The 144179-nt window shown below is 43.7% G+C and overlaps 1 protein-coding gene across 9 annotated transcripts; it reads left to right on the forward strand.

The window, feature by feature from the left end:
- Positions 1-37395: 37395 nt before the first annotated feature.
- PJA2 (praja ring finger ubiquitin ligase 2) lies at positions 37396-119302 on the forward strand. Of its 9 annotated transcripts, none has more exons than XM_075932038.1 (10): positions 37452-37509; positions 59619-59863; positions 60241-60331; positions 64582-65638; positions 74639-74824; positions 85514-85699; positions 88421-88532; positions 114654-114768; positions 115085-115206; positions 118641-119302. In XM_075932038.1, exons 2-10 carry the CDS (start codon positions 59855-59857, stop codon positions 118764-118766), a joined length of 2004 nt encoding a protein of 667 aa, XP_075788153.1. In that variant the 5' UTR covers positions 37452-37509; positions 59619-59854; the 3' UTR covers positions 118767-119302. The 9 variants fall into 9 exon arrangements, with proteins under 9 accessions (XP_075788151.1, XP_075788153.1, XP_075788150.1 ...); XM_075932035.1 differs by having other exon boundaries at positions 37454-37509; positions 60241-60441; XM_075932036.1 differs by lacking the exon at positions 59619-59863 and having other exon boundaries at positions 37396-37509; positions 60241-60441.
- Positions 119303-144179: the final 24877 nt, after the last annotated feature.

The following is a 144179-nucleotide window of genomic DNA, read 5'->3' on the forward strand; positions in this document are numbered from 1 at the left end:
AACCTGAGAGTGTCGGACTAGAGAGGTTCTTTTTATGAGTTATTTGGATTGTGAGGCTTTTGTTATTTTAAATAGTCCAGAGGAATCAAGTTCATAGTGTATGTAAACCAAACTTCTTGACACCCCAACAGAAAGTTAACTATTAACTTATAATATTGGCCTTGCTTGGTGCACAGTTTGTTCTAGAGATTAGCTCAAAAAAGCAATGATTTAGGTTCACAATGATCATTTATAGAAATTCTCTAATAGTGTTTTTGTGTGTGCTGTGGTGAGCAGGGGAGAGCAGAGCAAGAAAGGTTGTTTTCTATTGACATAAAAGTTGTCCCAAAATGGTTAGTGGATAGGCTGCTACAGAGTAAGAAATAAACTCATCAAACAGGTTGTTGTTTTTCAGCGTTGGCAGATTGCACATACTGTACACACCTGTTAGTGAGTTTTGTCACCATGTAAAAATCTAATAAATTATATTCAAGGCACATTGTGATACATATTCTTTCCTATGATGGATTTATGTTTCAGTTTTTAAAATCTGAGCCTTAAATAATAGTTGCAATTCAAATTAACAATAACAAAGTATATATGGAAATTATGAGTGCATTTTTCCCAATTCATTGCAAAATAAGATTGTATCTACATGAAATACATCTGTGACTCCATGAATAATTCTCAATAATCTTGAATGTAAGATGAAAGGCAACCATGGTAAATTCCAGTGAAATAATGCTGCTGTTTCATATCTCCTTTTTAGGAGTTTCTTCATATGTGATGACTACTTTTATGAACTATTTATTCAAGAAAAATTCAGCATAATACCTAAGAGTTTTATAAACTTGATAAAGGGAAAACTCATCTATATTCATTACACGAGTTACACGAATCCGAGTCCGCAGCTACGAATGGGGCTTTTCTCGCCCCGGAGGACGGGAGCAGCGGGACGCCCAGATGCGCCGCAGTCCCGCCAGCCGCGTCCTCTGGGGCGAGAAAAGCTGCTCTGCGTCTCCCTGTGCCCCCCCAACCAGCAGACCAGGGAGACGCGGAGGACCGGAGCGGCTGGACCGCGGCACGTCTCGGTCCCACCGCCTGCAACTCCCTGGTCTGCTGGTTGGGGGGGCACAGCTAGTGCGCCCCGCCCCCCAGCAGACCAGGCTTTTCTCGGGACGCCTCTGATAGAGCAGCTGAGGCGCTGCCGGTTGGTCCCACAGCGCCGCTCTCGGCGCTACTGGACCAACACGGCAGCACCCCAGCTGCTCTGCCCCAGGTGTCCCCAAGTCAACTGCTGCTGAAACTGACCAGCGGCTGACTACAGGAAGCCCGAGGCAGAGTTGCTCTGCCCCGGGCTTCCTGGAATCAGCCGCTGATCAGTTTCAGCAGCAGCTGACTTGGGGAGCCCTGGGGTTCTTAAGTTGAATCTGTATGTAAGTCGGAACTGGCATCCAGATTCAGCCGCTGTTGAAACTGATTCAACTTAAGAACAAACCTACAGTCCCTATCTTGTACGTAACCCGGGGACTGCCTGTAGTATGTTTTAACAGAAATTCCTTGATGTACATTACATTGTTTGTCAACATATTTTTTGCTGACATATATTTTAATAGTAAACGCTCTAATTGAGTTGGTGTGAGGGATACGAATGACCAATCCAGCACAGGCTAACACAAAGGACCAAATTCTTGATATTAATTACAGTAGTGTAAAGCTGAAAAAAATCCCCTGATTTAGGCTTTTAAAGTCAAATAGATTACATGAATACAAACTAGATCTGATGCATATGTTTGTACTGAGCCCCATGCTTACCTAGATGAGAGAAACCCATTTAGGAGCCAGGGACCTCTGAGTTTAAATTGATGAAGTTTCTTTTAGCTTCTTTTACAGGAGCAGGATGTATCCATATTTGGAACTGGTGGGGAATTAAACCCATCAATTCTGCAATTCTCCTGAGATCCAAAGAAAGTGCCTGTAGCTCTCAAGATATCTCCCAAAGAAGAGATGCTTACATAGAGGCCTGGTGCCTATTAGTCATTTCCCAGAATCCTTCTCTTCCATAGCAGCATAGCGTCTACGACAGTGATACTCATGTGTGCTTCTTAGTGGCCGCAAATCCTCGATTGTGGAGTAGGGACATTTTTTTTAATGTGCGGGGGAACCTTCAGTAGTTAGCACAGATATAATGTCAGCATTATTTTCCACAGAGAAATACCCACACAGTGGAGAGGAGAACCATGTTCGTGAAAGCATCCGTTGTTAGGCCCACCCTGCCTTCCTACATTCCATTCCAGATACCTGCCAATATTTAATTTTTTTGCGATGTCATATCATCACTCAAACACTTTTAACTACAGGTCAAACCTCCCTTGTCTGGCACCCTCAGGACCTAAGTGGTCCTGAATCACAGAATTTGCCAGACAAGGGGAGGTCAAGGCTCTTTACCGAGGTGTAGGGTTCTGCTCTCAGATCTGGCTGCACTCTGTATCACCTGCCCCACTGCATCTAGTTCCTTTCCTTCGCCCCACCCTGTACCAGCCCCAGATAGGGGCCAGCCAGCTGCCTCAAGCCCGGGAAGGGCTGCGCTCACCACAGCACCACCAGGCTGCATGTCCAGGTGCAGGCCCCACTGATTCCAGTCCTGGTTGGGGCTGCGCTCCTGACTGCCAGCCCTGCTGCTTCCAGCCCCCACCGGGCTGCACTCCCCACGCCATGCCCATTCCCACCAGGGCTGCGCTTCCTGTATCTTGCCAGCCCCAGCCGGGGCTGCATCCCTGGCTGTCAGCCTTGGCCAGGGCTTTGATCTCCACTTTGAGGCCCCACTGGGGCTACACTTTGCACTGCCAGCCCAGCCTGGGCTGCACGTTTGAACCTGGCCAGCTAGGACTCTCTGGTCCAGCAATATCTGTGGTCCTGCTGGACCACAGATGTTGCCAGACCAGAGAGTCCTGGATTTTAGAGGTTCAATTTGTAGTGCAATCAGTGAGAGGACAAAAATTATTTCTTACTTACCTGTACAGTATAACACAGATGTCATAGGCTGACTTTTAATGCTTATTTCAAAAGAGGATAAAAACTAGTGGCCTAATTTTCTTTTCATTGGTGCCAGCTTCAAACCAGCCGTATTCACTAGTATGTTGTTTTAGCAGAAATTCCTTGATATATATGGCATTATTTGTCAACCTATTTTTGCTGAAATAAATATTTTAATAGTAAATGTTCTAACTGAGTTGTTGATGTACACTTGGTATTTTTCTGCTATTTTAGTTTGAGTTTGACTGTAACACAGACAGCATTGTACCAGCATGGTCTGACGGAAACACACCTTAAGATTTTACACATACTTAGTTTGCAGAGAATGTGTTTGTATGGGATTAAGAGCTCTCTCTCTTTCCCTGAAGAAGCTCACAGTGTGGCAGGCAGCAGAGATGGGAAGTGGAGAAGGTAGGTTCTAAACCTCTGGAGCAGATCATCCCCTCTTGAGCAAAAATGAGCCATGTAAAAAGATATTTATAAATAAAGTTTAATGTGTCTCTTGTCAACTCATCATATCTGTAATATGTTCACTAGTCAGTGAATATGATTGTAGTGAAGGTGGATGTTCCATATAAGATAAAGGCCATGTCTACCTAAATGCTGCAAAAGTATCTTCCTCATATGTAGCTCTTCCAGCCCTGCCCCCTGCCAGTCCTTAAACAGAGATGTGGAGAGGCTGGAGGTGAGGCTGGGAGTTCTGTTCCTTTTCCTCCTCTTCCACTCTCCTCCCCCCCCCCCCCCCCCCAGCCCCTTATTTGACTTCCTTCAGAACTGTTGGATGAATGCCATATGGCCCTGGTGACTTATTACTAGTTAGCTGATCAATTTGTTTCAACTCCTCCTCTACTGACACCTCAATCTGGGACAGTTTCTCAGGTTTATCACCTAAAAAGAATGGCTCAGGTTTTGAAATCTCTCTCATGTCCTCAGCCATGAAAACTAATGCAAAGAATTAATTTTATTTCTCCTTGATGGTCTTATCATCTTTCAGTGCTCCATTAGCATCTCAATCATCCAATGGCCCTACTGTTGTTTAATAGCTTCCTGCTTCTGATGTAGAAGGTTGTACCTCCCTGGTCCAGCACCCTCGGGACCTAACTGGTCCCGAACCAAGCACTCTGCTAAAGCAGAGGAGGTCAAGGCAGAGGGGGGAGGGTCTGCTTTCTCCCTGACCCACTAGGGGTTCCTCTTTTCCCTAGACAGCTCCACTGCCACCCAGGACTCTGCACTGGGGAAAGGAAGCTCTACTTTTCCCTTGCAGCTTAGTTGCTGCTCAGGGCTCCATTCCCCCTCCAGGACTCTGCTCGCCCCACAGTAGCCTGGGACTCCCCTGCCATCTGGAGCTCCACTCTCTCCCCAGTGGCTTTGTCCCCAGTGGCTCTGCTGCCTCTGGGGGCCTCTGCTACTTCCCGGCAACTCCACAATCCCCCCAGCAGCCCTGCTGCTACCCAGCATCTCCTTGCTCCACCAAGGAGCAGACACTTGAGGGCTTGTGTTCTTCTCAGCATTTCTGTGCTCCCCTCAACCAGCACACCTCTATGGCCCACGGGGCTCCGCTCTCCCCTCAGGCAACCATGCTGCTGCCCTCAACCATGACAGGGAGCTATGCTCCTTCTCCCTGTCCAGCGAATGAGAGCTCTACGTTCTTCCTGGCAGTTCTGCAGCCCCTGGCTGTCTTGGCCACCTACTGTAGCAATGCTCCTGGCCCCAGCTTAACAGCTTATCCCTATGAGTGCTTCTATGGTGGGTCACCGACAATGACTGACCAGGGGTGTTGCTGGACCAGGTAACTCAGGATTACATCATTTCAATCTGTACTTAAAAAAATGCTATTACTTTTTGAGTCTTTGGCTAGCTTGTCTTCAAATCCTTTTTTGACCTTCCTAATTATGTTTTTACACTTCACTTTCCAGGGTAGTGGCAGCAGACAGACAATCCAAATGTGGAAGCTGAGTGGATGGTGAGAATGCAGTTCCAAATGCAAAGAGAACCTACAATGATTGAGGGAAGGCAGAAATATGAGAGAATAAATGCTCAGTTGACTCTGGTATGAAATTCCATAGTGGTGCAGTTATAGTGCTATGTTTAACAGTGCTGCAAATACAGTATTGTTTGTGCTGTACTTATGTAATGCTGTCAGCTGTGAAATGTATCCTTTTTCTCATTTCATGCCTACATAGTGGGGTATGCAGAGTATGGTTATATTCAATCAAAACTCTTCAGCAGCACACTCAAATGAAAAGGATTAATATCCATAGTAGATATTTTATCTGATGTGTTCAGAGACAAATCAGTAATAGAGACAGTTATTCCATGCCCAGTTACATAAATGTTATAATTGCATAAAAATTGTACAATCAATATGCTAAGACATACATCCTTCTTGTAGCAAATGATTCAGATCAATATGATAGATACTGCAGGTACCTAATCTCACACTGACTAGTGATAACACATCAGCACCAGTATCTGCTAGGAACAGAGAGGCAAAGACACAAGAAAAGCATGCTCTGAGCAGATTTAACTTGTCTCCCTCCCCTTTTTTTTTCCTGTTTTTTGGATAGGATAATACTAAGTGAGGAATATGAAGGAAATGTTGACTGACCAAGGAACTAATGTAAACTCCCCTTTAATGAAGGAACTATGCCATATGTTAAACATCAGGACGTTACGAACCTCAGTCTACCACCCACAGACCGACGGCCTGGTAGAAAGGTTTAATAGGACTTTGAAGACAATGTTATGTCGCTTTGTGGAAGAGGATCCCCAGTATTGGGACAAGTTATTGCCAGCACTGTTATTTGCAGTGCGTGAGGTACCCCAGGCATCGCTAGGATTTTCGCCCTTTGAATTGCTTTATGGCCACCAACCCCGGGGTATTTTAGACATAATTAAAGAAGGTTGAGAGGAGCAGGAATCGCAAGCCCAGGGCACAGTCCAATATGTATTGCAGCTACGGAAGAGACTTCAGGCATGAGGGGATTTTGCTAAGGCTAATTTGTTGAACGCCCAGGAAATAGGCCCGGCAATACAATCAAAGGGACCGCTTAAGGACCTTCAAGCCCGGTGATCGGGTTTTGCTATTATTACCATCACGAGACTCTAAGCTACTGGCCAAATGGCAGGGCCCCTTTGAGATCCACTGAAGGTAGGAGAGGTCGATTACGAAGTACAACTCTTGGGCAGAGGGAGGGGCACCCAAATCTACCACGTCAACCTTTTAAAAAAATGGAATCCCCAAGAGAACATATTAGGGGACCCCTGGCCTCCTCGCTTGGAATTAGGGCTTTTGAGGAGGGGACGCTGGCAAAAGGGCCCCTGTACAGATAGGGGAAGATTTGACCCCGATAAAGCAGAGTGAAGTGCAATGGCTACTACAGAAGTTTGCACAAGTCTTGATGGGACAGCCAGGACTGACGACACTAATGTGCCATGACATCTTCACCGAACCCGGTTATGAAAATGCGCGACCAGGTGAGGCCACTCCCCTGAAATATATGGGACATGGTAGAGAAGGAGGTCCAAACTATGCTATAGTGGGGACTAATAGAAGAATCGTGCAGTGAGTGGCACTGCCCCATAGTTCTTGTCCCCAAGCCCGACAGTTTGATGCACTTTTGCATCGACTTTAGGAAGGTACACGCTATATCCTGTTTCAAACACATACCCCATGCTGAGGGTGGATGAGCTATTGAACCAACTGGGGGGGCCCAATACCTCTCAACCCTCGATCTTACAAAAGATTATTGGCAAATCCCCCTATTGGTGCAATCACAAGAAAAGACGGCCTTCTCTACCCCCTTGGAATTATACCAGTTTATAACCATGCCATTTGGTTTGCATGGAGCGGCTGCAACCTTTCAGGGGTTGATGGACAAGATTTTACATAAACATCAACAATACGCCATGGCATATATTGACAATATTGTTATTTTCAGTTCAACATGAGACGAACACCTTCAACAGTTAGAGACGGTGTTAGCAATGCTGAGGGAAGCTGGGTTAACTGCCAACCCCAGTAAGTGTAAATTCGGGCAAAAGGAAGTTTCTTATCTAGAATATACTGTAGGATGAGGGAAGTTAAAGCCACTAGTGAGTAAAGTAAGTGTCACCTGGGACTATCCACCACCCTCAACTTAGAGGCAGGTACGGCAGTTTCTCGGGCTGGCTAGTTAGTACTGCCGTTTGTGGCTAACTTTGCTATGGTAGCCACCCCTTTGACCAACCTCACCAAGAACACATAACCAAAAAAGGTACGGTGGACAGTTCAGAGTGAACGGATGTTCCAGGCCCTAAAGGCTCATTTAACCAAGACCCCTGTATTAGCATAACCGGACTTTATGAAACCATTTATCCTTCAAACTTATGCATCAGAAGTTGGACTAGGGGTGGTGTTGGCACAGGAAATGGAAGGAAGTAAGCACCCGATATTATACACCAGTCGGAAACTGTTCCCATGTGAGCAAAATTATTCAACTATAGAGAAAGAAGCCCTGGCGGTAAAATGGTCTGTAAACCTTCTCCGTTATTATCTTTTAGGGAACCAGTTCCTGCTGGTGACCGACCAAGCCCCTCTCAGATGGTTCCAAGCAACGAAGGACATGAATCAAAGGATTATGAGGTGGTACTTAGCACTCCAGCCTTACTGTTTCGAAGTAGTCCGCCGACCGGGAAGAGTTCACCAGTATGCAGACTTTTTATCGAAGATTGTGGAGAGGGATGATGAAGGGGATGGAGGAGCACGTACAATATTGAAAGGGGGTGTGTGTGACGGGGCAGACAGGCCCCGCACTTTCGCCGCACGGGGCGAGGAGCCAGTGCCGCACACTCTGGTGTGTGGCAGGACCGCAGGGGTGACCAGTGCAGCAGACGTGGTCATGCAGGATGGCTCCGAGCGTGCTGGAGGCGGGGCCAGCCAGTGGGAGGCAACCTCCCAGACACTGGTGTGGGGAGGATGCTGCAGGGCAGCCCGTACAAAGGGCGAGGGGCCTGTGGGCTGAAGAGTTTCCGGCAGAGACCCCATCAGCCAAGACAGAAGGGAGCTGACTCTGTCTTTAGGGCCCTGGACTGAGACTCAGAGAGAGGGCAGGCCTGAGTCTCCCTACCCCCAGGAGCCTCTCTTCAAGCTGCTCAAGGCAGAATGCAAAAAAAGGGACACTGGTGGGTCCACAGGGGGCCCACAAACTCATTGCATGGACAGAATAAGGAGTACAGACCCCAAAAGGATCTTCTCAGGGTGGGCGCAGGAGTGACTGGTAAGCGCTGGAGTGCCACGTGGTCACCAAAGGAAATTAATAGGTAGCAGTTTTAAAATGAACAAAAGGAAGTTTTTCTTCACTCAGTGCACAGTCAACCTGTGGAACTCCTTGCCAGAGGATGTTGTGAAGACTAGGATTTTAACAGCGTTCAAAAAAGAGCTAGATACATTCATGGAGGATAGGTCCGTCAATGTCTATTAGCCATTGTCTATTAGGAATGGTGTCCCTAACTTGTGTTGGTATGCATCTGGGCAACAAGGGAGGGATCACTTAATGGTTATCAGCTCAGTTTATTCCTTCTGGGGCATCTGGCATTGGCCACCATTGGAGAATGGGATACTGGGCTAGATGGACATTTGGTCTGACTCATTATGGCCATTCTATTCTTATGTTCTTATGTTAGTTTCTTGCATAACATTGTAGTATCAAATATGTGATACTTTCCATTTGAGGCAGGTACTGAATCTTGAATGCACATTCTCAGAAATAAACAACTTGCACGTCAGCATTTTTCTTCACCATTTTTTTGTTTTTTGCAGACCTGTACAAAGGAAGCAAATTATTCAACAAACTGTGCACAAATTCACATTAAAAATATCATATTAACAGATATAATGATCCATACACTAGAACTGATGCCAACAGCAATAGCCATAAAAACAATTCACTATTTATATGGAGGTTGAAAATATAGCTTATGAATTTGGGTCTAGTGTCTTTTTCACTGTCTAAGGCATTATAATCTTGATACATTTACTGATTAACTGTATAGGTAGAAGGATATTTCCATGAAGAAAGGAATACAGATATCAGAAAAGATCTTTTAACATACTGATAACTGAAATATTAGCTGTGGATAGCTCTGGTAGCAAAATATATCAGTAATACTGTACACGAGCACAAATTCACCACAACGGTGTGCTTTCTTTGAAATTTCAGCATGGCATCTAACATTAGACTGCTATGTAACATGAAACAATGCCAAACTATAAAGGGAACATAGCTGATAATACTAAACTATTTTATATAGCCTGCTGTCATGGGGGAGATACATCCCATTTCCTTTTGGTGAGGGGAAGAGATATATAGCATCCCCACAGCTAAGTCTGAAAAGGTGTCCCATGTCTCCAGATGGTGTGGTCTAGGGCTCGTGTCATTTACCACTTCCCTATTCCAAATCCATCTTGTTAGGTAGTGAGACCCAGTGGCCAGAGTCACTAAATGGCAGGCCAGACCATCACCCCAAGTAGGTGGTGGCCAGCGTAGGGAAACCTAGACCTCCCGATTCAACTTAGTTCTGACTTCGGGCTCTATCAGTGGATTCACTTGCCACTGATTCAGCATGGTTCCACCCACAACATGCCCAGCCTTAAGCCAATCCTAATAGCGTTTCCCCACTAAATTCTCTTGGGCCTCTTCCTACCCAAGTCTGAAGTATATGGCATCTATGGTCTGATAGTCTCTGTAGCCACTGCAATGTCCCCTATCTCGATTCCTAGATCTGGTCTCATTTGTCTGGCTTTCAAGCCTTGGAGTCCAAGTGACTCACTTGCTGGAGCTCACAATGCATTTCCTTCTCCTCCAGCAGTCAGCCCAGACTGAGCTCCTCTCAGGCCTTCTATACTTTGGTTCCAACTGGAGGATACCTAGCAAGCAGAGAGTGTGTAGCTTCTTCTGCTAACAAAGATGGGTTTAACCCCTGGGCTACGTCTACACTGGCCACAATTTCAGGAAAAGCCATGCAAATCAGGTAAGTCAGGATAGTAGGAATAAGAGAGCCTCCGGAAAAGGGCTTTATTCCAGAGGATCGCGCCAGTCTAGATCGCGCTGGAAAAAAAGCAGCGGACATGTTTATTTAAATCCGCGGGGGATATTTAAATCCCCCGCGGATTTCCCTATTCTGACTTACCTGATTTGCATGGCTTTTCCAGAAATTGTGGCCAGTGTAGACGTAGCCCTGGTGTGTCAGTGTGGGGCAAATACACCCCATCACACCTGCCCATACAAACAGTGTTCCTAACGTTAGTGCCTTCCCTGCCTGCAGAAAGATGCATAGAAAGCAACTTATTCCAGAAGGGATTGGTACAAACCATATAACACTTATGTAAGGGAGAAAAACTCTTGTATGCACCCCAGTTGGACAGAGTATTGGTGGACTGTGTGGCCAAAGCAAGGGATGCATGGAGACTGAGTAACCATGGGGAAAATCAGGCACAGATCACTTGGACTTCAGAGCAGCTGTGTGCTGCTTTCCTGATTCTGCTTAACCCCTGACCCCTTAGTCCAGCACTGGCAGCACCCTTGATAGAGGGGGTTATTACTGTCCTGAGCAGCAGTAATGTATACTCTGTAATATATGCCTTTTGGAGAGGAGTCCATGCAGTACATAGCAGCTGTTACCTGATCCATACTCCCAGCAGTTAGATCAGATATCCTTTAGAGATGATTAAGTGGTATCGAGGGGCTACTAATGGTTAATATAGTGACTAGGAGCATACTGCATAGCCAACTTACAACTACTTCTGCAAAGTTCCTTAGCCACTCCATCCAATTTTCCTGTTTGTAACATTTTATTTGACATCAGGAAGGGGGGTTAGGAAGGGGTAAGTGGAAGGATGTGAGGGAGGAATGAGGCACAAGCCCCCAGTGGGGAAGACCAGGGAGGCTCTTAGTGCTCCTCATGGTGGAAACTCTCCCGCAGGTCCTCCTGGATACTGATAGCCCCCCATTGGACCTCCCAGATGGCAGCCTGCAGAAAGTGCAGCCAGGCTCTCAACAACGCGTCCACAAGAAGCACCAGAGTGCCCAGGGGCAGCTCTGGCTCCATGTTGCAGAGTGCTGTGGTGTTCCACCTCAGATAGCCTCAGGCAGCAGCCACACAAAGTAACTTCTGACTTGATGCCCTGCTGGACCAGGTTCCAGCTGGCCTTAAATGCGATTCAGCGTCCACTCAGCATTTTGCTATATCGAAATGTATTTTGCGTGTATACGTGTTCTTTTGAAATAACTTATTTCGAATTAACTATTTTGAAATAAGATATTTCGAAATAACACTGTAGTGTAGACATACCTTTAAAGAACAAAGTAATACAAGACAAGAAATATATTTAAGAAACAAGCATATACAGACATTGATATAAAGCGTTCCATTACAAAGCCAATAGTGGGAGAAAGAGTAGGATGCATAGGCAAGAGAGAAAAGATAAGTTTTAAAATGAGATTTGAAATGAGATAGGGAGTTAAAAAGTCAGGGAAACACAGATGGCCAGAAATGCAAAATAAATAAATAAATAAATCTGGCACCAATAGCTTGAAGATTGTAGGAATAGAATACAAGAGGAAGAAGCTTAAAAAGCAGAGGGAGGGTGGAGGAAAAAAGTCGAAAAGGTAAGCTGAAGTAAAGCCACATGGATTTTTTTTTTTTAAAAGGAGACATTTTTGAACTGGATTCTGAGATGAATGTGGAATGAAGTTGAGGAATCCCAGGATAGGGACGATAAGTTTCCACTTTGTCTAAATAATAAGGTGGGTAGCAACATTCAGCACATACTAGAGGGCAAAGAAATGGGAAGATGATAGAGATGTGAGTTAAGGAGTGAAGGAATGTCAAAAATGATGTCAAGCTTAAGAATAATGGACTCATAATGAGTTCAGAGATCAGTAAAGTGATGGAATGATATTCCCAGATGTTTCTCTTATTGTTATATGGTGGAATATCTATCGGTATTTGTTCCAAAATGAAGGAAAACAAACAATGAACAAAAACAAAGTAAATTTTGAAGTTATCCATATGGTTTCTGACTGTGGATGTATTCTGTATTCAGCGAGGCCAAGAGCCACCACAGACCCAAGTTATGGAGTGGGGATGTTAAATTTTGATTAATCAGCTAATTGAGTAGTCGATGGAATTTCCATCAGCTACACGATTAGTCAATAAGGGGGTGCGCACTAGCCTACTGTGCCTCTCCTTTTGAAATGTACAAGAGCCGCGCATGGCGTTTGTATATTTCAAAGGGAGAGATGCAGCAGGTTCCCTCTGCCTCTCTGCCTCTGCCCCTCTGAAATAAACAGGTGCCATGGCAGCTCCTGTACATTTCAAAGGGAGAGAGGCAGCAGGAACCTGCACTAGCGGGAAGCAAAGCTGTCCACACTGGCATGGTGACTCTTGTACATTCCAAAGGGACAGGAGCAGCAGTGGGACCCACGCAAGCAAGACTGTTTCAATCCCTGCTGCCGCCATTTCCCTGATGCCCCTGCCTCCTGCAGAGATGGTGGGGAGGGGGAACTGCCTTTCTCTGATAGAGGCAGGAAGGGTTGGGGGGAAGTGACTAGTCGAGTTCCTACTCGACTACCCAATAAGCATTTGCTTATCAGGTAGTCGACTAGTTGCTTACAGCCCTAGTATGCAGGGGCCCAACTCTGCACCCCTGGAAGTGGTGGGGCCTTGGGCAGAAGGGGTGGTCTGAGGATAGTCAGCCCTTAGCACCACCAAGCCCTCAGAGTCGCACAAAGAAGTGCTTCAGTGCTCTGGTGGCAATTCTAAAGGACCCAGGACTCTGGCCACTGTGCTGCCACAGTAGTGGCAACAGCAGCCAGGAGCTCCAGGCCCCTTTTGAATCTATTTGCCCCAGGGCAGTTGCTTCCTTTTCCTCCTTCTGTTGGCAGGCCTATCCCTATTAAGTATAAATGTGTAAATTAACTTCAAGTTATTGGTTATCAGCCTATCACATCTCTAACTTAAATACATATCTCTGATTGAAATGACAATGAAAAGCTAGAGCCTCTTTTAAAATAATCATTTACTATTATGTTCTTCCTTGTTTTGTTAGCGTAACCTAAGTAGTTTTGAGCTGAGGGTTTTATTTATTATATTCTTCAGTCCCATGAAGCCACGAATCCATACATTTCTAAAAGTCAATTAGCCAGAAAGCTGACTGGAGGATAAGTATTCTGTGGTTTAGAGAAGAGAGAGTTAACGTCCTGTTGCTAGGCAATAGGTTTCTAGGCCCTTCTCTCTCCCTTCTTAAAAGCCCGGGCAAGAGTGGTGTTTTATTTATACAATGAAATGTATTTTACTAATCAGAATAACTGTACACAGAAATTGCTCTTTTAAAAGATTGAAAAGTCAAAATAAAAAGCCTCAAATTGGTCCTTTAAGAAGAGACATTAAGTCCCCCTCCCTTCTCAGAAACAGGGGATACCTAGTCTTCTTTCAGCTTTCTGACTCAGTAACTTCTCAACATGTTGATTTCTTGGTCTTTCAGCCATATGTCTGCTGACTTTATGGAGTGTTGCTTTTATGACATTCGACCATGTGATTAGATCCTATGCTCAGAGCAGCAGTTCCCAGTAGTAGATTATTGTAGCAGCCTCAGAGACCTGCCGCTGCTCTCCATGTTCAGTTATACAACTAAACTCTCACACATCATAATTTCCTCTCTCTACTGTGTACCAAGAGTTCCAGAAGTGACCTGTTTGGAAGTCATATACGCTTCAGATATTTACTTCCCCAATAGCAGTTTTAATTCTAATATAAATTGCTTGTGTTAGCTATGTCTCTGGTGTACGGATAGCAGTAATCTCTATATGTAATCCTCTTTTTACTGACATGTGATTGGTACTTTATTCCCTACTCCAGAAAAAAACGTCAGTAAAATTGTTGTCATATCATTAAATTCAGATTATGTATGTTATAAATGCATATATGCCCTTTCTGTATTGGTTTATGCGAACCAAAATAAAGTGGGCTTTGCAAATCTTTCACAGGAAGGATATAGTTTAAAGTGATTTAAATACACTAGAGAATAGATTATCTACACATTTCTGGTGTACTTATCACCATAGCCTCCCTGTACCATGCTTAGAGAAACACCTATAAATAAATACCCGTTTCACATGTACTTGGTATCCTCATACCTTTTACTGCTCTTTCGCACAAATGCAATATTCCCTTGAAATGTCATACCAGGAACTATATAACGTTGTTTCTGGCACTGTACTAGAATCCAGTACTTCATAAAATTATATTACAAAAGAGTGAAGGGAAATTTCACCACCACAAGTAGGAAATGACAAAGCTAACAAATTATCCTCTGTCCCCTTAATAAAGAAACAAAACCCCCCAGTTACCTAAATATTTAGTAAGATTCCTGCAATATCCCTTACCTATCTAAACACTTTTATCACATCCACTTACCCTTAGGATAGGGTTTTAATTTTTTTCTTTTAACCTGTTCTAGTGAATTTTAGTGTTTGTGAAAAGTGCTGTACTGACAGCCCCAGAGACTGTTTACTCACATAACAAGTACCATGCTGCAAACTTCAGCAAAAATGCAAGTTGTTATGCATTCACACTTTCGTATCTTAAGCTTCAAGAACATGCATTGTCAGCTCCCAAAACTAAAGATGTTGAGTTTGTGCCCTTATCCTCACCCACACAGCAGATGGTATGTACACCCTGCTCTCTGAGCTCACAGCCCTGTGGTGTTTCAACTCTCAGTTCCTTTTTAAAAGCTGCTGGCACAAGGGCTCACAGTGATGGTTTCTCCTTCTGTTGTTTATTGTTGGTTAAAATAAATTTCTTGGGTATTTTCAGGAGTTTTACACTCCTTTGCCGTTAGGTAAAAGTAAACAGAGAGCACAGTGATATTATACTATATGTTAATATTCCCTCCCCTCCCCCCACTTCCTCCCTGCCTAAGGCTCTGGCTGCTGGGCAGGGGAATTGGGTGCAGGCTGTGGGAGGGAGTTTGGGAACTGGAGATGGTGTGCGGGAGAGTTTGGTACAGCCTCTGGGAGGGAGTGGGATGTGCAAGAGAGTGAAGGGGGAAAGGGTGGGGATTGCAGTGTTTACCTGGGGCAACACGGTGGGGGAGGCAGCGGTTCTCCATGTGCTTCTCCTTCCCAAGGGTGCTTGAGGTGGGAGGAGTGTGCAGAGGCACTCTTTGCCCCTCTCCCCACCGTGGGGCCACAGGGACGTGATGGCAGCTGCACAGAGCTAGTAGCAGGAAGCCATTCTAGCTCCACCGCACTACCATACGGGCAGTGGGGGCCTCAAGCCATTTTAAATCACCCAGATGTGTCAGGCAGGGCTGGGGGAACATCCCGGGTGGCAGGTGGGGCCAGAGGACATCTGGAGATGTGGAGGAGCATGTTGGGGCAGTAGACAGGGCCAGGGGAGAGACACAGCACCAAAATTTGGTGGCACAGTGTCCCCAGGCCAGGAATATTCCTGTTGCCTGAGCCCCACAGGCCCATATAACTTGCTGTCTATCTATTTAGGGATAGGAATCCCTCCTGTTGAAACCATCCTAGGGAGTATGAAATGCTTACAACCAGTCAACCAGTCAACCATCAAGAGAAGACCAAGAAAAGGTATCTCAGGTGGAAAGTGAGAGAGTTGGGTTCAAAACCCTGCTCTGAATTAGGCAGGGTGGATGTTTGAATCCTGGTTCCCCACAGACTGGATGAGTGCTCTCACCATTGTGATATTAAGCTTAAGGGGCAGTAGCACTGCCTGCCTGTTTTTCTTTGAGAAAAGGGCTGACCAGTTTAGGACTTAATTTCAGGTGAGGGTTCATGGCTGAGAATCTGGAGCAAAGTTAGGCCTCTCTACCCCAAAGTTAATGCCTGACTCCCTTTGTGGGGCAAGGTTTCAGCCACACTCCTGTCCCAGGCATTTCGTATCGGCTAATTTAGATATGCTGGATCCTCTGAAACTGTTCTTTGGGCACATACATCTCCCTATGCATTGTACAGGGATCCTGGGCACCAAACTTGGACTTGTGAATTCCACTAGATGGCAAAGCTTCAAGAACCCCTTAGTCTCTTGTGAATGTAGCTCTTGAAAGCTTATTCAGTTCCACTTTGGTACTTTGATTCTCTTCTCTGGACTATGCCTGAACACAGATTAGTAGATTATACTCAGCTATTGCCTCATTGTGTCTCACAAGATCTGAGAAACAGGCAGAAACATTATCTCATTAAGGGGTAAAGCAGCTAAAATCTTTCCCTCTAGGTATTAAGACAACAGCAAAGATTCACCTACTGAAAGATATTGGTGAAAGTTTGATGCTTTGATTGGAGCTTCAAGACATTGGCTCAGCACCTTTTATGAGAAGCACTAGCACAGAATCACCATGATCCACTATTTAATGAGTAGTAGGTCATGTATTTTGACTGGTCTTCCAAAACTTTCAAAGAATTGAAATTTCAAACCTCTGTATATTCAGTTCTGCTGCCCCCCGAGTCTGAGACATTGACAAATATAGACCTTTGGTTCCACATTTGAGACATTACTTAGGACAGATATCAAAGCAGCCCCTTCTGTAGGTTCCGAGGCTTCAACGCAGCAGCATCTTCTAACACCTGTCATTTCCACACACTTTTATTTCTAAGCATAGAAGTCTTGAATCAGTTGCCTCCTGAGACAAATGTGTAGGCGAGGCTTTGTTGTACCTTTGCCTCCAAGTATAAGTTGGAGCTCCCTAGTCCAACACCCTAGTGACCTGACTGGTCCCAAAGGAGGGAGTTTGCCAGATCAGGGGAGGTTGGCTCCTCGGCTAATGGACTCCAGGTCTTCAGCAGATTGTCAGGCTCCCCTGCCCCAGGCAACCAGGCTCCTAGCTCTGTGGCCAGCCCTGGGGAGCCGGGCTCTGCTGCCTCAGGACACCAAGGCTCTGCAGCCCTAGAGCCACTGGGGCTCAGCTGCCTCAGGGCCACCAGCACTCTAAAGCTACTCCCGGGTAACCATGCTCCACTGCCCTGGGGCCAGAAGGACTCCATGGCAAGCTGCTCCCTGCCACCAACTTCCTAGGGCTTTCTGGATGTTGCTGGACCAGAGAATCCCAAACCAAAGAGGTTCAACCTGAATGTAGGCTTCTATATAGCGATGAAGCCTTGGTGCAGCATTCTTTCCTGACTGAGATATGGATGGATTTCTAAGTTTGAAAACTCCAATGTACCATTACTACTTGAATCCCAAGCTCCAGCCCACCTTTGTTTCTAGGTATAGATCCTCACTCACATCATTGCTTCCTAACTGAGGCAGCAGGACACTTTGGTTTGTGCTCCTTAAAGCTGCAGAGAATTGTAGCTTCTTCACTCCAGTGCACTTAATTTGTTGTCTATAATGAAGTCTAATACAGGCTCTAGAACCAAGACACATGCATCATTACTGCACTAAAAAGTCCAGCATAGCTTTCATTCTGAAACTAAAGCCCTGGTGTTCTGGTGCCCAATGAGAAAGACTCTAAAATTATGCTGGTTACAGAAATTGAAGCATTGATGTGTTTTGTCCCAGACATTGTGATTCAGTCATAGTGTAACCTCTGACCTTTAAAATACCAGACAGTGTTGCCTTCTGGCATTGTGATTAAGTACTGACATTGGCTCAGGAGGGCAAAGGCTTCCACACAGCTTAGTCTCTAATAAGGGATGCAGTGTTATCTCCCAACAGACATGCCCCGTGTAAGTTGTGCCCCATGTAAGACTGCAATATTTATCCCCTCCAATTACACTTGTATTGAATACATCCCGTCTAGGTGGGTTTTAGTTTGGAGGGGGGCGCACACTGTTTTGATTCACATATAGATAGCGGCTCAGCACATGGATAATGGACTGAGGCCTTAGGTTGTTGTTACACCCTAAGTTTGGGAAGACCAGAAGGATTTGGATTTTTGTGGTTATTTGACTTCATTTTTAAATGGAAACATTTAATCATATTCACAAATCTTTTAGAGGTGGATTGAAGTAGCTTCCTCTGGGATATCCTGCAGTATTTTCTGCAGGTAAAATATCTAAAATCCATTGCCCATTAAATCCTGCTTAGGAAGGATCAGTGTCTATCTTATATGAATTAATATTTTAAGTATATGTAATGCCAGCAGGCGGAACCGAACCTGGGAACCTCTAAAGCTTAGTGAATGAGCTTCCGTTACATGGAGTAAAAGCCAGCGGAGTCCCAGCTAAGGCTGAAGAGCAGACTCATTACTCTCTCTGTAAGTAGTATCAGTACCACTAGACGGGACAGTGCACGACACTTAGAAGGTGTGTGGGTTACATATACAGTAAGCTTACTGCTATGGTAGCTACCAAAGAGCATTGTGGAAGGATCTCACTTTGCAGCACAGCCAGTCCTATTGGCAGGATGGACTGATTTAAAGCAAGATTATTTAATCATTGATTTAAATTGTGATTTAAAGCCCCCCCCCCAAAAAAAAATTAATTGATTTAAATCAAGTTTCCCACTGATACTTCACATATTTCTTAAACAAATCTGGTCATGCAAACATGTTAATTTACAGCTCAACACAGGGTTTTATAACATCTAAGAGGGCATACTTCGTGTATTTTTTTTAGATAACTTGATCTTTATTAATTCAGAAAATAGTACATAATACTCATTACCTGTGTCTAGTTGCAGGAATGGTAGAAATGGTAAGAACAAAATCATACACGCAAACGTAACAGAACTTATATTTTAGTCAATGAAATCTTAAATCTTGTATATATAGTGTGGAAGCAGGACATTAACATAAGTGGAGGCAGGTCAAAGGGGAATACTGAGTGGTGGCAGGATAAGCATGTTTAGGTGGGAAAAGAAAAAGTAACTGTAACATGTTTGGCTCGCCAAGCATGGTAGCTGCTGTATCTTGCCCAGCAACAAGTTTGGCCATGACAAGTAGTGGTTGTTTACTGCACTGTATAAAAGAGTTCACCTGGCTGCGTCCAGTAGAAATCCCCTTGTGATTTCTCCACAGCGCTGTGTAATAAAGTTCGGTTCATCAGGTCTCCGGCCTCCATCTTGACTTTTCTTCAACAATAGTGAAGAGAATTCATGTGTCTACCTGTGAGTCTATCCATTTATCTGTCTGTGAGTCTGTTTGTTCAAGAACTCCTAAATGGTAAGAGCTAGGACTACCAAATTTGGTATGCAGCTTCCTCTTATCCTAACTTAATGCAAGGTTAGGGTTTGGGTGTGCCAGGAAAATAGGCCTTGTCTGGAATGGGATTGTTTTACATGACATGGAAACAGAGGTAGCTTATCGGAAGACAGTAATACTGCACAGCGATCACTGGAAGCAGCAAGCACCGGCAGGAGAATGGCCAGCTGGGCACAGGGCTTCACTTTGCTGGTAACTGGACCAGGTAAGTGCCCCCACACAGCTCTAAGGCTATGGCTACACTGTAGCCTTCTTCCAGAAAAGCTTATGCAAATGAAGAGCGGCGTGGAATATTGCCATGCTTCATTTGCATAATTAATTAGCAGCTGCTTTTGCACAAGAGGCTTTTGCGCAAGAGCCGTTCTTCCTCATTTTTTCCATGATATTCCACGCCATGCTTCATTTGCATAAGCTTTTTCGCAAGAAGGCTATAGTGTAGCCGTAGCCTAATAGTGCTGGACTGGGAGTGGGTGTGAAGAGCCCAGCATCCTTAACCTGCTGTGACTACAGCCCCCCCATATCCAAATCCCTCCACCTCCTGCCCTGAACCTCCTATTCCCTTCCCAGCCCTCTGCCCTCACTCCTGCATTCCAACCCTTTTTTATTTTAGCAAACATTGTCTACCAACAAGCTCTACCTAATGTTTGACTATTTGATCTGAGGAAGTGGGTCTGGCCCACGAAAGCTCATCATCTAATAAACCATCTTGTTAGTCTTTAAAGTGCTACATTGTCCTGCATTTTGCTTCAGCTACCCCAGACTAACACGGCTACATTTCAATCACTATACCTAATGTTTGAATCACTTTTCTTCTTTTATTAATACAAACTTTATTCCTTCATTTTTGAAAATAGTCATTTACATAAAGCATGCACATTTTCTTTTTATTTTCCAAACACACCCCAAAACCTATTACTTTGCTTAAAGACCCAAGCAACACAGGAGACATCTGCTAGTATTACATAAATGTTTCATATTTGCAACTGAAGCAAATCTCCTGAGTTAGTGTCTGACAACTGTCCTTTAATTCTTTTTTTAAATTTTTAAAATTTTATTAACTCTAACAGGCAAGTCCTTGGAGCACTAAAACTAGTTCTCCTCTTCTCCACTCCCACACTGTCATTTTGATGCAAATATGATTCCAAGTAACTATAAAAGCTAAGACTGACTGTGATTAGGGTACAGATAATTTTGGAGTAAGACCTATTGAAAACAAGTATAGGATAGCAAAATGCAGGACTATGTAGCACTTTAAAGACTAACAAGACGGTTTATTAGATGATGATCATCATCTAATAAACCATCTTGTTAGTCTTTAAAGTGCTACATAGTCCTGCATTTTGCTTCAGCTACACCAGACTAACACGGCTACATTTCTATTACTAAGTATAGGATAGGATTCTTTTTGGAAAGCTGAGTTATGCTGAAGTAAAATAGGGAATAGATTTATGGCATCACTATTATGGTCTGTGACCATGATGTTCCAAAATAAAAAGTATATATTATGTATTATGTAATATAAAATAAGAAAAAGACACTCAGTAGCAACTGGCAACTCTAGATTTATCTTACTGCAGCTTTGTACCTATATACTTGGGTGATATAATCTAAAACTAGTTAACTAATTAAATAAACCACAAGGATTAGCTAAGCTAAACTTTTTTTCCAGCTTCAGAGGGGTAGCCGAGTTAGTCTGTAACAGGAAAAACTTGAAAAACAACAAATAGACTAGTAACATCTTAAAGACTAACAAAACATGTAGATGGTATCATGAGCTTTTGTGGGCTCAACCTACTTCTTCAAATGACAGGAGTATTAGAAGTCCAGGTCCAAGAATAAATAAGGAAAGGGAGCAATGGAGAGAAAAAAAGAGAAAAAAAAGGAGGGGGATAGGAGAAAAAAAAGAGCGAGACAGTGAGTAGATGGTTCAAATAGTTACAACAGGCTGATAAGAACCATTAGCACCTCCATTGTCTGGTTGATAGTTTAAGTCATAGGATGTGGAAGGTAACGTGTGAGCCAGCCAATGTCTTTGTTCATAACGTTTCCATAAGAATTAAACTTGTAAATGAAGTTAAGTTCCAATCCTTCTCTGTGTATTTGGCTTTTGAAATTGGCCTGTAGCAAAACAGTGACTTGGAGATCCATTAAGGAGTGTCCAGGTAGATTAAAGTGTTCTCCAACAGGTTTTTGTATATTGCCTTTTTGGATATCTGATTTGTGTCCATTAATTCTTTCCCGTAGAGACTGTCCAGTTTGGCCAATATACATGGCAGTGGGGCATTGTTGGCATGTGATGGCATAGATCACATTAGTGGCTGTGTAGTTAAATGAGCCTCTGATATGGTGGCTGATGTGGTTGAGTCCAGTGATGAAAACAACATCCAATATAGCAAACAGCTTAGAATTTACTTGTTAAATTATACTTATACTAAAAGGCATAAAGAAAATCTTGAAGAATAATGAATAGCAAAGTTGATCCACATTGTTCTTCAGACATATCCACATCTTCATCTACCTCATTTTCTCCTAATAAGCAGTTTTCTTTATGATGTTACACTGTTGCCGATAGACCCTGCATCTTCTTTTTGTATGGCTTACACTTGATACGCTTTCCTTTTTCACCCAATGAATGAATTTCTTCAAAATATTCCTAGTCTCTTTTATACCCAGAAGCCATGACAGTTTTTCTATAGAAAAAGTGTAGGGCTGTGGTCACCAACCAGTTAATTGTGATTAAGTGGTCAATTGCTGGGGCACTGCCAGTCGATCACGAGGCAGTATTCCCAGCCCCCTCTTTGTTCTCCTATCCCCAACGAGGAGCCTGCACTGGCGCTATATCCTCCTGCAAAAATAGAGCTAGCTTCGGCTTGCTGAGGCATGGGGGGGCGGGCAGTCCTGTGGCTCCATGCCAGATCCAGAGCCAGATCTGGCACAGAGCCTCAGGACTTCCCCCACCATGCCTCAGGAAGGAAGGAAGGAAGGAAGTAAGGAAGGAAGGAAGGAAGGAAGGAAGGAAGGAAGGAAGGAAGGAAGGAAGGAAGGAAGCACAGGGAAGGAAGGAAAGACAAGAAAGTGCATACTCCTCCCCTGCCCACAATAGTGTGCATGCTTTCTTGTCTTCCCTTCCTTTCCCGTGTTCCAGGGAGGCGGCAGGAGGGCGGGGGGTGGTTTAAGATGGTGGCACAGGATTCGGAGCAGCTGGATTTCTTAAAGAAGCCATATGTGCACGTCTTTCAGTGCTGCCTGCAGATCTTTCCCCAGAGATCCTTGTCCCTGGAGACCCTCAGGTACCGGCCGATCTGCTCCTGCCCTCTCTCTCCTGGCTAGACCTCCACCAGCACTCTGCCCCTTGGCCAGACCCCCGCCAGCACCCTAGCCATTGCCCCCTGGCCATACCAACCCCCCCCCCCCCCCAGCACCCTGCTCCTGGCCAGACCCCCACCAGCACCCTGCCCTGCTGCCTGGCCAGACAGCATCCCACACCCTGCCCAGACACCAACTAGCACCCTGTCCCCTGGCCAGACACCATCCAGCACCCTGCTCCTGCCCCCTTGCCAGACACTCACCAGTGCTCTGCTCCTGCCCCTTCCCTCCTGGCCAGACACCTACCACCAGCTTGCTCCTGTACCCTACCTTCCACCCAGATTCTGCACCCTATCCCTAACCTACTCACTGGCAGCTCTGTCCCGCACACTGGATCTCTCATTTTTGGCCCCACCCCAGAGCGTAGAGGGGCCCAGAGCGTAGAGGGGCCCACAAAATCCACTAATCCTGGAACTCAGAAGAGTTAATCTGACCTGAGGCCTTGAAACTCAGTCCTAACTACCTCATCCTTCCCCCATGGGACTGGAGTGCCAGGGGAGTGAGGTGTATCAGCTGGGGCCACATCAGTGAGGCTTGGGAGGGTTTGGCGAGGTTGTTTTTTGCATCTCAGTTTTTTGGTCCCTGATGGGATTTTTCTGTGGATCAGTGGCCACTGACCTAAAACAGGTCCCCCACATAAATAAAGACAACGCTGAAACATTTTGTGTTGGACATAATATTTTATTTAAAAACGAAGCCTGGCCAACAAGCCCCCAATTGGGGCCAAGCCTCCATTTGTCTGAAGCATCATAACACTCTTGCACCCCCCACAAACCCCAACCCTGAGTCCATCATACACCTGAAACTCCTGTCCTGAGCCCCTCACATCTCCAAACTCCTGTACCTCCATATCCTCAGTCTTCCGCCACAATGCTTCTACACCATCCACACACCACAAACCTGTGCCCTGATCCCATCATACACCCAACCCCCTGCCCTGAGCCCCTCATACAGCCCAACCCAAACTCCTGCACCCTCACATCCACAAGCCTCCAGCTTACTCAGCACCCCAACCCTCCACCTGACCCCAACACTGTCCAGCCTGGAGCCCCTCCTGGAGCCAGCATTTCCTTCTCCACCTCCTCCTGCATTCAAATTCCCTCCCAGAGCTTGCACCTCTCACCCCTTCCCACACCCAAATCCCCCACCTCTTGTCTCAACCCAGTGAGAGAGAGGCAATGTCTAGGCAAAGTCTAGACTACGGAGTTTTTCCGGGATACCAGAGGTATCCCGGAAAAACTCTGCCGCGTCCAGGGAACGCGTCTGCTCTTCTGACATTTTTTGTGGAAGAGGAGATGCACTCTTTTGGAAGCCCTGTATTCCACAGTTTATGAGGAATAAGGGCTCTTCCAAAAGAGGAGGTTTTTCCAAAATTTGGCCCAGCATAGATGGGCCAAATTTTGGAAAAGCCTCTTCCGAAAAAACAATTGGAAAAAGATACGCAAATTGCATAGTGCAATTTGCATACTTTTTTTTTTTATAAAACTCCATAGTCTAGATAGAGTAAAGGCTGGGGACAGCAAATAATGAAGAGGAGAGGAATGGAGAGGGCGGAACCTTAAGGAAGAGGTGGGGTCTTGGGAAAGAGGTGGGGTATATATCTTGGCTTGCCTTGACATTTAAACAGTGGTCTTGGGTGTAAAAAGGTTGAAGACCACTCGTATAGGGGAATATAGGAAGCCGTGTGTGTTCTGAATGTCTTCTCCTTTTTTCACAGTCCACTCCACCATTCCTTTTTCTGCTGTGTCTGTCCTTTCCTATATATTGTCTTTTTGTCTTTAGATAATGTCCTAACTAACTCTCCTGTGATTGGCCCAGGTCCACTACCACATAAACACAGAAGAAAAACAGTCCTATCCAGCCTGGCTCTGTATTTGCACGTTAGTCTTCTGAGAAACAGAAATTGAAGACCCAGACTTTCAAGAAATAAGAGCTGGTTGTTAGGCTGGACAGACTAGAACCATTAATCCATTATTATGAGACTATTAGGGTAGGTGTTTGTGATAACTTTTAATTGTCACTGTTATTTTTAAATGAGAAAATTAATATTTTATCAATGATTTAAAAAATAAAACACCAGATTTAAATTTAAAAAGAAGAACATAATTTGTTGGACAAAAGTCAGCATGGTTTCTGTAAAAGGAAATCATCAGGGCTCACCAAACTGCAGCAAGCCCCGCTCGCCAGCCGCGCTGTCCAGCGTTCTGCGCATGCACAGATCTCCTGAACCCGGCTCTTCTGGGTTGCAATCTACTCACCAATGGCAAGTAGATTGCATTATTTGTCGAGCCCTGGAAATCATGTTTTACTAATCTATTAGAGTTCTTTGAAGGGGTTAACAAACATGCAGATTAGGGGGATCCAGTAGATATAGTATACTTAGATTTTCAGAAAGCATTTGACAAGGTCCCTCACCAAAGGCTCTTGTATAAATTACATTGTCATGGAATAAGAGGGAAGGTCCTTTCATGGATTGAAAACTGGTTAAAAGACATGAAACAAAGGGTAGGAATAAATGGTACATTTTCAGAATGGAGAGGGGTAACTAGTGGTGTCCCCAAAGGTCAGTCCTGGGACCAATCCTGTTCAACTTATTCATAAATGATCTGAAGAAAGGGGTAAGCAGTGAGGTGGTAAAGTTTGCGGATGATACTAAACTGTTCAAGATAGTCAAGACAGAAGCAGACTGTGAAGAACTTCAAAAATATCTCACCAAACTGAGTGACTGGGCAACAAAATGGCAAATGAAATTTAATGTGGATAAGTGTAAAGTAATGCATATTGGAAAAAATAACCCCAACTAAACGTACCATATAATGGGGACTAATTTGGCTATGACAAATCAGGAAAGAGATCTTGAAGTTATCGTGGATCGTTCTCTGAAAACTTCCACACAGTGTGCAGCGGCGGTCAAAAAGGCAAATAGGATGTTAGGAATTATTAAGAAAGGGATAGAAAATAAGACACAGAATATCTTACTTCCCATGTATAAAACTATGGTACGCCCACATCTTGAATACTGTGTACAAATGTGGTCTCCTCACCTCAAAAAAGATATTTTGGCCTTGGAAAGGGTTCAGAAAAGGGCAACTAAAATGATTCGGGGTTTGGAACGGGTCCCATGTGAACAGAGGCTAAAGCAACTGAGACTTTTCATTTTAGAAAAGAGGAGACTGAGGGGGGATGTGATAGAGGTCTATAAAATCATGAGTGGTTTGGACAGGGTGAATAAAGAAGTTATTTATTAGTTCCTATAATAGAAGAACTAGAGGACACCAAATGAAATTAATGGGTAGCAGGTTTAAAACTAATAAAATAAAGTTCTTCTTCACACAATGCATAGTCAACCTGTGGAAGTCCTTGCCAGAGGAGGCTGTGAAGGCTAGGACTATAACAGAGTTTAAAGAGAAGCTAGATAATTTCATGGAGGTTAGGTCCATAAAAGGCTATTAGCCAGGGGATAGAAGTGGTGTCCCTGGCCTCTGTTGTCAGAGGCTGGAGATGGATGGTACGAGACAAATCGCTTGATCATTGTCTTTGGTCCACCCCCTCTGCGGCACCTGGCACTGGCCACTGTCGGCAGACAGGCTACTGGGCTAGATGGACCTTTGGTCTGACCCAGTACGGCCATTCTTATGTTCTTAAAAAAAGAATTGTTTTTTATCTACCCTGCTTGCTGGGATAATATTTTTGCAGTGAATCAGCAGTTATCAGCATGTGCTTTCATGTAACTTTAATTTAACTGAGCATGAAAAAATTGCCAAGTGATTTCAAGTCACTGACTTAGAACCTTTTGCTGTTTTGGCTTTCTGTGTTGTCTGTTCCTTAAATTCCCCCAATGGAGTGTGTTTTTTCCAGTACATAGTCACAGACACAATTTAGCTGAGTATACATTTTCCTGGTATGGGTCTGGTCAGCTGAGTTGCTTTGAATTTTGTCCTTTTCCTTCCCTAAGATTGGCTGACATGGCTTTTCAGTTTGGTACGTCTACACAGCAGTGCTATTTTGGAATGACTGATGTTATTCTGAAATAACAAAGTGCATCTACACAGCAAGCCATTATTCTGAAATAATGGCGAGCTGTAGTACTTCTTACTCCAACTCCTGTAACCCTCATTTCACAAGGAATAAGGGAAGTCGAAGGAAGATTGTTCTTCCTTCAAGTTCCAGCTGTGTAGACAGAACCAAAAGCCTAATTAAGCTATTTCGACTTCAGCTACACAATTGATGTAGCTGAATTTGCGTAGCTTAATTCGACTTTTTCCTTGCTGTGTAGACATGCCCTGCATTAAACTGTGTGAAATCCATCCAGGCTGTGGGGTTTGTCAGCCTAGCACAGGACAGCTCTGATCTGCCTGATCTCTTCTGGCTGAGAAGATGGAGTTATTTTCTTCTTGCCCTGAAGTCCTTTGAAGCTCTTTGCTGATTAAAGTTGTCTCTGTAGAGAAGAGCGTCAAAGGACACTCAGTATATATTGCCTCTTTTCTCTTAGCACCTATAAGTTTTTAAATTCTGAGAATATTTGCTATTGAGATATTTGCTCATCTATGATATATATATCTGATCTTGTCATTCTTTAATGCTGGATTTTTTGGCTCATGGGTAATCTCTGTGGTTTAATGTAAGATGTTTAATTTTGTGACATAGCATTATGATTTCTCCTTCAAAATGGAAGAGGTAAAATATACACGGAGGTTTTACTAGAGGCCTCCAGGATTTCCTTCAGACGTAGTTGAGTACTGAGCCTATTAGGGAATGTTTACTAAGAAATTATTTTGAAATAACTTATTTTGAAATAATAATTCCCTAAATAACTATTTCAAAATAGTGCATCCACACAACATGGAAGTCTTGACATTAGTATGAGAAAGGCTCCCTTAATATGAATGCGGTACCTCTACTTAGAGCCCCAGAAAGCACTGGCGAGTAGTTACTTTGAATGACTCTGGGGAGTAGTTATTTCACAATAGCATCAGTGAAAAGCAGGTGTTATTATTTCAAAATAACCAGCCCCTTATTTCAAAATAATAGGGTTGGATGCTCTGCTTGTTATTTCCAAATAAAGGGAATTATTTTGAAATAACTCCCTAGTGTAGATTATGGCTCAGAGATTAATGCAATCTTCAGGTTCTTGATTCAACACCAATTTGTAACATGGAGGAATTGAGGAAAATAGGGTTTTTTCAACATTTTGGTTGGGATTAGCTTGAATCAAAGCCTACAAGCAGCTGACTTTTAATGACAAGCTTCAGGAGTAATTGAGAATAGATTGCCTGTTCTATTTCTTTAAAAACATGTTTGTGTTTACATAACCTTAGATTAGGTATGATGTTATCACACACTATCTCACTTCACTTGTCTGACTGTCAGCTCTTCAGAACAGGGACCCTCTTTTCTTTCTGTTTAGAATAAACACTAAGCAATTATGGATGCTATTGTATGCTTGCCATGGGATTAACATACTCATTAGAGTTCCTACAGGTTATCTGAATTGTGGTGCATGCTGGACTGGCTGTTGTTGCTTTGAATCTGATTAGAGGCACAGATGCTTGTATTCTCCCATATGCTTGGTAAAGGGCAAGAATCTCAATATTAACAACTTGTTAGCACTGGCTCTCCACATAATAATGTAACTCTTTCACATTTGCATTTGTGTATATATCTGCCAACAGCAGTGATGCGAGGGGGCCCAAGAGGCAGCATGCCCTCCACCCCAAATGCCAAGGGTGGGAGGGGCAAGGGGCTGGCCATCAGCAGGGTCAGAGCCCCTGGGTCGCCTGGGGACAACTGGGAGATGGGAGGCCTGGAACACGCAACAAGAATCCAGTCCTTCCGCCTGCTACACACACACTCACCGGCATGACAGGAGAAATGGAGCACTGTAACCCCAGCATAGCTCTGTTTTCCTGGCATACTGCTCAGCGAAGGAATGGGACCACCCCCACATTCACTGGTAGGAAGTGGAACTATATGGCTGGTGCAACAGAGAGAGTTGGGGCCATGTTGCTCTACTTCCCCTGCCACTGCCAGTGAATGCAGAGGGGTGTGTGTGGACTCCCAATGCCAGTGATGGCCCTGCTAATCCCCTGGGCTGTATCAGTTAGGGAAGGAGGCCGGGCCTGGATAGGGCAAGTGTGGGGAAGGGACGGGGAGAGGGCAAAGCAAGGACAGGGAGAGGTGAGGCCTGGGATGGAGAAGAGTTGTCCAGTACTTCCCTGGGCTGGGGAAGTCACATAGTCAGTGCCCAGCCCCCCGTCTCCCTTCACCAGTCACCCCTCCTCCAAACTGTAGTTTCCCTTTCATACATCTGATGAAGTGAGCTCCAGCCCATGAAATCTTATGCCCATTATAAGTCTGATAGTATTTAAGGTGCCATAGACTCCTTGATGTTTTTGCTGAAACAAGCTAATATGGATACCCCTCTAACTCTCAATATTAATAATGATGGGAAATAGCTGTTGGCAGATTTTTCTCCTATTCAGAAATAAGTGAAATGTAGCTGCTATGGAGACATCCCTTGGCTGTTTTCTTTTCAACCCTGGGACTATTAAAACTTGTATTACTGAAAAGACACCAGACACCATTTTAAAAATGAGGGGAAAACAATAAAAAGAGATCTATAGAAAGGTCACATGTTAGAACAGGAGTTCTCAAACTTCATTGCACTTGGCCTCCTGACAACACATTTTAAATATCCATACCCAAGGTATTGCATTGCCAGTAAAGGCACTGCCCATGATGATAGTTTTGACCTCCACTGTCTGGTTGAGTGCCTCAGAGTAATGTGTTTTGGCATGGTCCACAGTTCTCCCTATCTGTGTTTATACCTCAGATGGCCAATCCTGATATGCCTTTGGGCATCGGCCACCAACTCCTCGATCTTTGCCTGCAGGGCCAGTAGGCCCTCCTCTAGGTACTTACTTCCACTATGCCACTCAGGATCCCATGTTAGGTTACCCGTCATTGCCGAAGTGCAGTACAGCCGTGTCCCATCAACTGTCAGGATCTCCTGGTGAGGGTCCGTTATGCACATGGATGGATATGTAGAGGGGCAGGACCTTCCATTTAGTTCAATGGAGTGGTCTGTCTGGGCAGTCAAAGACCAGTAGGTATCATTCATTTGGACCTGCTCTGCGTGCATTTGTTTCTCTGTGATGACCACTTCAAACCTAGACAGATTTGTCATGATGTTATATAGGCAGATACATAAGATTTCCTTATCAGAGTGGGTGGAACAGTCTCTAGGGTACAGGGTGCCCCCTACACCCTCGGAATAAGCGATACCCTCGACTCTAACAATATGTCCCTGCTTTTGAACAAGCAGGGAAGTTACCATTCTGGCTTGCTATGAGTGGGAAATACCCAAGGGAGCCAACAGGCAAAAGATTATACTATAGCTTGTCCAGGTAGGCCTCTGAATCCTCATAGATTCTCTGCTTCCACACTCCCATGGATGGGTACGAGGGAGATGGGGACTCACCACTTTCATGAGAGCTGGGTGTACTCAACCGTCCAAAAGGTTTGTTACTATTCCCATGGTAGTTGTGGCTAAAGCTTGCCCTGTTCTCCAACACTGGTCTTCTAACTCCTTTAATTTAGTACCGTTAATTAGCAACCTAGGGCAAAGCGCACCTCGATCTTGTAAGTGTGGAACACCACCGAGGTGAGGACTGGCAACACTGGTCCTATAATTACCAGCCCTGGCTCTGGGACATGATGCACAATCGGGAGGCTCTATTTTGTTGATGATATCCAAATGAGGGCAAGTTAGCGATGGCCATTGTTGAATGAATGATTGCCATGCCTTAGGAGTTACCTCTGTCTTGGCGTTAAGTGGTAAACCCCAGTGGGAGTCCACAGGTCTTATCTCGAAGGGTACCTTGTCAGTGTAGTTGGTGCATGATCTGATATTAGGATTTGGTTTCTCCCCCCACAATATCCCATACAAATTCTAATACTGAGGACTGTGTGTTCCTTGTTCTCATAGTGTCCAAATTATGTGTGAAGGAGGGGCGGCCCATTGCCTTGTATTCCCCATTGCTATTAGTGTTTATTTGTCCTTCTACGTATATGATTTGAAGGCAGGTTACATTGACTGGAGTCACTGTTTCTCTTATGGCACCACAACATGGTTCACGGATGGTTTGATTATTAATAGGAGCCCATGCAAATCCATGATTCTTTCCAGGTATTCTTGAGGCCTTTTAAGGCATCAGGTACCTGGCACCAATTGGTAGCAGGGCAATTGGCTATTATTACAATGTTGAGGTTACTAGTATTTTTATTGTTGTGGGCAATGGTGTTTTGGGCATCTTTACTTAAATATTCTGAAGTCCTTCTTGCCCGTGTTGTTTCAGATTTCTTGTTATTTCTGGCCAAACCACTTTCATTGGTTTGTGTGCAAGTTTGCAAAGACTAAATATTTCATTTGTGTGGCCATTAAAGCAAAGCGAACCCAGTGGAGGAAGGTTGGTACCCCACTCCGAGTCCTCCTTTTCACATGGCACACTCCTTGCTCCCTTTCTCCAGCTCCATAGGAGTAGCAGGAACAGCCCCACGGTTACCTTCCAGTTCCTTTTTATTCACCTGTGGAGACATCGTTAGCATTTACCTAGCATAAACAATTACCAAACTATTATCCTTCCACTAGATTTTAGAGTTGCCAATTGATTGGGCTCAATTATTAATTTTATTTTGTTTAAACTCACGCTTCTTGGACAGAACACAAACACAAACTCATTATGTCATGAGAGCGGAACCATGGTTTTTTCTTCAGTTGCTCTTCAGCTGGTACCAGCACTTTCTGATGTTCTGAAAGATAAAGAAAACATTTCTACCCCTGTGGGAGTAGCACATTATATTTTAGAATACTTTTCTTTTACAGATGTTCTTGCTGATTTTTGATCAGCCTGCTGTTACTCAATGATATGCTTTTATTTTGTACACCAATTTCAGAGAGTTTAGGTGAATTACTTCATTATTCAATTATTAAGTTAAAGGTGATATGCCTCAGTTTCCCTTTTGTACCGCGGACCAGGTTTTTAATGTGTGAAGCATCAAATTATTCATGGGTGGTAACTGAGAGGCTTTACGGCTATAGAAATGTTCCTTAGTACTAGGTGTTTGCCAGTTACCATTCCAACAAACAAAAAGGTTTTCTTTTCCTGAAAAAGAATCATATACAATGTTACAGGTTTACTTATTAGATCTATGTTAATAATATTAGCATTAAAATGTTCAAATAGATACTTATGAATATCTTGTTTTTATTCAGATAATTTACTTGAGGGGACAGTGGGTGGTTTTTGTTTGTTTGTTTAAATAGCCAGGCAGCCTGTATTCATATACAACTTTAGATCTGAAAGCAAGCCAAAAAGTATTATCAATCAGCCTTGAAAAAAGACACAGTGAAGTTCCAGAGCTTGGATTCTTAAAATAATAATTTATTTTCTAAGAAAGCAATTTTAACCTTAAGGGTTAAATGCTCCAATACAAGCAGCACTAGTCAATTTGTGCCTTGTCTGATTGTAAATTTGTAAATCTGTTTTGCAAGTTTCAAATGAATTTGTTTTAATTGTTTTGGACAATGCCCTCTCACTTAAAATTCCAATGTATAGATTTTATTCTTTTTATTCAGTTAACCAGTTAAGTTTCAGCAGAATCCCTTATTTCCCATTTCTTGTTTAATTATTAAATTAAACCCTATTTTCCCCTTAGCAGATTTAACAAGTATCCGAGGCCAAATATTTAAATTTGGTTGTTTCTTTGCCTGGATTATTTACACATTTCTTAAGAAAGAGGCCTCCAAGAAACAAGGAGTCTTTTTTTTTAAGAAGGTTTTCTCCTCACACACTACAACAATTGCTTAATTCCTTCCACATTCCCAGGGAGTCAACTTTTCACCTCGCATACCCTTAATTGCTTGCTTTGTTCTTCAAATGAAAACTTTCCTCATTCAAATTAATTTAACTTTCCAATGCCTGTATTACTGCTTTCCTTATTCCTTCTACTTTGCCCAAACCTCTTACCCTCTTTTCACATGCTTTTTCCTTCTTATGGTCTGTCTTGATTCCTGCTAAATGGCTTTTTCCAATGACACAGGTTTTGTTCATTACTAATTTAGCAAGCAGGATGTGCTTCTTAATTATCCATCATACCTTCTGATTCCTTTACTTGGGTAAAAATCCAAATGTTTATTATTGCAGTCAGCTAATAATAGTTATTTTTTAAACTCCTCAATACAGGGTTTTTTATAACAGCGAGACTGCAGCAGTATTTCTTTTAATTGAGATTAAGGGTTTGTAAACCAATAAATATTTCATCAATTTGCTTAAAACCTCTGCATGGTATTGTCAGATCATGGGTTGTGCTTAAACTCTTGCAATATTTGTTCCAAAGATATAGTATACCTTTTCTACTTTTCATGAGGGGTTTGTAAATGTTTGCCAATTTGCATCAAGGTCTGCTGGCTATGGGGTGGATTACTCCCCCAAATTCTGTAAAGAGATCTATGCCGCAAATTGTGTTTCCTCTCCTCGTTTGGGGCAGACAGTGATTACCTTTTTAAATTTTGATTGCCACTAGCTGGCTTATGGTAGCTTTTAATTTACCTCCCCCCATGCCCTCGAACCAAATATAATAGCGTGTGAGGGGAAGGTTTTAGTATTTATCGATACTGAGGCACTGGTATCAGTTAACATTTTGCCTAGCTGCCCCTCCCCTTCATGTTCACTCAAGTGTTAAGAAACATCCTTGGGTTGCCTGCGGTTCCAGCCACAGAGGCTGTTGTTTTTATTTGCTAGCCAGGAGCTCAAGAATCTCCTGGAGTTGCTTGAGTTGCTTGGAAGCTTTCTCCTGCTTCTGCGTGTTGTTCTGTGTGTCCGGTGTGCTAGGGGCGATGGGTTTGTTCTTTTTGCTCGGCCACTGCTCTGTCTTACCCCCTCCAGGGTGGAAGCATTTTGTCTTAGTGTGGCCAGTCTTTTTGCAGTTGGTATAAAGTTTGAGCTTCCTTTTGTGCCCACAGTCCCATGTTATGTGCCCCGGCTTTCCACAGGTATAGCAGAGAGTAGCCTGGATTGATACTTTCTTTCCCTTCCTGTTCTCTAAATCTGTAGCCCACTTCATTATGTCTCTGTAAGTGTTTCCAATCGAGATGCCTAGGGCCAGTATGGTTTGGTGGTCAGCAGACATTCCTTCCTTCAGAATGTGGAAGAACACTTCCCCAAAGCTGTTAAGCTTATCCCAAAACTCACTGTTGCGCTTTGGATCAGGCAGATCTGTTACTAGAGCCTGTTTTTCAAGAGGGAAGAGCTGGTCCCTTTCAATGATCTTTTGTGCCTCCTCTCTATCTTCAGTTATGTGTGGCAATGGCCCATATGGGGCTGAGCATAGAGAGAGGTTGATGGTGTTGCATTATGGAGCTAAATCCTCCCCTAAGTTAGGGAGAGGTGGTGCAGGTATTATAGGCGTGCCTGCTTAGAGATCCTTTTCTCTCACTTCTAGTGTGTTTTCTTGGCACAGAAGTACTGCTGCTGCTTGTGGTTTACATTTCTCACTGCGGGGAGGATTTTTGCTCTTCGGAGCTTCAATCTCATCCCTTAGGGCTTTAATTTCTTTCTCTTTTAATGCGAGGTTTTTTAACAATATTATTACTGCCTTCTCAGTTTTTCCACTTTCCTTTTCAGTCCTCCACTTGATCAAATCCTTCTCTGGTGCATGTTTGTAGTTTAGATGTTCCCATGGACTAGCTCTCCCTTCTCCCTGTGATGTCATGGCTTCTGTCTGGCTTAGCCCTCAATCTCTTCTTCCTTTCTTGTTTTTATTTTTTTGTTTGTTTGTTTTGTGTCATTTTTTTCTTTCTGGGAATGTACATCTCCACCTTCTTTTCCCTTTTCTTTTGTTTTCCAACCTTGATCATGTGGGCACAGGCCACTCCGGATCAAGCGTTGGGGTTTTACAGAGGTTGCGCGCAGCTTTCCTCCCTTGGATGTCACAGCCACTGACACCTCACTCACTGGGAATTTTGGGAATCTCTCCCTCCTTTTTTTGCATAAAGGTTTGCTGTCCCATGTCCCAAAGGGCACATCCACAGATCAGCTTTCCCACACTTCTGTATACGGTTTATACCACCGCGGTTCTCATGCCTCTTGGTACCCTTCCCACTGTCAACTGGAATGGGGACTTGCACTATTCAAAGGTGTATACATCACGTGCCTGTTGGGGGGCTTCCATCAGGTCTTGCAATGTTACATGCAATGAGGGAGTGGACCACCAGTTCGTACTGCCTGCCGCCTTGCGTACCCAGCCAATTCTGAGCTTAACATACGGCTCAATAACTCCCTGGTGGTTTATCCAGTCCCTCCGTAAGAGCCCCTTAGCTAAAACAGTATACTGCCCTCTTGTGCTTGTCCCCACATGTGTCCCCCCTCAGGCCTGCCTCTTATGCTTGGTTCACACACGTCCAGGTGTCTTGTGTCTCAAATGGGAATGGACCCAGGATGTGTCTGAAGGGAATGAGAGACTTCAACCCCGGCCTAATGAGGTGGTAAAATAAACATACTCACCTCTCTTTGGGTATCAGTCTCCGATTCCCGAACAGCTCACAAGCCTGGATCCCGGATGAGCCCCCAAACTGTAGGGAATAATTCTGGACACTCTGGATGTAGATGAAAACAAGTCAGAGGATTTATTAAACACTCTGTGTTGGTGAAGTGGTTAACCTGGTGAACAGTGGTTAATCAAAACATTACAATAGATTATATAGGTGGCAGATGGACGGAGGAGAAGCAATTTGATAGGGTCTGGTGGCAAGACGGAATGTGCACGTAAGCCAATCAACTACGAAGGTTACATAGTATCTCCGCCCATCGCCAATTAAACACTTTATCAATAATACAGGTAGTTATTCCTAACAAGCTAAATAAGCCAACATAAACAAGACAAGCATTTTAATGGCAACTTTGCCTGTTGAAATTATGACGCATCTACTGTGAGATGATACCGCCTCGTATTGGCGTAGTCCTTGGATCTCAGGCTTAGTATCTAGGATTAAAGGAGACAGTGAGAACAGCTTCTGTGAAGTTTGTTTTGGTACCAGCCAGGTTCTTATCGGAGTGAGGCCCTCTTGGAATGTGGTTGCCAGGGCGACCAGGGTCATGTTAGCTGCTTGTTCTGTGTGTTCCCAGGCCTTGCCTCAAATTTAGGATTTGAATAAGGGTTCTTAGCAAAATACCATGGACTGCCTCAGTTTATCTCTACAGTCAGTATCATCTTTGAATATGCAGATTAGCCTACTATCACTCAAGCCATCTTCCTAGTTTTGTAATGGACAGTCATGGTTATTGGATGAAAATATGGAGGCCGAGTTGAGGTGTGCTATCAGTGAAAAGTTTTTGCCCTGATTTCAGAGGTTGAGCAGGGAAACAAAATTGTTAAGTGTCCCACTAAGGGTATGTCTACATTACAGAGTTCTTTTCAGAAAAACGGACATTTTTTCAAAAAAACTTCTATTATGCCCACATTGCAATTGTGTTCCTTCGAAAGAAAATCAAAAGAAAAGAGGAGTTTTTCCAACATTGGTAAACCTCTTTCTACGAGAAAGAAGTCTTTTTCCAAACAAACTCTTTCGGAAAAAGGCATGTGTGGACAAGGGAAGAGGGAGTTCATTCTTAAGAAGAGGAAAGAGGAAAAAGCACAGATGCCCTGGTGGCCACCCATAGTAATCACAGCTTACATGTGAGATAGCATCCATTCAGTCTGGACACTAACTTGTGAAAAAGCAGATCCTTTTTTGATGAGCTTTCGCAGTGTGGATGCTCTCTTTCGGAAGAAGTTTTTTTGGAAGCTGTTTTCCAGAAAAGCTTCTTCTGAAAGAAGCCTGCAGTCTAGACATAGCCTGATTTAATTTCTGTGAAATATGATTATTTCTGTTGATTAAAACCAATGTTGAAGCGTTCTGTTGACATTAAAAGACAAGTATTGGTATATTCAGAGAGTATTACAAAATTATTTACATTTTTGGAATAATGTGGCTAGTGGCTACTGCTTTGGAACTGGTTGGACACAATAGTTGTAGTTGTGTGAGCCTAGTTCTTGGAAAGTATATAGCTGGGTATGTAACCCAGGAGCGGCCTGAGGCTGGCTGCGGCAGCTGGCACCCCAAGCAGAAGGCGCAATTGGCGCCCTCACCTTCACAGCCGTCAATGGCCGTGACGTCATCATCGGGTGCCTGGGCCGGCAGCACTATAGACAAATTCCTAGTTTGCCTTGGCTCACTGGCCGCCCCTGATGTAACCTTGTGTATAATGGAAACCACTTGCAGGACTACGCCTGTAGGTGTGTGTAGTGATAGAAATGTAGCCGTGTTAGTCTGGGGTAGTTGAAGCAAAATGCAGGACAATGTAGCACTTTAAAGACTAACAAGATGGTTTATAAGATGATGAGCTTTCGTGGGCCAGACCCACTTCCTCAGATCAAATACTGTAGGTGTGTGTGTGTCTCCAGGACGGAATGTCATTGTCTCTGTTTTGGGGGCTAGGGAACAGTGTAGTTCTGTGTGTATCTCAAGGGAGGGCTGCTGGGGGTGAGTGTTGCTGTGAGTGTGTGCGTGTGGCTGGAGGGAGAGCTGCGGCGGTACGGGAGTGGGAGGCTGTGTAGGAAGAACTGCAGCTGTGTGCAGTGCTTAGCTCAGTTATTTCCCATCCCTGAAGCCTGCAGCAGCCAGCGGAGGGGCGGGGCCATCCGTGCAGAGCTTCTCTCCCCTCTGCCAGGATTGGCTGGCGTCTCCTCAGGGCGGGCCGGGATTGGCCGGCTCTGGCGGGGTAGCCGGACGGGATTGGCCTGGCCGGCTGGCGCTGAGGCCGCGGGGTGGGCGCTGGGGTGCCGGCCCGGCCTGGAGGCGGCGGGTGACACGGGACCGGGGAGGGGTAAGTGCCAGGCCCGGCCTGGGCGCGGGGCAGCCCCCACCAAGCGGCATCGCGGCTCGGGTCGGTTGGGTCCAGCGGCTCCGTGTCGCGGCCTGTCAAAGCGGCGGGGGGAGCCCCGGCCCGTCGCGCCCGGCCCTTGCTGGTTCTCCCGGCGGGGACTCTGGCCCTCGGCCGGGTCTCCGGCGGGGCAGCCTGGGCCGGAACCGCTCCCTGGGGACAGGCCCCCTCCCCGGCCTTGGCAGCGGGTCTGGTCCGCGCCCCGCCAGGCTTGTGCAGGCCCAGGCGGGGGACGGGCCAGTGCTGCGGGCAGCGGTGGGCTGGGGGCTGGGGAAGGTCTGTGCATGGCCCAGGCGATCCGGGAGGGATGTGGCAGGCAGCGGGGCACTAGTGGCCCATTGAGTGGGCAGTAGGTAAGCGGGGGGCCTCGGCAGGCGTGGTTGGGAACAGGGGCCGTGGGTGGGCGCATTGTGTAATGCGTGCCGAGGCTTAGCCCCCATCCTGTAGGCTGCATGGCAAGTTCACAGCACTGGCAACGGCAGCGTTGGGCTTGCTGCAATAGTTGTGAATGTTTTAAAAAAAACCTGCTCGAGTCTTAGTATCTGAATGCTTGAGGAGAGGACTGGCACCTCTTTCGTTACCAGTTAAGCCCCGTGGGGCATTGGGTTGTCAAGTCTTGGTGACAGTCAGTGAACACATTAGGGCCTCCATTGTGCAGACTCTTCCCTATGTGCCAGGAATCACTTTACTCAAATGGTGCTGCTCTTGTAAATAACGTTAACTATAGAATCATAAACAAGTAGGGTTAGAAGGGGCCTTGAGTTCATCCAGTTATTTCTATACTTCCAGCATATCCTGGTGTCTGCAGAATTAGGGCCATAAGCACAAGCATATTCATAAATGTGAAGGATTATATAGTGTCTATATAAATCCAGGGGTGTATGCCCACATTTTGAATACTGTGTGCAGATCTAGTTGTCCTATCTCAAAAATATATTGGAATGGAAAAAAGGACAGAAAAAGACAAAAATTATTAGTGAGGAAGAGTTTCCATTTGAGGAGAGATGGATAAGACTGGGACTTTTCAGGTTGAGAAAGAGATGAGTAAGGGGAGATATGAAAAAGGTCTATAAAATCATAACTGGTATAGAGACATTAAATAAGGAAGTGTTATTTATTCTTCGCATAACACAAGAACTGAAGAGTCACCACATGAAATTAATAGGCTGCAGGTGTAAAACAAATAAAAGGAAGTATTTCTTCACACAATGCAGAGGCAACCAGTGGAAGTGTTGGCTAGAGGATGTTGTGAATACCAAGACTATGACAGGGTTCAGTGAAGAACTACATAAGTTCATGGAGAATGGTTCTATCAGTAACTGTTAACCAAGGTGAACAGAGATGCAAAAATGTTCTCTGAAGTATTGCAAGCCTCTTCGCTGGAAGGTGGGAATGGGTGATGGGGTGAATCATTTGATGCTTACCTGTTGTGTTAATTCCCCATGAAGCACCTAGTATTGGCCACTGTTAGAAGATCATATACTGACTAGATGGTCATTGGTTAGACTCATTATGGTTGTTTTTATGGTAATAGTCTGTATCCATGGTATCTAACCAGTTCTGAAGCAATAGCCATTATAGTGGCTACTGCTATAGCAAACTAGCCACACTCAACTGACCAAATAGCCACATTTGGCTAGTGGTTAGCTTGTTGGACACCCACAGGTCTATTCGTACTTATGTTATGCCTGTGCCAGGGGTGGCCAAACTGAGGCTTCTAAGCCACATGCCTCTCTTACTGTTGGGCTGTGACTACATTGGCATGATTTTGCGCAAAAACATGCTGCCTGTCTACACTGGCGAGGAGTTTTTGCGCAAGAACACTGACATTCTAATGTGCGAAATTAGTGCTTCTTGCACAAGAACTATGATGCTCCCACTCAGGAATAAGCCCTCTTGTGCAACTGTTTTTGCGCAAGAGGCCAGTGTAGACAGACAACATTAATTTCTTGCGCAAGAAAGCCCGATGGCTAAAATGGCCATCAGAGCTTTCTTGCGGAAGAGACCGTCTACACTGGCATGGATGCTCTTGCGCAAAAACACATCTCTTATGTAGACACTCTCTTGCGCAAATACTTTAACGCAAGAACTCTTGCGTTAAAGAGTATTTGCGCAAGATCATGCCAGTGTAGACGTAGCCTTAAAGTTCAGTTCATGGAGTCCCTCACGGCCCGTCTTATTGTCCACTGGGGTGGAGGGGAAGCTCAGGACCTCTACATGCAGTGGGGTGGTGGAATAGGGGCTTCTCCCCAGTGGGAAGGACTTTTGTGGCTTTCTGCTCCATAAGGTGCACCTGCTGGGATTAGAATTTTACCAGAAACGGGGCATACCCTGGAACTGCAGACCCCTAAAAAATTTTGAATGGAAGTGTGGATTCTTTTGGAAATCTGAGACCTAGTTTGTGGTACTGGATACTCAAGGATTCCCAGACCAGAGTTTGAAAATCATTGCTATGTTAGATCCACCTGCTTGCTCAACAGGAAGTAACTGGGTCTATTGGGGTGTCAGCAGGTAGACGAATACACAATTAACCGATAAATCTAGGCTTATCTGTTAATCCTTTTGACTACGTGCATCCTCTCCACCCTTGCTGCCTCTGTAATCTCGCCTTGCGAACTGGCTCCACGCTGCTGCTTCGGATACAGAGGCAGCAGCGCTGGGTGACGGGGCTTGCCAGGAGTGCACTGGCTGCCAGCACTGGTCCCAGGGACTATTGAATAGTTGTGTAACTGCTAAGAATTCATGTGGTTACACGACTATTCAGGTACACAATATCTAATACCCCTAGGGTCGGTGGAAGAATTTTTCCATTGATTTAGTGATGTCTGTATTGGTGCATACATTGGCTTAACTATGTCTTTCAGGGGTATGATTTTTTTTTTTTGTAGACTTCTGGGCGTAGGCTGTAGCTCTGACTCTAGGATCCTTCAGGGTGGGTCCAGCCTGAGCCCTGGGATCCTGCTCAGCAATGAAACAGACCTGGAGCCTGAGTCCCCTGAGCGTTGGTTGGCACAGGCTAGCTGCAGGTTTTTCTTGTCTGTATAAACATATCCTATTTATAGTGGAATTAAAGTTATTTTAAAATAAAAAACACTTCAAATGCTTAAGTTTATAATATTTAAAATTCATAATTTTAGACCAACTACCACTAAGTGTTTTAACAGACTTGAGTTGTACATTCTTGCAAATACACATTGCACAATCTCTGCATATTAATATTCTGAAAACAATGTTTCAGAAAATTCTAAATTGTCAACAGATTTAGTTTAGTATCCAGGTGATACTATATAATTCATATAGGAGCCAGGTCTCTCTCAGTTACTCACTTGCATGGGTTTAAGATGCAGCTCTGTGTGTTTAGTGGCTCTTCATACACAACAATTTTCTGGTGTGGCTCTTGAACTGTTAGCAGTTTATATATACTTAGCCCTCAACTTTACTACCTTTGGGACTAAAATTGTGCTGCATGTGAATTTCTTTTGTTACGTTTGATAAAATTCTGTTTGATCGTCGGGAGCAGGGGGGTAATGGTGCCTTCCAGCAGCAAAGAGAACTTTGAGATTTTATTTTTATGCTCTGATGACTTTTTTTAAAATTCTGTACTTCATGGACTTGATATTCATATAAATTAGTGACATGATTGAAAAAATTATTTAATAATAAGCTCTGCAAATATTGATGCATCTGTAATGCAGTTCACCAGATACAAGCCATTTAGTTTATTGGATTGTACATGTATATGCAGATTGAACCTCTCTAGTCGGGCACCCTCCGGAACCTGACTGACACCAAACCAGAGAATTTGCCGGACCACAAGAGGTCAGTGTTGTCTCACAGTGTTATCAAAACTTCCACTGCTTACTGGGCTCTTTTAAGACATTTAGGGGTAAATTAAATCTAAATAACAGTACAGAATATTGCAAGCCAGGTCTGGTGGCTGTAAATAAACTTTATGGGACTGGGGAAACTTGACCACACCCATAATCAGTGGACATATGGCTAGCTAAAATCATGCTGGACCAGAATAGTGCTGGACTAGAGAGGTTTGACCTGTATTTGAATCGGAGATTGTATAGAAGTTATTTTCCCTAATATTGCTAATGCACAATAAATATTAAAAATTTAACACATGTTGCTCTGAAAGCAACAGTATCTCCACCTTACCAGTAGAGTGCTGCACAGATACAAACTTAAACCAGTGGATGCAGAAAACAGTAGATGATAAATTGGTATCTATGGAACTACAGGCCTCTCCTGGGAACTGCAGCGGTGAAAGGAGCAGAACATAGGGCTGCTGCTCCCAGGAGCCAGTTCCCCATGCTGACTGCTCTTCTGATGCAGCTGCACTGCACCCCACCCTGCCTGCTAGGGCTGGTACCGGGTTCACTAGCACGGTCTTGCACAGGAGACTCAGACAGCTGCTTGGAAAGGATGGGGGCAGGGCTGGACCCAATACACCCGCGCCAGAGGATCTCGCTCTTGGGAGCCATGGCCACACGTTCTGCTCTTTTTGCCACTGCAGTTCCTAGGAGAGCCCTGCAATTCCACAGACAATGATTTATATCTGTGAAAATCCACATCCACAGGTTCAAATTTGTATCTGTGCAGGGCCCTGCTTTCCTCTCAGATCACCTTTCTATTTAACACACAGCATTTTTTTCTCAGTATAGACATCTGTAAAAATGTGTTTGACAAGGTCTACAGATTCCTCCCTCCCCCTTCCTGTATCGGAGGCAGCAAGGGGCTGGTGAAGCAGGAGCCAGTGCTCTGGGGTATCCAACTTAAAAGATGGCTCGATGGTGCCACCTGCCTCCACTTGTGTTGCTGCTTCAGAGAGGCAGCAGCATGGGGGGTGTCGGTACGCTGCCATGAAGCAGCTGTTGCCCATAGCAGACCCAGGCTGGTCGCAGGCAGAGGCTGCTTTTCAGCAGCAGCCCAGGTCTGCGGGGGATCTCAGAGGGGAGCTGGAAACCCCCTCCCCCATGATAGGGGCTGCTTTGGCCAGACAGGCAGCCCAGCTCAGTGTTGGCTCATGCCAGGTCTGGAATGTACAAGAGCCCTAGTGGATGACTCGAAGTCCCCCGCTGACCCCCAGACTCCATGCTGTACTGCCAATTTGAAATGCCACGTGGAGGCGGGGTCAGCTGAGGACTCGAGGGGGGGCTCTTGTACTTTTCAAAAAAGGATTGTGTAAGTCCCTATCAACTAGTTGAGTAGTCGATGGAAATTCCATCGATCACTCGACTAGTCAATTAACGGTTACTTAACATCCTTACCAGGGGAGTAAGGTGTTGCAGTTGGGGGACGACATCAGTGAGGGTTGTAGGGGTTTTTTTTTCTCACTTTTCTGTGGTCCCTGATTGATTTCTTTTTTTCTGAGAGTCAAGGTCCAAAAAAGGTTCCCCACCCCGCCATAAATAAAGACAATATTTAAACCTTTCGTGTTGGACATATTTTATTTTATTGAAAATGAAGCCTGGCCAAGAAGACCCCAATCTGACAGCATAAAACTATGCAAAAAGTCCCCATCTGGCTGCAGCATCCTGTACCTGGCCTTGATCCTGGAGCGGGCCCCACGCTCCAGCCCCCATCTGGCCACAGGGCAGGGCGTTTGGTGGTGGCACCTGTCCTGTTGTGGCCTGGGTGGGGGGAGAAGACATGACCTAGCTGAGGTGATCCTGGCCCAGCCCCTTGCTTGGTCCATCCCTTGGGGCAGTACTCTGGCTGCTCCCGGGGTGCGTGGAGCGACTTGGGCCTACAGCTCTGCCTTCCCCAGGCAAATGCCCTATTCCCTAAGCCACTCAAGAACCCACTCCACCTCCTTACCTTCAGAGGGTCCCTTATCCTCCCTTCCTAATACAGAACTCAGCTCCATCGCTGGGACAACCAGTGTTGGCTGCCCCGGTGCTGCCTGAGTGGGATCTAGTTCATTGGAGATCCCACCTCATCTCCCTACCTTCAGCGGGTCCCTTATCCTGCCTTCCTAATACAAAAGCCAGCTTCATCCCTGAAGCAACCTGTGTTGGCTGTCCGGGACTCAAGCCCCCAACCCTGCTCTCCCCGGGTGCAGCAGCCCATCTCTGGCCAGGTAATGTAATCCAACTCCATCCTCCCCGTCCCGCTGGCACTCTTTCCCACCCCCATCACCCTGCCCTGCCTCCTTCCACACACTCCAAACCCCTGCTTTGACCCCCTCATATACTCCTACCCTGACTCCTGCACCCCCAGCAGCAGCAGAAGTCCCATTCAATAAAGTCTGCGACTACAGTGTTTCATTTATGCTATTACGAATCATCATACGAATTGTCAATAATATTAAATTGTATATTTTCAGTTATGCAAATAGGCATTCTTATACTGGCTCTTTGTTGACCACTTGTTCTGAATTTTGATGTAGTTGGACACTTTGGTTTGAAAAGGTTGCCGACCCCTGTCCTAACTACACCATCATAAACCCTACAACTTGTGGAGGTGAATTTAAGTCCATATAGAAGAGCACTTATATCAACAGGTGCATGAGTACACTGACAAAATTAGTGTACATGAATTATCTTGTGTTGACCTAACTCTGTAGTGTCAACCAAGCCTATATTCACAGTTGATGGAGTTCAGAGGCAGTCTGCAAGGTGGTGTCCTTTCTGATTAAACTGTCATCTGGTGGTCTCTTTGGGGGAAGATAGTTTTCTCAAGGGCTCTTGCATGATGTAATGATGTCACCATCAGTAAGATATTTGTGCAATATAGTCACAATTTTAACCAAGATTTTAGGAAACTTCAGCTTTTGTATATTTTCCTGTGGCTAATGGACAATTTTGCCTGACGGATTCAAGCATCACTATGATACTGTTTTTGAACATGCTTTTTAGACTTTTTGCATAGTTTTATGCTGTCAGACAACTCTGTAGTATCATTTTCATGTGGAAGGTGCTCTGTTAACAATAATACTATACTTAGTAGACAACTTTTGGTTGGGAGTAACAATTCTGCTTGGGGTAGAAGCTGTTGTATCTTCTACAAAAAGACCTTGGTTGAGTAGAAAGGTGATGTTTGTGTTGTGGGTATCCTAATGGAAAATATTTGTGAAGTTGGTGAAAAAGCATGCAGAAAAGATTGTCTGATCTCTATGAAAGACCCACAGCTTCTGAGGATCATTTTTCTTTCTGTAGATACAGAAAGAACTTGGCCTCTGTTGAAACAAAGTGTTAGAGATAGTAGAGGAATACGTAGGCAAGAGGCTTGACACAGGGCCACCCTATTGGTGCACATTCCAAAATTCATGTAGGGTAGGTGGAATTGAGGGGTTTGTAGTGCTGGAGGGGACTCAGGGCTAGGGCAGAGGGGCTGGGTTGCAGGGAAGTGAGGTTTCTGGCTGGGGGTGTGGGTTCTGGGGTGGGAATGAAGATGGGGGGCTCCGCATTGGGGCAGAGAGTTGAGGTGTGGGGGTCTGAGAGTGCCCTCTGGGCATATGAGCTCTAAGGTGGGGCTGTGGATAACGGGTTTGGTGTGCAGGCTGTCCCGGGAATACAGCAGGGATAGAGGACTTTTCCCAGTTCCCTCCCCCTGCAGCGGTACCTGGAGTGTGGGGAGAGGGAGAGAGGCACCTCTTTCTCCACTATGGCAGTGCAGAGCTAAGTTGGGGCTGCGAGAGGGCAGCTTCATCATCCCTTATGGTAGGTCTGGGCTGGGGCCAATAGGGAGAGGCATTTTTTGTGCTGTCCTGGGACTGGAGGAGAGGCATCTCACCCGACCACAGTCCTAATTGTGTGTGCTGTGCTGAATAGCTGCTGTGCAGGTGCACAGCTAAACGAGAACTTAGGTCAAGGTTTTAGAAAATACAATTGAATCCATTAGATGAGTCACCCTGTCAGTAGGTTGATATATCTGTCATGTTTAGGGTGTGGGTTTGGTATTCTACAGTCCCACAGTCTCAAATACTCCATGTTTCAAGCTTTGGTCCACACCATAGTCTCAGATACTGGGATAGCATAGCCTGGCAGCTAGAGTCATTAATGCAGCCCTCTTTCTCAGGACAGGATGGCCTAGCTGCCCATGGCAAAGCTCCTTGTGTCAAGGCAGCAGAGCCTAGTGGCCAGAGCCAATCGTCCAGGGTGAGGGGCCACCGCCTCAGAGGGACTGATGGTGGCAGGGATAGGGCTGGCTTCTCTACAGGGTCCCAACCCTCCTCAGCTACGAGAGTGGCACTAGCTCTTGCAGCACCAGTACCTGTCATACACCCACGTTAATTAGCTTCAGTTATGGGGCAGGATAACATTTTTAGACTCTAGATAAAACTTACTGCAGACTGATGGATAACAGAAGAAGATTACACAGATTGTACTTTATCCCCTAAACTCCTTGAAATTAAAAAAGGTGGTGTCCTTTCTGAAATGGAAAAAAAGAGTGTGTTGACCCCTGTAATACTTCCTTGAAAGGAGTGCAGTAAGACCATGTGAGTGGCATTTTCTGTTGTGTTGGAACACAAGAACTTAAATAAAATGAAGTTGTTTTTGTTCCTGATATTGCAGTAGCACCTAAGAGTCCCAGTTTCCTAAGAAAGGGATAGAAAGGGATAGAAAATAAGACCCAGAATATCTTACTGCCCCTGTATAAAACTATGGTACGCCCACATCTTGAATACTTGTACAGATGTGGTCTCCTCACCTCAAAAAAGATATTTTGGCCTTGGAAAGGGTTCAAAAAAGGGCAACTAAAATGATTAGGGGTTTGGAACGGGTCCCATATGAGGAGAGGTTAAAGCAACTGGGACTTTTCAGTTTAGAAAAGAGGAGACTGAGGGGGGATATGACAGAAGTATATAAAATCATGAGTGGTGTGGAGAGGGCAGATAAAGAAAAGTTATTTATTAGTTCCCATAATAGAAGAACTAGAGGACACCAAATGAACTTAATGGGTAGCAGGTTTAAAACTAATAAAAGAAAGTTCTTCTTCACACTGTGTGTAGTCAGCCTGTGGAACTCCTTGCCAGAGGAGGCTGTGAAGGCTAGGACTATAACAGAGTTTAAAGAGAAGTTAGATAAAGTCATGGAGGTTAGGTCCATAAAAGGCTATTAGCCAGGGGATAGAAGTGGTGTCCCTGGCCTCTGTTTGTCAGAGGCAGGAGAAGGATGGCAGGAGACAAATCGCTGATCGTTGTCTTTGGTCCACCATCTCTGGGGCACCTGGTGCTGGCCACTGTCGGCAGACAGACTACTGGGCTAGATGGACCTTTGGTCTGACCCAGAACGGCCGTTCTTATGTTCAGTTGTTCACCAGAGCCCTGTTGTGCTAGAGATTATATAGTTTGGGCTACAGTTGCCCACAGTGGTAGGTGTGACTGCTGACACCTCCAGGAGGGGGTAAGAATGGAGTGCTGGGCAATGCCAGAGGGCAGTGACCTGAAAAGGGTGCCGTGGTTGAGGTGGCACTATGGGTCCAGATAGTGGCGGTAGTGGAGAATGATGGGCAAGATGCTGTCCAGAAGATGGCGTTCTCCAATTGATAGAACTAATTCCCAGTGTGACCAGTAGGAAGTGCCATGCTGGTGAGTCAGTGCAGTTATAGGGAGACATATGATAGGTTGTCTGTTAATTGTACTCCTCCAGACTTCTTGACCCAAATTAGCTCAGGAGAAAATATCAGTCAGGAGTCCAGTATATTTGAGGAAAATATACTATACTTGTTTCTTGAGATCGGTAATAAATCCCAAATCTATAAATAGTAATGTAATAATTATGCTTCTCAAAATTTACTGCAAAACCAAAACAATTTTTTTAATGTTACAGTATAAGGCAGATTTTTACAATTCCAAATGCTACCAGAGTTAATAGATGTGAGACTGAATTAATGGTCTAATCTTCAGAGATTAGTTTAGCAAACAGCTTAGGGGAACCTGCTGGCCTACAATATAAGACTAGATGAATAGTAATTTAACACAAGGGTTTTAAAGGCATTTTAAAAATAGCAGAGTAAGAACTACCCTGTAGTTCTTTGTGAAGTACATGTGCCTATGTAGTTTCAAACTTCTTAAGGTGGTTTTATTATTTTTTTAAAATAGCATTTCTTAGTAAATACATTTTCTAGGAGCAACTTGGAGGAGGAAGTTGCCTTCTTCATATAAAATTGAAATAATTGTGATGCCTTTTCTTGCATTTATATTAAGACATTTATTTATTTATTTCAAAAGTCACAGGAAATATACCTGTCATCTTCCAAGAGAAAGTATGGCATACTCTTTATGGTAGAATAGTGCTTACAAGGTGGAAGAGAACTGAAGAATTAAAGCTAAACTGTGTCCTTATTTTCCACTTAGAAACCAGAGCAGTAGAGGTTCACAACTCATATATAAGTGCATAGAAAGATTGTCACCATGGGGGAGAAGTGCTTGCTTATATTGGCAAATGAATCTGAAGAGCAGTACCATTCTAACTTTCATACTGTTTTAATAACCATGATAGTGGATCTTTTGTTTTCTAATACTGCTTTTGAAAGAAGAATTCTAGACATAGTGGAAGTGGAGGAGTTACTCTGTCCACAGGAATAATTGCAGATGAACAAAATTATGAATCTGATGTCAGAATATAAACCCTCTATGGTCTACATAAATTCTTATTGACATTTATGAGAGTCAAGACTTCTTGTTAGTATGGGAAATTCATCTGAGTTTCTCATGCATAGGCTTATCTAAAATATATTTGAGAAGGATTAAAGAGATTTGTGAGATGAAGAAAGTCCTTTGATAATAGTTTAATGTCTATAAGGACAAAACTGATCTTCCAAAAGTTACTGTTTTGTGGGTAGGAAGGAAAGTGTCACAGCCTGGAGGTGCAATAAAGACCAGTAAGGGGCTGTGTCACCATTTGTCCTGCAGCCCTGAGTGCCTTATAATGTTTTACTGCTGTAGCTTCCAGCCTGCTTTCAAATGAAACTATATCTAGAAGAATAAAACTCAGTCTAACAAGGTACTGCCTTTTTTTAAGATGGTTTCTCTCAACAATCTTTCTTCCCAGCCTTGGCTGACTTTCACTTTAGTCAGGACAAAAGTACAAAGATTCTGGTTCCTTTTATCTTCCTAGGTGAATGATGTTTCTTTAAGCAGGTTTCCCACCTATATGCAGTTCTCAGAGACTTCTGGCTTCCCCCTACTCCTCTGTTTAGTTGAAGGACCCCTCTTTCTCAGCTTGCCAGGGCTGTTTACTTGTCTAATGATGGGTGTCGAAGATGACTTCTGCCTTTGCTTAGATCTTCCTAAGTCCAATAATTGTGTTTCAAGATGCTGGATAACCTTATGAGATTTTTCCCCTTTGTGTGGGCTTCCCACCCCTCTCTATGTAAATTGGGTTTCCATTGTTTTGATTCCTCCATGCTTCATTTTCAGAGGAGACCGGTGAATAGTTGTGGTGATCCCTTGTTTGTGGGAGAGACCTATTTTCCATTTGTTTAGACACAGAGGTATAAAGTCTAATATCTGAATATTCATAATTCCATGTAGAGTATTAATACATACATTTTTCCAGCGTGGGGTGCCAGGTGGGAGTTGGTCCTCAAGGGAAGCCAGTTTATAAACTGGCTCCCTGTTGTCCTGCACTGCTGCCTCTGATACAGAGGCAGGAGCACAGGGTGGCAGCATCCCCTGTACAGGGGAGGGGCTGAGCTCCCGGATCCAGTACGAGCCAGAACTGAGCCGGGCTGCCTGTCCACCTGGCTCATAATGCACTTTAAATACAGAGCCACAGCGGGAGTAGGTCTAGGACCCGAAGCGAGTCAGGACTTAGTTGGGCTGCTGGTCAGCTTGCTAAAAAATTACTGGCAGGTGGTGGAGGAAATGCATGTAGTCTATAGCATTAACCTATAAGCTTTACCTTAGTAGTTAATGGATTAATTGACTATACTATTACATCCGTAACAGATACTATAAAATGTTTCTCTATCAGTTCCCCTTGAGAGAAAATATGTGACTTTGTGGTGGGAGGAGCAAGTCTAAGTGTGTAATTTAAGATCTGATTACAACATCTAAACCAACCTTCCCTGTGCCCATTTCTTTCTTCAGACCTTGCTGCAGAAAGATGGCAGAGGCCTGTTGTAGGCATGGGGAGTGAAAGATAGTGGGAGGGAAATATGACCAACCTGTAATTCATGTTTTTGCTTGAATTCTGAAGGCATCTCCCATCATGTTTTGTATGCGATACAGCCTTTTGCAACTCATCTTCATTGTAGAAGGATAACTCTGTTCAGGCCTTTTGACAGAGATGGAGTAAATGGCTTAGTCTCACAAAATCTTTATCACTTCTGTTGAGATTGTAGGCTATTTATCTCTTTGGTGACACTGATTGAAACTGCACAACAATATAATTTCTTAAAACAAGATCTGTTCAAAACAGAAAATGAATTTAAAACAAATTTCGCATATCTAGAGCTACACTTTTTATAAACTGAACAAGATTATGCCTTCTTAATGTAGGTAAGGGAATAAATCAGATTGTCTTCTAAGAGCAAGTCCTGTCTTTAACCTGCTGTATGAAAGTTCTTTCCCCATGTTCAGATTTTTTTCCATCCCAAAGTCGGGTTACTTCTATGCTAATGACTTTCTCTATTTCTGAGCCAAAGTAGAGCACAGGAGATCTCAAACAGGTTTGTGAGGTTGTTATGAGGAAGACTACAAACTGTCAGCTTCCACCCCAAACCCTGCTTCACCTTCAGCATTTCTAATAATGTTAAATACTTTTTAAAAAGTGTTTCTAATGTATTTAGCACATTCAGAGGCTTGCTATGTGAAAGGGGTCACTAGCACAAAAGTTTGAGAACCATTGGCTATAGCACTTTACAGCTTGTTCTGAAAATATCTACCTGACCCATCAAGTTGATTGCTTTTTGGTGAGCATTTATGTTGGTTTTCAAGGAAGATAGTTTCATTTGCCTGGGTGAAGCTGTTTGTGGGAGCTTCTCTATGGTTAAAAGACTGTGCTACTATAAGTCTCAGTGTTGATTATACTACACTGATGGAAGGGATTCTACTTTCAGCATAGGTAATCTGCCCTTCCAAGAGGTAGCAGCTAGGTGGATGTAAGAATTCTTCCATCAAGATAGTGTTGTCTATGCAGGGATTTAAATCAGCTTAGTTATGCAACTCAGGGATGTTCATATTTCTGACCGAAGTAGTTAAGCCAAACTTATTTTCTGGTGTAGATCAGGTCAGGGTCTAAAACTTGCCTTCTTGGATATGAAATATTAATTTACTGATTATAATCTCTCAACACAAACTGTTACAATGGAAGAAATGTGTCTTTAATTGTTAAATAATGTGGTATTACCTAGAAGCTCTGACTGCAATCCTAGTTCCCATTTTGCTAGGCATTATACTAACAGGTAGTGAGAGATGATCGCTACCCCAAACAGTTTAGTCTAAATACAAAAGACAGGCAGATGGGTGTGTGGGTGTGTGTGTGTGTGTGTGTGTGTGTGTGTGTGTGTGTGTGTGTGTACACATACACGTACACATGTGTACACACAGAGAAAGGGAAGTGACTTGTTCAAAATCACAAAAGAAGACCGTGACAGAGCCAGGAATAGAATATACGTCTCCTGAGTCCTAGTTCAGTATATCAGTAAGTACTAGCTGGAGTTACCCGGCGTTGCTCGGGAAACTGGAGGAACAAAATGTAGAAAAACAGTAGTCCATTATCTTTTTTTGAACGGTAGAAAAGTTGCACTGATTTTTATAGGGATTAAAATATAGGTCTGCGTCATCCCTGGAGGGGGGGGGGAGCAACCTCGGGTGGAGGGGAGGTTACACGTGGGAGGGGCGCCCCAGCTCACGCCCGGGGCTGCAGGTGCTGCGGGGGGCAGGCAGGTGCCCAAGCTGTTGTGCGCGTGGGGGTCTGGGCACTGTGTGCCAATGCAGGGGAGAGGGGGAAAGAGCGTCACTTATGTAACCTCGCAGGCAGGAAGGGGCAAGTCCTGGATGGCACTGGGGGCTGCAGGTGGCGGGCACAGAACCTAGGGTGGGTGGGGCGGCTCGCGCAGCGTGGCTGGTTACTTCTTTATTTTTACAGCTTGATCTCGGGCCCAATCGGGTCCAAAAGTACCTTAAAATCTTTTCCTGGATGAAAGGTTATCCCATGCAACGTTTGGTCACGGTAGCTCTTATAGTGTCCAAGTTATTAGAGCACAAACATACAAACATTCTCCTTTATATATTTGATATATAACATCATCATACTATGTGCTGTTATGTAGATTTTAAAAAGACAAAGTTCCTTTTCCAGAGAGCTGTGTGTTGTTTAATTTTTTATTATAGCAGACGTAGGAATGATAGGGAAAAGAGAGAGGACAATTAAAAACACATCATCTTACATACAGGAGTCTTATTTTTTTTTAATTTTTTTTTAGGTAAAATGCATCCATCACTTCAGTCCCCATTTATTATCTAACTTTCAGTTGCAAAAGCAACATGCAAGGAATTACTAGTTGAGCACACTTTAGTTAAGTTTTAATCTTTTGTTTATAAAAGAATTCTTCTGTCAGAATTGGAGTAAGGAGCAAAGCACCAAAAACTTAGCTAGTGTTTGAGAGCAGTTATGGCTGCCCCCAAATTAGCAAATTGTACAGCTCCTCTGTGGTGACTGCTGGGCAGCCCACTCTGCATTTTTTTTCTTTTTTAGAATTTTTTATAACATGTAGACTGGTTTTCTGATAACCAAAACCAGTCTATATTTAGACATCATAATTATTGTATATGCACAGTAGTTACTTCTGAAAGCTCTCAGTACTTCAATTATTTAATCGCCTTTCTTTTCCTGAATAATAGAACAGGTTTAGTCTAAAATGTTTCACTTTCTAATCTGAGTAATTTTGCTTTATAAATGCAAAAATCCTACAGAATATTTTTGCACTTACTGACTCTACCAGCTTTTAAGAAGCAAGAGGTTTTTTTTATATACACTGAAGTTGAAAATTTGTATATGCAGTTCTCTTCCCGGAGCTATTAAAGATGTATTGTAAGTCTCTCTGGTGATTATTTTGGGACAAATTTAGGATTATACAAAAGTTCAATTATTTTGCAGTTCACTTAGATAAAAAGTGCATGACTGCCAAATGAATTAATCATAGGGGAGAAAAACTGTAATGATCAGTGAATGTGAATTTGTACTTTGGGGTTAAAATGTGCGGTAGGAAAGCAGTGAGATGAATGTAATGTTCATGTATTTAATAACACTGACGATAAATGCTGAGCTCATGTAACTTGATTGCATCACATATATAGACCATAGGTTGAACCTCTCCAGTCTGGCACCCTTGGGACCTGAACGGTGCCAAGCCAGAGAATTTGACAGACCATGAGAAATCAATATTGTCTAGTAGCATTATTAACACTTCTATTATTTACTGGGCTCTTAGAAGACATTTACAGGTAAATTAGAGCTAAATAACAGCAAAGAAGACTGGAAGCTAGGGCTGGTGTGTGTAAACAAATTTTATGGGACCGTGGGAAACTTGACCCAACTATGATAAGTGGACATCAGGCTAACTAAAATCATGATGGACCACAGATGTTGCTGGAGTAGAGAGATGTAGCCTATATTTATCTTGAATTGTGTTAGACATTCTAGAAATGTAATGCGACAGTGTTTATAAGGGTACTGATAATCTGATATTGGAGCATTTCTATGTTTTTTTAAGTTCTTTTTGTCACTTGGTACTAAAAATCTCTGTTCATCAAAATGGAGTTTCACCTGCTAAGAAGAGGAAAAGGAAATGTGTTAATGTAATCTGGTAGGATATTGGATTATAGAAATATTTTTTCTGAAAGTGTAAATAGGGGAAACTTGTATTACAATAATCTTCTTTGACAGGAAGGGAAAAAAAATAACCTTTTCTGGACAAACCATTTCAGGGAAAATGTGGTTCCTGCCTATTAGCAAGGAAGCAAGTTTTCTCTACTTTTACACTTCAACTTCTTTTCTTTTGTGCTAATAAAACTCCTTTAAACCAAAACTCCTTTTATTTTGTGTTAACAAAAGTCTAATAATGGACTTTTTAGGAGGCGTTCTTTCCTATTACTGAAAAGCATTTAATGGCAAACCCTGTATTATGAGCCTTACCCAGAGCCACAGAAATTTATGAGAATCTTGCCATTGACTTCACTGGCTTCTGGATCAGGCGTTGTATATTTCTGGAGAAGATGCAGACAAGTCCCCAAACATGGTTTGTCCCACAGATTTCCTGTTCCTTTTGACAGGGCGTCAGTGGATTTGTTGGTGTAATGCGTATGAAGTAACAAACCCCCACTGTGTGGCCAGGCAAAAGGGTACTTACGAAATGTACTGCAAACTAACTCAGCAACAGTGTCATGTCCAATGAAACTGACCAAATGGAAATATCCCATGAAGCATGAAACCTACAGTGGAGAGGGGCAATATTGTGGAGTTACAAATAAAAAAGATTAGTTTATAATGGTCATAGTATGTGTTTCGTCAAAATTCTAAATTTCTGTTTTATGCCAAAAATACATACGATAATCTTTCTTGTACCTATGTTTGAAAATGAAATTGTTATCCTTAGTAACCCAGACTGTCAAGAATTAACAAAACGAAGTACCCATAACCTTTCTTGCACCAATACTGCTGTTGAAATTACAGCTAAAATAATTCCTAGAAAGAACATGCATTTAATTGATATTAGTAATGACAAGGCCTAAGTGGAACAAACATGAATAAGTTATTAGATAGAGCAGATGAAGTATTAGCAAGACTTTTGTGAATGAAAATTGGATTAAAAAGAATTGTCCAAGGTAGTGTGATAATGATGATTGTTTGTGTTGTATGGCAGGAAGGATTATAATATAGTCACCATATCAAGAAATACGAAAAAATAAGCCTCAATTGAGTAATACTATACCTATTTTTTTTCAACCACAATTGTCAACTGTATAAACCATCCCAAGTTATGGATAGGTACACACCAGCAGAATAAAAGATTAGAAAGCACCAACATATTCATGTTTTCATCCAGTGGCAACAACCAGTTAAAAACAGTTTACCAACCACTAGAAACTCCATTTAAAAATGAAATACCACTATCAATGTTTGTCCACTAATGTATATAATTGTGTTGCATGTAAAGCTGATACATTGCAGTATATTTCCCATTAACCCTATACCAATAAAGTGTAAGATTATAGTAGAAGATGTATTAAGTGCTGCTAATCTGGAAACTGACAATGCTCTGGAAAATATGCTGAAATGTCTTAGTTAATATCACAATATGCCCGATAACATTTTTTGGGATTCTGTAATAACTTCAAGATGCTATGGTAATACATTGACAGGTATTAATGAGAATAAGGGAAATTTAAGCGGGTAGCCAGTGAGAAATGGGGCACCCATAAATTAGTGGTATAGAAATTGGAATAAGGAAAACTGGTTAAAATCCTAACTCATATGCATGAACCTTAGCAGGCATAAGCATAACTCAGAGTAAAAATATGTTGCCTGGCTAGCGTAATGATGGAGGAGGAATGTACAGAGAGCCTCAGGATGACCGTGAGATAAGACAACTAACCTTTCAGGGTCCCATAGCAGACGATATGAAATGTGAGCTATAAGTGGTTGGTGCCAATTGTAGGAGTAAACATTTTGCACTCTCTCTGTTTACTCTTGTATTGTAGTACTTGTGGAATTGTTTACCTGAATAATGGATTTGTTAGTAAATGGACTTGTGATGTACTGCAATTTGTTGTGCTTCTAGGATTTGTTATTCTAATGATACTGATGATGATATTCCTGATTCTGTAGCCCTGGGAAGACCAAATGTTTATTGATGACTATGATCTAAAAGATTGGTAACTTATTAATTAATATCAATCTGTTGTTAAAGCTACACTAGAGTCTATCAGTTAATGCAGTCTGACTCTTCCTCTGAGAATGAGCCTGTCACAGAATGTCTTATTTGATATTCCATGGTCAGAGACGAGGGAATATTTCTTTCCATTTCCCTAGAATGCACTAGGGATGTGAACGACTATTGGATAAGCAAATGCTTATTCAATAATTGAGACATGAATCACTCCTTTCCTCCCCTGCTGCCTCTATCAGAAAGAGGCAGCAAGGTGGAGGTGGAGGGGAAAAGAAAGGGTGCTTCAAAGTGGCACGCTGCGTGGGGCCTGCGAGCAATGGGGGAATGTTGAATCCCCCACTGGCTCTGTGCTCCCTGCAGTGCTTTTGCCTTTGAAGTGCAACAACAGCTCTGGGGCCCGTGGGCCTTTATCAACTAATCGAATAGTCTCTGCATGTTGCATCAACTATTCAGTTAGCTGATTAATCTAAATTCAACATCCCTAGAATGTACAGTTTGCACTCCAGAGGCCAGGTAGTGGCCCCCGGGCCATATTTTGCCCAGGCCTGATGTAATCCCTAGAAGAGGCCCATCACAGAGCAGAATTAAGGCATATTAAGAGAAAAGTATAGGGAAGTTGGCTCTTTGCACTGTTCATGCTGCACATCACTAGATAAACAGAGGACCCCAGCTTCCATGACTTCTGATTTAGTACCTTCCCTGAATGCTAAAGTCACTTCAGCTCTGAAAAATAGGCAGAGGAAATTATCCTGAATATCTGTCTCTGTCTTCAGGAATTCTCATAAACTCATATCAAGTTTCATGAGTTTTAACGTAGATTAAAGTATATGTAAGTTGAAATACTGCTCCAAAGTGAGACTAGGTCACCCCTAATGGCTCTCCGTTAATGAAGCATAAATAATGTCTTCAGTAATGAAGCATAAATAATAAAATGATTCCTTATTTAAATAGTTTATTTAATATGTTGTTTGCTTTATATAACTTGTCAGAAAAAGCACAGGTAACAAGATCCAAACTCAATAATGCCTTTCTTAAAGATGATGTTCAAACACAAGAGCAGTCCTTAAATTGAAAGAAAATCTCCCAGTGTCTTCCAAATTTATATCTTTCCCAACCTGACCTGAATAGTATATTATATTTATCAATCTGTAATTGATGCTCAACCTGGTTTTTCTTTAAGGCGCTTTATAGATGCGTTGTAACAAAGTTCCTAATTTATATGAAATTATTCCATTAATATTTACTTTGCATGCGCTGTGTGTGTGTGTTCAACGTAAATTTTATTAAAAGTTTGACTTTTAATACTGAAAACAATAGAATCATTTTTTCCACAGAAAAACTTCTAGTACCTAGATTACACTTTAAAATCAATAGTTCGTTTTTGAGAATATTGACATATCTACAGCTTTTAGTAGAAGCTGTAGTCCTTAGTTTATAATAGTCGTTCTATATTCATTTCTTCAAATAAAAGTTTTAAAGGGTGATATCTTAGTTGAGAGAAGCACCAGGAAAAAATATAATTTTTCTTTTTTTTTTCGTCTCTCCACATTTTTCCTAAGTGCAGCCTCTGGCTTCATCGTGCTTGGGGGAAAAAAGAATTGCCTCCTTTGGTGTAATTGGGTTGGCAAAATTTTACACACATCAGCAACTATGCGGGTTTTTATGAAAGAGGTAAAAACACCAGCATTCAATCTTCTCAATATTTATGCTACTACCTATGCATTTGTACCATTCCTGACTGACGTTATAGAGGTACTAACTTTGGTAGTGGAAAAACTGCTTGAGTGCATATGTTTTCTCCCTGGTATCAGTGGCATTGTATGTTTAAACAAACAACTTTATGCTGCTTGTGTTCACTGAACTAAGCATGATTTTTAAACAAGCTTGAAAAAAATAAAACTTCCATTTGAACTACAAAAATATTTACTGTTTGTGAATGTGAGCTCTCAGAAACACTAATCTCCTTCTCATCCTTGCCCCATTGACATTTTATTGACTTTCAAGATTACAAAAGCTAGTGTTAATTGACTAACCAGCCAAGTTAAAGATGACCTATGGACTAGAAAAATTGCTTACGTTGACCCTCAAAGAAAGCGTTGAACCTCTGAAGTACTAGACTTTTAATTACGTTAATTGAGGAAATTACTGAATGCCAGCACTTCTACCACAGGCAGACTGCATCTGAAATTAACATTGCACCAGAAACTTTTGTATTATCTACTATATCAGCATTTTTCCTATGCCTTCAACTGTATCTTCTTGGTAAAGTCAGTAGGACTCATTTAGCATTGCTCTTGTTAACCATACTAAGATATCACATAGATTATTACCTTGCATGGCTGTGCTTAGTGAAGTTACCTAAAGCAAAGAATCCATTACTACCCTGTAATGTTTATTGTAGAAAATGTGGTTTGGCTACTGATATTTTTCCCAAACCAGAGAGTAACTAACTTTTGTGTTGTTACAGTTAAAAATAAGCCCAACAGTATTTGAGCTTGTGGTAAAACTTCTTTGAGTGGGTTGTGCAGTGTTCAGTTTTGCCCTTTGACAGTGGTTGTCTGACCTCGCTCATGCAAGTAATTTTTTTTTTCTCTTTGAGGCAATTCTTAAATCAGCACTTAAGAAATACTGGATGTGCACTTCGGTTGTTCTTAACATTTTTCTTAATTCTAATTGTGTAGCATATATTACACCTTTATGACAAAATGTTAAGTTAACTGACACTTTATATAAACTTTTCTTCTGATTAGTGTGCTACTGTAACTTCTGAACCCTTTTTTATCTACATTAAATAAATGTAGACTGTTCTTTCAGCAAAGCTGTTTCATGTTTTCTTCTGAAAAATAAGTAAAGGTTGGACTTTTCTAGTTCGGCACTCTCTGGTCTGACAATATCCAAGGCCTGGCATGATTTTAGTTAGCCAGATGTCCAATTATCATGGATGTGGCCAAGTTTCCCACAGTCTATAAAATTTGTGTACAACCACCAGTCCTGGCTCTAAGGGTACATTTACACAGCAGTGTTATTCCAGAATAACTATAGTTATTCTGAAATGACATAGTCTGTGTCTACACTACAAGCATTTATTTTGGTATAATGTCAAGCTGGAGGACATCTTACTCTGTTGTAACCCTCATTTTACGAGAAGTAAGGGAAGTCGGAGGAATAGTGTTCTTTCTTGGACTTCCTGCTGTGTAGACCGTGCCAAAAGCTAAAATAAGCTATTTCGACTTGAGCTGTGTCAACTGCATAGCTTAAGTGGTTTAGCTTATTTTGACTTTAGCTGTGTAGACATGTCGTAAGTGTTCTGTGCTTGTATTTAGCTCTGTTTTCCCTCCATAAGTCCTCTAAGTGCCCAGGAACCAGTGAAATAATGCAGCTACACAATATTGACCTTTTATGGTTCAGCCAATTCTCTGATTCAGCACCAGTCAGGTCTCGAGGGTGCTGGACTAGAGAGGTTCAACCTGTATATGTTCTAAATAAGTCTGAATTAAAGCGGTCTTTGGTGCTTCCATCCATTCTGAAGATAACAAGTTCCCTCCCCACTTTCCCGTGCCTTAAATATTTATTTCTCCTTATTGACTTATGAGCAACAACATTACCCTAATATATACTCCTATTTTAATTTATAAGATTGATAATGTGGAAAAATTTAAACGGATAAATAAAGTTTTAAAGGAAAAATTCACAGAAAAATAATCTTTTGGAACATGTACAGTTGAAAAGAGTTTCCTGGGCTCTGCAGTGCTTTGGGTGTCTTATCAAATAATCACCCTCTGATTTTTATGGTGCTGAGCATTCTAGATGGAGGCATTCATGTCATACAGAGATATGAAAAGGCTGAGGAATGATAGTTTTACAGTAATTTTTTCTCTATTCCCTATTTCTAATTCCTGATTTTCTTTTGAACTACACTAGAGATTAATTTGGCCTAGTATTAGTTTTTTAAGCTTTTATTTACTGCAGAGTCTCTTTTTTCCTGACAGACTCTAATCAATAAATATTATTTAAAATAAGGAGAAAAGTCTGATTAAGTATAGTTTTATATGCCTTTAGCATCAAAAGAACTAAAATGTAAGTTGTTAGTCTTGACTGATTACCATATATTTAATCATAAGCCAATTTTTTTGGTAAAAAATGACGCTGTAAAGACACATCTGCTTATGTCATTGCATTTTACTATTTTTTTTAACTTTAAGGGAGGTAGTGAGTTCCTAGCCCAGCAGGGCAAACCACTGGTGTGCCGGGACGTTTTAGTACCTGGAGTGTCTGCAGGCACAGAGCAGCTCAACTCCCAGTGAGTGCCATTGACTATTCGTAGCCAATGGGAAGTGGCGCGGGCGAAGGGATGTGCTGGCTACCACTTCCTGACGCTCCGGCTGGCCAGACATGGTGAATCACAGAGAATGAGAGCTGCAGCACTGCATGCCTGCAGATGCTCCAGGTAAACAAAATGTTCCGATATGCCAGTGGCTTGTTCTGACTGGAAGTTTGCAAACTGTCAGTATAGAGTTGGCTTATGAAGGGTCATTGTGATTTTACAGTTTTTTTTTAACTTGGGGAAGGGGCAGAGGTTGGCATATGAACGAATGGGCTTATGATTGTGTGTATATGGGTGAATATATACATAGATTAAAAAAAAATCTTCATGACCATGCACCTGAACATTTTAAAGAGGAAAAGTGGGAAATTTATAGTGGAAAATGATTGCTTACTCAAAGAAATCTACCTTGCATCAAAGCGTGGAGGGGAGGGAATGGATTTTGTTTTCTCATCACTTTTATCTAATGGATTCAGTTTTTCCTGCTTTATCTCTTGTAGCAATGGGTCAAGAAGCTGGCAAACCTTCCTGGCCCAAACCAGCAGGAGGATATCAGACCATTACAGGGAGAAGATATGGAAGGAGACATGCGTACGTCAGTTTTAGACCATCTTTGATGAATCAAGACAGCAATTCAAGCCAACAGAATGGAGAATGTGAAGGATTAGAATTAGACGATGTTCAAAAAGAGAAGTCCTTATGTGCGTGCTCTGTAATTTCAAACAGAGACATTTTCCTTTTGGCGGGAAGGGAGGTATAAATGTAGAGAATGTTTTATTTAATTCATATGTTCTTAAGCAAAAAACTTAATATTGAAGTTTAATGAGAAGTGGTATTTATCTTGAAATGTTTAAATTTAATTGATAAAATAAAGTACCATAACGAGAGGTTTAATAAAATCTTATAAAATATGTAATTGAAACCTTAAATAAGTCACAGAAATTTTACCATATTTACTAATTTTACCATATTTTTTAATTCCCATGTAAGAGGAAAATACCTAGTGTTTATATGCTGCCTCAAATAGAACTAGAAAACAAAACAAATGAGCCAAATTGTTCCATCATGTAAGTCAGTTGACTGAGCAGAGTTACACCCGAAAATGATTTGACAATGTATGAGTATTTAGAAGAAAAATGAGGGAGAAAAAGAAATATTGAAATAGCAAATGGTCATTATTTTCCCTTTGTTCCCATGAATATTCAGTTTTTCTTTGTATGCTAATTTTTAACTTCATCAGTAGTTCATGAGGTTAAAGTAGCATTTTAGAATAATGGAATCTAGAAATTCAAAATGACTGGTTAGATCATGTGTATAGTTCTTTCCCTTTTGAGTCTATTGTAGAGTAATACATGTTTTTAAAAGTCTAATCTTAAATGTTCCAAGTAATGGGAACATTTAAGAGACGATTCCACAAGCAAAAAAACCCTCACTTTTTTGTAAAATCTTCACATAATTTCATTCCATTATTCATGAAACCTTTTTTATTATGCTAAGAAATTCCTGTTCACCTTTTTGTATACCTCTTTTAAATGTTCAGTTGTATGCAAATATTTACCCTATTTTCATTTTAATTATCTGGTAAATCAGTGCTAATCCCATGACTATTTTTATTGTTTTTTTGTCTCAACTCACTTTAGTTTGTAACTATAATAAAGTGGCCACATTTAACATTTTTGGGTATTCAGAGGCGGTAGATGGTAAAATAAATATTACTTCCCTGTTCAGTGATGTGACTTGTTTATAGATGTAGCTCAAAATTTCATTGACTTTTTTGCTGCTTTATTGTCTTTTAAACTTATGTCTAATAGTCATGTGCTGTGCCTTAAGTCTCTTCTTGACATATCTACTTTACATGTTTTTCCCTGTCACTGATTATTTATGTTTTGGATTATTTTATTCCTAGATGTATGAGCTTGCATATTTCCAAGCTGAGTCTCATTTTATACTGGGAGTACTGACCAAAACATAGGTGTTTTTCCCTGGTAAATTCCATGCCCTCTTCAATATCAACTTAAACAATCACAAGAGATAGATGGAAATTGCTTCAGTTTAATGTTTCTTATAAGATGGTCATTCTAACAGTACAGTATCCTTTCAATATTGCAGCAACAACATGACATATAAGCCCAAATTCTAGTGTGGAGAAACTACATCATTCTGTTCCAGAAATGAAAGGGCTATCAACTTATCCATTCTGACATGCCATGTCTATTTTCAGACAACACTTAAGAGAGAAACAAAAATATTGGACGATTATAATTAGAGGTGACATTATCTGTGCCACCTAAATACAAGTTACTGCAGAAATTTGAATCCTATATGATACAAGTATCCCAAGTATCTATCTTAATTTTTATAATAGAAATGTAGGGCAGTCGTCATGTCAAGCCCCTTGTACTGTGGGAGGATCCAGTAAATCTAGCCCATGTCTGGCACGTGTTTATCCAACTTTGGTTTTTAAAGCTTCCAGTGATGAGGAGTCCACTGACCGCCTGTTCCAGAGCTTAACTACCCTATGGTTAGAAAGTTTTTCCTAATATCTAACCTAAATCTCCCTTGCTGTAGATTAAGCCCATTATTTCCTGTCCTACCCTCAGTGGACATGGAGAACAATTGATCACCTTTCTAACAGCCCTTAACATATTGGAAGACTTAACAGATGACTCCTCGGTCTTCTTTTCTCAAGAGTAAACAGGCCCACTTTTTTCAACCTTTCCTCACAGGTGAGGTTTTCTAAACCTTTTATTATTTTTGTTGCTGTCCTCTGGATTCTTTCAAGTTTGTCCCTGTCTTGCTTAAATTGCAGTGTCTAGAACTGGAGTCTCATCAGTACCAAGAAGAGCAGGACAATTACCTTTTGTGTCTTACATACTATACTCTATTATTACTCCCCAGAGTCATATTAGCCTTTTTTGTAACTAAATCATATTGACAGCTCTTACTCCGTTTTGGTCCTCTATAACTTTGTGAGTCTTTCAGCAATACAGGCATTCCCCAGGTTACATGGATCCGACTTACATCGGATCCCTACTTACAAATGGGGTGAGGCAACCCCGCACTAGCTGCTTCCCCCCAGCAGACCAGGGAGACGCGAAGCTAGCGCCCCCCGCCCCCCGCCCCCCCCCCCAGCAGACCAGGGAGACGCGGAGCGGCTTTTATCAGCAGACACCTCAGCTTGAGAATAAAGGACTGAGGGCAGTGAGGTGTGGGAGAATAAAACTGAGCTCTGGACAAATGTTTGGCTAGAGTTTCCCCTACAATATGTACCAGTTCCGACTTACATACAAATTCAACTTAAGAACAAACCTACAGTCCCTATCTTGTACGTAACCCGGGGACTACCTGTACTATATAGACAGTTATTCCCTATTTTTTGATTTGTGCATTTGATTATTTTTCCTTCCTCAAGTGAAGTACTTTTCACTTGTTTTTATTGATTTCCATCCTACATCCTTCTGTTCAGACCAATTCAACTTGCCAAGGTCATTTTGAATTTTAAACCTGTCCTCCAAGATGATTTTATTCCCTCCCACCTTAGTGTCATCTGAAGATTTTTTCAACATACTCTCTATTTCATTATCCAAGTACTTAATTAAATTATAGCATAATTGTACTGTACCCACAACTGATCCCTGTGGGACTCCACTAGATATGCTCTCCCTATTTGACAACAAGCCACTGATCAGTACTTTTTGAGGACTCTTTCAATCAGTTGAGTAATGACGTTATAGTAATTTTCTCTGGACCACATTTCCCTTGTTTGCTTATGTATTTTCACATTGCATAACATATTTAATTAGTGAGAGCTTTTTTTTTCTTACAATTTACACCTTATCTATTTGTATCACTCCTTATATTTTTTAAAAAGAATATACAGGAGTACATCTGTTTAACCATGCATATTTCATTCTTCTTTATTCAAAACTCTTTTCTCAGATAGAAGCACAGAAAGCATATATGTATATCACAGTGATTCATTAAATGCACTCACTGAGTTTTCCATGCATCTTGAGGTTTCCATTGCTAACTTGAATATAAATGTGCCAAGCCTGATTTGCATGTGCACCAGTCAGAGGTGTGGAAAAATATATAAACTTCTGAAGATTTGGATCCCAGTTCATTTCAAAACTAACTGGATGCTATACTACTTCAACCTTTTTCTAGTTTTTCCCCCTCAGTTCTCAAAGTCTGCCATTCTTGATGTTCATTATCATGTTACCATCAAAGGAGTCTAGCCTCACTTTTACTATTAAACCTAACCGCAGTGAAAATCATTGTTGCCAATTGGAGCTTTTACATTTACTTATTAATTTCTCCTTGTAAATCAAGACTGACATTCTTGCTTGCTAATAAAAGATACGCCTATGCAAAAATCCCATTTTTATAGTACTAATAAATGACTTTTTTTAAATCCTTGCAGAATGTGCATTTTAGCCAGTTAGTATCTGGGTAGTCTTATCATTAGCAGCACATTTTTAATTTTCTTAAATTTTGAAACATGCTAAATTCCTATAATTCTCATCCCAAACTTCCATTGTGAGAAAGCAATTTAAAGAGGCTTCCTGCAAATGTGTTTTTATCTTAGGACACTTAGTCTTTCTTCTCTGAGTGATGCTGAAATAGTATCATTTAGGTTTGTTTATTTGGGCTTAGTTAATAAATGCAACCACAGATATTTGCTGTACATAAGCCCACCTGTGGTAAATTATACCTGATCATTCAATTGCACTTTTGTTCTAGTCAACTGCCAGCTTTTTAATGAGCCAGCATTGTTAATGAGAAATTTTATATCTAGTTTGATCACCCCAATGTATTCTTTCTTGCAATTGTCTATGAAGGTCCCAGTCCATTGCTTCAAGTTTGCTCTGCTTTATCAGACGAGCCTTCATTACAGAATGGTGGATCAGAAGTTCCTGTTTGTAGAACTGTATTGAGGCAAACAGTCGAGACAAACGCATTACCATATTCTCCAGCATGCTACAATCTGGAAGGCAACCAAACTTCAAGAAGCAGTATGAATCCTGATAAAATTCCCGAGGACTGTTCAGAGTATATTTCTGGCAAGTGTAGTGATCTGAAAGGTCAGAATGGAATTGCTTTTGTAAATATTGACTCATATGAGCCAGATAGCAGTGATGGAGAGGACGACGGTGGACAAGTTGATCTTTCCTTAGCAAAAGAGGAAGAAGGCTTATTTCAGGAAACTCTGGATCACATGCTTTCTGAGTTGGAGAAAGAGGTAGAGTCGTTCAGTGGCATACAATCACAATTATCTGCTTTTAATCACTGTACTTCCAGAGAAGTTTTTGAAGAACCAGGGCCAGTGCCTTCAATGAGAGAGTCTATCATAGACTTGGATTCTGGCCTTCAAAATAGGGTATTTGAGAAATCATCTGCTGAAGATAAAGCTGTAATAAAAAATATAAGTGGTAGTGCCAATTGTGAAACACAACAGGGAAAAATTATAGCTGATGTTGCAAGGGCATCTGTAGAGATTTGTAATGAACTGGGTATCAGTGCCGACAAGACTGACCAAGGAAATTCACCTGAACTGGTAGTGAGACCTAAAATTAGAAAACAAAATGCTACAAACCCGTTGGATAGAAAAAAGCTTACTAGTGATGATGAAGAGAAAAGCAATACTAGAAGGAGTGAAATTTTGGAACTACAGCAAGTCAGTGGAGGATGTATCTTGAGAAACAGCAAGGAAAAAATGAATTCCAGTATGTTCTTTGACCCAAGAGACTATGAAAGTGCTCAAAAGAACACAAAAAATGATCTTAAAAAAAAGGTAACCATTCAAGAAAAAACAACTGTTCTAGATGATAGTGCTTTCTGGGATGAATTTGAAGATTGCACCAGGAATTTACCTAGCTCCAGTAAAGATGAAGACAGGTGAGATTTAATACCTACATTAATGTATCATCTTAAGTGGTAAAAATAATGTACTAACTTGAATAACTTTAAATATGGGGTGGTAGTGCAAATGAGTACATGTTGAGTACCTTGTCATGAGTTACCATCTTTTTCTTCCTCAAATTGTGGTGCGATATTTTATTACCTGCTGCTGTACTGAATGCCAGAAAGGCCATATTTCATACAGAGATTTTTAATGCTATAAACTATTAACCAACCATTTTTCTTTCCATTAATGTATAAAGTATTTGTACTTGTCAGAATTGATCACTTAAAACTTCCTTGAAGTATCGTTTTCTGTATACTGCAATTTGTAGATAGAGATTACTGCAATAATGACAAGTAAATACTATCTGTAATTTCCTGATGAAGAAGCATGTATTTTACAAGATATGTAGGGTATGCAGAGAGAGAGAGGCTTAGCTGCTACAAATTGTGTATTGAATTAGTTGGTTTTAGATGTCTGAAAAACTGACATTCTTGCTATGCTTTAATGTGTCCGTTTTGCATTCAGCCCAAAGGGTACTGTAAGATGAAGATCTCCACATACCAGGAGACTCCTCAGAAACATGGATTATCATCCTACGTTCCAAAAGAAAATATTTTGAACATTGGTTTGTGGGAATGCAGTTGGGTGGAGTAAGCTTTTTGTTTTTGAAAGCCTATGTAACACTAATATAAAGAGACCTTTTTGAAGTTCTCTGTAGTAACCTATATAAAAGGGTGGCCAGACGGCTGCTTGTGAGCCACACATGGCATTTTTTACCATCAGAGTGTGGCTCATAAAGCTCCTTGTAAGTAGGTATTATCCTCATGTTGCAGATGAAGAATTGAGTGACTATGAGTAACATTTTTTCAAAAGCATTTTCATTCTATTAAAAGTGAATGGGACTTAAGTGCTTTTCATAATTTTACCCAAAGAAGCAACATGGCCAAAATGACACATCTTTTTCAGAGATGGAAATGGAAAGCAATTGCAATTTTCAGTGCATTGAACCACAGATCTAATCTTCTCTCTCAATATATAATTGGCCTTGTAATTTTTTACTACTTTATGCTCCTTGGCCAGACTCATTTACCAGTTCATGTTTTTACCACTTATGAGGGATTTACTATACTGTATAAAAAATTACCTGCATAAATTCTTGTAACTAAAATATTGCAAGAAGTACTGATTGAAAGGGGGAATAAAATCTTCAAGGCCTTATAAAATGGATTCATAAGGTCAAGCCTTTTAAATAATGCCTTTGGGTGGATTTATGAGGAATACTAATATGAAGGTGGATGGGAATAACCTCTAACGGTTATTCTTCTTCAGTTGTGTGTCTGTGTAGGTCCCACTCTAGATACAGATGTGCCTCATGCATGTGAAATGAGGGTTTTTAAATAGCATCTGTTAAGGCTGTGCATGTGTCCCCTGTGGCTTCACGCTCCCATAGTTGAGCATAAAAGGTGAGGCATCTGCTGAACATGGCAGCAAGATGGATTTCTAGCTGATGGCTGACTCACTATACTTGAGGTCTGGCTAATTTTCTCTAATGATACTTCAAGCACTCTGAAGTTGTTCAGAACTATCTTGTCTGTTCTAGCATTTGTCCAACAGAAGTTGCTTGCAGATGCTCCTGTACAACTATTTTCCCATAGATAACCTTGTGTATGGACTCTTAACACAAGTGGCTCAAAACTGCAGGCTAGTAGTGGGCTAGTTCAAATTAAGGACAGGTACAGTAAGTAACTTTTCTTGAGAGAGTCTTGCATTAAACCAGGTACTTTGTCTGCCTTTCCTTTTCTGAAAGCATCTGCAAGTTGAAGAACGTGAGGCTGAAGCTCCATCTTCTGGAGCAGTCTCAAAGTGGGCCTGGCTCCAGAAAAGCCAAGCTTGAAGATCTTTCTAAAGAAGGAGTGTGCAATAATTTTTGAGTGGGAACCACTTCAAAAAATTTTGAAATGGTTACGCGCAGCCCTGGAAGGTGAGGAACCTCGGATGGAAGGCATGGAGCCTTTAAATAGCAGGAGTAGAAAGGGCTTATGCCTCCCCTATGGCTCCAAGGCATCACGTTAACTGGAGACGGGAGCTGCAAGCCCTTTCAATTACTACTATTTAAAGGCCTTGCTGCTCCGAGCCTCACTGCTAGTGCATTGCCTGGGACACGTGAGCCCTTTCAGCTGCTTCTATTTAAAGGGCTTGCCCTTCCCCATGGCTGACAGGCAGTGCAGCCGCCTGGGAGGTGTGAGCCCCTTAATAGCCGGCTCCCCATGCATACTGGCACTCACCAACCCAACTTCCCCATGTTGCTGCCTCTGTATAAGAGGCAGAAGCATGGTGATTGGGGGCAAGCTGGCACTAGCAGGGAGCTCTGCCAGCCTCCCGTGTATAAACATGTAACCATTGAAATTTTCCAGTGGTTATATGTTCACAAAAATAAACATATTTTAACATCCCTGATATGGACCACCTGTAAGTGCACATTTCCCGGTCTCAGAACAATCTGAAACTATGTATGAATATGAAACTGAGAGTCAGCTTGTTGGCTTATAAAGTGATCTTACGAGTCCTTTGAAAGACAGTGGTGAAGATCATGGAATGCAACATATCAGCTACACACTGTATAAACAAGCAGGAACTCACTTAGTCATCCATTTTCAGACTGTCAGTATGAAATGACTCTCATAGCTTTCCATTTATTGGAAGTTAACAGTGACCTAGCAGATTTCTATAGCAAGAATTTAGTTACCAGCAATGAGTGGTCACTGCAAAATCAATCCTGGAATTATGTATCAGAGGGGTAATCATATTAGTCTGGATCTGTAAAAGCGACAAGGAGTCCTGTGGCACCTTATACACTAACAGATGTATTGGAGCATAAGCTTTTGTGGGTAAAGACCCACTTGGTCAGATGCATGTAGTGGAAATTTCCAGAGGCAGGTATAAATATGCAGGCAAGAATAAGGCTAGAGATAACGAGGTTAATTCAGTCAGGGATGGTGAGGCCCACTTCTAGCAGCTGATGTGGAGGTGTGAACACCAAGAGAGGAGAAACTGCTTTTGTCGTTGGCTAGCCATTCACGGTCTTTGTTTAATCTTAAAATGATGGTGTCAAATTTGCAGATGAACTGTAGCTCAGCAGTTTCTCTTTGAAGTCTGGTCTTGAAGTTTTTTTGCTGCAGGATGGCTACCTTTAAATCTGCTACTGTGTGTCCAGGGAGATAGAAGTGTTCTCCTACACGTTTTTGTACATTGCCATTCCTAATACCTGATTTGTGTCCATTTATTCTTTTACGTAGAGATTGTCCAGTTTGGCCGACATATATAGCAGAGGGGCATTGCTGGCACGTGATGGCATATATTACATTGGTAGATGTGCAGGTGAATGAACCAGTGATGGTGTGGCTGATCTGGTTAGGTCCTGTGATGGTGTCGCTGGTGTAGATATGTGGGCAAAGTTTGCACCGAGGTTTGTTGCATGGATTGGTTCCTGAGTTAGAGTTACTATGGTGCGGTGTATAGTTGCTGGTGAGAATTTGCTTAAGGTTGGTGGGTTGTCTGTGGGTGAGGACTGGCCTGCCTCCCAAGGCCTGTGAAAGTGAGGGATCGTTGTCCAGGATGGGTCGTAGATCACTTATGATGAGAGGTTTTAGTTGAAGACTGTTGGTGATGGCCAGTGGTGTTCTGTTGGTTTCCTTTTTGGGCTTGTCTTGTAGTAGGAAGCTTCTGGGTACACGTCTGGCTCTGTTAGTTTGTTTCCTCACTTCATTGTATCGGTATCGTAGTTTCAAGAATTCTGGGTGAAGATCTTGTAGGCGTTGGTCTCTGACTGAGGGGTTGGAGTAAATGTGGTTGTACCTTAGTGCTTGGCTGTAGACAATGGATCGTGTGGTGTGTCCGGGATAGAAGCTAGAGGCATGAAAGTAGGCATAGCTGTCTGTAGGTTTTCGGTATAGGGTGGTGTTTATGTGACCATCATTTATTTGTACCGTGGTGCCCAGGAAGTGGACCTCCCATGTGGACTGGTCTATGCTGAGGTTGATGGTGGGGTGGAAGCTGTTGAAATTGTGGTGGAATTCTTCCAGAGTCTCCTTCCCATGGGTCCAGATGATGAAGATGTCATCAATATAGCGTAGGTAGAGAAAGGGCATTAGTGGACAAGAGCTGAGGAAGCATTGTTCCAGGTCAGCCATTAAAATGTTGCTTCTAGGTCACTGCAGAACTGTGTCATGTTGTGGGGGTGGTGGAGCAAAAAGAGAGTCCCCGAGATAGGACAGACTCTTCTGCCGGGCTGAGTGTGTAGTTGGATAGATTGACGATATTACTGGGTGAGTTAGGGATACAACTGTTGTGGCCTCATGTGGCAGGTAGGATTCTAGACAGCCTACAGTCCTTTTTCCTCTGTAGAGAAGTGAAGTGTGTCTTATTTTAGTAAAGATCCTGGAATTGTTATTCTACCAGTGGAAACTTGCATTGTAGACCTTTTCAACATGGTGTATAGTACCAAGCATAAGGACTTATGCCTTTCCACCAATCGCTAGGATTGTTATCTAAAACCAGATAAGGCAGAGCTATGATCATCATGATACTAGTTTGTCTGTGTGGTTGTATTTCCACATCTCCATCAACTGACCTGCCAACCCCCTTCCCCAATCCCTTCCCATCTGTCCAGAAATAGTCTGGCAGAAAGAGAGTTAAATATTGTACCTGGACCAACAGCCATTGCATCTGAGAGCCAGACTGAAAACTGGTCGTTGTAGATCCAGGAGAGAGTTCTATAGATTCAGAAACCCTCCACCAAGAAGATATGTTCTTCAAAGTAAAGATTTTCCATATGGGCAGTACAGAATGAACCCAGTTGAGTCCCTTGTAGCCAAAATACTTGACTACAGTATTGCTTCTGAATCAAGGAGGAGTAACCTTCAGGTCCCTTAAAGTCTACCTGGCAGCAATATCGGACAGCCACACTGCAATACAAAAACACTTGGTCTTTCACACTCTGTGATGTCAAGATTCTTCAGGAACTTTCTCCATATCTGACATCTAGTTTGAGACTGTGTTTCCATGTGGAAGCTTAATGTTCTCTTATAACTCATTTGAACCATTAGTGAAATGTTTACTCTATCATCTCCAATATTAGGACTGCTGTCTTCAGAGCTATCACATCTGCATGGAGACTCTGTGAGCTGCAAGTTCTCATTCTGCCATTCTTTCACATGGGTGAAGTGGTGATGAGACCACATGCTAAGCCTTAAAATGGCTTTCAGAATTCCACCCAAACTAGTATGTTATCTTGTCAGTATGCTACCAAAGGCTGTGCTTAATGCCAGGAGAAAGACACTTCCAAAGTATGGAGCTTCTTAAGGCCCTGCTTTATTCATCAACAGGACCTAAGAGTACCCCCCTCATTTTCTTCACACCTCTTTGTGTTGGCCAAATATAGTGCATTAAAAGGTCAAGCTGCCTTTGTCTCAGAATCTGAGGGTGGATTTTATAATATGTTTCTGTCTGCTACAAGTTGACCAGCAACCCTCTTCCTCCAAATATCAAAGCACCATCTATCAGGGCACAGGAAATGTCTCTGGGCTCTTTTAGAAATATGATGATCTCAGAAATTTGTCAGCCAGCCATGCTGAGCAACCCTGGAGACTTTTGTGAAACATTGTGCACTTGATATAACTACATGACTGCCAAGACAGATGTCAATTTTAAAATAGCAATACTTGAATCTGTTTGATAGAGCCGAAATCCTGATTATCGTTATCTGGGGAGTATGCACACTAATGAACACTCAAGAATACAGTATCAGAGGGGTAGCCGTGTTAGTCTGGATCTGCAAAAGCAACAAGGAGACCTGTGGCACCTTATAGACTAACAGATGTAGTACGCTGAATTTTTTTCCTATGTAGTTTAAACTTCTAAAATCTGGGACTCACGGGTCCAGTTGGCCAGATTCAGGGGCTGGGCTGCTGGTGGGAAGCATAGCCCCGGCAGCAGTGGGCCAGTGTGGTGGTGAGCGAAATGGGGCTGGCAGCATGGAGCATAGTCCCAGCACGGACGGAGGCAGCGGGGCTGGGAGACCAGCTCAGACTGGCGCTCTCAGCATTGGGGAGCAGAGCCCCAGATACAGGTAGAAGCGAAGCCCTGGCCGGTGGTGGGGAGCAGGGCTGATAGCCAAGATGGGGAGCCTTGACCTCCCCTGGTCTGGCAAACTCTGTAGCTTGGGACACTCAGTTCCTAAGGGTGCTGGACCAGGGATGTCCCACCTGTAGTAACTGTGAGGTTCTTTGAGATGATGTATTCAGTGTCCATTCCCTGACCCACTCTCAACCCAGTTTTTCCTGAGTCCTCTGCTATACAGGCTTTAAATTGCATGGGCATTGAGGGAGGGCTATGACCAGCCCACTCTTTATGCTCTAATATGAGATCACAAGGAGGCAAAAAAATCCAGGTGTGTATGACGCTAGAATGGGATCTGCACTGACTACAGCATCTCAAACCACTCTTATTGTAGAGTTAATAGTTGTATTTTATTTTGAAGGTTACATTGTTGAATATCCTTTTTCAAGCACCATGCTACTACTGTAGATGTGGGGAGGAACTCCATTTATGTACCTTAAGCATGTGTTCTTAAGATGCAATCTGTCTCTTTGCTGTAAAATGGTAAGGAGGGAAAAGTATATAGATCACATACATGTAAATGTTGTCTTAGTGATAGTGGTAATAAATGTACCATTTAAGTAGTAAGCACAGGTGGGTTAAATAACAAATACAGCTTACTGTTTCCTCCTTTGGTCTCAGTTCTGCTGTTGCTGTTACTGATGAGCACCCTTTCATAGGGCTTGGGAAGGCCACATGTTTCTGTTTGCTATGGTGTCAAATATTTAAATGGTTTTGCTGTGATATTTTGTGCTTGTAACACTAGTGGATTCAAACTTTTCAGATGGGATTGCAATTTTGTTTCATGTTGACATTTTCCCATTAAAGCCATTGAATAGACACCAGAGCCATGGGTCAAGCCAGAACCAGGTGTAGAAGTCAAAGCTAAGTGTCAAACCAGAGAGTAGGAACTGGATACTAGCCCACAGGGGCATACCGAAGGCAATGGTCATAAGTCAAAGCCATTGTCAAGCTGAAGGTCAGGAATTGGAGTGAGGCAGGGAAGGACATAGGCAAGACTGGGAGCCAGACAGGAGTAGCAGGAACAAGGTAATATAGGAACAGGTATGGTGGATGTTGGTGGATGTTGAGGAGCTAGCCTGCAGCTATTGTTGTCTCAAGAACCAGCTTGCTGGCTCCTCCAGCCAATCAGGTGGCATCCCAAATCAGGCTGCCTGCAGCTGCAGGATAACTATATTGATGAGGCTACTGCAGGCTTCATTGGTAAGAGTGTCAGGCTCAAGTTGTCCCTAAATATGGTAAAATATTTATTCTATTACGTTCTATTATGTTCTGCAGGTAAAAATTTTAACTTTTTCACTCAACTGTTAAGCTTTGGGTTGCCTGTGGAATTGGACTATATGCTACAAATTCAAAAAGGATACATTATATTATGCAGTGAAAAGATGGAAATAGATAACTGACTGTGGAAGCTTGGGAATAGATTAGTTGATGTTACTCATCATAAATTCATATATTTGTTTTTAATGTAACTTGTGTTTACATTAGCATTCTATTATGGATATCTCAGATTTCTTTCTCAAATGGAGTCATATTGAATTTGATTGCTTTTTTATTAGTGACTCTTAAAGACAGCTTGAATTGACATTCCCACTTTATGGAACTATTTCCTTTGGGAAATAACTCATCATATGGACAATTGGGAGTATTTATGGCTACTCCTGAGGGACATCTGACTTTACTGGACACTTACTGGATAGCTATTATTTATCTTTATAGTTTCACTACAAATGATGAGAGCCTGGAAAACTGTTGATGTGTCTCTCTTTGGGAGGAGAGGAGATATATAAATGTACGCATTCTGCAACATTTTCCCCTTAGCTCACGTTTATCATGTGTAGCATCCAATGTACTGCTATTTGGTTAAACATGTTCTTCAGTAAATTCTGTTAGTAAATGTATGTAATATTAGAAGGAAAATTAATTTTCCATTTCACCAAATAAGTTCTGAGGGTGGGAAGAAGACAAAATGTCATGTTATATAGCCTTCTGGAAGGTATGTAATATGAATATTTTGAAGGTATGTAATAGACCGGGGTGGGCAGAAGGGTCTCTGTGGGCCAGATTCAGCCCGGTAAGCCAGTTGATCAGGGAGAAGCACATGAAGTTTCCTCCGCCCTGCCCCCATCCTGCAAGGAATGCACGGTGCTTAGAAGTGCCACATGCTCCTGGCAGGGTGGGAGGAGACTTTGCGTGCTCCCCGCCCCTATGCCCCAAGTCCTGATTGGCCTGGGGGCAGAAGGCGGAGGGCACAAAGTCTTCTCCCACTGCCAGGGGCATGGATGCCTAGGGGGAACCTCTGGGAAAAGTGGGGGCAGGGCAAAGACTTCACTCACTGCCTCGCCACCACACCAATCATGGTCTGCAGGTGGGGAAGCAGGGAAATGTCTTGGCCCCGCCCCTTCTGCCTGAGGCCCTGCCCCTTCCGGAGTGGCCTGTGACCACTTCAAAAATTTCGGAAGTGGCCCTTGGTAAAAAATTATTGCCCACCCCGTAATAGACTCTGCAAACATGGATAGAGGAGGGGAAAATTAAAAATTGTGCCAGATAATACAGACATCGTTTTTAAAAATCATATTGTTACACCAACATAAATAAACCCTCCTTTTTACAAAGAAGCATCATCTTCTATTCATGATGGCAAGATACATGAAATGGTACACAATTAATATATTTCAGAAATATTGTTTGCATTTAGAAACCATTCTCTCTCCTTATAGTGAAATAGCAAATAATGGATTTTAACTTTTGGCTTTATTTATTTTGAGGCTGTTAAAGCTTTAAACACAACATTGGCTTGTCTCAAATTGCAGTTCTGAATGCAGTGATGGGGAGTGGTCTGCATCTTTGCCCTCCTATTTTGCTGCTACAGAAAAAGACCAATCCTCCAGCGATGAAAGCTGGGAAACTCTGCCTGGTAGAGAGGAACGTGAACCTGAAGTGCAGAGCAACAGCAGTGGCCTGGAAGAGGAAAACACAGAATTCTGTTTCCAAGGCGGGTAAGCTTTTTTTTTTTTTTTTAAATTTCAGAAAGTGATTTCTACCAGTGTGTGAGAACTAATATGTGTACCAACAGTGTATATAATTGTTGCCATTTTTAATAAACCTTAATTTACCAGCAATTACTATGGTTATATCAGAATGTAGTATTTACCTATATTTAGAACAAGAAACAGCTCTGGTGTTTCATGTAGACCCACTGTTGGTAATTGTTGATTTCTGAATGGCAGCCATAGTAATACTATTCTATGGAGGGAGGGGGGGAACACTGATTACACAAGCAACAACAGAGACTTAATTGACTAAACAGATTGGATTTTGTATCATCTTTGTCCAAATTCATTGTAATGAGCACTCGTTCTTTACTATGTATTTACTATTTTCAGATATTTTCTCCTCCAAATCCACTTCCCTGATTTTTCTTTCCGATTAGTCTCTTTACCTGGCTGCTCTTCCTCCTGTCATGGAATTTGCCATTATCAGTTTTGTTTATTCAGTCTTATGTATTGATGGCCATGATAACTTTTCTTCAAAGCAAAATGGGAAGACTTCCAACTGAGAACCAGATAAAACTTGAGCCAGTCAGTATTGTTTCTTAATTGGCTAGAGAGTTTGTGAGTGCTGATCTAAATGAAAAGGCAGAATGCTTAAAATGGGGGAGTGTACTTAAAGGAGCAAAACATTTGTCTGGGTCTCTCTCTCACACACACACACTCCCCTTCCAGCACATACTTTTATTACTATTGTTGCTTCTTCATGATTTTTCAAAATATGTTAGGTTTTTTTTATTGCTCTGGGCATTTCATAATTATTTCTCTGTGATGTGTAAATGTAATTCTTTGAGTTGTAAGTTCTAAATGCCTAACCTGTCCTGCATATACCTATGGTAAATTTTAAAAAAATATATCTAGTTTTAGTGTATATATTGGTGATCCACATCCGCACATAAGCTTGATATGTTGCACATAAAATTCATTCTGCACATGGATGGGAAAAATGAGAAGGAACGCTGTTATTCAGTATATATTTTGAGGATGAAAGTATGTGGCTTTCCATGACTCTTTTTAGCCTGTTTATGTGTCAAGAATTTTGATCATGAGTACCTAAATTTTATTACTAATATCTATTTTAGGCATCCAAGTCAGAATAGCCTTATTCCACAGACTCTGAGGATTAGAAATGTTCAACATTTCAAACAATAAAAAAAATCAGACCTGTCTCATTTAGGTGCCTAAATAAGAATACAGATGACCAAACATAGTCACTGATGTTTGAAAATGTTGATTTTGATACTTTAAAAAAAATGGTACACCTTACATACTACTAATATATTAGTGACAATAATATAGTGGTGGTGAATAATTTTCTAAGTCAGCAGTTGCTAAATTGATCTACAGAGCTTCTTCTGTCACAATGGTTAAGCATGTGCAATTGAAGTAAGAGGTAATTCTGTATCTTAGAAAGTTTTGTGTGTGTCTGAAAAAGTCTTCAGGCATTGTAGTCTGTTTCGTTCCTGTGTGAGATCTCTTGTATGACTCTGTGTCCAGGTTGTTGTGCAAGAATCTGCATATTAATTTGTTGTGGGTTTTTTTCCAGTGCAAACTCAGCTGTGTTCAAATTTCATCAAGTAGGACAAAAAAATAAATTGCAAGACTTGAAGAACAGTAACAGCCTGGAGAGATTAGAGCAGAGCGGAATGTAGGCAATAAAGGGATATTTGGTACTAATAAAGGCTCTAAAGTCAGAAAGAAGAAACAAATAGCAAATTATTGTATCAGATTAGGAACATAAATCGATTTTAATACTACCTAGTTACATTATTTTGAATGTTGTTGCAGAATTTTTTCTATTAAGCAAAAACGAAATGTGTTGAAAGTATGTGATTTGAAAGTTGAAAGGACAGTGTACCCTCAGGTGGATATTTAGCTTAAAAAGAAGTCTATAATGTACAATCTCTTCAACAAAACTGTGATTTTTCTCTTAGGGGTTGTTATTCATGGCCTGGGCTGGGGCAGAAGGAGAGGGGATTTTTTTTTATAATTAAAACACAAATATCTCATGAGTGACTGATTTTGTATTTTCCCAATATGGCATGGGCTTTCATTTAGTTGTGCTGTCTGTCAGAGTTGGAAGATTAGTAAGCATTCAGGACAAGAGTAGAGAGGTCATTGATGATGCCTAAGGAAATGGATTAAAGTAAAACTAGATTGTTTTATCCAAGACATTTACTGTAGTGTGCATTCAGTTACCTTACTGAATAAAAGAACTAGTCTTATAAAAGCCATTAAAAGGTGTTCTTGAGGAGGGTATCATCAATAAACTCTGATTTAATTATTATTTTGTATTCCTTAGAGTATTTTCTGTATTTGTTATATAAAATAGAATTATCTGAATATACCTAATGTTTTTAAAATAGCTTTTTTTCTGACAAGCACTAGAGTGCCATCGATTTGTTGCAAAATATGGTTTGTGGCCAGCATACTGCACACGCTCTGACATGGTAAATTGAACATCTGAATTTTGCTTTTCATCAAAGTAGTGCCTATGGCTTATCATGTTCCATAGTGTTGTGCTCAACAGCCACACGATACTCCTAGTCTAACCGGTGCTGGTGGTCTCTACAGGGCCTTTGCTTTCTCTTGTGAATGAATAAAAATGTTGCTTAACTAGCATCAGAAGAGAGGTAAATAACCTGTTACAAACAACTGCTGAGATTTAGTGTGATAGATCCTCTTCATATGTTGAATTTTTTTATAAATAGGAATAAAAATATAGACTTAAGTGCTTGTATCTTTTTCCTGACTAAACTGTGAACAGTTGAAAGAGAATTTTGCATTTTCTCTTTAAAAATCATGCTGTTTTGCATTGCATAGCCAAGTAGCTGTGACTTCTGCAGTGTGTGTCAGAAGTGAAGGTCATATTTTCTAAGGACAACATATAGTACAGATTTAAAAGGGCAGTTACCCTTGATAATTTCCTGATACGCATGCAGCACACTCAAAGTAGGTCAGGGCCAGCATGGCTGCTATTTAAAAAAAAAAACAAAAAAAAACCATGAGATTGAACACAATTTAAAAATTTGAAGGGCCCCTCTAATCCCCTAATTGCAATGGGAGAGAGCCCACCTGCTGCCCCTAGAATGGAATTCCATCTAGGTCTGTGAGCAGCAATTGAATGATAGCAGAGGGCAGGATTACACTCCTGTATACAGGCAGTCCCCGACTTACGTGGATCCGACTTATGTCGGATCCGCACTTACGAACGGGGCTTTCTCGCCCCGGAGCTCACAGGCAGCGGTCAGCCACCTCGACTTCCGGGGCGAGAAAAGCTGCGCCCGGTGCCCCTGGTCTGCTGGGGACGGTCCCCAGCAGACCAGGGGCATCGGGAGCAAACCCGCAGGAGCGGCGGGTTCCCGCGCTTCTGAGGCTTTGCCGGAGCAAAGCCTCAGAAGCGGGGGACCCCGCCGCGGCTGCGGGTTTGCTCGCGGTGCCCCTGGTCTGCTGGGGACCATCTCCAGCAAACCAGGGGCACCGGGAGCAAAGCGGTCCCGCGCCAGAGCAAAGCCTCAGAGGCGAGGCACCTCCCCCCCCGCTGCCGCTTTGCTCCCTGTGTCCCTGGTCTGCTGGGGGGGCGCAGCTAGTGTGCTCCCCCCCCCCCCCCCAGCAGGCCAGGCTTTTGTTGTGGACCCTGGGGCAGAGCACTACTGGACCAACCCGGCAGCACCCCAGCTGCTCTGCCCCAGGCGTCCTGATTCAGCCGCTGCTGGTCAGTTTCAGCAGCGGCTGAATCAGGACTCCTGGGGCAGAGCAGCTGGGGTGCTGATGGGTTGGTCCAGTAGCGCCGAGGAGCGGTGCTACTGGAGCAACCCAGCAGCACCCCAGCTGCTCTGCCCCAGCTGTCCCCAAGTCAGCCGTTGCTGAAACTGACCAGTGCTGACTACAGGAAGCCCGAGGCACAGTTGCTCTGCCCCGGGCTTCCTGGAATCAGCTGCTGATCAGTTTCAGCAGCAGCTAACTTGGGCTTCTTAAGTTGAATCTGTATGTAAGTCAGAACTGGCGGTCAGTTTCAGCAGCGGCTGAATCTGGACGCCAGTCCCGACTTACATACAGATTCAACTTAAGAACAAACCTACAGTCCCTATCTTGTATGTAACCCGGGGACTACCTGTATTCCAAATGCTGTAGCACTGGGGAACAGCATTTGCAAAATATACTAATAAGGGGGAAAGAGAGTAAGCAACTGAAGCAATAATCAAGGGACCCATTTCTCTTCTGCCCTCTTCCCTTCTGCCAGACATCTCCATGGGCACTAATAGCTTTGTGAGAATGTTAAACTGTAGCCCAGTGGGCCCAACCTTTTGGAGCTGCCAGGCACCCCGGGGCGGGGCCGCTCATGTGCCCCGGGGGTGGCGGCCCCATGCGCTGCACGTCCTGGCGCGGGGCCGCATATTCGCTGTGCGCCTGGGGCCAGCGCCCCCCATAGCCGCGCATCCAGGAGCGAATCTGAAGATTTGCCGCGTGCCCAGAGCCGGTGGTCCCCATGCACCGTGTGCAGAGCCACCCATGTGCCACGCACCCAGGGCCGGTGCTCCCTATGCGCAGGAACGCCCATTTGCTGCGTGCCCAGGGGCTGGGGCTGCCAATGCGCCGCTCTCCCGGGGCCGGGGCCATCCATGCGCCTGGGACCAGTGCTGCACATGCGCGGCACACCCGGGACCTGCACCACGCATGTGCCGCATGCCTGGGGGGGGAGGCAGCCCCAAGCACTTGGCGGGTGCATGTAAATGCCCCAGTGGGCGCCATGGCACCCGCGGGCACCTCGTTGGGTACCACTGCTTTAACCTTTGCACGGAGTTTAGAGAGTGCTGTAGCCTACCAAATGCATGAATTCAAATATGAATTGCTCGCTGTCTTCTGCTACAAACATGGTTATCCCATGGTTTTCACTGCAGTGGAACAGCCTATTTGAAGTGTAGTATATGGTGAGCAGAGCTGTGGCTTTTATTTACCCAGAACAGGCAGTCCCCAGGTTACGTACAAGATAGGGACTGTAGGTTTGTTCTTAAGTTGAATCTGTATGTAAGTCGGAACTGGTGTCCAGATTCAGCCGCTGCTGAAACTGACCAGCGGCTGACCACAGGAAGCCCGAGGCAGAGTTCAGCCTCTGATCAGTTTAAACAGGCTGAATCTGGACGCCAGTTCTTACATACAGATTCAGCTTAAGAACCCCAGGCGTCCCCAAGTCAGCTGCTGCTGAAACTGATCAGCGGCTGATTCCAGGAAGCCCGGGGCAGAGCAACTCTGCCCCAGGCTTCCTGATTCAGCCGATGCTGAAACTGACCGTCAGTGGCTGAATCAGGACGCCTGGGGCAGAGCAGCTGGGGTGCTGCCGGGTTGGTCCAGTAGCGCCCAGAGCAGCGCTGCAGGACCAACTGGCAGCGCCCCAGCTGCTCTACCACAGGCGTCCGGAGAAAAGCCTGGTCTGCTGGGGGAGGGGGGAGGGGCATACTAGCAGCGCTTTCCCCCCCCCACCAGCAGAGCAAGGAGACGCGGGCGGCGGACCGAGACGCACCGCGGTCCCACCGCCCGGGTCCTCCGCAGCTTTGCTCCGCGTCTCCCTAGTCTGCTGGAAACCAGCAGACCAGGGAGACGGGGAGCAAAGCCTCTGAGGACGCCGGCAGCGGGACAGCCGCGGCGCGTCTGGGCTGCCCACGTGCTCTGCGGCTTTGCTCCCCGTCTCCCTAGTCGGCTGGTTTCCAGCAGACCAGGGAGATGCGGAGCAAACCCCGCTTGTAACTGCGGATCCGACATAAGTCGGATCCACGTAACTCAGGGACTGCCTGTATACCTTCTCTATCTCTACTCCTGTCAGACACAGATTCCGCTTCACCACCCTTTTGATAGGGAGGGTAGCTGAGCAGTGTTTTCTCACTTGTTAAAAGGGATTACCAGATTGCGACAAGAAGCCAAGATAACTGTGAATGTAACAGAAAGGAGAGAATGGGGAAGATAAGATCACGGATTATTATCCTGGACAGAGCTGACCATTTCCTCATGGCACAACTTGTTTTGTTTTTTTGTAAGTTCTAACAGTGCCATCATTAAGGTAGCATATGGGGGAGTTAGTTCTCAGGATGGAGGAGGAGACTATAGGCAAGTGACATTTCAGGGATTTTGTTGGTGCCTGTTCTCTTATATTCAGGTACTAGTATTAAGCCCAGCATGGCAATGTTGGAATGTCTGATGATGGCTCCTGGATGCCCATGACCCTTATCTTCCATTGCAGAAATACTTTAAAATGCTCATAATTGTCAATTACAGAACTTGACCCTTGTCTGGCAAAATAAGTATTCCAGTAGAACCAAACACAAACACTTGAAAATTAATTTCTTTAAACGCTAAGAAGACTATCTTATTTATCTTGAAAGAACAGTAATTTACGTGATGCTGCTCTATTCATTTTGCTTTTGTCCACAGTTATGGATCTAGGAATTTATCAAATTTAATCTTGGTGTCCCTTTGAGAGAAAAATTAATTGAAAACGTATAGGTCTTTTTTAAAAGTGAGAAAGGGTTTAATCACTCGCTAGACCAGGGATGGGGGCACCTTTTATGGGTCGGGGGCCACTGACTCTCAGAAAAATTAGTTAGGGTGCCCCGCACAATTGAGAGGCAAAAAAAAACAAAAACCAAAGCAAACTCTCACTGGCATGGCCCCCAGCTGAGAAGGAGAAAAATACTCCTCACATCCCCCTAGCACAATAGAGCCTAGGAGGGACCTACGCTAGTAGACTAGTGTACAAACACAGGCTCCCCAATATTGGAGGGGGAGCCCTTAGCCTTGGAAGCTAGATCCAGGTAAGCCAGGGCCTGCATCCGGCCCCCAGGCCTGAGGGTCCCCACCTTTGCTCTAGACTAAGCCAAAAAAAATTCAGTTTTTCACCTTTTTAGCTCAACTTCACTTATAATTTGACCTTCTAAAATCAAGCTGAAGGTGTGTATATATTTGTGTTACATGAAGTGATCAGTTGGACTAATTTGTATGAAGAAAGTGTCTACTTCTCTACACTAAGCAAGGCTTTAGAGGCCAGTTGTGATAACAGTTGGCAAATGATACTTCTTATTAGCTTCTTAAGTACAGGCAGTCCCCGACTTACGCGGATCCGACTTACGTTGGATCCGCACTTACGAACGGAGCTTTCTCGCCCGGGAAGTCGGGGCGAGAAAGCCCCGTTCGTAAGCTGCTCCGGTGCCCCTGGTCTGCTGGAGACCGTCTCCAGCAGACCAGGGGCACCGGGCGGGTTCCCGCGCTTCTGAGGCTTTGCCAGAGCAAAGCCTCGGAAGCGCGGGAACCGCTGCTGCTGCCACTTGGGTGCCGGTGCCTGTGGTCTGCTGGGGACCGTCCCCAGCAGACCACAGGCACCGGGACCCAAGCGGCAGCAGCGGGCAGGTTCCCGCGCTTCTGAGGCTTTGCCAGAGCAAAGCCTCAGAAGCGCGGGAACCCCCGCTGCTGCCGCATGAGACCCGGTGCCTGTGGTCTGCTGGGGACGGTCCCCAGCAGACCACAGGCACCGGCACCCAAGCGGCAGCAGCGGGCAGGTTCCCGCGCTTCTGAGGCTTTGCCAGAGCAAAGCCTCAGAGGCGCGGCACCCCGCTGCGCTGCGGCTCTGCTCCCCGTGTCCCTGGTCTGCTGGGGGGGGGGGGCGGCGCAGCTAGTGTGCTCCCCCCCCCCAGCAGACCAGGCTTTTGTTTTGGACTCTGGAGCAGAGCAGCTGGGGCGCTGCCGATTGGTCCTGCAGCGCCCGTGGGCACTACTGGACCAACCCGGCAGCACCCCAGCTGCTCTGCCCCAGGTCCTGATTCAGCCGCTGCTGGTCAGTTTCAGCAGCGGCTGAATCAGGACGTCTGGGGCAGAGCAGATGGGGTGCTGCTGGGTTGGTCCAGTAGCACCCCAGCTGCTCTGCCCCAGGCGTCCCCAAGTCAGCTTCTGCTGAAACTGACCAGCGCTGACTACAGGAAGCCCCAGGCAGAGTTGCTCTGCCCGGGCTTCCTGGAATCAGCTGCAGATCAGTTTCAGCAGCAGCTGACTTGGGACGCCTGGGGTTCTTAAGTTGATTCTGTATGTAAGTCAGAACTGGCGGTCAGTTTCAGCAGTGTCTGAATCTGGACGCCAGTTCCGACTTACATACAGATTCAACTTAAGAACAAACCTACAGTCCCTATCTTGTATGTAACCCGGGGACTGCCTGTAACTCCACCTGTCATGCACCTCCTGCTCAGTGTCACATTGTACTAGTCAGGCACAGTCCAGCCAAGTTCCCGTTGTCCAAATTGCAGGGTTTCTACCACTTATCTTGTGAGATGAGTGCACAGGTTGAACTATTATGTAAAAAACTTCCTGAAATTTAGCCTAACATTGCTTTGTTGGTTTCACCTCATTTCTCTTTGTTGTAGCGGTACTGTCCTAATGAACTTTTCTTTCTTGATTTTTACATCCTTAACATATTGGCTCTTTAGTCTTAAGTGAATTTCTGATTGCTGAGGTTGATTTTTCTCTGAACTTTCTCCAAATTGTCACTATCTTTCTAATAAAAAAAAATTCAGGATTCTGTATGATGCTAAAGGTGAAGTTACTTCAGAACGTAAAATGCAGAGTTTAGTTATCTCCTAGCAGATGAAACAATATCAGGAGATCTGAAATTGGCACCTATTCGCTCAAGTAGCTATACACTTGTGGCAAAAAATGAGAACAGACACTAAATCCTATGCTTTTCCTTTTATTGTGTGCCAGACTATGATGAGATGTGTGCCAGTTGTTTAATTGGGCTTGCTTCTAACAGCTGGAGCTGGTGCTTTTCCTGTAGTAGCCCCATCTTGATTTCCAGAATCTAAGCTTTCATTTAAAACACAGTTTAGCTTTTCTACTCTAAAGGCTGGATATTTAATTTTGAAAAAGAGGGTAACCAATGCAGTTTTGCATCCCTAGGTCTCTAGGTACCCTGAAATAATAGCACTAAGAATTCTGAGCACCCTTTCTTCATTTAACTGGTGTGCTAACTCTGGAGTTGCTTGATTTAAATGTTAGTTTAAGTATTTCATTACTGATGAAAACATGCAAGAAAGGAGGGCAGTCCTATTATTGTTATCCTCTCAATTTAGTATGCGAAGCATCTCACTTTGGCAACAGTAGTATGTAGTTCTTGGACTAATAGTGAGTGGAGCTTGGGAGAATGCTGTATCCTTCCATTCCCCATCTGACTCCTACTTAGTATTTGGATTCCAGAATCATTTAAATGTATGGAAGCTGTTTTCACAAGAGATTTGCCAAAGGAACAGCTATATTAAAATAGTATATTAATATAGGATAGGTATGGTAGTGTATTAATATCTGTAGCTGATGCATTTTTGCATGTCCACTACAGTAGATTTTAGGTCCCCAAAGATAAGCATATTATTCAGTCAGGTGGAAATAGAAGAAGAGAAACATCAACAAGTTTGAAAATTGGAATGTAAGTGTTTATAAAAGATAAACCAAAAGTGAACATGACACAAAACATACTGTTAAGAAGCTGAAAATACTAGAATGTATTTGTACCTTAAATTACTCAGTATCCATCTCTATGTGAATCACACTTCATTCACTTATAGCAATTTTGATCTGAAAGCACTTTACAAATATCTCAAAATAATTCCATATTATCCCTTCTAGGAGTAGGTACTTTTAATCTCAGATAAAGGACATCTGAAGCATAAAGATAAAAATAAGTTCACTCATGGTCATTCAACAAGTCCAGTAGCAGAACCAAATAGACCCTTAATTCCACTCCCACATACTGATGACTGCACATATATATACTTTGTTAGCCAGTTCAATTTTGAGGTTTTTGTAAACATATATTATGCTGATTAGACATCACACAATCAATCCAAAAGAGTTATGATCAAAGTATCAATTTCCCCCCGTTATTAATCCTGTACAAAAGAACACATTTTGGGGAAACAAAGTGTAAATTTAAAATTATTAATTTTTGATTTTTCCCTTAGAACCATAATTTACCTATGATTTTTTTCCCCCGATTCCTATAGAACAACATATACAAATCTGAGAAAATGGAGTTCCTCTCTCTGTCTGCTTGGTATTAATAGCAGCAGAGGAACTGGAATGCTATTCTCTAGCATCCCATTGACCAGCCTACCATTTTGGTTCTCTCAGTTCCTCTGTTGCAAGCTTGGTCACTCTCGCTTCCTGGCTCCATGAAACATTTAAAAAAGCATGCATTGTAATCCAGTTAACTGCCCTCTTCTAGGGACAGTTGAATAGCAAAATTCAGCAGGATAGCAGGTCCTGGAAGGGCAGGGAGATAGACAAATGCCTGATTCTGGCTGCACCAAAATTGCAAATTCTGCAGCAAATATGCTAATTTCTGTAGCATCTTGGGGGACCAGCCTAATTCTACGAACTTTAAATTGTGCCTCTTACAGGACTGATTTTTGGTAAATGGATCAGGGGGTACTCTCAGAGCTGTTGTTTTAGGATCCTGGAAGTCATCATTTGATTCAGAGTCTAAATCTTCTGAGTTGGAGAGAGGTGCATTTCCAGCCCTTAAGAGTAAAATAAGTATTCTCCATTATTTATATTTACTTAAGTAATTATATTGATTATTACAGTTTTTCTAATATTTGTTTGTAGGGAACAGACCTCTCTAGAGGAGGGAGAGATTCCTTGGCTACAGTACCATGAAGAAATTGAAAGTAGCAGTGATGAGGAAAATGATCCAGTTAGCCATTTTGTGCATCCAGGATTTTTCATGTTGGATGGGAACAACAACCTTGAGGATGACTCCAGTATGAGTGAAGACTTAGACATGGAGTGGAGGTATGCATCAGTACCTATTAACAATCTGTGCAAGAACCTATTAACAATTAGTTATTCTGTCATCTTGCACTTCATGGTATATTTAGGAGGCCACAAATTGAGCATCATTTCTCTGTTTAAACAAGCTGCTGATACTGCAGTTTCAGGCTTTTCTTGCAATATGTACTGTTTCTTCCAACAAGAAGACTAAGACATCGTGTCTTATTGATCAGGTTAAAATTTAAGGTAGTTCTGATACACCACATTTCAAATTGGGAATCCTGGAGATATAATTTTGGATTTGTTTCCAAACTAATAAATGCCCTCTATAAATCTTTCTTACGCACTTTTTTGATTACATAAATATTTGAATCTAGTTGAATGTTGAAGTATATATGATCTTAGTAATGTTTATGTTGCCATTACTACTTTGCAATTATAGGGATTTAGATCTACATTATAACCTTCTCTTATTTCTCTCTTCAGTGCTAGGCACGTAGAAGTCATTTTTATGATGCTCTTTTAACAAGTTTCTTCTTTATTTCGAAATATTGGAAAATACCTAGATAATTCAAGTAGGAGTAGAGAGAAGACTTTACCTCCGTACACCATTCATATGACTAATCCATATAATCTGATATCCACATTTTTAAAAGAACATTGAAAAAGTAGAGTGCAGAAAAGAGTATTAAAATTATTTGAGGGCTAGAGAAAATGCCATATAATGCAAGACTTAAGGAGTTCGATCAGTTTATCTTATCCAAAAGGAGCTGAGATATGGCTTGATTACAGTGTATCAGTAAGTTCTGGGGAGAAAATAATAGATGCCAAAGAGCTATTTAATCTAGCATAGAAAGGCTTTAAAAGAACCAGTGGCTGGATCTGAAGCCAAACTAATTGAAAATAAAAATTAGTATCCATTTCTCACAATGAGGGTAATTAACAAGTAGAACAAACTATCACAGGAAGTGGTGCATTTTTTATCTGTTGATGTCTAAATTGAGACTGGCTCAAGCGTATCTTCTAGGGATGCTAAAATACGTTTATTTTTGTAAACATGTAACCACTGAAAAATTTCAGTGGTTACACATTTTATATGCAAGGAGGCAGGTGGGGAGCTTTCCACAAACACCGGCTTTACCCTCCCTCCCCCATACTGCTCCTCTATCAGGAGGAGCAGCTCCATGGGAGCTGGCACTCCTGGGGAGCCAGATCTAAAGCTGGCTCCCTAGCCAGATCTAAAGCTGGCTCCTGCCTGCCGCCCCCATCCTCCTGCGATGCTGTCTCTAACACAGAGGCAGCAGTGGGCAAGGGGGCAGTCGGTTTGGTGGGAGCCAGTACCCACAGGGAGCTGGCGTACCCACAGGGAGCTGGCGTGAAAGTCAGCTCTCCGTGTGTACTGGCTCCATTTGTCTCTCTCCCTCGCCCCCTCTCCCCCACCCACAGTGCTGCCTCTGTGGGATGCAGCAGCACAGGTGAGGAAGGGTGTAGAAGAGGTGCTGACACAGAGGTAGTGGGAGGGTGTATGTGTGTGTGCGTGCATGTATCTGTGAAGGTTATCTGATGCGTCCACGCATGTACACGGGTACATGTTAACATCCTAATTTCTTCCGGAAAGGCAACCAAACACAAGTTATGCTTGAGTGAAACACCCTTGTAATAAGCCCAATAAACTGTATCTGGATTCAATTCCATGGCCTGGGATGCATAGGAAATCAGATTAAGGCGAGGGAAAAAAAATTAGATCTAAACAGATTCATAGAGTTTCATGGAGAATCTGGTAACAGTCATAGGGTATGTGGTTTTGTGTTCAATTTTTTTAACCTGAGAATATCATCCAGTTTGGTATTGCAAGGTTTGTCTGAAGGATCACTTTGTGAGGAGGAGTCTGAAAAAATACAATTAATTTTCAGTCCTTTATTGAAAAGACAGCATGTTGAATTTTTCAAATAGTCTTCATTAAAAAATTACAAGTGTTCAACGTGTGAAAAAACAGAATTTTAAGCAGAAATTTTACAAATCTGATCTCTTCAATAGTTCATTTTCCTTGTTCTGATGATGATGTAAGTACCTTGCAAGCAAGACAGGACCTGAGTACCTAATCTAGAAAAATAAGGAAATAAACATTTTTTGTTAGGAGGGAGGAGTAAGAGTGTTCATATTGTGGCTTAGCATCATGAAGACATAAAGGCACGTTTTGTCTCAAGATTTTTGGAGAACAAAAATTGGTGATATCTTCTAGGGATGACAAGAAAAACAAAGAAAGCATGTTCCTTATCTCTATGAATGGTGATACCTCCATCTTGCACACAATTTTACTTTAAAATAGGAGTAAATTATTTTGAACTAATATAGACACATTGTTTTGTCTGTCTGAACGTCTGTATGCAGAGACATGAAGCATAACATTTTCAAATGGTCTCACTCGTAACTGATTCACAGACATCTTCTAATTGACGTACATTATCCCAGTTGTTATGAACGCCTAAGTATTTTTATACATTCGTTCTAGCTGTGTCAGGTCTAGCATATTAGGGAGACAAGGAGGGTGGGTTAATTTGTTTGTTTGTTTTGAATCAATGTCTTTGGTTCAGTAAAAATATATTACCTCACACACCTTGTCTCTCTCATTGGGGTTTGTTTGTTTTGTCTAACAAATGAAAGTCATTTTTAATTAAATATTATTAAAACAGCAGTTAAAATGCAGGCTCCATTTCCATTTTGTATTTTTGATATTTTCAGACTACTTGATGAATTTGGTGATGGCCTAGGAGTAGCTCAAGCCATTTCTTACGTGGATCCTCAGTTTCTCACGTATATGGCACTGGAGGAGCGCTTGGCACAGGCCATGGAGGTATTGAAATACTGTTTCTAAGATCTGTGTAAAATGAAAAACTGAGCATGTTAAATAACTAAAACGATGTCACTATGAACTGCAGACAAACTTAAAGGCGCCTAAAGACAACGATTTTTTATTTTGTTTAGAGTACATTTAGAATAATTAGTCTGAAATCAAAAGGATGAAATTCAGTAAAGAAAAATGAAATGCGCTACACATAAGAGAGAGAAATCCCACACAAATACAAAAATGGTAAATAATTGTTTAGGTGACAGAACTGCTGCATGCTATCGTGGACTGTTATAGTTTGTTGTCGCCCTTATCCCCAGTTTGGAAAAGAGTCCTCCTCACACCTTTGGTACTAGTCCCGAAAGACCAATGCTCTGAGAGGGAAGGGAGACCTGGGCCTCCCTCACTCCAGGTCTCAGCCGAGGACCCTAAGAACAGGTTCAATCGTTACCTGTTCGGCCGGTGGGGTCCATACCAAAACTCACCGGCCCGTGGGCAATATCCTGCCCCGTCCTGAACTGCTTCCTTCCCTCTCGTTGGCTTCCGTGGCTCCACTGCCCCTCTCATCCTTAGTCCTGCTGCCTCATCTGGCTTGGGATGCCACCTCTTCTCCTCCTTCTGGCTCTCTGTTCCCTCTTCCCTCTCCTGGGCCAGGATCCTCCCTTTTCAAAGCTGGTGCCCTCTCTTCAGGACGCCGGTGCCTCCATCCCCACCTGGAGTGGCAGGGCTGGGGCTTCCTGCTCATGCGCATGCCGCGGCTTCCAAGCAAGCCCGGCATAGCCACTTGCTCCCCGCCGTGCTGGAGCCAAGTGTGTGTTTAGTGCGGGGAGCAGGGGTTTTCCCTTCAAACCCCACCACCCCGTCACATGCACCAAAAATTGAATATGGGCCAGCAGTGTGAGACAATTGCAAAAACTCAAATATAATGCTAGGGTGTATTAACAGGCATGTTATATGTACTGTAAAAGTCCCATCTGCAGTGTTGCATCCAATTTTGGGCACTGAAACATAAAGATGTGGACAAATAAGAAACTCCAGAGGAGACGTGCAAAACTGATACCTTGTTTAGAAAACCTGACTTTTAAGGAAAGGTTTAAAAAAATGTAGTATGTTTAGTCTGGAGAAAAAGATTGAAGAGGGACACGATGTGTCTTCATATATGCACAATGATTGATGGCCCTTCATGTCCAGGATGAGAAGTAATCAATTTAATCTGTAGCAGGGAAGATTTGGGTGAGATATTAGGGAATACTTTCAAATTCTAAGAGTAAGTCCTCAATTACCTTTTGTACCTCAGCAGCTGTATCTGAATTCTGAGCCAGCATGGGCTGTTGTTTGGCCAGGTTTGAAGCAAGCTACCAAGGGAGGTTGTAGAATCCCTGTGTCTGGAGGTTTTTCTTAAAGTTTTTGCATCCAGGTATTCCACTCAGGTATGTACTAGTCCAGCACACCAAAGCTAGAAAACTTGGTTAGCAGTACCTGTACAGGTGATATTCCTACCCCTGCCTGCCTCAGTTCCTTTTCATTGCCTGGAACTTGATTCAGAGCACTCATAATGGCTTTTATCTTATGTCTTGTTCCATAGTGCTATCTGTGCAGCTTTTCCTGTGTCCAGTTATGAGTTGAACTTTATTTGGTAGTACTCCTAGGTTTAGTTTACTAATAGTAATTCACCTGGTGTAGTGCCATTACTGAGATTAAAAACTTTCTGTGGAGTGGTGAAGGGAACCTGTATCGTGACCCCAGACTTGTTGGGGAAGGTCATTCAGGAAGAGAAACACAGCTGGCCAGAAGCTTTTAATTTGAACCAGTACCTCTTCTGGAGCAGTCCATGAGTTCTGTTTCAGCAGTAGGGACCTCCACAGATTGTCGGACCCCTTACTGGGCATCTGACCATCTGAAAGAGTCTGCACCTGCAAAAAACGAAGAAATGGGGAATGGAAACGCATTATCCAGTCCCACAGTGCTTAGGGCTCACTTGTTCATAGATGTTGACTCCCAAGACCTGAAGAGATGGGATAGCCCACCTCCCCAAGTGGAGGGGAGATGACTTGAAAAATGATGACTGGAATGCTGATTACAGAAAGAGATTCACATTGACTGCCTGCTCAAAGCAGAAGAAAGATAGACTGCCTAGGTGCAATTAGGACCAGAAGACCTTTTGCTTGACTTAAGCCCCTTTCTGGAGAAGTCCTGATTGATTTTTAATGGCATATTCTGACATGAAGAACTGCTGATGGCGATTGAAGTCTCTTTACTGCTGGAGTTACAAAATACCCAATGAGCACAATGTAGCTTTAGCGTTGTTAAAGGAATGTAATGTTTTGTCAGTTTTCTGAAAAAACAAAAATTGGCCATCGGAGGGTAAGTCCACAGTTACCCATTGGAGAGTAAGTCCTAAGTTACCTTTTGTATCTCCACAGCTTTATCAGAATTCTTAGCCATCATGGGCTGTTGTTTGGCTAGATTTGGATTTCTCTCCCAGGAGGGAAGAGACTGTCTCCCTTCCTCTGATTTTTCCCAGACAAAGATATCATAAAATGGACCAGGGCCATTCCAGAGCTAGGAAAGGTTTCTTCTCCCTTTTTAAAAGGTTTGCAGACCAGCACCATGATTCATGTGGTGCAGCTTCCTGTATTAGGCCACATATGCGATCCATATGTCCATAGAGGTTAGAGCAATTCATCCATAGCCCAATTATATTGATCACATTGCTCAATATTGTTTCAGTATTGGACATTTGCAAGGCAATTACCTTGCAGTGTTTACTTTTATCACACACTTTGGTATCTTGTCTGCATCTAAGTCAGATGCAAACTTTGGGAAGGTGGTCCTGTAATTGTTCTTAAAATAGACTCTGATCCTACATCCTACTGCTCATTTGGCTTGTGGGTCAACTGATCTGCAGCTACTTAAAGAATAAAAGAGAGTTTACTGGGTACTGAATAGCATTTTGATTAATACATTTGAATGATATAAAATGAATATGGCATACATTAAATTGATTAATAACTAGATAATTGCTAGGTCTCAATGTAATTATAAGTGGGAAGTCATCAACAAGCATCTGTTTCCCTGGGATCCCACAGGAATCAGTTCTTGATCCTCTGTTGAACCTTTTTATCAATATCCTGGAAAAAATATTAAATCATCTCTAATAAAGTTTACAGATGACACCCAGATTGGGGGAAGTGGTGAATGAAGAGGAGGACTGGTCTTGAACAGCCAGAATCACGTGATAAAATGGACACACGCAAATAATATGAGCTTTAATGGGAGTAAGTGTAAATATGTACATCTAGGAAAAAATTATAGAGCATACTTACAAGATGGAATACTATATCCAAGGAAGTAGTGACAGAAAAAGATTTGGAAGTCATGGTAGATAATCAGCTGAACATGAGCTCCAAGTGTGTCACTATGGCCAAAAGAGCCAGTATGACCCTAGGATGCATAAACAGGGGAATCTGAAGTAGGAATAGAGGCATTACTTTACTTCTGTATTTGGCACTGTTGTGTTTCCTATGCTAGTGTTCACAATTCCTGAAGGAAGTTAATACATTTCAGAGGGTTGAGAGAATAGCAACAGAATGATGAAAGGTTTAAAAAACAAAAATTCAAGGAGTTCTATCTATTTAGCTTAACATATTATGGGGTGACTTAATGCCAGTCAGTAAATATCTACATAGGGAACAAAATTACTTTGCTCTTCCTAATTAAGAGTCGATAATCAATGATACATTCATATACATACAGTTTAAACTATTCTGGGAATTTAGGCAAATTTGTTATATTCACAATCTGAGATGGACTCTGACCAGAAAGATATAAGAAAGTAGTAGAAGGCAAAACTATCCTGACTCCAATTAACCTGCAAAGAATCAGTTGAGGTTGTTAGCCTAATGGAGGTACCTGGACCAAATGAAGGCCCCACTCATACTATTTAAAAACTCTCCTTCCAATCCGTCTTGAGGGAAGGAGCTAGAGGACAGGCAGTGTTACCAGAGAATTTAGAAGTATAAATATCAACAAGCTACAGGGAAGGAAGCCCTTAGGTAAGGGTGAAGGAGGTGTGAATGAGGGAATCATGGGAAAGTGGCCCAGGGAATTGTATCGGTAAAGATGCATTAACAAGAGTGTTGTGAGCAAGACATGAGAAATCATTCTTCTGCTCTACTCTGCGCTGATTAGGGATGTTAAGGAGTAGTTGACTATCCGATAAGCAAATACTTATCAGATAGTCAGTTGCCTAATCGACTAGTCAATCCCCCCCCCCCCCTTTTGCTGCCTCTATCAGATAGACACAGCAAGGGGGTGCGGAGGAAGAGATATTTCAAAGCGCCAGCGCTGCAAAGCTAAGCCATGCATCAGCTGTGCGGGGCTGCCCATTTAAAATACCAAAGCGCACGGAGCCTGGGGTTAGATAGGGATTCCCCAGCTGACTGCACGGCATGCAGCTGGTGTGTCAGTGGGGGACTCTGAGTCCCTCACTGACCCCTGGCTCCATGGCTTTGAAATGCACAAGAGCCCCAGCTGAAAGACTCTTGTACATTTCAAAGCAGGCACCGCACCAGCCCTGGCTGCATGCAGAGTTCTGCATTCCAGTGGGGGCTCTTGTACATTTCAAAGGAAGAATGCAGAAGTGCCTGTTGAGTAGTCAATGGAAATTCTATCGACTACTCAACTAGTCAGTTAATTACAATTTAACATCCTTAGAGCTGATTAGTTCTCAATTGGAATAGTGTGTCCAATTATGGCACAACATTTCAAGGAAGATGTGGAGAAATTGGAGAAGGTCCAGAGAAGAGTAAGAAAAATGATGAAAGGTCTAGAAAACATGACTTATGAGGGAAGACTGAAAGAATTGGGCTTGTTTAGTGTAGAAAAGAGAAGACTGAGTGAGGACATGATAGCAATTTTCAAGTGAAATGCTGTTACAAGGAGGAGGGAGAAAAATTGTTCTCCTTGGCCTCTGAGGATAGGACACGAAGCAATGGGCTTAAATTACAGCAAGGGAGGTTTAGGTTGGACATTAGGAAAAACTTCCTAACTGTCAGGGTAGTAAAACACTGGAATAAATTGCTTAGTGATCTTGTGGAATCTATCACTGGAGATATTTAAGGGCAGGTTAGACTAACACCTGATAGGGATGATCTAGATAGTGCTTGGTCCTGCTGTGAGGACAGGGGACTGGACTTGATGATCTGTTGAGGTCCCTTCCAGTGCTATGTTTTTGTGATTCTGTGAAGGGAAAACACTGCCAACACCTGCTGCCATTAGGGTCCTTGGGATAGAACCTACAGTACAGGGTTGGCCTGGGTTTCCTCCAGTCCCCAATTCACTATAGGAAAATGCCCCTGAGAAGGAAGACAGACTGCTGGTGGGATAGGAAGTTGAACTGCTCCGATTAACCCTCAAGGGGCAACAAACTGCGAATTTTCTCACCAACTCCCTTTCTGGCCTATGATAAAAGAGGCTCAGTAGGCTTTGACCATTAATGCTAGAGAGAGAGGGGTTAGGTTAAGGGTCATAGCAAGCCCCTGAGGCAAATGTAATCCACAGTCTTAATTACCTTGCTCTAGTAGACAATTATATGTATAAATCATGATCATAAAAAAATTGGATGAGATGGAGCTTGATTAAAGGTTAAATGTTAGAGGTCAGGATGAGACCTAATGTGAGAATATCCCACACTTGCCTGCTGTGGGCTTCTTCGCTTTTGCAGGATGGGGGGCAGCTGATGCTGGTCACTGTCAAACAGGATACGGAGTTACAAAGACTGAGTCTCACCCAGTATAGCAATTCGTGTGGTCCTAGGTACCTCAACTTTATATTCTACAAAATAAGTGCATAAGTGGTGCTTTTAGATGTGCAATGTACTGTTGTAAAATAATTACTGTAGTGAGTACTTGGTATGTGATCCTGTAGAGCAGGAGCAATATCATTTGAGTATGGATCCATTAATTCAAAGGGTTGAACTCAATAGACTTCTTGATTTGTAATCCACATTGAGTCATAATACCAAGGAGAATGTTTTAAATCTTTAGAGCTCACTCCTTAATTTATTGATCATGGAGCTCTTCAGTTCTCTCCTGGGTATATCATGGCAGGAGATCTGAGAAATGAAAAACCCAGGACCCCTTCATGACTATTCTTCACATCATTTCATCAGGGAGCAGAGGTTGTAATTCCCTTTATATCAGCAGTGATTTTGTTCCCATGCCATCCTGAGAGCCACTGGAAATTAGGATCATACAAACAAGTCATACCTGTGCATCTGCTTCAGGCCCTCTACTGCTCAGCTCCATCCAGGTCCTTGACACCTGATCTCAGTTGGAGACAAATTGTCAGGGCTTTGCACAAACATTGTTCTTTAAGGGGTATCCCCTAATGTATAGGGAGCTGCAGAATATTTAATAGCTACCTTAACTTTCCATCAGTGTTTTTCTTGTGTGTGTGGTATGAGAGAGAAGTGCATCTCCCCCTCCTAACTTAGTCAGTCTTTTGCCTAGTCAGAGGTTTTCTTTTTACCAGGGTTGGGGGTTTGGGACTGGGGAACAGAGGTAACTTGAATTGCTACTTTGCTCAAAAATAGGGGGAGCCTGCATGTAGAGGGAAAATCCTTCATGTTGATTATATTTGCCAGATGATCTTGTTGTATCTGTAATTGTATTCATTTGCCAGATGATCTTAATACCTGACCCAGAAGTCTGGGGATGTTGAGTCTACAAAAAATTGTCTGTAGTACTGGTGTGCAACAGATTTAAGCTCTTCTGTCAGGGGAGAAAAAGTATGAGCCCTTTAAAGGCAATCCTTGTGGGGCTGAATGCATGGTTGACTAAGAGATCTGCTATGATTATGGTAGTATCCTTGGGAGCTGTGTTCAGCATTCTGTCCATTTAGTAAATCATGGATGACTGTAAACAAGTTCTTATTTAGTCTGAGAGCGACACAAGTCCTATCTAGTCAATTTGGATATCTGACAAAAGGGAAAGACAATTCCCTTAGACTGTATCAGTGTTTAAAATTAGGTTTAAAATTAGGTCTCGGTTGTCTGAAACCTTATGGCAAACAAAAGAGCCTGGTACAATTGATTTTTGTCAGCATTACAGAAATGCCCAATAGGGTGTGTCAGCAGCATAGAGGTCTTTAATAACTGGTTGACACTTTTAGGGCACGTACATTACTTCTCTGTTTCTTCAAATACCCCATTGTGAGATTTTATTTTTCTCATGTATAAATTCAAGTACCTCTTTAAAGATATGGACTCTATGCTTCTGGGTACACCAAGTTAGCAATCCTGTATTATGTTGCCAATTTTGACATAATGTATGTGTTGATACAATACAGGTTAAACCTTTGTGGTCCAGGACTCTGTGGTCCAGCATTGTTTCTGGAATACAGTGGCAGAGGTTGCCAGCAGCTGGGAGTAGAGCACAGTCAACAGGGCCAGCAGGGCTGCTGAGCCTGAGAGACACCAGAGCCCACAGCTGGCTGGGCAGAGAAGCCAGCGGAGCAGTGGAGGTAGTGGGGCTGCCCTGGTTGACGGAATTCGTGGGGCCACAGAGTCCACAGCCCATGGGGCTGCTGTGAGAGCCAGCAATGGCCACTGCAAGGGCTGCTGTTGCAGCTGGGGGGTTGGGGGCAGCAGTGCTAGGTGACTGGGGAGAGGACCCCAGCAGGAAGACTGTTCCCTACTTTTCCGCTCCCTGACAGGTCCAGCAAACTCCCTTGTTCCAAGACCTGTAAGGTCTCAACGGTGCCAGACCAGGGAAGTCCTACCTGTACCATATTCACGGAGCCTCTACAATAGTCAGGGTTCAGACTACCCTCGCTAAAATATCAACACCTTTTTCTAGTTTTATGTTATCAGGGACATCAGGATGGTTCTGCATCTACAAGCAAGTCTAGAACTAATGTAAATGCATCTCCTGAAGGAGGAAAAAATAGCTTATAAGCTATTAAATAGCTTATTGGAGAGCTGATACGTTTGAAACTTGCCATTTTATCTATTGCACTTTCTCTAGTCAGTGTTCTCTTTATTGTTACCAGCATACTTCTAGGTGTTGCCATATTTATGATTCTTTGTTTTCAATAATTCCATAATCACATTCTTTGCCTATTTTCACTAATTTCATAATCTTGTCCTAATTTTATTAATGCCAAGAATCAACAGTACATGTGCAATATTTGCCTGCCAAGCTGGAACAAAGATGGCTTTCACTATCAAAGGAAGCAAACTTTCACACATAATTAACATCAGTACAGAGAACCTGATTTATTATAAACATGATTATAAAGTGGTGTAAGGAAAAAACAAAACACAACAATTTCTGCATTCTGATTAATAACTGAGCCTAATAAAAATTAGTGATTTTGAGTCCTAGTATACACTTACGCCTTTGCATTAAACATTTTATGATGTAAAGAATAGCTGTCCATGCAAATCACATGTAAAACTGTATTGACATATCCAGTTAAGATTTGTATTTTCAGTAATCATGAAAGGGAAACCATAGGAGTCATATTTTTAAAGATCTTTTCTTTAAATTCTGTGACTTGATTCAGTGCACTTCTGCCCATCTCTGTCCTTCTAAGAGCTGCTTCCTTTTAATATGGCTAATGTTAGTGCCTCTTCCTCTCCAAACTTAAATCCAGGATGCAATTTGAAAAAAAATATTGCCAATTTCTGGTTTTTCAGCTGTATTTGCTGCTTTTATTGGATTGAACACCTGGCATATATCCAGGATTGTAATTTGCTACCATCTTTTCTTCTTCGAGTGATGTCCCCATGGGTGCTCCACTGTATGTGCTGGGCTTTCCCTGGCACCGTAGGACAGAGATGTTCAAAGCTGTACCCCATGTGTGGCAGGGCATCTCGCGGCATTTGCAATCTCCCATGCTGCGCGATCTGGTCCCAACCAGTTCCTCTTCCACCGCCTCAGGCTGCAGACAGAGCAGATCTTCTCTCCTTGTTATCCATTGTTTGTGAGACAAAACTGTTAAATTCTTCAACTTACCTTTAGTTAATACCTGTACGGTTTTCTTCTCCTTTAAAAAAAATTATCTTCTTAATAGCTTGTTCGGTCTTTTCTACGGCTAAGTTCCCGTTCTCCCCTTACCAAGTTATCCATTGTTGTATATACTTAAAAAAAAAAAAAAAAAAAACACAAAGAAAAGAAGTTTTTCATTCTTGGCTAAAATGCCTGGGTCCCTGGGTTTTGAAAAATGCTTCCTATATCATGATGCCATGCTGGCCTTGGACCTCTGTGAGGCATGTATCCACTGCCTGGGAGAGAGCCACATGCCGCAGAAATGCATGTATTGCTCTAAGCTAACGGCTAGGGCTTGCCACGATTGTGAAATGCGGCTGAGGATGTTTTTAATTGACAAAGTCGTTCAGCCCCAGGGATCATCCTCACCGCTGAGCACAAGTCAACAGCCGCAAAAGAGGAGTGCCTTCTCCCCAACTCGGGCACCCCCAAAGAAGTCCAAGCCATCCCCAACCAGATCGCTGCCCTTGACATCTCAGGGCAAGCCTAGCTCAGGAGTGAAGTCAGCCGCTTCCTCCACCAGTGCTCAACCTTCCTCTAAAGTTCCCAAAAGGACAGAATTGTCTGGAACATCGAGCCACTTAGCTGCTGCTTGCACAACGGCGGCACCGACAGTTTTGGCACTGCAGCCATCAGCACTGTCCGCGGCGACGGAACCACAAGCACAGTTGTCACTGACCAGAGCTCCTCTAGCACCAGAGCTGGACTCGGCACCGACTCGGGCACGGGAGCAAACAAACTGGACGCTGGCACGGGAGCTCATGGAACTGGGCCCAGCGTGAGACCACATGGCACCGTCTACAGCACGGAACCGAGAGCCGCTAACTCCTCTGCAGCACTGTCGGCATGCGGCCCTGATGCATAACGAAAACGGGATGCACTGTCTCAGCCTCATTACCACACACACACACACACACACACACACACACACACACACACACACACCCCTCAGTGCTGGAACACACGGCACCGGCTTCAGCACGCCCAGCACCCTTGGCACCGAAGACATGGGCACCGGCTAAAGCATGGGCGCAGACTCATCACCTCCGTAGCCCATCGCCGCCTTTAGCATTCTCGCCAGCTCCATCTAGCAGGAGATCTCCATGGCTTTCCCGGTGATAGGTTACCATCACCGTTCCTAATGTCTCCAAGGGCTCCCAGAAAAGACTCTCATTGTTTCTCTGCATCACCATCACTTCTTCCCAAACAATCTTTTTCTCCGTCTCAGTCTCCGTCACTTCATTCTTGTAAATCCTATTCCAGACATGATTATCCCAGGTACCACCCCTATAGGCGCTCTCCATCACGGTCCTCACACCATCATCAGGACAGCCGTGACTATTATTGACATCGCAGGGACTACTCACCTCATTACCATCATTCCCACTATTCGCCCACATCCCCACTGAGATCCACGACGGGCTATTCATCCTCCAGCACTCTCCACACTCAACTCCTGAATTCTCAGAACAAGATCCATCTCCCGCCCATCCTCCCCCTTCTGATCCAGGGTCAGATGCAATTGAATACAGCGGATGCACAGACACCAGAAGCGTCCCCAACGGATCAGTCTTCCTCACCGATGAGGCTGTTATACCTGGTGATGTTTCTCCACCAGACAATGTGAGGCAATTTCAAGACCTTTTTAAAAGAGTTGTGGCATCACAACAAATACAATTACAATCACAAGAAATTAAAGAAAAACAGAATTGCCTGTTAAAAAATTTACAAACAACCCAGAGCGCCAAACTAGCTATACATCTGGATGAGGCAATATTAGAGGTGGCAAATGAATTGTGGCAGACACCTGCTTCGACCCTCTCAAGTAACAAGCACGCCGATAAGAAGTACTTTGTCCCCCCCAGGGGCTCCGAGTTCTTGTTTTTTCACCTATAACCTAACTCCCTTGTGGTTGATGTGGCCCATCAAAGGGCAAAGCCGCCTCAATATAAAACTAGTGCATCAGACAAGAAGGTGAAAAGACTTGATATATTTGGTAGAAAGGTCTACACTTCTTTGAGACTATTCCTAAGGATAGCGAATTACCTTGTTCACCTATCCAACCATAATTTTGACAATTATACTAAATTGACTCCATTAATGGAAGCGTTGCCAGAGTCCAAAAGGTCGCATCTTAAATCCATCGTCCAGGAGGGTTATGCATCTACACGAGCAAGTCTACAAATGGCGATGGATGTTGCCGACACCGTAGCTGTTACTGTGGTTGAGAGACGGGCCACTTTCCTGCAGTCAGCTGGAGTTCCTAGAGAGTTACAAACAAAAGTAGAAGATTTACCCTTTGATAAAGACAAATTATTTGGTGAGTAGACCGATTCTGTGCTACATTCCAGTAAGGACTCTAGAACAACACTTAGATTACTAGGAATGTACACCCCACCATTCAGAAGAAATTATACTCCCATTTCAAAGATGTTATGATTACTTTCATACAAGACAGCAGTGGCAGCATCAGCCATGACAATTTGATCAACCACGTCACCCCCAATGTCCGAGACCTCTGAGACATAGGAATCTGGCCAACCGTGTGCAAACTCAATCGAGTAACAAGCAGCACATTTGACGTGTTAGTCGAGAGCAGGCAGACAACCCCACCAAACCTCCATATGTTTCACCACCAGCTGAAGCCTTTCTACCATCAATGGCTCAACATTACCACCAACAGATGGGTTCCAGAAATAATTCGGTCAGGATACGCTGTCCCATTCCTATCTCTACGTCCCACAAACCCACCATCTCCATCCCTTTTCAGGGACTCATCTCACAAGGACTTATTACACACCAAGATTATTCACTTACTTCATATCGGTGCCATAGAAAAGGTTCCTCCTCAATTCCAAGGGAGAGGGTTTTACTCCCGCTACTTTCTAGTTCAAAAGAAAACTGGTGGATGGAGACCTATATTGGACCTCCAACAACTAAACACATACTTCCACAAGCAATGCTTCAAGATGGTGACCTTGGTCTCTATACTCCCCACTCTGGAGTGGGGCGATTTGTTTGCTGCTCTCGACCTCAAGGACGCTTATTTTCACATAACAATTCATACCGCCCACAGGAAATTTCTATGATTCACAGTTGGTACAGATCACTTTCAGTACCGAGTCTTGCCCTTCGGCCTTGCGTCAGCGCCCAGGGTCTTCACAAAGACATTAGCAGTGGTTGCTGTGCATCTTCAATGCAAGGGGGTGATAATATACCCTTACATAGACGATTGCCTTCTGAAAGCAGGCTCGTCAAGGGAAGCATCAGAAATGCTGCAACTTATAATCGAAACCTTCCTTCTCTTGGGCTTCCTTATCAACAATGACAAATCCATTCTTCAACCAACCCAAAATATAGAATTCATAGGGGCTCGTCTGGACTCCATTTCCGCAAGAGCTTACCTGAATGCCGACAGATTTCAAGCAATACAAACACTGCTGGACAGTGTACTACATAAATTGTCAAGGCGGTGCATGACCCCACTCACTCTACAGAGAGTCAACCCGATTATGGAATTGGTGCATTGCCAACAGCATAGCCCTTGTGGCATCCTACTTACCTGGCATCACCAACACAATAGCAGATTCCCTCAGCAGGAATTTCGCAATAGACCACAAATGGGAGATGCACCAAGGAGTCCTTCATTCCATATCTCGGCAATGGGGCACTCTTCAAGTAGACCTATTCGCCACCAATACCAACAAAAAGTGTCTCCGCTACTGCTCCAGAGCCGGTCTCGGCCCCAATTCTCTGGGAGACGCCTTCCTACACAACTGGGGGGAGGGGTCCCCTCATGTACGCTTTCCCACCTACACCTCATCTCCAAAGTCCTCAAAAAGATCAAAATAGACAAAGCAACCATGATATTAATAGCACCTGTGTGGGCATGCCAACATTGGTATCCATTCCTCCTACAACTACCCTCCATACCATCTCCCGTTAATTCTAAACCTCCTCACTCAGGAGCAAAGCTCTCTTCTGCACCCACAGTTACACTCCCTGCACCTTGCAGCATGGTACCTAGTTGGCTAAACGCTTCTGAAACCCTTTGCTCTGACCAAGTAAAGAACATTCCCATTCACAGCAGAAAGCACAACACACAATCTACTTACCTTGCAAAGTGGACACGATTTACTTCTTGATGCTCTCAGCAACGTGTGGATACTCAGACATCTCCCATCCATGTTATCCTGGACTATGTAATGCACCTGAAAAGGAATGGACTGGCCTTAGCATCTCTTAGAGTTCATCTTGCGGCACTCACAGCCTTTCGCCACCCGATTGATGGCATGTCGGTGTTTTCCCACCCTCTCACTAAGAGATTCCTGAAGGGCCTAATGAACATAGATCCACCCACACGGCCTCCCCCTCCTTTGTGGAATCTAGACTTGGTCCTTTGGGCTCTTACAGCACCACCCTTTGAGCCTCTAGCTACGATTCCTCTTTAGACCCTCACAATGAAGTTGGTCTTCCTCATAACCATCACCTCTGTGTGATGAGTGAGTGAGATTTCAGCTCTTATGGCAGTACCTCCATATACCATACTTCAACAGAGACGGTGTGATCCTCAGACATCACCCCGGCATTCATCCCTAAGGTGTCCTCAGAATTCCACCTTAATGAACCAGTGGTGAAACCCACTTTCTTCCTGAAACCTCATGCATCGCCACATGAGACACTCTTCCAACCACTTGACGTCTGTAGGGCTCTAGCCTTTTACATAGAATGCACAAAGACCCTTAGGAAAATGGATAGGTTAATAATCTCCCTTGCTGAATGCCCTTGACTTCACAGTGTATTTCCAACATTTCCTGCATCACCCAATGCTATGCTGCATGAAATGTGCCACTCCCAAAGCACCCTAGAGCCCATTCTACAAGGGCAGTAGCTACCTCCACCGCTTTCTTAAAAGTTGTACCTCTTTCTGATATTTGTAGGGCAGCCACTTGGGCCTCTCACGGCATGTTTGTCAAACACTATGCCATTCAGTGCAGGTGGCTTCCGGATACTTCTGTGGCATCTGCTGTCCTTTCTTCCATTAATAAATAGGAGCCTCCAATCCCCACCTTCCTTTCCATGGGTGGGTACTGCTACTCAGTCACATACAGTGGAGCATCCACGGGGACATCACTCGAAGAAGAAAGCAAAGTTACTCACCTCAGTGCAGTAACTGTTGTTCTTCGAGATGTGTATCCCCGTGGTTGCTCCACTACCCACCGGCCTCTCTGCTTCGGAGTCTGTTTCTCTTTATTGCAGATCCTGAGGCGGGTCAGAGGAACTGATTGGGACCGGATCGTGCAGCATGGGAGACTGCAAACACCGCGAGACACCATGTCGCGCATGCGCAGTCCGGTCAGGTACAGTTTGGAACATCTCTGTCCCGCGGTGCCAGGGCAAACCCAGCACCTACAGTGGAGCACCCATGGGGACACGCATCTCGAAGAACGACAGTTATTGAACCTATGTGAGTAACTTCACTTTCCAAAAGAACAGACTTACCACATTGGTTTACTGAAGGAGGGAAATGTTTAATCTGTGATCTAACCATCATTAGATATGTTACATTCCAGACCCTATACTCTGTAGCTATACTGGGAAGATTTCTGATCAATAGAGCATCATATGTATTTCTGCAGATTTACTACATTCAGAAGTACAGAATATTTTCCAGGCAGTTCACGTTTTCAGAAATAGTTGAAATTGGTGAGGATAGCAAAATAGCAAAAACAAACATAAAACAAACAAACAAAAAATCCATTCATCTAAATTATTTGATTGTACCGGAATCAAAATATGTACTCCAGATGGATCACATCTGCTCCCAATTTCAAGATAGTTACAAACAGTGGCTAGAAAACAGCAAAAATTATCCAACATTGCTTTTTTTTAAAATTTGGAAACATTTTGTTTGTACCTACTTGAACTTGAAAAAGAAACTAACTAAAACCTGTGTCACAAAGGCTACATCTACACTGTGGAGCTATTTCTGATACCTCCGGTATCCCAAAATAGCTATTCCGCATCTTAAGAGCAAGCCTGTTACATCAAAATATAATGGTCTCACTATTCCAATATTCCCTGTAAACCTCATTGCACGAGGGTTAAGGAATGTTTTGGAATAGCACTTTATTTTGAAACTACCTCAAAATAAACTACTCAATTTGAATAGTTTATTTCAAGATAAGGGTGTTGTGTTGTGTAGACACACCCAAAGAGGATGGCGTATGTTCAGGAATCATCTGGATTTTGATCTGCTACGGTCTCCCTGTTTGAGTGTAGCCTTATTTAGAAACAGGAAATATATTTTAAAATCTGTTACAAATAGTTCTAGAAAATAGATCTAATGTGATTTGGCTGACTAGTGTTACCTGAACTAAGGCAAGGTACCTAGGATAGGACATTGTGGAACAGGTGTGTCCCCATCCCATGTTGACCAGGCACACACTGCTAGAAATGTTCTTGATGCTGTTTTCGAACCAAGTTTAAATGATTCCTTATCATGCTTTTAGGTTATTGTAGATAGAGCCTTTAAATGGTGCACCATGCAACTGGAAAATCGAAAAGTATAAAACAATTTTAAAAACCAACTTGGAACAGAGAATGACTTCTATTTTCAAAATACTGACAATGGTACAAAGGTTCTCTTTCCTATTTAATATCACTGTCATAATGCCCACAAACATTCCAGCCCTGGAAATACATTTTTCTGAAAAAATAACCTGTTAGGTTAGCTTGATCTGGGGTACAAACTGTTAAGATTCCTGTACTCCCCTTCACTAACCTGACTCTTTCCAAATTCAGGTAACAAACATGTTCATAGAAATGACATATCACCATTTACAGGTATCAGTAATTTGAGTACCTACAGATAGGGAACTTGGGAAATACTTTAAATAGGGGATAGCAAATATCATTTTGTTCTTCAGCTTTAAAAGGCATCCTGTCTGCTTCCTGTCAGAATACAATGATATGTCCAGGAGGTTCACAGTATGGCAGCATTTTGCACGTCGGTTTGATGTGTTCTCAGAGCCTAACTACTGACCTGAAATACTATGTACCAATTTTTGATAATTGAGGAACTGATAGTTTGAATATATTATCAATAAAATCCTATCTGTCTTATGATGGTGTAATGGATTCTTTCAGTGTTACTGATTTATTTAAACCCTCCTTCCTCAATCTACCCAAAATTTCTCATGTTTCATTAGCTAGAGATCTTTCGCTTATGACAATATAACTTTTATCTAAATCGTCTAAAGCTCAGAAGTTACTTAGAAAATCTCTCTACCTAGCAAAACCAATTTGCTATAGCTAAGTAGCACCTGAAAGGGTCATAAACCTGTAGTGCTGCAAAAATCCAAGTTTATCTCACTCTGGAAAAGCGGGAGACTGAACTGCCACAATTAAGCACAATTCTATTAATTTTTCCCCCTTAAATTGGTAGATTAGTTAATTGTTTGTTAATAGGTTCCAGAATTGTATTTAATGTCAAAAAAAGCTCTGCTTCTGTGTCTAGACAACTTAATAATATAAACAATTTGTGGTAATTTTATACCTGTTCTCTAATTAAGATATAGAACAAATTCTGGTTTCCACTTGTTTCAGAGTAAAAGATAGGTTGCAGACCTGGGTAGGAGGATGAATGCAGAAACCTGGCTGGAAGCCTGTGGACAGGAGGTATAAAGAAAGCTTTAAAATAAGCAATAATTAGGAAATGTGCAAGTCAGGGGAAGTAGATGCTTGAGGTTGATTCCCAGGTGCTCTCATTAACTGTTTTTAATAACATCCGCTACTAAATTTCTTGGGACTACTTCATTGGGGCGTGTAGGGAAGCATCAAATGAATTGTAATCCATTCCTCCTTCCTTCTCCCCTGCCATATTTCACATTTTTATTTTCATGGTTTTCCAAATGTTTTGTCCCCTTTTTTCTTTTTGTTATTTTCCATCTTAAAATTGTTATAAATACCGCATTTAAAGATTTCAACTTTTTTTTCTGATTAGCAGTCAAAGATATTATCATTTAGAGGAACATAGTTTAAACCAATTCTAACCCTATAGAACATTGAAATAGGTTCTGTAAACTCTCCCTATGTAAAGATTGAGATGGACGCTCAAAATAAATCCAAATATAATCCAACATACTAGTGCTTTAGTGTTTTCAGAGCTTTCCCCTTTAGTATTTCACATTAATTAGTAATTATAGTCCTGTAGATTTCAGGAAAAATGTCTCTAAATAAACCCTAGTACTAATATTTAAATCTGATAAATGTTGTGTACATTAGAATACATACATAAATGGTGTTTGCCAAAAACTTCAATGCCGTGTGTGTGTGTGTGTGTGTGTGTGTGTGTGTGTGTGTGTGTGTGTGTGTGTGTGTGTGTTTTGAAGTGGCATTTTTAGCTGTTCCGTTTTAATTACTTTTGTTAGGTCCATCCTACAATTGAAGTCTATCATGTTTGGATCACAAGTAGTTGTGGGGGAGGCTGGTTGCGGGGTTTTTGTTGTTGTTGTTGTACTATGGCTCTTCTTACCATCTAGTGTGCACCTTATGGAATAATAGTTGTTGTTTTGCCTCAGTTTGCTGATGTCTTGGAATTTGAAGAATTTGCCATTTGACCTAAATGTTTATGCAAATCTAAACCAGTTCTTCTGTTTTTGATGGATTTTGAAAGGTATTAAATTGATGCCTCATCTCAGACTTCTTATTTTAAATACTAGCCCTACGTTTCTTAAAGTGTGTTCCACAGCACACCGGTATGTCATGAGGCAGTATGCCAATTCTGCTCCCTAGCCCCCTGCAGAGCCCATAGAAAGCTCCCACTGTGGCTTGCCTCCTCTCCCCCGCATCCTCTGCAGGACAGCCCCATCCCACAGGGCCTCCCGTGCTGCGCCGCCTCCTCCTCCATGTGTACAGGTGGCAGCTTTTACAGTGGCTGCCGCTGCTGCTGCTGCTGGGAGGGCGAGGAGTGACTGGAGCTGAGGAGCCGCTCCCGGATCTCAGCGTTTTAAAACTGCTGCCTGCAGGGAACCTGGCTCAGGCTCCGCTGCCGTCCCCCCTCCCCCCACCACCACAACCACCTGGGGCGCGCTCTGGCTCTGCTGCCCCCCGCCGCCACCTGTGGTGCGCTCGGGCTCTGCTGCTCTCTTTCCCCTGCGCTCCTCCCCAGCCTGTTGGGGAAGTGGCAGAGTTTAATCTGGTGGGGACGGTCGGGGTTTCTACTGTCCCTTCCGCCCACCCTGCCAGTGAGAAGCCTGGCCTGGTGCTGTAACTGCGCTGGGTTCCACATTGCATGGGAGGAGGGGAACTGAGACACATGCACACACGCATATGCTCTCTGGAGGCTTTCCCTGCAGGGTGCCAAGCTAGGTAAGCGTGCACTGACCCCCATACCCAAGCCCCCCTCACTCCCCTCCCCCTGCCAAAACCCCGCATTCCCAGCTTACTCTGACACCTGCCCCAAGTCCCCTCCTGCACCCTCCCTCCTGGCCAGACACATGACCTTATTTAGCATTTGTTTATTATTATCCTTTCTTTTTTGTGGTCTATGTTTTCAGACTGTTGTTAGGGCAGTCTTTTTGTTTGTTTGACTTCATACTAGACATGCATATTCCAGCATCTGACAACCTTAACTTTGAATCTGTCCAAATGCCATTTTAGTACATTAGTGTGCTGTGCTTAAAAGTAAAATATACTTTTTTTGAGTAGTTAGTGCTTACATATTTTGTCATAAGCTGGACGGCTTTTTAGTGATGCTGTATATGTCTGGGTGGAAGAATCAAGGAGCTATAGCGTAATAGGGCTTAGCTCGTTTTGTTTTTTTGTGTTTGAATGTTTGTCATATGGAACGTATACAGAAATGCTTGTGTTAATACATGTTGATATTTATTTCTCAATAAGAATCTCTTTTTAAAGAAAGAGTATTATAATAATTGACAATACAAGGCATTAAAAGCCATGTGATACCAGTTGAATAAAATATTTGTAGCCAGATTCACACACCTGCTTGTGCCACACAGGCTCCATGGAAAAAGGAGTATGTGTGGTGTGTGAGCTCCTGCATCTCACTTTGCCCCACAAGGAATGTAATAAGGGAGCTTTGATATAGCTACGTGATCCACAGCTGCCAAAATAGTTTTTGGGGCAAATGGTAACTAGTAAGTGAGCGCATAGCCAAAAAGTTGCAAAACTTCTTGCATTTCTTGAGTCGTTCTGAAATGCCACTCATCTCCATAAAAGTCTAGATCAGTACTACTCAACTTTGGAAGCCCCGGGGGCCACAATGATATTCACAGCACATGCTGGGGGCCGCAACTTAAGTGTGGTCACGTATATATGGAAATATCTTTCACACTGATGGGCATGAATACAAAAATTAAGGCAACTACACAACACACAGGCCCCATTTAAGCCAGTTCTGCTGATATTAATAAAATGCAATATTTACCTGATTTCTACCCTGTGACTTAATGAGCATTGACAGTCCAGGAATTTAACTACTAAAACGCATATCAACAGATTGACTACTTTTTTGTTTTAGATCCCACCCATGGGCCTCACGTTGAGCCCCATGTAAACCCAAACCACACCGTGGGCCACAAACAAACAAGCTGCGGGCCTCATGTGGCCCACGGGTCGTGTGTTGAGTAGCCCTGGTCTAGATGTATTCTGTTCTGCTTTCCCCCTGAAAACTTGTATTGTGGCTGATACATAGGCAAGCCCATTACTAGCCTTAGTTTCTACTTTGCAGTTTGGGACTATGCTGTAGTTGAAACCAGGAATTTGTTATCATGCCATTGGCACTACTTTCAAAACAGGTGAAAATAGAAGTGTGTTACTAAGGAAACAATCAGTTCTGATCTTCAGCATCCTCCAAATCATTCTTGAAAAGTTATTTTCTTTGCCATTTTGTTCAGCCACTTTATAATTTGGGTAAATATTCATTAGGGAATAGATTGATATCAAACTCTTTGCTCATAAGCTAACTAGTATTTGAAACCAGGGTTCCAGAAATAACTAACTGTAGGGGATTGACCCCCGGGGGGGGCTTATGTCCGCCCCCTCAGTCACCAAAGCGTTGTATGCCGCTGCACGCAACTTACTCGGTATGCCCCGCGGCGGTTGGGGGAAGGGGGTCCGGGCCCGCCCTCGCTCCGGACCCCAGCCCAGGGCCCTAAGGTGAGGGAAAAACTCCCCACCTAACAGGGGGGGTCGAGACCCCTAAACTCCCCTGCTCTCAGGGTCCACATCCCTGCCCTGGGCCACTTCTTCCCCCCCGGAACCAAGCGGTTCACCTGGGTGTTCCCTCGGCCCCCACCCAGGGCCTCCAACACCAGCTTACGCTCGCTGGTCTTTGCGGGGGACACGTCTCCTCGGCGTCTCTCCCTTTTGCCGGCCGCCCGGCCACTTTTGAATGGGCCGCCGGTCGCAGGCAGATGACGTCAGCCCCTTCGTCTGCCTGCGGGCCCTCCCAGGGTAGAGCGTCAGGTGACGTCCCCCTGACGTCACCCCGCCCTCGTCCCCCTCCGGCGCTAACTGCCGGCCCCGGCTCGTCACCCGGCCGGGGTGCCGGTTCTCCCGCTCCTGCCCCGTGCGCGGCCGCCTGTGCCGCGGCGGCTTCCCTCGCCCCCGCCCGCCCCGGCTCGTTCCCCGGCCGGGGCGCCGGCTTCCCTGCGCTGAAGCCGCAGGCGGCGGGCTGTGCCGTCCCGGGGGTTGAGTCCTCCCCCCCTCTCCGCGGCGTGCCGGCGACTCCCGGGAGGGGCGGGGCTACCCCGCCACACGCCTTCCCCCTTAAGTCTGGTGCCCCACTCGCCGTCTCTGTTTCCGAGCTCTCGGCCACGCGGGACAGCCAGTCTGCATTTCCATTGTTGGTCCCCGGGCGATGTATGACCCGAAATTGGTAGGGCTGCAGGCTGAGGTACCACCGCAAAATCCGTGGGTTGGTGTCCTTCATCTGCTGCATCCACTGCAATGGGGCATGGTCCGTCACCACGGTAAATTCGTCACCTACGAGAAAGTATCTTAGTGAGTCAATAGCCCATTTGAGGGCCAAGGCCTCCTTTTCCACTGTCGCGTACCCCCTCTCCCGAGGGAAGAGCTTGCGACTTAGATAGAGGATGGGGTGTTCCTCGCCCCCCTCCTCTTGCGTCAACACCGCTCCCAGTCCTACTTCGGACGCGTCCGTCTGAAGGGTGAAGGGCTTATTAAAATCCGGTTGAGCTAGTACGGGGGCGCTTACCAGCCGGTCTTTTAGTTCTCGAAATGCGCCCTCACAGGTTGGGGTCCACCTTACCCTTTCTGGTTGTCCTTTCCGTGTAAGGTCTGTAAGAGGCGCTGCTAGCGAGGAAAAGTTAGGGATGAACCGCCGGTAGTAACCTGCCAGCCCCAGGAACTGCCGCACCTTTCTTTTCGTGGTTGGGACTGGGTGGTCCCGTACTGCCTGAACCTTGTCCACTAAGGGTTTGAGCTTTCCCCTCCCCACCGTGTAGCCCAGATATGAGACTTCGGCCCTCCCGAATTGGCACTTCTTTGGGTTGGCCGTCAGCCCTGCCTTCCTCAGGGCTCCTAACACGTTTGTTATGTGACCTAAATGTTCCTCCCAGGACTCGCTGAATATCACAATATCGTCAATGTACGCTGCCGCGTAGTCCTGGTGCTCTCGCAGGACCTGATTCATGAGTCTTTGGAACGTGGCTGCGGCCCCGTGCAACCCGAATGGCATGTTCCTAAATTGATATAGCCCGAAAGGTGTGGCGAACGCCGTCTTTGCCTGGGCCTCGGGCGAGAGCGGGATCTGCCAGTACCCTTTGGTAAGATCAAGGGTTGACAGGTAGGTGGCTCTGCCCAGGCGTCCCAGTAGTTCATCTATACGGGGCATAGGGTACGCATCGAACCTTGAAATCGCGTTGACTTTGCGGAAGTCGATGCAGAACCTGGTTGACCCATCCGCCTTAGGTACTAACACGATGGGGCTTCGCCATTCACTACGGGATTCTTGTATCACCCCCCATTCTAGCATGGCCTGGAGTTCTTCCTTCACCGTGCCCCATAACTTTCGCGGAAGGGGGCGCATATTGTCCCTCACCACTCTGCCGGGTTCTGTCTCGATCTCGTGCTGCACCAGCGTGGTCTGCCCGGGTCGGCTAGTCAATACTGGCCTGAACTGATCGAGGAGGTGGTGCAGCTGTTCTTGCTTCGGGCCCGGTAGCTCCTCTCCGATCCTTACTCCCTCGATTTTCACCTCGGGCTCCCCCCACGGACCCAGCTCGATATCCGTGTCTCTGGGTTCAATTAGGAGGACCTCCCGCGGGTGCCACTTCTTCAAAAGATTTACATGGTAAATTTGCGTGTCTCGCCGGTTGCGGTCCACCCGTATTTCATAGTCTACCGGGCCCAGCCTCCTTATTACCCGGAAGGGCCCCTGCCAGTGGGCCAAGAGCTTGGACTCCCCACTGGGTAGCAATAGGAGGACTTGCTCGCCGGGCTCGAACTCCCTCACCTGCGCCTTCTTGTCATAGTAGGCCTTCTGCCCCTCTTGCGCCTTTCCTAAGTTCTCTCGTGCCCGGCCCGCCAGGGTATGGAGGGTCCCCCTCAGTTTTTGCACGTACTGGGCTGCCCCCAAGGCGGGGGAGACCGACGTTTCCCATCCCTCCTTTACCAGGTCCAGGATTCCCCGCGGCCTCCGCCCGTATAACAACTCGAAAGGGGAATACCCGAGCGATGCCTGCGGTACCTCTCTGACGGCGAACATCAGTGCGGGGAGCAGCTTGTCCCATTCCCTGGGGTCGTCTTGGGCGAACTTCCGGAGCATCCCCTTCAGCGTGCGGTTGAAGCGCTCTACTAGCCCGTCGGTCTGGGGATGGTAAACCGACGTCCGGAGCTTCCGGATCTGCAAAGTCCTGCACAGTTCTGTCATAACTTTCGAGGTTAGGTTCGTCCCCTGATCCGTCAGCAGCTCCCTGGGCAGCCCGACCCATGAGAACAGCTTGACCAGTGCCTCAGCAATAGCGGGGGCCGTAGCTCTTTTCAGGGCCACCGCCTCGGGGCAACGGGTGGCGTAGTCTATGATGACTAAGATGTAACTGTGCCCTCGCCCCGATTTCTCCAGTGGCCCCACTAGGTCCAATGCCACCCGTTCAAAGGGGGTCCCTACTACTGGCAGGGGGACAAGGGGCGCCGGTGGGACCCGAGTCCCGGATGATCGCTGGCACTGTGGACAGGATTTACAAAAGTTTTTAATCTCTTGGTACACCCCGGGCCAAAAAAATCTCTGGAGTACCTTCTGCTGGGTTTTCTCCGTGCCCAGGTGTCCGGCCCACGGGTGTTCATGCGCTAGCTCCAGGACCTTCCATCTGTACGGCCTCGGGACCAGCAGCTGCCATCTCTCCTCCCCTGGGAGTTCCCCTGGAGACACTCGATAAAGGCGGTCATCTCTTACCTCGAACCGAGGTCCGTCCGGTTGCTTGGGCGGGTCTTCTCCTGGAGTTTCTCCCGTAGTGCGCACCTGCTCCCAGGCTGCCCGTAGGGTAGGATCTTCCCGCTGTTGTGTAAGGAAGTCCCCCTCCTCGACGTCGAGTCGGGTCTGCCCTGATGCCTCAGCCGCCGGGGCCACCCCTGGGATCGCTTCTTCCCCCTCCTGTTCTCCTTGGGCTACCAGGGTCCCTTGCCCCACCTCGGGCTCTTGTCCGGGGTTCCGGCCCCTGTTCCCCCGGCCCAGGAGTTGCTTCAGGCCGGGCCAATCCCGTCCTAGCAGGAGCGGGTATGCCAATCTTGGGCCAACGGCGACTATGCAGTTCCTTTCCACCTCCCCATCCCCTATCCGTACCTGGGTTGTGGGGTAGTAGTGGATGTCCCCATGAACGCATCGGAGGGCTATCGGCGCGCCCCGGGCCCGCACTGGGTATATCACGTCCTTCCGGACGATGGTCTGCCCACACCCCGAGTCTAATATGGCCTCCACCGGGTTCCCATTGACCCATAGTCTCCGGATTACCTGCGCCACGCTAGCCGTCCTCCTGTCCGTGCCTCCCGTGCGCCGCTGCCCGAAGGTGCAGTCCATCAGGGTGCAGTCCCTTTTGTAATGGCCCTCCTGACCGCATTGGTAGCAGACTACCTTCGGGGCCCCCTCGGGCAGTGGGGCGCCCGGCCCCGTTTCCGTTGCTCGGTCTATCCTGGCCTCTCCCCCCGGGCGGCTCCACCGTGGTGCCAACCTTCTTGTCGGGAGGGGCCCCAGGGAGCCCCCGGATCCTCCTCCGGCGTGTTGGGCCCCTGCCGGCTTGGCCGTCCCTGTCTCGCTTCTCCGAGGTTCTCTCGAGGTTCCTGTGGCTTCCTTCCCTACCGGCCCCTCGGCGGCCAGGTAGTGTTCCATAAGGGTCACCGCCTCGTCCAGTGTCTCTGGGAGGTGTCGCCGGACCCACTGCTGTCCTTCGGCCGGGAGGATGCGGACATACTGTTCCAGTATCACTAGGTCGGCCACCTGGACCCCCGTCTTTGCCTCCGGCTCGAGCCATCGCATCCCTGCTTCTTTTACCCGCTGAGCCACTGCCCGCGGTCGCTCGCGAGGGTCGTACTTGGCCTCGCGGAACCGGCGGCGGTGGGTCTCCGGGGTGACCCCTAGTTGATCCAAAATGGCCTCCTTGACTTTAAAGTAACATAAGGCGTCGTTGGCAGACATTCCCCGGTAGGCCAATTGGGCCGGCCCCGATAGGTAGGGTGCGAGGAGGGTCGCCCAATGTTCTGGCGGCCATTTCGCAGCGGTGGCCACCCTCTCGAATGTTACCAGAAATGCCTCTGGGTCGTCGTCCGGCCCCAGTTTCGTGAGGCGTATAGGTAGTTGGGTGCCGACCCCCTCTGCCCCTCCGGTCCCTCCAGCTGCCCCCGGTACCGTCACTGGTGTCCCTCGCGCCATCTGCTCCTGCCGCTCCTGAAACTGGTTGAGGAGTTGTTGTAGCGCTTGCATTTGCTGCTGCTGTTGCACTTTCTGGGTCTCCGTCCACCATTCCAAGACCTTGTTTGCATCCATCGTGTCCTGCTAATCGATACCTTGTTAATTTCGCTTACCCCGTCCAGGCCCCCGTTCCGGGGCCTACTGTGCCCACATTCTCCACCACGTGTAGGGGATTGACCCCCGGGGGGGGCTTATGTCCGCCCCCTCAGTCACCAAAGCGTTGTATGCCGCTGCACGCAACTTACTCGGTATGCCCCGCGGCGGTTGGGGGAAGGGGGTCCGGGCCCGCCCTCGCTCCGGACCCCAGCCCAGGGCCCTAAGGTGAGGGAAAAACTCCCCACCTAACAGGGGGGGTCGAGACCCCTAAACTCCCCTGCTCTCAGGGTCCACATCCCTGCCCTGGGCCACTTCTTCCCCCCCGGAACCAAGCGGTTCACCTGGGTGTTCCCTCGGCCCCCACCCAGGGCCTCCAACACCAGCTTACGCTCGCTGGTCTTTGCGGGGGACACGTCTCCTCGGCGTCTCTCCCTTTTGCCGGCCGCCCGGCCACTTTTGAATGGGCCGCCGGTCGCAGGCAGATGACGTCAGCCCCTTCGTCTGCCTGCGGGCCCTCCCAGGGTAGAGCGTCAGGTGACGTCCCCCTGACGTCACCCCGCCCTCGTCCCCCTCCGGCGCTAACTGCCGGCCCCGGCTCGTCACCCGGCCGGGGTGCCGGTTCTCCCGCTCCTGCCCCGTGCGCGGCCGCCTGTGCCGCGGCGGCTTCCCTCGCCCCCGCCCGCCCCGGCTCGTTCCCCGGCCGGGGCGCCGGCTTCCCTGCGCTGAAGCCGCAGGCGGCGGGCTGTGCCGTCCCGGGGGTTGAGTCCTCCCCCCCTCTCCGCGGCGTGCCGGCGACTCCCGGGAGGGGCGGGGCTACCCCGCCACACTAACTAATTCATTAACTTTTTATTCCAGCTGACCTGTAAAAATCCAACAGTAATATTGCTCTTCTTAACTTGCATAATCCTTTTGCTTAATAAAGTAACACATTATTAGCTATAAAATTTTGTGTGTTTGGTTTTTTAAATGTGAAGTATCTATTATGAGTAAGGAAACATAACCTTTTTTTTCCCAAACGTCCTTTTTTAGACTGCTTTGGCTCATCTGGAGTCTCTTGCAGTTGATGTTGAGCAAGCTCATCCACCAGCCAGCAAAGAAAGCATAGACTGTCTGCCACAGATTATTATTACAGAAAATCACAATGGTATGAAAAAACTGGCTCGCTAAAAATTTGTATTTATGCAAAATGTAATACTTAATCTTAAGCTTCTTGTATGGTAATGTACATAGAGTTTTTAAAGGAAAATGACATGGTGGCATGTACCACACTATGGTGTAGTAAATTTAGAAATATGTTTACTCTGAGTAGAACTTAAGGGCATTTTATAAAATGATTTGCTCGCTTTGGTAAACTGTATCATTCTATAATTAGCCTCTGAAATCTTCTAATTAACATATTTCACTTTATTTTTAATTACATTTACATTTTAAATTTGATATCTTTTTTTCCCCCCCTCAAGCTGTTGGTCAGGAGCAGTGTTGTGCTATCTGTTGCAGTGAGTATGTGAAAGATGAAATAATAACTGAGCTACCATGTCACCATTTCTTTCACAAACCCTGTGTAACTCTTTGGTTGCAGAAGGTGAGTTCTTTGTTTGCTTGTTGCTTGCTTGCATGATTAGTGGAGAATCTGTGCCCTTCTGGTTAGAACAACATGCAGCTTTTTCTGAAAACTTACTGTGATATTTATTAAATTGACTATTTTTTGAAATATTTCAAGATTTTTAGGAAACAATTTTGTTGGTGAGAAGTGATCTCTAGGAGTATGCACACAAAAAAGAGTTGTAGTACAAGGAGCAAAATTGATAAATGCTTAAAACTAAATATATTTGAGATATATTAATGAACTAAACAATTCAGACATTGTTTGCAATGTGTGTAGAGCATGATGGTTGCAGTGCATCAGGAATGGTGCCCGATTTTTTTATAATGACTGTCAGGGCTGATCCCCCCCACTCTGTCACTTTCAGAAGGTGGGGGCTCATAAGAGACCTTAAAAAAAAAAAGCCACATCCTTTACCTCTACAAGCTCTGCTTACAAAAACTCCCCAGAATCACACATTCACTGACTTGGGGGGGGGGGGGGGGGGGTTAATGTGATAGCTGCCACCCTCAAGTGATTTATCCCTAAAAACAGGGGGGAACACTTGAGTTTTGCCCCAGGGGTATCCCACGCTCCTTTACCATGAGAGAGCTTGAAAAACATGGGAAGAGAAAAACAAACTGCAGTCTCTGGTAGCTGACGTCTTAGTCTAAGGCATGCTATTACCTTTCAGGGCACAAGAATCAAATCATCACCTTAACGTGATTTTGATTAGAAAACAAAAGATATACTTGATTGATAAGTGTTACAGAACAACTAAGGAAGACAAATTAAAAATACGGAGAAAATCTCTGGGAACAATTCTTAGAAGGTAAACGTGGAAGGGAGGCATAGATTCACACAGAGCAGTTCAAATCAGCCCACAAAATAAAGAAAAATATCCTGATCGTGACTAGATTCACTTTTTCCCTTTATTTACTCACAATCCCTTCTTGGTTCAGTCTGCTTCCATGCCCCAAATTCCTTGGAGGTATGGTAGTCCTGCCTGGGTTTAAATCATTCTGTATCTCTCTCAACTCCTAGTTTAACTTTCCCACACAAAGAAAACAGGCAAGGTATCTTATACAATTCAAATTTCAGCACTCTATCCCCATTGGTTCCTCTGGCTCCCTGCCAACAACCTTGCTAGCTACCTGAGTTTAACCCTATAATCACCAGGTGCTGACCAGCACTACTCCTACCCATCACAATGACCAACCCTAAGAACACCATACTGTGTTTAAATGGGTTAGATAAAAAATTCTTCCTGGGTTGCAATAATTGACTTGTTCAATTTTAATTTTTTCCTCATAACTTGCCCAGAAAGAAAGAATAGCAAACTGCAAGAGTGAAGAGCGCAACATCACTGGAAATTACTAAATATAAGGAATTGTTTAAGGTAGAGATATGAACAAGTAGTCAGTTAATCGATAAGCCTAGGCTTTTTGGTTAATCTAGTCAACTACTTACTTTTCCCCTACGCTTGCTGCCTCTATATGAAAGGCAGCAAGGGAGGCTGGGGAAGCAGGAGCCAGTGCTTTGGGCAGCTGTCTTAAAAGCTGGTTCTCCCCTCTATCCCCCCAGCACCAGCTTCATGGTGCCACCTAGCCCTCGCCCCCATGCTGCTTTCTCTGTTAGAGGCAGCAGTGCGTCATGGGGGCAAGGGAGGCTGCTTCGTGGCAGTGGGCCCAAGCTTGCCACGGAGCAGCCTCTGTACATGGTGAGCCTGGGCCCACCATGGGCAGAGACTGCTCTGGCAGCAGCCCCTGTCCATGGGGACTGGGAACCCCCTTGGACAGGGGCTGCCACCGCGAAGAGAGGCAGCAGTGTGGAGTGGCAGGGCGCTCCCTGGGAGTGGGGCTAGATTGCACTGGCTGCTGGCCCCACCCCCAGGGACTATAGTCAACTAATGGCTAAGAGTTCATGCGGTTAGTCGACTATTCAATTAACTGATAGCTAACATCCCTAGTTTAATGTGGTTCAGGGCAATTTTAGTAGAAGTAATACTGTTAAATTGCACTGAAAACTTAGGCTGAGGTCTGGCTGGTTGTCGAGTTGTCCCCTCAACGCAGGAATGAAATCTTTATCGGTTGAGACGTTTACAAGATGGGGAAAAAAAGCAGTTGAGAATTGCTATTGGGAAAACACTCCTGCAATGGTACGGAAGTGGACAAGACAGCATAGTATCTTCTCAAACTAATATCCCATCCTGAAGTACTTGTAAACTGTTAGCATTATTTAGTCCAGTAATGAAGAAAGATGACTGTCAACCAAATAGACACTCCTTTTAACTCATGAATTTATCTTTATTCTGAGTTGAATTATTTGCAATTCTGAGTATTATTCCAATATGGATGTTTCCTGAAATAGAGCATGCTGAGCGTAGTCTTTCAACTCCACATAAGGGGACTAATTATTTTTGTAGTCTGATGTAAAGCTTGTGTTTGTGCCACACCAGAGTGCCAAGAGAACCCAATGAAGATCAAGGCCCCATTATGTTAGGTACTGTATAAACGTAAAAACATGGCTCTGAACTAATAAGTTTACAGTCAAAGAATAAATAACTGCCAGAATTGATCACCGTAATCCTATTTTTAATACCAATTATGTTAAATATCAGAATTTTTATGAAAATATTTACAAAATAACCAAGTTTAGATCTGTCTCTCCTACTACTGGTGGTTTGTTTTGGTTTTGTTTCAGTTTATAATCTTACTTTCAGTTTGAATTTCTCTATAAAAATGCAGGATAAACACTAAGAATCCTGAGCCACTCAGCGTGCATGGTGAGATATATGTGTAGATAGATACAACTATAGAGGCTCAAATTCAATAGTGTTTATGTGCATGCTTAACTTTTTAAACATGTGAATAATGTCATCGCACTTTCTGAACAATGTATTTTATGTGAGTAGTTGCTTTGAAGTTGGGCAGGCTCATGCCTTGCTTAAGTGATAGGCTGAATAGAGTTAGAGACTTAACTTTATGTGCGTTACTACTCTGGTGAATCAAGGCCAAATTAGGAAGTCCCTTGTAACAGGCACACCTCTTTGTAAGTAGTAGCCCACTTGTGAAAATAAACTTTGTGTATTTTATTGAAAAATAGAGATTATTTGAGTGTATTTTAAGCTAACCAGTTTAGAAAAGTTTTTAAATATAGTATTAAATGCCTTTCCTATAGTCATTTTGTCCAAGTTATTGCATTTCTGGAGGTTCATGTCTTTGATTTATTTTACCTTGGTTGAGGATGATGGTGCTTCAAGATAAAATACTGCTTTCATTTGAGATGACCTAATTTTAACTAACTTGTTGCTCTGCTTCAAATTTTAAAATGAAATATTACTATATTAAGACACAGGGCATTTTTCATTTCAGAAATGTTATCTGTAGGCTCACACACTTTTCAATTAACCTGTTTCTTTTTATCTTTTCTAGTCGGGAACATGCCCTGTGTGCCGTCATGTGCTTGCACCTGTACTCCCTGAAGCAGCTGCTGCTACTTCCTTTCTCTCTGATCATGATTCCCCTCCTTCAGTCCACAGTGCAGCAGGAACACAATAAAATTAGCTTCTGAAATGAGATGTTGACCCATCAAACTAAAAATGTAAATTTCTTTGGTTATAATTACAATGTGAAAACAATTATATATAAAATATATTATATATAAATGCTATATATAGTATATATTTTAGTTTAGAAAGAGAATGTAAGACTTTCTAAACTGTTTAGATTTACAATACTAGCTAACATTTTCAAACTGAAAGTTAGAAAAATTTGCATCAGTTTTCTGCGGTAGAACATTTCGCTGTTAACTGTGATATCTAAAGCTTGTATTACATTAAATTTGTCAAAAAATCATTAATGTGGCACTTTATGTGTTCAAGTTCTTGAAACTGCAGTGCAGTTGGAGCTTATTAAAGTTATGCTTCTATCCTATTTTACATAATATAACTGAATTTGTTTTTGTTTTTGTCAAAGATCGTGGCACCAAGTGATTTTGTAATTGATCTCTCATATTTGCATCAAATGTGAAGACGTTCTGTGATCACAGCAGTAGTAAAATTTGGTTTCACTGGAAATAAACTAAATAAATAGTACACTTTTTTATCTTATGACTTTTTTCATAATACTCTTTTCATATGTGTTATGGATACAATAGTGTGAAGTTTTTAGAAATATCTGCGGTTATGCTTGAGCATATTACCTGGCATTAAAAAAATAGGTAGAGTATGAATTTAACGGGGATTTTCAAAGAAGTATAAGGAATTAAGTCAAGGGGAGTCAAATACCTAATTCCTTTTCATCCCTTATGCAAATCCCATTCTAAATATTTTGAATTTTCAGGGGCTATGGTGATGTTTGCTCAGCTATGCGTAGAGATGTTTAAAATAGTTTCTTGTCTTTGTGAATCTTTGTCTGAAAGCTTAAGACTGAACTGAGAAAAATCCAGTATATTTTAATAACCACATTAAGGCAAAATATGGAATATGATAATGGAATAAGCTGTTCAGTTGGATAATTACAGCAAAGTTATTATTGGTAGTATAAACATATGATTAGACTTCCACTGTTTCTGCTGATTGCAATGGACTGTACTACATTTAATACTTTAAAGCAAAAGCAAACCATGAAACTGTAATGGACTTCTCAGATTATACTGCATTTCCTCAATAATCTTTCATATTCATCTTTTTCCGTATACAGGTTGCACTTTGTTGGTCCAGCACCCTTGAGACCTGACTGGTCCCAAACAAGGGGATTTGCTGGACCAAGGAAGGTCCCTCCCCTCATGGCCAATGCTGCCACTGGGCTAGGGCTCCAGCCTGCCCCTACTACTGTACCAGCCCCCCAGGGCTCTCTAGATGCCACCAGCCCCACTGCTGCGGGGTTAGAGCACCACAGCTAGAGCTCCGCAGCCGCGTGGCTCCACGGCTAGGGCCAGAGCTTCCTAGCTGCTGCTGGGGTTGGAGCTCTCTGGCCGCTGCCGGGCTGGAGCTTTCTGGCCACTGGGACCAGGAAGCTCCGCTGGAGCCAGAATCATCCCATGCTATCTTTCCCTTGACCCTGGACTCCCAGCTGAGTCGCTGGTGCCCCCTGTGGAGCTCCTTGCTCCACTGCCAGACCTCTCTGTTCCTGGGCTCTGTGGTCCAGGAACGTCTGTGGTCCATGCCAGACAACGCATGATGCTGGACCACGGAGTCCCAGTTAAGAGAGGTACAACTTGTACTGAAAGTAAATCTTACATGGCAAAAATGTAGGGCTCAAGGAATTGTACGTTACCTCTAACAACCAACTCTCAAAAACTTCCCATGGTTATAAATTAGATGTATTGCTCCCATGGAATCCTATATCTGGGGTCTAGTTGAGCTCCCACTAAAATCAATGGCAGTTGAATTTATTTTAATTGGAGGTGGCTGGGCCCTTGGAGAAAAGTTACATTTGGAAAATAACCTGTTTTTCATACATATTCTGGTCTCATTTTTCAGATACTCAAACATACTCCTGATTTATGACCATACAGTAAAAATTCAATCTCTTTACAAATTTTCGCAATGCTGCTCTGAGACAAAGTATTATTTTCACTTTACAGAAGGACAGTGAAATAAGGTGACTTGTCTAAAGGTCACACACAAAGTATGTAGCAGGTTAAAGAGTCCAATCTAGATTTCCTGAGTCCCTGCTAAGTGACTTACTTACAGAACTATTATTCCTTTGCCTTGGAGTACAGTGAAGCCAAAGCAGTTGGATCCGCCAGTTAACACAGTTTCACAGTATGATTTTCCTTTTTGTGGAAAGTACCTAGATCTGAATTATACTGAAGGTGAGCTTCCACAATGATTTTTAGAAATCAGAATAAGGTGGGAACAGGTGATAACTACCGTGGAATGGTATGTTTTTTTGTTTTGTTTTGTTTTTGAGACCTATCAGCTTTCCTATACTAACAGACCTATATTCAGTACTGATCCAAGAAGCACTTACTCTTACAGAATATTTGCTATAAGTTGCCACTTTGGAGTAATTGGCAAGTTGGGCATTGACAACACAGATCCCGATGGTGCCATAGTAAGACGAGGCAGATATGTAATCCTTACAGCTTTTCCAAGGTCCACATCAATCTGGGGCATTTGAACAATCAGAAAAGACAGAGGAGAAGTGTCATATTTAAAATGGACTACTGTTCCCTTCATGGGAAAAACATGCACAGAGGTGCATATAGTTAGGTGGGGCTGAGTTCGCTCCTTGTTGATGTCATTGTTCTGTGTACTAGTGCAAAAATGCAGTTGATGATACTAGATTTTTTTACAAGCCTATAATGTATACCCTTTGGCTATGTTGCATACTGTCTCTGTACTGTAAGATGCCCTTTATTTCCTTTTCCTAAAGTAGAACAGTTGTTTCAAAGTGCATTATCCCAGTTTGTGTGTTGATTTAGAAACTGCTTGCCAGTTGTTTAAAGTTTTCAATTTTAAACTCAACTAGCAGTGTTGAGAGCTGAGCGTGGAAGATCTGGTAGGTTGGAGGTTTTTTCCTTGCTGTCTGTTGCTGGCCTCAGCCCTTGGCTCCCTGTTAGCTCTAAACAGCTGGTTCACAAAAGTGTTTTAAAGATTGCTTTTTTTTAATCTGTATTTGTATGTCTCCCTTACATACATACCTTTCAGAGTCATGGTCCTTAATTGAGGGATAACGCGCACATTCTCTCCAGAATTAGTGGTTGAATCAATAAATATGACATTATAATCAAAGATTACCAGTTGAATTATATTGGACATATATAAGATGAAGAATCAAATGATGAACTGCTATCCAAATCTCATAGCTGCTGTTTTGTTTATTATGAAAGCAATATCCTGTGAATGCACAAGTTTCTGCTTTCAGTATAAAAATATATCTGGCCAAAATAGATGTAAGTGCTCTGAAAAACACTGTATTCTGTCTCTCTGGCTATACCTTTGTTGCCAGAGAATTATCCACTTGTCTTAAGGAACTGCCATCCACCACCATACTAAATACCTCTTCCCTGTCATGTAAAGCAAAATTTCAGGGTCGGTCTTCTTTACCTATGTAGACAGATTAACATAAATTACACTCATTTATTTACAGTACTTCATCTTAGTTGTCTGTGCATACAGCAATATATTGCAGTGTCCTTAAGAAAAAAAAACACAAAATAGCAGCATAACCAATTACCTCATTTTGAATATTTGTCAAGAATACAATATTTGTTCTTAAAAGCAGTTAAATAGGCAATATTAACTGCACTTAATACAGTAATAAAACATCTCTAGTTACAAAATTAGAACACAGATTTTTGTTAGCCAAAAATCTATTAGTCGCTTTAGTTCTCTCTTCTTCCTCTCCTCTCTATCCCTCCTTGAAAAAAGATACTTGATAGGGGTTAGAAAAGATACCTGAAGAAAGTAAGTTCTCTATTTGAACATCAAAGTTGATCTGGCTGGAGTAGTGCAAGCTTTCCCCTTGCTTAAACTTATGAAAGATACTTTGAGACTAATATTGCTGTTTATTGCAGAGGTTTATTATATGTGTCAAGAAAGCCCTTCAAGATATGTATATTGTAAGTAAATCACTAGGAGTATTTTTATCCCTGAAGAAATTTCAGTCCAGGTATCGCAATTGAAATGGCAGCTAGTTAGAGAGTGGCATTGTGCTTTTAGAATTTTTCGTTGTTACACACGTGTGCATACGCACAAAATCCTACAGTATTAATATCCCCTAACTACTAAAACAGGCTTACCAAGCCCAGTCAATCTAACTAGATATCAGAATTCAAAACTGAAGATCAGGTAGTAAAACAAAATAATGAAAACCATTGATTTAGGTGTAGCTTGTAGGAAAAATCAGTTATACATATTTCTGTCTAGGTCAGTCATCCTCCAAGCCAAATAAACTATTTACATCAAGAATTATTTTCATTGGAGTTTTAGTGAAGCATTGTTAAAAATTTGATATTCTACTAGTAGATTTACCTGGTGTTGCTTGGCTCCTTAATTCAATTAAGGGTTTTGCGGGTTTTTTTTGGAAAATAAAATGAAAATGTATATGCTTTGTTAAATTATTGTATTTTTCAACAATTAAGGAAAAATAAGCTTGTATTAATAAAAGAATTAAAGTGATTCAAACAGAGCTTCTTGGTAGAAAATATTTTCAGTTTTTCTCTGTTCTAGCAAAAAAAACAACAGATTTTTCCCACTTTCCACTCTTGATATAGCAGCATTTAGTTGCCCATGTCAAAGCAATCTGCTCTCTCTCACATGTTCACACATCAGTGCCAGGGGACAGCCTGACCTATTTACAAAAGGGCTAGGTTTAGTTTAACTTTTGTTACTTCTGAGTCAGGGAGCGAAAGCATAGGTGAACAGCCCAAGACGTCTCTGCTTAGCTCCCAGTTTCCACAAAACTGCTGAGGGGTCTATGAGATGGCTTAGGTAGCTCCAGCTCTGGAGACACCAGTGGGCAGAGTCAGAAAATCAACCTGGTGCCAGTTACCTATCACCAGCTAATACCTCCCCATGATTCTTGACCAGAGAGCCAGGAGAAGACCGTGCCCCTCCTAAGAGTGACAGTATTGTGAGGGAACCCTGTGTCTGTGTGTGTGCTTTTTTTTCCAAGACAAATGTTTACCCATCTCCAAACTCATCCTATGCAAACCTCCTAAGAAGGTACCGGAGAACAAGTAGGGAACAGGGGTGTACTTGTGAATATTGGGAGGGGGAATTCATTATATTGTTGATGTTGTAGCTTTTAATTACATTTCACCCTTTCCTTTTCTAGAATCTTTTTCCTTTGCCCAGTAAAGTTCCCCTTTGTATACTATTGTTTTTGTGTGGCATTTCTTGTGTAGAGGATTGTATTTTTGTATTTCATTTCTTGAGAACTGGGTTATATTTCTTGTATCATTTTGATTTTTTGTTGGGTAATAAAAAAGGCTATAGTCAATTTAGTTTCCAATAATATTTTCTTCCAGTTTTCAAACTTCAAGCATTGCCTTAGCTATGCCAAAACAGAGCGTTACTCCAAATTTCTGCATTTTATCTTTTTTTTTTTTTTTTTTTCCTGAGAAGTAATCCTGTTCCGGGTTCATCCTGTTTTTCTGGCTCATCTTGGTTCAGTCTCTTTCAACACTCAGTTATGTCAATTTTGAGTCCTATACTTGCATTGATGATTGTCTTTTCTGTTTGGTTTTAGGAAAAACAGTCCCATTCCAGGCACATCCAGTTTTCCTAACAACCGTACCCTCGTGTTGCTTTTAAATTGTTTTAAAAAAAAAAAAAAAGGCAAGCAATCTGTATACTGAATTTGTTTGTCCTAGCTCTTACAGTGGAGGAGTTCTTGATCAAACAGACAAACGTATAGTAGATGACGGGGATTTTCAAAAAAGCTCAGCTCTTAGGATACGTCTACATTTGCTCCCTAGTTCGAACTAGGGATGCAAATGTAGCCGACCGAAATTGTTAATGAAGCGGGGATTTAAATATCCCGTGCTTCATTAGCATAATCTCGCCCACTCCTCATTGGGAGTAACGTTAGTTCAAACCAAAGGGTTTGATTTGAACTAATGTGTTCCGGAGCGCACTTCCTGGTTCAAAACAGCTGGCGAGCGGAATAGCGTGCAGGAGAGATTATGCTAATGAAACATAGGATATTTAAATCCCCACTTCATTAGCAATTTCGGTTGGCTACATTTGCATCCCAAGTTCGAACTAGGGAGCAAGTGTAGACGTACCCTCAGTGACTTTCAGTGAGATTTGAGCATCTTTCTTTCTTCCTTATGTGCTTTTGAAAATCCTAATCAGTATGTCACTTTTTACAAGTGTTTTTGGCAATGAAACACAGTTCCAGAATTTGTCTACATCTTATCATAGAGTTGGAAGAGACCTTAGGAGTTCATCAAGTCCAGCCCCCTGCCCAAAGCAGGACCAATTTTTTTTAATCCCAACTAAATCATCCCAGTCAGAGCTTTGTCAAGCCAAGACTTAAAAATCTCTAGGGGTAGAGATTTCACCACCTCCCTAGGTAACCCATTCCACTACTCCACCACCCTCCTAGTGAAATAGTTCTTCCTAATATCAAACCTAGACCTCCCCCACTGTAACCTGAGACAATTGCTCTTTGTTCTGCCATCCATCACTACTGAGAACAGCCTTTCTCCATCCTCTTTGGAACCTCCCTTCAGGAAATGGAAGACTGCTATCAAATCTCCCCCCCCCCCACTCTTCTCTTCTGCAGAATAAATAACCCCAAAACCCTCAGCCTCTCCTCATAGGTCATGTGCTCCAGCCCCCTAATCATTCTGGTTGCCCTTCACTGGATGCTCTTCAATGTGTCCGTATCCTTTCTGTAATGGGGGGCCCAGAATTAGACACAGTACTCCAGATGTGGCTTCACCAGTGGCAAATAAAGGGGAATAATAACTTCTCTAGATCTGCTGGCATTGCTGCTCCTAACATAACCTAACAGTCTATTCCCTTTATTGTTTACAAGAGCACACTGTTTACTCATATCCAGCTTCATATCCACTGTAATCCCCAGGTCCTTTTCTGCAAAACTGCTACTTACCCAGTTGGTCCCCAGCCTGTAACAATGCTTGGGATTCTTCTGTCCCAAGTGCAGGACTCTCCAGTTGTCCTTGTTGAACCTCATCAGATTCTTTTGGCCCAATCGTCTAACCTGTCTAGGTCACGCTGGACCCTATCCCTGCCCTCCCAACATATCTACCTCTCTCCCTAGCTTAGTGTCATCCGCAAACTTGCTGAGGGTACAATCCATCCCCTTATCCAGGTCATGAATAAACATGTTGAACAAAACCAGCCCTTGAACCAATCCGTGGGGCACTCCACTTGAAACTGACCTCCAACCTGACATCAAGCTATTGATCACTACCCATTGGGCCCAACAATCTAGACAGCTTTCTATCCACCTTACAGTCCATTTATCCAATCCATACTTCCTTAACTTGCTGGCAAGAATATTGTGGGAGATTGTATCAAAAGCTTCGCTAAAGTCAAGATATATCACATCCACAGACATCCCCATGTCGACAGAGCCAGTTACCTCATCATAGAAGTAATAAGATTGGTCAGGCATGACTTGGCCTTAGTAAATCCATGTAGACTATTCCTGATCACTTTCCCCTCTTCCAAATGTTTCAAAATGGATTCCTTGAGGATCTCCTCCATGATTTTTCCAGGACTGAACTAAGGCTGACTGGTTTGTAGTTCCTTGATTTGTCCTTCCCTTTATTAAAGATGGGCACTACATTTGCCTTTTTCCAATCATCCGGGATCGCTTCCGATTTCCATGATTTTTCAAAGAGAATGGCCAAAGGCTCTGCAATGACACTTGCTAACTCCCTCAGTACCCTCGGATGTATTAAATCCGGACCCATGGATTTGTGTATGTCTAGTTTTTCTAAATAGTTCTTAACCTGTTCTTTTTCCACCGAGGGCTGCCCACCTTCTTCCCATACTGCATTGCCTAGTGTAGTAGTCTGAGAGCTGACCTTGTCTGTGAAGACAGACAAAAAAAATTGAGTACTTCAGCGTTTCCTACATCATATATCACTAGGGTACCTCCCTCATCTAGTAAGGGCCCCACCCCTCTCTGATCACCCTCTTATTGCTAACATGCCCATAGAAACCCCTTTTGCTCCCTTTCACATTCCTTGCCAGCTGCAATTCCGGTTGTGCTTTCGCCTTCCTGATTACTGCCCTGCATTCTTGAACAATATATTTATACTCCTCCCTACTCGTTTATCCAAGTTTCCACCACTTATAAGCTTCCTTTTTTTTATTTAAGTTCACCAAGGATTTCTCTGGTAAGCCAATCTGGTTGCCTATCATATTTGCTTTTCTTACTGCGCATCAGGACAGTTTCTTCCTAGGCCTTTAATAAGGCTTCTTTAAAATACTGCCAGCTCTCCTGGACCTCTTTCCCCCTTCATGTTAGGGGATCCTGCCCATCAGTTCTATGAGGGAGTCAGTCTGCTTTTCTGGAATACAGGGTGTGTATTTTGCTACTCCCTTCTTCCTTTTGTCAGGATCTTGAAATCTACCATCTCATGATCACTACTTTCCAGGTTGCCACCCACATCTACTTCTCCTACTAGTTTCTCCCTGTTTGTGAGCAGCAGGTCAAGCTGTGCATGGCCCCTTGTCGGTTTCTTCAGCACTTGTACCAGGAAGTTATCCCCAACATTCTCAAAAAACTTCCTGGATTGTCTGTGTATTGCTGTATTTGTCTCCTAACAGATGTCAGGGTGATTATAATCCCCCATGAGAACCAGACCCTGTGATCTGGAAACTTCTCTCAGGGTACATCTAGACTACATGCCTCTGTCGCCAGAGGCATGTAGATTAGGCTACCAGGCATAGGAAAATAAAGCGGCGATTTAAATAATCGCCGCTTCATTTAAATTTACATGGCTGCCGCGCTGAGCCGACAAACAGCTGATCAGCTGTTTGTCGTCTCAGCGCGGTAGTCTGGATGCGCGGGTGTCGACATCAAAGGCATTTGTCGACCACCCAGGTATGCCTGATCAGCTGTTTGTCGGCTCGGCGCGGCAGCCATGTAAATTGAAATGAAGTGGCAGTTATTTAAATCGCCGCTTCATTTTCCTATGCCTGGTAGCCTAATCTACATGCCTCTGGTGACAGAGGCATGTAGTCTAGACGTACCCTCAGTTGTCTGAAGAAAGCCTCGTCTACCTCATCCACCTGATCCGGTGGTCTATAGTAGACAACAAGCACAACGTCATCCCTGTTGCTTCCGCCTCTAAACTTAACCCATAGACTCTCAAGAGGCTTTTCTCCCTCTATATACTGGAGCTGTGAGCAATTATACTGCTCTCTTACATACAGGACAACTCCTCCTTCTTTTCTCCCCTGCCTGTTCTTCTTGAACAGTTTTTACCCTTCCATGACAGTGCTTCAGTCATGTAAGTCATCTCACCAAGTCTCCGTTATTCCAATCAAATCATAGTTCTTTAACTGGGCCAGAGCTTCTAATTATTCCTGTTTGTTTCCCAGGTTTCTTGCATCCGTGTACAAATACTTTAGATAACCGGCTGATTGCCCTACCTTCTCCATTCAAATCAGGGGTCCTCCTTTATTGCTCCTTCCTCCTTGTGTGGCTTCCCGGTATCCCACTTTCTCACTTACCTCAGGGTTTAGGTTACCATCCTCCAACAAACTTAGTTTAAAGTCCTCCTCACTAGGTTTGCAAGCCTACCTGCGAAGATGCTCTTTCCTCTCTTGGTTAGGTGGAACCCATCTCTTCCTAGCAATCCTTGTGCCCGGAACAGAGTCCCGTGGTCGAAGAAACCAAAGCCCTTTCTCCGACACCACATGCACAACCACGCATTTACTTCCTCAATTCGATGATCCCTATCCAGTCCTTTCCCTTCAACAGGGAGGATGGATGAGAACACCACTTGTGCTTCAAATTCGTTGATCCTTCTTCCCAGTGCTACATAATCTGCAGTGACCTGCTCAAGGTCATTTCTTGGCCGTATTGTTAGTTCCCACATGGAGAAGCAGGAAGGGGTAGCGATCCAAAGGTTTGATCAGTTTTGGAAGACTCTTGGTCACATTCTGAATTCGAGCTCCTGGTTAGCAGCACACTTCTCCAGATTCCAGGTCTGGATGGCAGATGGATGACTCCATCCCTCTGAGGAGGGATTCCCCAACAACTACCACACATTTTATTCCATCACACATTTTTTGATAGGCCACAAGAAGAACTACATCAACAAAAATGAAATTACTAATTTTCTGGTGGATTCATAAGCTCTTCTAAGCTTTCTTTCTAACATTTTATTGTTTAAGTGGAAATATTAGCATAATAAATTTTTTAACTTCATTTGTAATTTTGGCTGTATCTAGTCTTGGACATGGTATCATTTCCTTGTACTTTACTACTAGTGAGCCTCCATCAAAAGTCTGAAATTATTTGGGAGCCCTCTTTTTGCATTTCCTTAGGCACTGTTTAACACAATATGCTAGGATATTCAATCCCCAAACAATCTTTGGTTGTGTGTTTATTAGGGCTGTCAAGCGATTAAAAAATGTAATTGCGATTAATAGCGTGCGCCTCCCCAGTATCCAGCTGACCCTGGGCTCCATGCAGTGTTGCACCTTTGAAGTTCTGGGGCAGCGTTTCTAAGGGGGCAGTGCGAGGCGGAGCCCGGGGTCAGATGGATTCCCCAGCTGATCCCGGGTTCCATGGCTGTGCTGCCTCTGGTGTTTCAAAGGGGCAGCCATGGAGCCCAGGGTCATCTGGAGACTCCCCAGATGATCCCAGGTTCTGGGGAAATGCCATGCGGAACTGGGGACTCCCCAGCTGACCCCGGGCTCCACTGCCCTTCTGAAACGTGCAGAGGCAGCATTTCAAAGGAGCAGTCACTGCACAGCTGGGCCGGGGATCAGCTATGTGGCGGCTGCTCCTTTGAAACGCTGCTTCAGAGCATTTCAAAGGGGCAGTGGAGCCCTGGGGACTCCCCAGCTGATCCTGGGCTCTGCATTGTGCTGCCCCTTTGATGCACCGCAGCGGCACTTGCAAGGGGCAGTGCAGCATTAATACCTGCAATAAACGTGTTTAAAAAAATTAACGCATTAATCCTGGACGCCGTTAATCACAGGAATTAATGCATGTTAATTGATAGTCCTAGTGTTTATATCAAACTTAATGTGCATTATCTGTCAGCTCTGTATGTACCCTATCAGTTTCTTTCTTGTTCAGCATTGTTTATTTTTCTCTTGTTTTACTTCCTAATTTATATTCATTTTTAAATATCATGTTTGGAGACAGGTGAATTTCACTAGATGGCATGTGTATTCCTCTCTTTTCCTAGTATAACAAAATCACAGAAAATTCATCTGTATTTGCAAATTTTGTTTCAATGCTGAAACTTCATATCAGAAATAATTTTTTAACTATTGGCTTTTAAACATTTGAGTAGATGTAGAATTTACCCTTTTACTTTTTGAGGTAGATGTTCTTGGTATCAATACTGTTTATTATTAAGCGCTTTAGTTTAATGGTGCCATACATTAAAAGCTAAAACATAATAGGTCAGATTTTCATTTACACTAAGGTCCCTCTGCATAGGTTTGGCAACATAAACTGTCTTAAAGTGTATGTAAAAATAATTTATGATGTTATAGCAGTACAAAGCAATCATGTAAATGTGAATCCGGCTCAGTGCTTCTTAAACAGCCTTTAAACAAAGGTGAAAATAGAATTGATGGGCACAATTTTCAGCTGTGAAACAATAATTTCGCCTATTCAGAAAGAAGCTTTCCCAGAGGCTTCAAAGAAAGTCATTAACACTTTATTGTAGGAGCAAGGTAATATTTTCAAAGTTTAAAGTTAGGTACTTTGCATTAAGTTCTTTTATTACAGAAAACAAAAGATTAAAGGTTTAATATTTTAACAATACTTTGTAACAGTCCTTGTTAACTGCTTATGTTAAACAATGTTCCTTCCTGTATTCAGCTGCAGCATTTTCCTAAACTTTAACAAGAGGTCTGTGTCAGCTCAAAAGCTTCTCTTTCACACCAGTACAGGTTGGACCTCCCAAAACCAGAACTCCTTTATCCAGCAACATCCGTGGGCCAGCAGGACCACAGCAGCCCCAGTAGCAGGGCCAGGCACGTGGCAGCTGTGATAATGGGGTCAGGGCTAGATACACAGCAGCTGTAGTAGCGGGGCTGGGCTTGGGGCTGCAGCAACCTGGCAGGGGGTATGGCTGGGGCCAGCAGTGAGCAGGGAAGGTAGTCTGGGGACCTCCTCCGGTCTGGCAAATTACCTCATTTGGGATCAGTCAGGTCCTGAGGGTGCTGAATCAGAGAGGTCCAACCTGTAGAAGGTTGTCAAATACTACCTTATCTACCTTCTCTCTAACACCAAGTACAGCTAGAAGTTAGGGGCTGCTTGGTGTCGTACCTCGGTGTCTTGTACCTCGGTATCTTCGGTGGTCTGAACTGTCAGTGTCAGCGTCATCTGGTCAGGATTGTCCTGGCGCGGTCCTGACAGGACCTTTACTCCGTTGGTGATGATACACTTTCGGCTGTGTGCGTAACAATCGTTTCTCGCTTTATCTAGAGTGTTAGACCCCGTGCACTTGGGTTAACATAAGAGATCTCTGAGAGGCCCCGGAAACGACAGATGCAGGCAAGGTTTGAAATCAATGGAACAAATTTATTGTCAAATGCGAAGCTCTACCAGTTGGTAACAGAGATGAGTACAATGTTACACCACTGGGCACTATGGCCCGCGCTGACAAGGTACCAACACCAGGCACGCCTATTGCCATATAACAGATATTAACAGCAGTTAGTCAAAGTTAAGCTACTGTGCATTCTGCCGTTTAGGTGTCTAGTGCGCCGCCCCCCCCAGGTCGGCCAGAGAGCATCCTTTGCGGTGTCCTTTTATAGACAGGTACAAACAACTTACATCATTTCTTTACGTACCAGGTTGCCACCCTCTGTTGCCTAGATACCACCCCTCACCTTATGGAAGGGGGGCTTACTTACTATCCTTCATGCTGTCAATCTCGACCCAGTCCTGAACCTAGGTCGGTATGCGCATTAGTTTTGGGGAGTTTTTGTACCAAGACATTTCTTATTAAGATGTTCTGTTACTCCCCTTTGGCTTACAGTTTGTACCCAGAGCCTCCCTGTGTCCTTCCACGCTCGACCTAACTTACACAGTTATCAGTAGGGCCTCTTTCTTGGCTCCTTTGTTACTGAACCAAAGTCTTGCTCATTAGGTTGCAGGCCTGTTGCTGTTTTCATGTTACAGGCCTCTATTCAGGCCTGCTGACTCCATGTTACTGACCCTAAATTTACTGCACTTGGTAGTCCTGAAATAGGAAAATCAGGTGACTTTTTCCCCTCAAGTATAATAAAGGAGTATTTTTGTCTTGTAAATTGAATAACTGTATTCTACTGTGACATGTTAATGTGTAAGATGATTGCTCTAAAATTGGAGATAAGCTTCATTGCACATGAGAATTCTTGTAACACAAATCTGAAGTTATGGTGTGTTTTTTCTAATCCATCTTAAAAATTATAGTATACTAGCTGCAACAATATTTGCATATATTTGAAAGAAATATATTTACTTATGCCAATCAATTCCTTATAATGCAAATTTCTGTTTTAAACCTGAATTTTGATTACATTTGTTAGCTTAGAAAGATGCCACACCAGCATGAGCAGTATTAGAAGTAGATTGCTTGTTCAAATCACCATAAATGAGTGCATTACTAGTGAGCTACACCCATTCATGCATCTCAGATTGTATCTGTTTTAGTGACACGGGATGAGATAATAAGGAAACCAGCTTCTATTGGTAAGAGACAAGCTTTCAAGATACAAAGACTTCATCTGTCTTATTTTGTTATTTTACAAACTTAAAGTAGGAAAAGGAATTTGGAATGTTTGCTGATTAAGCCATAAAAATGAGACCTATTCTCAATTTTTGAAATCAATTAATGTAATTTTAACCTAGGGAGACATGCCTCTGTGTTTTAAATATCTAGTTAAAAATTCACCAGACCTGGCTCTGCAGCAGAGGCACTTGGGATGAGAAGTCATTTCAGTGAAGGAGGCGAGTTGTGTACATGGTGCTACTTTGTTATTACAGTACTTATAAAAATAGATTTAGAAAACAATGCCAATTTATAAACCAAATTATTTTTTGAAATGCAGAATCACTGAGGTGTATATAATTAACCAAAGCAACCAGATTAACATGTTTCTGTCTCTGTCTGGTTTCACTTTGTCATCACATATTTTGTAAGTTTTCAGCCAGAATGTGTGGTTGAATTTTCAGCCAGAATGTGGGGTTGAAAAGGGACCCTTGCAGCTCTATTCAGCATCATTGACTGCGCTATTAAAAATGCAGTTGATGGTGCAGCAGGGCAAAAGAAGGTAACCAGCCTGCCCTACTCCACATGGTTCCCAGAAGCAGCCAGCAAGCCCTTGTAATCTCTAGGCACAGATGCAATCAGGGAAGCTCCATACACTGCCGCCTCACTGCCTCACTGAGCGTCAGCTCCTCAGCTTCCAATGGTTGGGAACCATAGCCAATGGGAATTGCCAAGGTGACTCCTGCAAGTATGGGCAGCATGCACCATGAACAGCCGCCTAGCTGCCGCTGGCCTAGGAATCTGACATGCCGGCTGCTTCAGGTGGCCATGCAGAGCTAAGTCAGGAAGGAAGATGGATTCACTGTTGGTGTGCCACAAACTGGGAGCTTCCTGAGGAAAGCACGGCCTAGCTGGAGCACAACTTCCCCATCTGCATCGCAACCTCCTGCCTGAGGTTGGAACTCCCTCCTGCAACTTAATTCCCATCCAGAACCTGCACCCCAATTCCCATCCCAGCCTTGAGACCCTTCCTGCATCCAAATTCCTTCCCTGGGCCTACCCCAGCCCTGAGCTTGCTCTCCACTCCAAATGGCTCAGTTCTAGCCCTCTGCACCTCAAACCCCTCATCAATAACTCCAGCTGAAGTCTGCATCTCAACCCCCTCCCACAGCCTGAATCCCTCATTTCTGCCCCCAGTTGGAATCCTCGTATCCTCCTGTATCACAGCTGTCTGCTCCAGCCCAATGCAAATGAGTAAGGGTCAAGGGAAGTGAGAAGCAGAGGAAAGGGAGATGGAGAGAGTGGGGCCTCAGAAGGGGCAGGGCTTCAGGGAAGGGGTGGGATAAGGGCGTTCTGTTTTCTTCTATTAAAAGGTTGGCAACCTCAATACTTTGTGTATAGTCAAAATTTAGGCCCAAATCCTGCATATATTGGTGGAGGAGCAGAACTTTACTACTATGAGTGAAGCTCGCTTCAGTGGAACTACTTGCAACATTTGAAGTTTCATTCATTTGTCTAGAAAGTACCAAAATAATATTTAGTACTAGTGAGTGTCCTAATTCCATAGGTTCAGATTTAACCCAACATGTGTCCAGTTTAGTCATTAAACATTCAGGCTGCGTCTAGACTGGCAAGTTTTTCCGCAAAAGCAATTGTTTTTGCTGAAAAACTTGCCAGCTGTCTACGCTGGCCGCTTGAATTTCTGCAAGAACACTGATGATCTCATGTAAGATTGTCAGTGTTCTTGCGGAAATGCTATGCTGCTCCCATTTGGGCAAAAGCCCTTTTCCAGAAATGCTTTTGCGCAAGAGGGCCAGTGTAGACAACGCGGTATTGTTTTGCGCAAAAAAGCCCCGATGGTGAAAATGGTGATCGGGGCTTTCTTGCACAAAACCGCGTCTAGATTGGCACGGATGCTTTTCTGCAAAAAGTGCTTTTGCGGAAAAGCGTCCGTGCCAATCTAGATGCTCTTTTCCGCAAATGCTTTTAACGGAAAAACCTTTCCGTTAAAAGCATTTGCGGAAAATCATGCCAGTCTAGACCTAGCCTCAGATTTTACCATGCTTACAGTGAGAGTTTGATACTTTGGAAGTAAGGGAAGGAATATACCTAGCCCCTAATTCAGATTTAAATGTGGGGAAGGAGACATGGAGTAAGACACATAAAAATGTGCATTTACTAAAGGTAAAATCCTAAATTGAAGGGGTTCAGACTCCCCTTCTATAAATCTTTGGGGAAAGATATCTCTCTCAGCATACTGATGCCAAAGGAAATGTAAACACTCTGCTTCTATATTCACTTTGATGTTTAGTTTTCATGCCTTTAGGTCAGATTATTTTCTGTCACTCTTGCAACTTCTCACTCTGTAAATCTGCCATTTTGCATGTAACACATTCTGTCTGGGGCAATAGTTCTAGAAAGAGTAATTGTTTGCCTCTTTACATGCATGTATGAACTCACCACATAGGAAACCCACTTATGTGTAAATCATATGCTGACAGTGAAATGGATTGTATCTGAGAATTTCTCTACTTTCTCTGCTATTTTAAAATTTGGCTCTTAAATTTATTTATTACATTTATTTTAATTCATGACATGCAATCAATCAAACTGTTTCAATCACGGCTATGTGAGAGAAGGGAAAAAAGCTCAACCATAACTATGAATGGAAAATTTACAGATTTCTGTACAAAAAAATCAGAACTTAAGCAATAAATGTAGTAATGAGGTAAGTAACTTGGGATAATGGTGAGTGGTCAAACTTCTAAGACATTGTCTTAGCAGAAGAATATTCAAAGAGCAAATGAATACTCAATATGTGCCTATAGACAAATATATATACTGAAAGTTATATGGCGAAACCAACATGGAAATAATAGGCTGCTACTGTGTTGTCATTTTGTTTTTGTTTTTTCCTTTTCTGTGTGATTGAAGGGGAATGGGAAAACATTTATTATTTACATTTCAAAGCTGGATCAATTGGCATGTTTAGTGAAGCACAATCCTATATTAAAATTATTTTCTACTACTTTACAGAAGACATACTGGTGGATTACGGGATATGAGGTGTTAAGAGATGAAATACAGAAGGCATAATATTGTAATATATATAGTCATTATGCATACTCAAGAAAAACTGTCATTTTGCATGAAGATCCAGAAATTTCATACTTCCCCATCCATATGTCAGTGAATGAAGATAGTTCTTTCTATGCAGAAATGTCTCTAGACTGTAGTATACCAAGGCATCGTGCAGATGTTTCATCTTGACGGCTAGCAAATAGTTATCAGAAAATTCAATTTACAGTAATTAGATTTTAAACAATTATAGTTTCTTTTTCTTTTTTGGGGGGCAAGGGGTGAATGCCATTCACTCTGTGGCTACAACTACACTGGCCAGTCTTGCGCAAGAACATATGCAAATGAGGAACGGCAATGAATATTGCTGTCTCATTTGAATACTTACTGAGCCACCATTTTGCACAAGAACGAGCAGTTTACACTGCTGTTTCTTATGCAAAAACCCCCTCTTGCACAAGAGCCATTCTGCCTGAAAATAAGCAGCAGAACGGTTCTTGCACAAGAGGGGATTTTTGCACAAAAATAGCGGTTCTAAGTATGCAAATAAGGCATGGGGATATTCAATGCCTCGCCTTGTTTGCATATGTTCTTGTGCAAGAGAGTGCAATGTAGACGTAGCCTGTATATTTAAGAGATCACCTAGTAGGGTAAGAATAAGGGTTAAAGTGCCCAGTTTTAGTGCCAGTCTTCTCCTTCCATGAGAGTTTGTCTAGAATAGGATTGAAGAAGATGTTCTTTATCCACTAATCGACACACAACAAATTTAAGTTTTACCTGGGTTTGTTGAACCCTAGAAACGAGCATGTGTAACTAAATGTGTGGGCAGTTTTCTACCTATGGCTACATCTAGACTACAGACTTCTTTCGCAAGCTTTTTTTGGAAGAGATCTTCCAAAAAAAGGTCTTCCAAAAGAGAGTGTCCACACACAAAAGCACATTGAAAAAGCGATCTGCTTTTTTGAAAGAGAGCATCCAGTCTGAAAGAGAGCATCCAGACTGATTGGACACTCTCTTGCATAAAAGGCCACCTGGAACCTCTTCAGCCAGGGCTTTAGGTCACCAGTTGCTTCCGAGGGCTGGTGCCGGAGCCTTGCTGGGATATGCACTTAAAGGGACCTCCCTCGACAGCTGTTTCTTTGCTTCTGCTGCGTGCTTGCTACCTCTTCAAGGGACAGCAAAGCTCTCACAGTGCCTGCTATGGTTGCCGTGCTTTTGTGGATGCCACAGCTTTTTCCTTTGTGCCATGGAGCCGGAGCTGCCCCAGGCATGTGATGGCCCCACACGGCCATGCTGCAGTTTTTCCAGCACTTTCTGCCACATGCCTTCCTGGTTCTGCACGAGCTTGATCCTGAGCTCATTCTGGGAATCCTCTCCCTGGGTGCGGGAGTTACACTCTGGTAACTGCACCCCACAGTGGAAAGTGTTTCTGGAGGCTGGACACCAGTTCAGACCAGCGGGACCAGCTGGTCATGGAGCAGTGGGACGACCAGCAGTGGCTCCAAAACTTCCGCATACAGAAAGCCACCTTTTTGGAGCTAGGTGCCTGGCTCGCCCCTGCCCTGTGGAGATGCAGCTCCCACCTGCGGCCCATCATCCCCTTGGAGAAGCGGGTTGCAATGGGCCTCCGGAAGGTCGCCACCCCCAACTGTTACCAGTCAGTGGGCAACCAGTTTGGCACGGGGAAGTCCGCTGTTGGAGCCCTCCTCATAGAGGTAAGGCAGTCTCGGACTGCAGTCTCTGCACAGGGAAGGGGAGGGAGGAGTCCTGTTAAAGGGGGACCCTCAGGAAAGGGCAGTTGGAGGGTGTGGGGGGTGGAGTGAGGGTCGGGAAAAGCCTCATCCGCAGGGGGTTGTGCTGCCCCGTTCTCTCACAGCCCTGCTGCTGTGGAGGGTGGGGGGTAGCTCATGCAGGTAGCTCCTGTGGTACTTGAAGGGAGGGTGAGGGTGGGAGGGGGACAGGTACCTCCCACGGGCTCAGGCACTCCCTCTCATTCTCTGTTTTGTGTATGTGTTTGTCTCCTTCTATAGGTGGTGAAGGCCATCAACTCCGTCCTACTGTGGAGGGTCATCTGCCTTGGAGACCTGGACCCGATCATGGCCAGATTTGTTGCCCTGGGGTTCCCGAACTGTGGTGGAGAGATTGATGGGACCCACATACCTATCCATGCACTGGAGCATTGACTAGCCCAATACATCAGTCACACAGGCTACGTCTCGATAGTGCTATAGGCCCTGCCTGACTACTGTGGACACTTCATGGACATTTTTGTTGGATGGTCGGGCAGGGCACACGATGCCCATGTCTTCAGGAAGTCTAGCCTGTAAGGGAAGCTGGAGGCGGGCACATTTTTCCCTTTCTGTAACTTTGCGGCTGGGGATGTACAGATGCCATTGTCATCATGGGGGACACGGCTTACCTCTGATGCTGTGGCTAATAAAGCTGTACACAGGCCACCTGAACCCCAGAAGGGACCAGTTTAATGCCCACCTCAGCCAGGCCAAAATCCAATTTGAGTGCACTTTTGGGCACCTGCAGGCACAGTTTAGGTGCCTGCTGACCTGCCTCAACGTTGGGGAGTACAACTTCCCCGAGGTGGTCACAGCATGTTGTGTTTTCCACAACATTGTGGAGAGTAAGGGGGAGGCCTCCTTTGTGAGCATGCCCTCCTCTGTGAGCAGCGACCAACAGTCCAGAGGAGGGGGATATCTCAGGAGCAAGGCTATTTGTGGCCTGCACAGTGGGTCATGCCTCACAGGGGCCCTGAGTTGCCCAAGGGACCATACTGTCTACTTCCCAACCTCCCCTGGCCCATGGACAAGCAGGCAAGGGAAATGTCCAGCCACAGAGGAATCCCCCATGGGAGGCAGAGGAGCCTGGAGCAGCCTGGCCCTCCCTGGGGTTGGCACACACACCGACTCGCAGCGCTGCCTGTGGGACAGGGTGGTGCCTCACACGTGTAGGCATACCCATGTGCTGTGTGTGGCACTCCTCGGGGCGTCTGGAGTCATGCCTGTGCCCTTTTGGCTAGCCTTCATCCTCTGGCAGGACGTGTGTGGCCTTCCCTGAGCATGGCAGCAGGATCCCACCTGTGCTCAGCGGCTGTCTGCTGCATCTGTGTGCCACACACTAACGCTGCACATGGTTGCATGTGCGTGGACCACAGCACGATGTCCAGCCCAAGCAGCCCGAGTGACACTTGCACCCCACCCCCTGTGTGTGTTACAAACTGAGACCACTCATGAGACCACTCATCTGAAGATTCCTCCCCAGCATCCGGCGAGGCCTGCGAGACATCTTGGCTTACTAGCAGCAGCATCAGGGACAGGGTGACGATCTCCATCTCTTTCTCCTCTGGCTGGCCCTGGTCCTCTTACTCCTCCTCTGCAATGACCTCTGGCTGGGCAACAAGGGGGGGTCTCAAGGCTGGAGTCGATGACGATGGGTGGGGAAGACTTTTCCCCATCCCCCAGGATTTGGTGCAGCTCCTGGTAGTAGAGGCAGGTGTGGGGTCCTGCCCCTGAGCATGAGCTGCTTTCTCTGACCCGAACATATCAGGGCCAGAGCTCTTTTGGAAAAAGGTTTCTTCCTTGTAGAAAGATGATTACCAACGCCAGAAAAACCCCTCTGTTCTTTCGATTTACTTTCAGAAGAATGTAATTCCAGTGTGCATATAACAGGCTTTGTTGGAAAAATGGCCGTTTTTCCGACAAAACTCTGTAGTGTAGATATACCCCAGAGGTGAGCCTAAGCTTTGGCTCTGTTAAAGACATGCCAAGTACAAGTTGGCTTATCTCCATTGTGATTTTCATTTAAACATACTAACATACTAAAATCAATTTGACTCTAGTCTAGACTTACCCAAAATTACAGAAGGTGTCAAATTCAGGAAAGCTGCATCAGTGGAACTAGCTGGCTCGTCAATGTGACACAGGACAGTATTTCCAGAAGCAGACAGTGGAGCCAAGCAGCTGGATAGGGCTGTAGCTGTATTGGGGGGATGGGGCCAGGACCGGGCAAGCACAGCCGGATATTATCCCAATTAAGTTGGCTCAGCCTTTACACAATTTCAATGCTCATGGGAAAACCTTCTGACTCCTCTAACATATGATAATAGCACCTGCCCAGATTTAAATGTCTGAATAATATTTATAACTTCACAGATAACCTGTCTGTAAACAAGGTTTCATTTTTGCACTGCAATATAGTACAGTTCTTATTTTTTGTTTTAAAGCTGTGAGGATGTTAAATTCTAGGAGCCTTTATGCAATTGGGAAGAAAGTGCTTTAGAGGTTCAAGAAGTTTATTGAAAAAAAGTAAGCTGATATTGCAGCTGGATTAATTTTGTTCAAGTATTATTTTCAGCGTGAAGTGACCTAATGCAAATTTGAGCTAACATTAGATGGCCCTTGTCAAAACTGATTTGTTCAGGTACATTTTGTATCCACATAAGAACCAAGTTTTGGCAAGAATTTAATGCTCCAAAATCCCTGTCACCCTTTTAATGAATCAAATCAGTATTCATTTATAATCCCAAATGCAAAAGCCCATTGCACTCTTGCATCACAGTGGTCTTGATATTAAAATAGAATACTGCTAGGGTAAAAAAGATGCAAAGCCTTTATCTTTAAATTAGTAAGTCTTTTTTTTTTTCTTTGACAACTAATTTTGAGTAAATTACTTATACTGGCTTTGCTTACTGGTTAACATTGTGAAAGTTGAGTTTTAAATCTTTAAAATAATATCAATTGCAAAAGAAGTGTATAGGCTTGTAAGAATTTACATTTTTACCTGTGCCACTTAAGGATATCTCTAAACTGCATATTTCTCACAGTGGCTTGTAGAGTATATATGCTCCTTGTCTTCCTAGCATGGGTAAATAGCAGTGTGGAGGGTGAAGTACTAATTTGGCAAATAAAGATACACCTGCACCTCAGAGCAGCCTAAACAATTCTTTATGTACCCAAGCAGTGCTGTCCACACCACCATCTATGCTGCTATTTTTGGCTAAGTAGGGTCCTGCTGTTGGAGCCTTTTCCCACTGCAAAGAAAGGCTCTAACAATAGTAGAAAAGCTCTGACATTTCCCTCTTATAGAGGTCTTTTCCTGTGCTAGGGGGCTGCTCTAGCCTTTCCCTGCCCCAGAAAACAACTCTGGCACCTTTCTGCTGGTGAAGCCTTTCCCCTTCCCCTACTGGCTTCCATTGCTGAGCCACAATGTGGAAAGAGTCTGCTCTTCGCTGTCACTGCCAGTGGTGAACAGTGTGGACATACCTTGAGGGAAAGAAAAGTATTTTTCTCCCAGTATTAATCTAAACCCAGGATCAAAATACTTCATCATAGTTTCCAAACATGACAAGTACATTTCAGATTGATAATCTAGCTGCACTGAAAACAAATCACTAAACTCCCGTTGTGGTGGAGTGAAATGCCGTTGCTGGTTAGAAATGGTTATGATCTATTGGTTACATCTATTGCAAGTGTACTTTAATCAGTTACTTCTCCGCCCAGGGACTCGGTGCTAGGGCTGAAACATTTGGAGTGCAGGAGCAGCCTCAGGGCTGGGGCAGGGCTCCAGATGGGAGTTTAGATGCAGGAAGAGTCTCACGGCTGGGGTATGATGGTGGGGTGCAGCCAATGGATGGGAATTCAAGTGTGGGAGGGGTCTTAATGAAGCTGTGCAGGCTGGAAACCTGTGGCTGCCCGACCCCCAGCTCCAACTAGCCTGCCCTCCAACCAGCTGTGTTGGCCTCAATCTGGGTCTGGCCCCATCCAGCTACAGCAGCCTGGCCCTGACCATGATCCTGAAGCAGGCCTTAATGGCCTGGGCCCTCTCTGGCCACAGCAGCCTCGCTGTAGTGCTCCACCCTGTCTCCCTCACACGGCTGCTGTGGCCCAACCCTGGCCCTCATTTGGCCTCATCTCTGTCCCCAATCTGGCCATGGCCCCCATTTGGCTCCATGATGTTCCCCTACACCCAAGTGCTATTGCGAGGAGAGAAAGCTGGGTGAAGTCCTCTGTCCTCACAGTAGCCCGAGAGCAACCGCCTTCATCTCAAACCTTTTCAGAACCCAGCCCCACCCCACTAGCTGCAGCCCCAGCCTTTTGCACCTCAACCTGCTCCAGCCCTGAGCCCTTCATCCCCCATGTAGAGCCTGCACTCCTCGCTGGAGCCCTGGCACTCAACCTTTTGTCTCACCCCTTCGTTCCTCATCCACTGTCCCACCCCAAAGACTGCATCCCCCAGCCAGAGCCCGCACAGCCTTGCGCCCCAGGCTTCAGCCCTTAGCCTCAGATTCCCCCCATACTATGAACCCTTAACCCCACTCCTGCCACATTCATTTTGTTATCTGCACCAATATTAATATGATGTGTTGCACATCACCTCCATATTGATGTACATAAAAAATTAGAGGGAAGACTGTTCAAGACTGGAGTAACTGAGAAAGGAGAGGGAGGTTGATTTGATAAGATACTTTAGACCTTATTTAGTGCCTTACTTGGACCTTACTTTGTGCTAAAGGGATATGAAGTAGGGATGTGAACAACTAGGCGACTAGTTGCTTTCCCCCCTTGCTGCCTCTATCAGAAAGAGGCAGCAAGGGGGGAGAAGAGAAGGGGGTACTTCAAAGCAGCAGCACCCATGGATCCTGGGACCAGACCCCAGGTTCCACGTCATGCTGCCGCTTTGAAGCACTGTGTGCAGCCCAGGGCCAGCTGGGGTGTCCCCAGGCTCCACGGGGTGTTTCAAAGCGGCAGTGCCTCATGGAGCCTAGGGTCAGCAGGGGAGACCCCAGCTGATCCTGGGCTCAGTCTGGCACTTTTGCCTTTGAAGGGCTGTTGCTACACTTCCAAGACAGAGGCACCATATTGACTATAAAAATAGTCAATGCAAAATGCATCGACTATTCGATTAGTCAATTACTCAAAATTTAACATCCCTAATATGATCTAGACACCTCAGATAGAGAACTGAATTGCACTGAAAGGCAGATGCCCTGTAGGGGGTGCTAGAGACAAAGGATCCTGCACCATTCTGCCCTGACCCAAGGGGGCACTGCAGTGGTGAGTGTATGCACCGTAAGTCATTTACTGAAATTTTATCTTTATTATAATGGATTCCTCCATAGCTTACTTTTTGAATATTATATATTTATTAATACATTCAAACCAGTGTTCTCTGTAAGATGAAAGATTCCAGTGTTGCCTAGTCAATTACCAGTTTCTACTGGTGGTGCACAGTCACATATGGCTTGGTGCATGTAACAAAATGTATGCCACACTTGGATGGAAAAAAATGGAGTATTGATTCACACAAACTTTTTTTGGTCCACCTCTTTGTTTTGCATATGATTGGTCTTTTCAGATACTGCAGTATGTTGATTTTGAAATAGTTTCAATATGAAGTTTGTTGAAGAAAATATCACTTTTGTTAAGAACAAATTTATGAATATAGAATTTTACCTACACAAACTATATATTTTCACAGGTACAAGTTTTGTTGCTGAGTTCTGTTTTAAATATTTTGATGTTAAATGCCTTATGGTAGTGGTATTTCAAAATGATATTTTTCCAGTGAATTTTTCATTGTTTTTGTGCAGGATACTTAAGGTTGTCCAAATTCAATAGTATAAATAATTGTGTCACAGAAACCCATGCCTGTACATGTAAGTCTGTTTTGTTTGAAGAATTGCTAGGCTAGTTCATTTATGCTGATATTGTAGGATAGTGCACACAATTAAGAAATAAAAAATACAATTGAATTATCACTATCCTCCCTCTATCATTGTCTTGTACAGCTGGGCATCGTTCTCTTAAAATAGAACATTTGTACAAAGGGGTGGAGAGTGGTTAAGACTCTGAAGCATTCAGTGTGATTATCCTTATCTTTACCATTATCTTAATATCTTCTACCTTGTGATCCAAACTGCCCTTCCTTTATAGCTTGTAGTGAGAAATTGTCAAATCTTGCCTGTGTTAATACCAATTATGTCCTTTGCCTTCTGCACTCTAACTTCTGGGTATTTAAAGTTCCAGGAGATCATGTGACATTGACTTCACTAGCCCGTTTTCTCTCCTAAAGACATAAAGTGCACTGGACAGTGCTAGTCAGCCACCAGTAAGCCTTTGGACTTTTTGAATAAAAACTGAAACCTTTTTCAATGGCTTTGGAATAATGTACTGATAGGTCATAGGTCTCACACTATTTTTACAGTATTTTTATATTCACTGTAGTGGAGCTCAGATGTATCTAGTAGAAAGTTTGTCAAAAAAAAAGGTGCAACAGCAACATGAGTCAGAGCATATATATATATATGCATGCAGCCCCAGAGTCTTATCTGCAAACTGAGATTTTATTTAATAGTTATCAGGGAGCCTAGAACAGCACCCAGAGAGTGTCTGCTGGCTGGAATGTGCCAAATGTTACAAACCTGCCTGAGCTACTGAGTCCTGTTGTCCCAACAGCTGTGACTTCCACGTGTTGGTTAAAGTGGTGCTGGCTTCCTC

Source organism: Pelodiscus sinensis, chromosome 6 (genome assembly GCF_049634645.1).
Source record: "Pelodiscus sinensis isolate JC-2024 chromosome 6, ASM4963464v1, whole genome shotgun sequence".
Classification (NCBI taxonomy): domain Eukaryota; kingdom Metazoa; phylum Chordata; order Testudines; family Trionychidae; genus Pelodiscus; species Pelodiscus sinensis.

Excerpts from the sequence above, each read along its gene's own strand:
- PJA2 (XM_075932035.1), top strand. Across the intron at positions 60,442-64,581 it reads TCAAAAAGAGAAGTCCTTAT|GTCCCAGTCCATTGCTTCAA; the intron begins GTGCGTGCTCTG and ends TTGTCTATGAAG. Across the intron at positions 115,207-118,640 it reads TAACTCTTTGGTTGCAGAAG|TCGGGAACATGCCCTGTGTG; the intron begins GTGAGTTCTTTG and ends TATCTTTTCTAG.